This window comes from Pleurodeles waltl, chromosome 1_1 (assembly GCF_031143425.1).
Source record: "Pleurodeles waltl isolate 20211129_DDA chromosome 1_1, aPleWal1.hap1.20221129, whole genome shotgun sequence".
In the NCBI taxonomy this organism is placed as follows: domain Eukaryota; kingdom Metazoa; phylum Chordata; class Amphibia; order Caudata; family Salamandridae; genus Pleurodeles; species Pleurodeles waltl.
In genome coordinates, this window is record NC_090436.1 from 479,754,913 (window position 1) to 479,899,091 (window position 144,179).

The 144,179-nt window shown below is 44.9% G+C and overlaps 1 long non-coding RNA gene across 1 annotated transcript; it reads right to left on the reverse strand.

The window, feature by feature from the left end:
- Positions 1–22,659: 22,659 nt before the first annotated feature.
- On the reverse strand, positions 22,660–101,362 carry LOC138282370 (uncharacterized). Its single transcript, XR_011200943.1, has 4 exons — positions 101,302–101,362; positions 72,369–72,453; positions 24,569–24,859; positions 22,660–23,026 (listed from the first exon to the last, which is right to left on the reverse strand). It is a non-coding gene; the product is annotated as an uncharacterized lncRNA (long non-coding RNA).
- Between the last annotated feature and the right edge of the window lie 42,817 nt (positions 101,363–144,179).

The window sequence follows — 144,179 nt, forward strand, 5'->3', positions numbered from 1 at the left end:
AGAGTGCTAATCCGGCACAACAACATGGGTATTATGGTCCGCAGTAGTGTGGTCTGCCACATGCGCACAAACACTGGAACACACACAGCAGGCCCTAACAGCCTATCTCTGTATAGTTACAGCTTTCATGTACGTAAAAAATTCGAAAAATGACAAAAAACACAGTTAAAGACAGATATTTTGATGCAAACATGTCAAAAAAGACACATATGCGTCAAATTTTGCTGCATATGCGTTGAAAAATGACACTCACAGCCATTATACATCCATTGGTCCCCAGCGGTAATTCCAACACTGCACCCCATGAAATTGGTTATCCATGAAAAATATATTGGTCTTTCAATGCGGGGAAATTTGTAAGCATTTGCGTCAAACATTTTTGACGCAAAGCCCGTAAGAGTCAAAATGTTCACGCATCATATTATAAATGCACCACATTTGAGACAGGAAATGATGTAATAGGATATCCTGTTTACAGAAATGGTACAGTGGGTGTACTTTCGCTTTCACTTTGCAGTCTGTGATTCTTCTAGACTGTGTGGCTGTGTTGAGAGTTGTATCTGCCCAAATTGTGCTTTTGTCTCCTGTGTGCCATTCCAATTGCCATCTGTTATTTTTGTAATTGTTTCAGTAAATCAGTGTGTCTTTTTGTCATTTTTTGTGTCTAATTTTGTCTTTGTACTGTTGGGAGTAGCAAATTTGTTGACATGCTGCATGCAATGTTTGTGGACATGTGGAATGCAAGTGAAATATGCGTTGGCACTGATTTATACAATATTTGCTACACATTACCGTCATTTGTTGACACAAAAGCTGCACAAACTTACAAAACACAACTTGATCTTGTAAATTAGTGCTGCTTTGACGTCAGTAGATGATAGTAATGCAGCTCAAACATATGTTTTATTCATGGTATGTGAGTGTACCAGGAATGAGATGTATTTCAAATGCTAAACCAAGGAATGAATGTTGTCCCCAATTATTTGGAATACATGTCTTAAATGTATTCATGGCCATATGTACAAAGTTCTTCCTAACCTCTGGTAATATCTCAGGCTGATACTTTGACTTGGTTTGTGCAGCATTTAAATTAAAATTGGATGCCAAAGTAATGCACAGGGGATAATATCTAAGGGGGTTATTCTAACTTTGGAGGAGTGTTAATCCGTCCCAAAAGTGACGGTAAAGTGACGGATATACCACCAGCCGTATTACGAGTTCCATAGGATATAATGGACTCGTAATACGGCTGGTGGTAAATCCGTCACTTTTCCGTCACTTTTGGGACGGATTAACACCTCCTCCAAAGTTAGAATAACCCCCTAAATGTCTTGTGCTACTTTCCATAGCTGTAGTGTAAAAACATTAAGCAAATGCTACACATTTAAAAAAAAATAATATCTGGCCCTAGGTTCATTGTTCCTGTGTGTTTTATTTTTTTCTTGGGCACAATTGCTGGTACAGAGCTGATGCATTTGCCATCTGTGTCACTTTATAGCCAAGCAATTTTCATAAGTTTAAGGGTCATCATGGGATCCCTGAACTTGGTGAATGCATGGTCACGAGTTATTTATTTGCATGATGTTGTGCAAGGGACCCCTGACTGCTTCCATCATACATTTAAAGTGACAAAATAGTTTGCTAGTTTACGTTTGGTACACCCCTGCTGATCTAGTGCAGCATATGTACAACAGTTAACTTCTCAGTATGAAGGCTATCACAGACATGGGTGTATGCGAAGATCAGCAGACCAGCATTCCTGTGACTGCTGCCATTCCCAAGGTGCATACAAATTGAGACCTACCTCATCAAGATTGCCACAGTAGGACATTTGCTAAACCATGTTTCAATTAGGGGACAGTGTCAGTTTGTTGTATAACCACAGATCACCCAACTTGGCAAAAGTAAGATGATGAATGTGGCTACCTGTGATTTACAATACCTGATATAGGTACACAGGGCCATGAGTAACACATTTCAGGTGCAATGACTACACCTGTGCCCATGCACTCTGTCACAGATGATCAAATTAGACACTTTCGGCATATATTTCTTTGTTGTATTGATTTAGATAAATGGCCATTCCATGTTTATCGTAACATTGTCCTCAAGTAACACACAGGATCCCTGCCATCATTGTGTCACAGGGGGCATATACGGCTCTGGGTACACTGGCAATGTGTCATATGTAACCTACAGACAACACAGGCCCACATATAGTGGACCATAAAAAGCATAATATTTCATGAGCTAAACTCAACCCACATGAGCATCACACAGTAGCTGATTGTCACTTGATGCACAAGCCACAATACCTAAGTGACTGGTATTGCAGTGCACCATGAATGTTGCTTTGCATGTCTCTCATAACAACAAAGGAAGAAATGGAGTACCCTCTATAAATAATTCTGCACCCAATTGAGTAATCATGTTTGTCACCACATGATTGTTAGGGTCAGTGCATGTGTGCATATGTGTGTCTATCACTTACTGGAGTGACAGGGTCAATACATGTTTGCAGTGGTATGTCTGTTGGGGTGTCTACATGCCTGAGGTGCTGGTCTAACATTAAAATGAGTTTTTGTTCAAAGGTTTGTACAGTGAGCAGACATTGTGCACATTTCACCCTTCCATGTTTTACAGGTGGACCAGCCCCCTGCACAATTGGAGAAGTGGCTTGATTTGCAGACCCAGACATATCCAGTAAGTGTTAATATGTTAGTTCTGTGTTGTATTTGCAGCTGTTGTGTGATTGACTCCTGTGTGTCGGACACATAGCAAGGTATGATGTGCTGGCACATGATCGGATAGGTGACTTGACTGGAGTTTGACATTTTGTTCCATTTTTGAGTTGGACAATCAGTGGCGGAGAGTCATATTTTGGGCATCTAGTGCTGCACTGTTGGTATGGGCAGGTGAACAGAGTGATATTTGTTGTTACATTTATGGCAATGAAAATTTGGGAGGTAGGCATTTTCATGATTTAGTCAGCAAGTCATACCCTGATTCACACAGACCAGTGATGCCGAATTATTACCCACAGACTTGAGCCTCCCTGTTAGCTAATGAACATGTAGGACTGTATGTTTGATTCCGAGCAGCATCTAGCTTCACATGTTGTGCTACGTTTATGTGGCACTTGAGTAGAATGTCATAGGTGTGCATGCAGCTTAAGCCCCAATGGGTGCTTGCATCTATGTGCTTGTTTTTGGAAAGCTATTAGTGAGATCAAATGATGTTGACAATTGTCTGCAATTAGGAACATAAATGTGGATGTGATTGCCCATTGTTTGTGTCTATCCTAGTTGGCAGCCCTCCTTACCTGTGGTGGACTGACTAAACCCATGGACAGCTGTCCACAGCTTCCTGCCTGTTCTTGATGTTTGAAAGTATGTGTTGCATGTCCATCAGCCCCCGAGGCACAGGGTTAGGTTTATGAAATATGCGTACCTAGGTGTGGGGATCCCAGTGTAGAAGACAGACATGTAATTCCAGCATTCATTTGTTCCAACCTAGGATACCCCCTCATGATTAGCAACTGCATACCGTCCTGACAATTCTATTTACAAATCACAGATCTTGTGGCCCTTGATTGTCATCTAGAAGAAATTCATTAGTTGGCCTGTCACATGTGGAGTACTTGCAGCATTAGTTATGTGACTAATGGCAGAACAATGATGCATAGATCATTTAAGTAGGTACACACCTTTTTGAGAATTGCTGTGCTGTTAGATAGGAGATGTGTAGGCTGCGTTGGCATGTAATTCCTCAGGGACAATCTATGATCTGTACTGTGATTTGGACTGTTTAAGCTAATTATGAGGAACTGTTTAGAATATCATCAGTAGATGTATCACACAATGATGTAACTAATGTCTGGCTTTCTCTATTGTTACAGCTGCCAACATGGATGCCAATCAGATCAGATAATTCCAGAGGAGGGTGAGGCGTTACCGCCACATTCTGGATGTGGAGTCTGGGTTCCGCAACATTGCACGGCGTTATCGCCATGAGAGAGCCAAAGGGGTCTGGAGGGTATTTGGCCAAGGGGGGCCATCCTTGCCCACAACAGCCACCGCCACCAGCAACACCACTCCGACCACAGTTGCACCAAAGATTATTGCAACTGTTGCAGGTCCCTCTACTTCAACAGCTCCAGGCCCACAGACAGCAGCTCCTGCACCTCCCCCTCCAAGCACGGCACCAGCACAAGCACAACCATCCACTAGTGCAGGGTTCTGCAAAGTATTTCTGGAGAGCCGGGTCCATGCCAGAGTTTTAGCATATCCACATTTAGAAAAATTGTGATTTCTGAAACTCCTTGCACTAGTGGCACACAGACAACCCCTGCTGCAGTCATAGACAATGCTGAATTTAATAACATGCGACGTGACATGCAACAGATGTTGCGCAGGATGGACAGACTGCAGCAGGAGGTGTCCCGCAATAGCAGGAGACTGTGTGGGAAAAAGAAGATACTGCGGAGGGCAAACTTGTGACTTTGTGACCCTCAGCCATGATTCCCTCCCTCCTCTTTCCTGGTTCTTATATTTAGTGGGGTTAGGGGGCTTAGTGTTAGGTTAGAATAGGCTGTTAGTTTAGTTAGTATAAATGGGTTGGGGGGTGGAGGGGATTATATTTTTACATGTGTTTTTTTTCTGGGTGGGTGGGTTTGGGATGATGTTGGGGTTTATGTGTATATTAAAAAAAAAAATATGTATATATTGTTTTTTAAATACAAAAAAAATATATTTGTTTAGGATGAGGTAATATGTGTTTAGGTTAGTATATGTTGTCCTACATGTGTCCCGTCGTATAAGGGAGGTGGGGTGATGATGTTTAGTGTGTTTAGTTAAATGTGATAAGTAAGTTTAGATTAGGGTAGTTAGGGGCAGTTGTGGGTAATGTGTAGTTAGGATAAGTTAGGTTAGTTAAGTTGTTTCCCCTAGTTTTAGTATCCTTTTTTACTTGTAAATAAATATTTAGGTACTCCTTTACAGTATGTGTCATATGCTTGGGGATCAGGGCCTTGGCATGGGTAAACAGTGTCAATTTAGTATTTGCATTTGTGTTCCATCCTGCATCCAAATCCCATTATTGACATGGTTATGGTTATGGCAGCTCCACCAAAGCTACTTCTCTATGCATCTGCCATCCATTGCACCTACCACTCAAGGTTACTATGGTTCCCATTGTGTTGTTAAGTTTGGTTGTGTGTTTTCAATCTGTCATCGTTTAAGACCAGATTTGAAATCTTGGGCACTGTGGAACATCTGCCTGCAGCCTGATGTTCATGTGAACCCTGATAAGGTGAGTGATGGTATAATCTTATGTAGTATTGTATACATAACTCACACATATAATTTCTTACATTGTACTCCCAGGTTACATATTTGTCCATACACTCGGACACATCTATTCCTGCTGTCTGGTGTGTGTGTGATGAAAGTTTATAGTCAGATGTCACATACATAAAGCTTGTCTAAAAGGGAATTTTGAACACATTGATTTTCTGCTTGAACATCCCTTGAAGTGGACTTTTTCAGTCCAACGCAGCATTATACTGTTATTTTTCTATTTACTTCAGGAAGTGCAGCTGATGATACAATCCAGACCCCAGTGCATAGTTATCAGCCCACAATCTTTCAAGGCAGTTGTATTGATATTCTATGGCCATTGACATGTGACATACATCACTAATCTTCTACACGGTTGATGTGTCACATTACACAGAGACAAAGTGGTTGTGTAAGTGCTATTTATTTTAAAGTGCTATATTTACATAGTCCAGGATTGTGAGTCCATTAGTGTGATGCCTTCTATTGTGATACTACACAGGTGCAATAGGACAGGTCATTGGACATGCTGGGGTGAAGTGTCATACAGTGCAGAGGAACATGAATTGCCAATGAGGTAGTGAAAGATAATCACAGAGCATAGTGTCAAGATAAACAGTGGGCTGGAGAACAGTGCATATGAGCAGCTGTTGCAAGACTGGCATGTTAACACGCACAGGACCTAGGATTTAAGTGCCCATTTGGCATGGACTTGTGCTACCGGGTACTCTTACGGGTGAAGGTGATCTGTTCCACGTCTTCATCTTCTGATGTATGTGTCGTCTCCTCTGCCCTTGGTGGTGGTGGGTTTGAAGTGGCAACACACAATTCAGTGTTTGAAGACTTGTATTCAGAAATCCCGGAAGCTGCCAACTTTGGGGCTATTAAGGGCAGTACTGCAGCAAGGAGGAGCTGCTGGTTCTTAAGTATAGCAGCTACATCACTGTGGTAGGCAGCCAGGTCGGCCCGGAGGGGGGTCATGATTACATTTGTGCACTCAGTGAAAGGTTTGATGTGTGAGGTGTTGTGGCAAATCCCTTACTGCAGTGCTGATTTCCTTGACACTTTGTTGAAGTCCTTGCAGGATAGATGTTCGCGCTTTCATGGCTACTGCCTGTTCTGCAGATGACATCATGCACGAACGCATCCCCTCAAGGCTGGCTGCCATAAATTGCGTCCCCACCCGCACCTCCTTGGCCAGCTCCCGCTGTACTCCAACTACAGTCCTCTCAAAGCTGGTGCCAGTGTACTCAGAGTCCTCAGCTGGGTTGGAGCTGGCAGGTCGTACAATTGGGGTGGTGGGTGGGTCCTCTGTGATGGCTGCTACTTCTGTGCTCCTCCTTGTGACTGAAGGTGGGGTCTGGAGGGTTCCAAGGACATCTTGGAGGGTCTACTGGCTAATGTTTGTCAGCTCGTCATCCATATCATCAGGGAAGCCCAGGACAGGCATATCCCCAGGAGAGCCATTGTCCTCTGCAATGAGATATTGTACAATTAATACAATTAGTGTGTCTGTGTTGTGGCCTTTGTAATGTTATGTGCCTGATTTCCTATTAGTGAGACATTGTGCTCTTGGTTCATGTTCATTGTTCCTGTCATTAATATAGGCATTCTCCCAGGCCTGTGCCCCACCTGCATGTCACATGTAGTGTGGGCAGTTTGGGGAAATGTCTATGTCACATCCTCTAGGTGTAGGTTCTGTCCAAATTGTATGTTGCCACCTTCTTGTCCTCCTCAACCCTGTGTCTACTTCCATTATCATGGTGTGTCCTTGCACTGGCTGTGGGTATTTTGATGGCACTTGCACCACACTTAACAATCTGAAACTGACCCAGTCTCTGTTATTTCACATCCACCTATAGGTTGCTGAGACCTAGCATATACTATGTTTAGCATTGGGATGGCACGATACAGGTGTCAGCATTGGTAGGGTGTACTGCTGATGTCTGTCAATGTGTGCTACATTGGATTGCACTGATGGTCCTGGCAGTGTTCCATTTCCTCTTATGACTGTGCAGGTGTGTTTCATTAGCTGGAAACATATGTCCTCCCCCTCAATGCTGTTGTTTTAGCACTCTGACACTTGAGATGTTGCATGGTGGCATTGCAGCTATTGTGACACTGGCACAGAGTAGACCCTGACATGTGCAGCATGGGTATGACATTACTGCTGTGTACCTCATAATGTTACATACAATACCTGATGTTTGTAGCGCGTATAGACATGAACATTTGAAAGGATTTGCACATTTTTATTAATTACAGGGGATTGATAACGTTGTCATCCTGAACCCTCTAATTTGGATGTGTTTGATCCATGGGCACGTAACTGCCATTAGCTACTTGACCTGCACTCACAGCATAGGTGGTAGTGGCAACTGTTGTCATTGGTAAATACCACTTGCAGATATGGCGTGACACTAGAAATTGAGGCCTAGTTCATGTAGCGATAATACCAGCTGTCGTTTGACAGCAGGCCAGTTTTACGTTGTACCCTAGCCTCCTGTACTGGCTTTGCTTTTCCAACATCCTTGGCATGGCAGAGTACCCCCATGCAAAGATTGTTGGTGTAGTGTTGTGCTGTGCCCCAGGTTTCCCCTGCACAGCCCATGACCCTGTGCCATGCCCCTTTGCCCTTTCCACTACCTGATTATCATGGCTGACATGCATTGTGTAGTAGGTATGCCCCCCTGCTTAAGTTAACAATTAGGCATTTTTGTTCCCTATGCCACTTACCCTGCATCTGTGTTGTATCCTGGTAGTCTGCTCTGCCCTGTCCTTGAATCCCTGTGACAATCTCTCTCAGGGATGATGGCTGCCACCATCTCCTCCATATGGTCCAGGGCCTCCTGCGGTGCTAGACTCCCACCTCCAGTCTGCAGTGCTGCCTTCCTGTTCCTTGATATTCTTTCCTTGCTCCTGCACTTGCAGTCATGCCAGCGTTTCTTGCACTCGGTGACTGTTCTCCGTACTTCTGCCACACTGTTGATCTTGTCGACAATTTGTTGCCAAACTGCCTCACTCCTCCCAATTGGCAATTTAGAGGTGATAAAAAGTTGATGCTGGTGTTCTGTCACCTCTTTCACCAGTATTTCATGCTCCCCTGCACTGAACCGACACTTCCTTTACTTCTTCTCCCTCTCCTGGGTCTTCTGTGGGTCCTCCTGGCTGGTTCCTTGTCGGTTGTCATCTTCCTGGGGTCTCTCATGGCTTCTGGGATCTATTTTGGGGCATATTTTGCTGTGTTTGCGCCGCTTTTTGACGCTATTGCGGCAAAAAATGGCGCGTATCTGGTTTGCGATGTCATAAACCGGATTAAAGTCATTTTCGCTGCGTTAAAGTCGTCTTGCTTTACAACGTGGCGCATTGGTTTGAGTAAAAAAAACAAATGACTCTAACCAGTGGTTTGCACCACCAAGTGGTAAAGTATAAATTTGATGTGCGGGTGGCGCAAGGAAATGACGTTAGCCAGCCTTACATTTTTTGATGCAAAAATGCGTCAGCGCAGTTTTGCATCAAAAAGTATAAATATGGCTCTGAGTGTCAGGAACCAAGTAGGTGCACCTAGGTTTCCCAACATGCATTTCAGCTTTCCGTGATGACGATATCAATACTCATATGTGCCACGTTGGCAGTCCATCAAATTAATCAAGTTGTACTCCAACTTTTCATCCTTTCCATAACTTTATCAATGAACAGAAAGGTTTTGAAGGTTTACTCCCATCCTCAGTATGTGGTTTGCAACATATGAAAGTCCAGACAAGTCACTCCCGAAGAGGACACTAAATATGTATGGAATACACTGGCAAAATCTAGGCTCTTCTGAATATAATCTTGTTAACTGGTATTCAGTTGCTGGTATCTGTATGGGGCAGTCAACATAGCATCCACCTCCTCGAGTGAGAAACAGTTGTGGAAAATAGTGAGCCTCTAAACTTTTCTACCAAATGCTCATTGGAGCACCCTTTGCTTGCTTCATTTAAAAAAGATCAATTGCTACACCAATAACTTCTTTAGAATGCAGAGGATGGGTGCTGTAGTGTTTAGTAAATTTCTTCTGATCTCAATTGATCCACCTTTTAAATTTGACCAATTGACGTTAATGTTTCATCCTCTATATGTGTTATTTCTTGAACACTATCACTGTTTTTGTAATAAATGTTATTGTGTACCAAGTGTAATGTTGCTTTTTTTTACTTTCTTAACATCCACTAACTCTTGCCATATTTTCTTGTCCCTTTTACGGACACCTTTACTAAAATAATAAATAAATGCATCATCAAAATCTTTCTGTAGCAATATAGTTTCCATAGTCTTTTGAAATTCAATGGTAAGCACACAACTCTCACCTTAAGGCATTTTAGTAGCTCTGTTGGAGGTAAATTATCTGTTTTCGGTTCCGTGCAAACCATAGCTTGTAAAGGATGTACACATTGTATCAGAATTGATTCGTATATTTAGGTCTTGAAGTTCTTCTTGTATTGAAACTAATTCTAACTTGTTATGTACTGCTCTAACTGGTATTTTATTATCCTCTATTTCATCATAGCAGAACTTACATATACCTTGCTTCAAACCGTTCCTCTACAAATAAGTAAGCTGCAAATTCTTGCCACTCTTTTCTGTTCTCTTCTTCAGTTTTTGAATACACAGCAATATTACAAGTTTGACTTTTGCAGTGAATGCATCGATAACATATGCAAACACAGTTTTGTTTCTCTGAAGAAACTGTGTTGAACCTAATGTCATCTGTACCTCTACACCTGCACCTACAAACTCCTGATTTTCCCTACACTCCTTTTCAGGACAAAAGAAGCATAACTGAACATTCCAACAAACTTGTTCTACCTCTGCTACTGTACCATGAACAATAGCTCTATTCATTTCTCCTAGAAATAGTGCAGGATGCTTTTGCATTTTCGAGTGGTATACAGCTAACATTCTAAAATGAGTTTTAGTTGCGTCTATTCATAAGTCTTTTCTTTTGGCTTCTTTTCCTCATAAACACTATTTTATGCATTGTCTAGAATCAAAATAAATAGCTCCCTCTTGAGAACAAAAGCCTTAGCGACTACATCCTCAACAAGTTCCATTTGCATGACTACTTTTCTTATCCTTTTATATTTCTTCATAGTTCTCATGAGATTCTGATTTACCCTACTACGGAACATTCTAACTCTGATTTCCTTAAACTGCCTCTGTCTTCTGGTTAAATTATCTGCTTTAGTGTATGATTTTTTACTCTTCAAGTACTGTACTTTTTTTCCTTTCTTAGTTGATTTAAAACTTTGTTTTTTATTTACTTGATCAATCAATCAATGAGGCACTTGTATAGCGCAGTTTTTCACCCATGGGATCTGAAAGAGCTGTTGCAGGTGTGTTGTTCACTCCAAGAGTTATGTCTTGCGGTCCTTCCTCAACTGCTTCATCGAGGCGGCCTGTGTGAGGTTGAGAAGGAGCATGTTCCATGTCCAGGCTGCGAGGTAGGAGAAGGATCTGCCTCCAGCTGTGCGCTTAATGATTCTGGAGATGGCGGTGAGAGCGAGTTGGGAGGATCGAAACTGCTTTGTGGGGTGTAGAAGGAGAGGCGTTGTCTAAGAAAGGCTTGTCCGATGTTGTGCAGTGCCTTGTAGGTTTGTGTCAGGAGCTTGTAAGTGACACGTTTGTCCATCAGGAGCCAGTGCTGCCGTGTTCTGGACTCTCTGTAGACTTGTTTGAAGCCTCTTGGTGATGCCCACATAGAGTGCATTGTCGTAGTACACATTGCTGCTGATTTTGCACACTTTGTAGAAATTTCTTACCAGCAGCTCTTTTCTCTTTCACCATATTGTCTTCATTTTGCCCCTTTTTTCTGAGGTGTGAGTAGATAATGTCCTTGCTTCTGTTTCTTCATTCTCTCTATTACAATAAAGGCATTGTAATTGTCTGTACGTAAGTAGAAGTTGATGCCTAAAAAAACAAATAAGTATATTCAGCTTTTCATTACAAACTATTAGATTACATATTTTAAGCATTTAACTGCCAACATAAACAGTTGTGTTATATTATAGCTACCCTTACTCTATTAATTGTTCATGTGTAGGTCTCTGTGCCTCTGTCTGTGTCAGTGTATGTAATAGTCTCACTCTGTGTATACTACTTTATCCATTTGTGTTTTCATAGGTATCTAACAATGTTTAAACGACTACTTGTCTGGATGGGTGACTAGGTTTTTTCAGTACTTGGCTATATATCTGAGTGAGTGTATGAGTCCCTCTGTAGGAGTGCCATCAGATGTTTAAATAAGTACATGACTGTCTCTTTTAGTAACTATGAGTCTCTAATTGTGTATTTAAGTGACTGAATGAATAAATGACTGTCTGTGCTGGTGAATACATGAGCTAATAAGTGTGTCTGCAGCTCACTTCCATACTGCTGGATACACAAATAGTTTCTAGCTATGTGAGTGAATCTATAAGTGCATTTGTCCCTGTCTAACTGGGTGAGAGAGAACTTCTATACCTTTAAAAACAAGTGTGTAAGTTGCATTATTGTTATTATACTATATATAGCATTTGGCATATAGGTTTGCAAGTGCATAAGTAACTTATGAAACACAAAAGGACATCATTTTACACACAAAGTAACATGCTGTGTGATAAACCTACAAGCTTCCTCAGATGTGAATTATATGTACTAAAAGGTGGGTTGAAGGCTTCTCAAAGGAATTTAAAACTGCACAAACAGACTCTGAACTACTAGGCCTAACCCATGTTTAAAGGACTATCTGTCTCAATAGGTGACAAGGTGAGTTAGTAGTTGGTTATATATCTGAGTACTGTATACACAACAACTATATATTCATGTCACTAAATACCTACATCAATCAATCACTCAATCAATCAATTTGTAAAGCATGGTTTATTACCCCAGGGATATCAAGGTGGTCTGGGACGATAGTAGTGCGTCAGTGTCTACTCCTCAACCAGCAATGTTTTGAGCTTTTTCCCACAGTTGAGGAGGGTGTATGATGTCGCATGTGGAGGTCGTTTCAGGACTTTGAGGTGAGGTAGGAGAAGGAGTGATTTTTGCTGCGGCAGAGGTGAATTCTTGGAACCTGGGAGAGGGCAAGAGTTGTAGAGCAACGCACCTTCGTTGGCTGGTAGAAGGAGAGTCTTTGGTTTATAAGCTTGGGCACAATGCTGTGGAGGGCTTTGTATGCACTGGTGAGGACCCTGAATTTACATTTCTTGTGCACTAGCAGCCAGTGTAGCACTCTTGTGTGGGGGTGATGTGAGCTTTTCTGGGAGGTCTAGCACAAGTCCTGCAGCTACTTTGTGAATGGTCTGGAGGTGGTGGAGGAGCTCTGTGGGATATCCGGCGTAGAGGTGTTTCCATAGTCCAATCTGCTGGTGAGGATGGCTCGTATGACTGTCTTTCTGGTTTCAAAGAAAATCCATCTGAAGATTGGACGTAGCATGCAGTGGTTCTGGAAGCTGTTGGAGGCCGCATTGTTTATCAGTTGTTTGAAGGTAAGCTTGAGGTCTATGATAATGCCTAGGTTACGTGCGTGGTCCAAAGGAGTTGGAGGTTGCCAGGAGCCGTCCCAGGGAGAGGGGTTGCTTCCAAAGGAGATCACCTCAATATTGTTGGTGTTCACATTCAAGCAGTTGGATCTCATCCATTTGGTGACGTGTGTCATGGCATTGCTGAAGTTGCTTCTTTGGGTGTTGTGGTACTAGTTGCATGTCATTGGTGTATGAGATGATGTTGAATCCATGGGAGCGGAAGAGCTTGGCTAATGGTCACAAAGTCATTGAAGAGGGTGGGGCTGGGGAAGGATTGCTGTGAGATGCAGCAAATGTTTCTCTTCGGTTCTAACATTAAGGGTGGCAGGCAGACCCTCTGGGTGCAGCCTGTGATGAAGTCATGGATCCACTTGGGGTCGTTGCTTCGGATTCCCGATGTGGTGGAGTCTGGAAGTAAGGGTGAAGTAAGAGATAGTGTGGAATGCAGTAGACAGGTCTAGGAGGATCAGAGCAGCTTTCTCTGTGGTCCAGGAGGGTCCTGATGTCATCTGTTGTGATGATGGGGGTAGCCTCAGTGCTGTACTTGGTGAAGAAACTGCATTGGGAGGGGTCAAGCATGTTGTGTCTATCTAGGTGTTAAGAGAGTTGCTTGTTGATGGCTTTTTCCAGGACCTTGGCTGGGCAGGGGAGCAGAGAGATGGGGTGGTAATTTTTTAGCTCACTGAGTTCAGTTGAGGGTTTATTCAAGAACAGTTTAACCTCTGCTTGTTTCCATGTTTCTGGGATGGTGGCAGTCTTGATCGAGGTGTTGCAGACGTTCGTGAGGAAACTGCTTATCTACTTCTGACCCAGGTTGAAGATGTAGTGTGGGCAGGGGTCATTGAGTGAGCCGGAGTGGGATGAGGTCATAAGAGTGGTTGTTTCCTGTGTGGAAAGTGGCATCTAGTCTGTGATGAGGTGGTTGGTGGAGTTCTCTGACTGAGTCAAAAGGTAATCTATATTGATAGGTTGCACTGGAAAATTGCTATAGATGGCTGTGATCTTGTTGTGGAAGAAGTTAGCAAGAGAGTTACAGAGGGACTGGGAAGGTTGGATCGTGTTTTCTATGGTTGTTGGGTGGGAGAACTCTTTGACTATCTTGAAGAGTTCCTTCAGGCGGTTGGTGCTTTCCTCTATGTGATTGAGAAGGGCATCCTTCTTTGCTTCTCTGAGGTTGTGATGGTACTTGTCTAGCACATCTTTGAAGGTCGTGCAGTCCGCAGGGTTCCCATCATCTTTGACGATGTGACGCCATTGTCTTTCCAGCCTTTTGCATTCTCTTATGTGTACATAGTTTGGGGGTGAACCAACTGGCGGGCATGCTGGATCTTCTGGAGGTGGAGCTCCTACATAGCTCCGTATCTCTGGCACAGGCTAGATGATAAGGAAGAGTTTTCTATGTATGTGTATAACTTATAGTAAGGTTGAAATACTGCATATTTGACTATGGGAAATCAAAATACACATGTGTCTCAAACCTACATGCTACCTAAAGCTTACCAAGTATATAACAGGTAGGTTTCACATATAAATGTGAAATGTACTATTCCATTCTAGTAATATTACTATGAATTCTGGGCCTTTTCATCTTCATTTATTATACAATAAAGCAGTCTAAAACTGCCAGTATTACAACAAAAACCTTGGTTCAGACCACTACATCACACATGGACCTGTGAAAGTGTCCAGGGCTGCTACTACATATTTTGATTGAAGTTTAATGTTTAGGTATCAAATGTTTATTATATGTACATCATGCAGTAAAACAATACAAATACAGCGTGAACATCCAGGTCAGCACATTGTGAAGCAATTTGTTACTCAAATATTCTCAACCTTAGAGACAAATACTCACACACTAAGAAAGAGAGTTACTCACCCATTAATAAACATATAAAAACACTGACATGGCCAGTCTCTGATCACATCATACAGTTACAATAGTTTTGTATATATCATAGTAATGGTTATCAACCTGAGATATACATATGCCACTTAAAATGCATTGTATTTAGAGTTCAAAGTAATTCAAATACCTAAAAATTGAGTTTGTTGATTAAATATTTTATTTTTCTGCTCTTGATAGATTCAACTCTCTAGGAAATTGTTAAAAACTCAGCGTAAGAATGGCATACCACTCTCATACAAAGCAACCATTAATGGCAACATTTTCAACTTTACACTCTCTGATACTGCTTAAGGCTGCAAAACAAAACATGGCTTTCATATTTCACTTTTGTTACTACACTTTATGGATGTTGTGCGTTAACCCTTGCTTCACTTTTCTCACAAACAAGCCCAATATGTACTTATTCACAAATTCTGTGCGGCCTTCAGCATGATCCCCCTGCGTGAATTTGAGACACATATTAACAGGGATTAAAAACAGTTAGCTAACTATTTTCTAAAGTTTACAACTACATTACACTTGAGTAAGAATTCCTCACTTGGAAAACACTTCTTTCTTATTCGATAATAATACTAAAGAACTCGAATTTAAGTAAAAGACAGTACTATCTCTTTATTACCCTTCCCCTACACTACTTTAGCACTTTTCATATTAACAACTAGAACCAGTAGGTCACAAGTTTATAATATATTTTCTAAACTCCACATTACTGTCCAACAGTAGCAGGTGCGGTTGACTCATTTAAAATGTGAGCGTATCCATGAGTACATTACTTTTTTAAACTTTTATCACAGCCAACTTACTGTTAAAAATCACATCCACATTTAAACAATCTTCATATTAATACCATTCAATAAAATGCATCCTTTTTTTAAACAACTACTGCCATCCATTTTAACCTCCTTTCACTTTTAACCCATTCATTGCCAGGCCTTTTCCCCCTCAGGTGGCAGGCATTTGTTTTGGCTATTTGGGGCAGTTTGCGTTTAGGCCCTCATAAGCTTTTGTCCACATAAGCTACCCACAACTAATTTGCGTCCTTTTTTTCCAACTTCCTAGGGATTCTAGAGGTACCCAGAGTTTGTGGGTTCCCCTGAAGTAGACCAAGAAATTAGCCAAGATACAGCAAAAATTTAGTTTTTTTCAAACAAAAAAAAAAAGGGAAAACAGGGCTGCAGAAGAAGGTTTGTGTTTTTTTCTGTGAAAATGGCATCAACAAATGGTTTGCGGTGCTAAAATCACCATCTTCCCAGCTTTCAGGAACAGGCAGACTTGAATCAGAAAACCCAATTTTTTCAACACAATTTTGGCACTATACTGGGACATACACCATTTTCACAATTTTTTGTGCTTTTAGCCTCCTTCCAGTTAGTGATAGAAAAGGGTCTGAAACCAATGCTGGATCCCGGAAGGCTAAACATTTCTTAAGAGTAGACAAAATTCTTAATTCAGCAAGGGATAATTTGTGTAGATCTTACAAGTGTTTCCTGCAGAAAATAACAGCTGAAATAAAAAAATATTGAAATTGAGGTGCAAAAACTGGCCATTTTTCTCCACGTTTTACTCTAACTTTTTCCTGTGATGTTAGATTTTTTAAAGCAATATACCGTTATGTCTGCTGGACTCTTCTGGTTGTGGGGATATATAGGGCTTGTATGTTCAAGATCCCTAGGTACTCAGAGCCAATAAATGAGGTGCACCTTGCAATTGGTTTTCATTCTATACCGGGTATACAGCAATTCATTTGCTGAAATATAAAGAGTGAAAAATAGGTATCAAGAAAACCTTTGTATTTCCAAAAGGGGCATAAGATAAGGTGTTGAGAAGCGGTGGTTATTTGCACATCTTTGAATTCCAGAGTGCCCATACTAGCATGTGAATTACAGGGCATTTCTCAAATAGACATCTTTTTTACACACTGTCTTACATTTGGAAGGAAAAAATGTAGAGAAAGCCAAGGGGCAATAACACTTGTTGTGCTGTTCTGTGTTCCCCCAAGTCTCCCGATAAAAATGGTACCTCACATTTTTTACATTGAAATCTGACGTGTTTTTTGCAAAGTGCCTAGCTGTAGATTTTGGTCTCTAGCTCAGCTGGCACCTAGGGAAACCTACTAAACCTGTGCATTTTTAAAAACTAGACACCTAGATGGGGTGACTTGTGGGGCTCTCACCAGGTTCTGTTACCCAGAATCCTTTGCAAACCTCAAAATTTGGCAAAAAAAAAATTTTTTCCTCACATTTCGGTGACAGAAAGTTTTGGAATCTGAGAGGAGCCACAAATTTCCTTCCCCCCAGCATTTCTCGAAGTCTCTCTATAAAAATGGTACCTCACTTGTGTGGTTAGGCCTAGCACCTGCAACAGGAAATGCCCCAAAACACAACGTGGACACCACATTTTCCCAAAGAAAACAGACCTGTTTTTTGCAAAGTGCCTAGCTGTGGATTGTGGCCTCTAGCTCAGCCGGCACCTAGGGAAACCTAACAAACTTGCGCATTTTTTAAAACTAGACACCTAGGGGAATTTAAGATGGGGTGACTTTTGAGGCTCTCACCAAGGTTCTGTTACCCAGAATCCTTTGCAAACCTCAAAATTTGGCTAAAAAAACACTTTCCCCAAATTATAGTGACAGAAAGTTCCGGAATCTGAAAGGAGCCACAAATTTCCTTCCACCCAACGTTCTTTTAAATCTCCCGATAAAAATGGTACCTCATTTGTGGGGGTAGGCCTAGTGCCCATGACAGGAAATGCCTCAAAACACAACGTGGACACATCACATTTTCCCAAAGAAATAGACCTGTTTTTTGCAAAGTGCCTAGATGTGGATTTTGACCTGTAGCTCAGCCGGCACCTAGTGATTCCTGCAGATTCCGGAAGGTTCCATCACAAAAATGTGGGAAAAATGTGTGATTTCCAGCAAAGTTGGAGGTTTGCAGGGCATTGTGGGTAAAAAAATGATGGGGTGCAAGTGAAGCACACCTACCTGGAATCAACCAGATGTTTAGTTTTTAGATGTTTTAAGTCGTGTGGATTTTTCTACCTGGCAGCATCCCAAAGTCAAAAAAGTGCAGCCCTCACCATTCCAAGTGGGATGATTATGAGAGTTCCCAAGCTCTCATGACCCAAATGTAAAACCAAAACCCAAAATAATCAAATGTCCTCTTGCTTGCCATGGGAAAATATGTTTTAGTGTGCGGGGAGAGCTGAAAGACTTTTACCCTCTTCTGTTGGGATGGGGGCATAACCAGGCCCATACTGGTTGGTAGCCACCATCCCACAATGATTTTTTTTTTTATTCCCTGGCATCTAATAGACTTTCTACCCCCACCCCCGGGGTGTGGATCAGGAGTAATTGCTCAATCTGCCCACTGGGGGGCAGAACAACTTTGGCCCCATTTACCTGGGGTGGGGGTATGGCCATACCCCCCACCCTCTTATTTTGAAAAAAAAAATTCCCTGGTCTCTGGTGGGCTTTCTGCCCCCAGATGGGCCTTCAATAATAGGCCGATCTGCCCCCAATCGGGGCAGATGTGGCCAAGAGTAATGTGCCCCCATGGGGAGCGACCCTTGCCCAAGGGGCTGCCCCCCAAATAAAACACACACATACAAACACCAATCCATGGTGTCTAGAGGTTTCTGCCCCCTTGGGGGCAGATTGGCCTAACAAAAATAGGCCGATCTGCCCCCAAAGGGGGCAGAAATCGCCTAAATACAATTCCCCCCCCTTAGGCAAGGGTCACTCCCCATGCATAAAAACATAAAGTAAATACAAAATATATATATATATCCCTGGTGTCTAGAGGTTTTATGCCGATCTGCTTTCGGGGGCCAGAAAAGGCCTAAAATTAGTTTGCCCTCCCTGGGGAGCGGCCATTTTCCAAGGGGTTGCTTCCCTTATGCGTAAATATGGTAAAAAAAAAAAAAAAAAATTCCCTGGTGTCTAGTGGTTTCTGCCTCCCTGGGGGCAGATCGGCCTAATTATATTAAGCCGATCTGCCCCAGGGGGCAGAAACGGCCGAAAAATAATTCCCCCCCCCCAGGAAGCAACCCTTGCCTAAGGGGTCGCTCCCCACATATAAAAAAAAATTAAAAAAAAAATTATCCCTGTTTTGAGGCAGATCGGCCTAATTATATTAGGCTGGGGGCAGAAATGGCCTAAAAATAGTTTGCCCCCCAGGGAGCGGTCCTTGCCCAAGGGGCAGCTGCCCTTATGCGTCAGTATAAAAACAATAAAAATTCCCTGGTGTCTAGTGGTTTCTGCCTCCCTGGGGGCAGATCGGCCTAATTATAATATTTTTATAGTATTTTTGCCTAAGGGGTTGCTCCCCCCCCACACAAAAAATAAAAATAAACAAAAAAATATCCCTGGTGTCTAGAGGGTTTCTGCTGCTCAATCAGGCCCATCAGTGCTATGCAATGCAGCACACATACACAAACATCAACATGAGAAACTACCAATGGTGACACTTGTATCATTTCATGGAAATGCATGGTATGGTGCTAGGTCTCAGCACCGCATAGATGTATGTGAAAAATGACTGGGACAGGACCATATTGTCATGTGTGGTGCTGTGGCACCAGCACACCAACAATCATTGCAAGGCCTCACCATGCTACTGGAAGCAGAGGGAGGGTTGATGAGGACAAGAAGGTGGCAGGTCACATTTTGGACAGAACCCACACCTAGAAGATGTGACGCAGATAATTGCCCAAACTGCCCACACTACATGTGACATGCAGGTGGGGCATGGGGCTGAGAGACTGCTAACATTAATGACAGGAACAATGCATGGGAACCAAGATAACAATGTACCACCAATAGGAAGTCAGTGACATCACATTACAACTGCCACAACACAAACACACTAATTGTACAATATCTCATTGCAGAGGACAATGGCTCTCCTGTGGATCTGTCTGTCCTGGACAACCCTGATGACCTGGATGACCAGCTGACAACCATCAGCCAGGAAACCCTCAAAGATGTCCTTCGAACCCTCCAGACACCACCTCCAGTCGCAAGGAGGAGCACACATGTCACAGCCATCCCAGAGGACCCATCCACCACCCCAATAGTACGACCTGCCAGCTCCAACACAGCTGAGAACTCTGATGACACTGGGACCACCTTTGAGAGAACAGTAGTGGGAGTACAGCAGGAGCTGGCCAAGGAGGTGCGGGTGGGGTTGCAAACTATGGCAGCCAGCCTTGAGGGGATGCGCATGTGCATGATGATGTCCGCAAAACAGTCAGCAGACACACAATCCCTACTGCAAGGAGTCCAACAGTGTGTGAGGGATCTCACAACTGCTGTGAGCGAGTTGCCACAACTGTCCTCCAAACTTTGCAGCACAAACGTACAAAATATCATTCTTTTTTGTAGGTTTGCACTGAATTTGCTTTAACAAATGAGGCAAATGCAGTGCAATGATAGTATATTTCTGGGCCAAGATATCTACAAGATGAAACTCAATGCTGGCCACATCCCCTACAAGAAAGTCATTGTTTATGTGACATTTGCTTTAAAACATACATGCCTCGCCCAGAATGTACAGTTGGAATGGCTGTGAAAGAGTGTTTGACCAATAATGTCAGCTGAGAGTACGATTAAAACACATAGGTGTGAACTTTGTATACTTGACCTCATCTGAAATTGACACTAATCAGTTTAGCAGTGTTCACATGAACATCAGGCTGCAGGCAGACGTCCCACAGTGCCCAACATTCAGACACAGGACCCAAACAATGACAACTTTAAAACCACACCTACTTGTCCAATACATGGGAACCATAGTTACGTTGAGTGGTGGGTACAATGGATGGCAGATGCATTGAGATTTTGATTTGTTGTAGCTGCCAATGTGACAGCTCAGTTGGAAGTGGGAATTAACATGTCAGGAGAGGGATCTGGATGCAGGACGGAATACACAGGCCAACATAAAATTGGCATTGTACACTCATGCAAAGACCCTGCACCCAAAGCATATGACATGCATTAAGGGAGTATCTAAATCTTTAATAGCTATGTATAAAACAGAACATAAAACTATGTAACACACCTATACTAACCTAATCTATCCTAACTATACATTGTCCACAACTGGCCCTAACTACCCTATGCTAAATCTTACTTACCGCATTTAACAACAAACTCTAAACATCAGCCCCCCACCCCCGTTATATGACGAGACACATGAAGGACGACATACACTAACCTAAACAGATGCTAACTAATACTAAACAAATGTAGATTTGTTTGTATTTTTTTACATTTTAATATATTTTTTTTTTAAATACACATAAGCCCCAACATTAACCCCCATCCACCCACCTACAAACTAACATGTAATAATATGAAACCCCACAAACCGACTTATCCTATCTAAACTACTACCCTACTCTAACCTATCACTAAACCCTCTAAACCCACAAACAAAAATGGATGAGCAATGAGGACAGAGGGGATGTGAATTAGGGGTGAGGGGAGGCCGGAGTTCAGAGGTTTACCCTCAGTTTTTTTGATAGATTTTAGCCTCTGGCTATTTTTGTCCACGTCCCTCTGGGGATTGTCAATCTTTTTCATCACTTTACGCATGTCCCTCTCGATCTGGGAAATGGTGGCCATGTCCAAAGCAGCAGATGTGGTGGTCTGTGTTCCAGACATAGTTGCTCCTGCAGATGTGGTGGTCGCTGGTGCTGAAGTGGAAGGTGCAGCAGGTGTGGTGGGTGTTGGTCCTGAGGCTGAGGATGCAGCAGGTGGGGATGATGTCATGGTGGCCACTGTGCTACTGGGTGCTGTTGTGGTGGTGGCTCCACCCGTTGTGGCCAATACTGTCCCCCCTTGGCTGAAAGCCTGCCATTCTCCTGTCGCTCTCTCTCTCCGATAGCGTCTTGCCATCCTCCGGAACCAGATTCGACATCCAAGATATGTCTGTACCTCACTGCCCGCTTCTGGGAATCCCTGATATCCACTGCATTCATGTTGGCAGCTGTAAAAATGAGACAGGCAACCATCAGTGTCCTCATTGTGTGATGCATGTAAAGATGATAATCTAACATTTCCTTCAAATTGCACATGCAGTCCAAATCACAGTACACATGATGTAATGTCCCTGAGGAATGAAATGGCAATGCTGCCTACCCATTAAGTATTTAACAGTACAGCAAAGCACAATAAGAGGTGTACTAAATAAAGTGATCTGTGAATTGATGTAGTCCAATGTGTCACAATGCAAATGCAGCAAGTACTTCACATGGGCCAGGCCGACTAATCTTTATCATCGAATTGAACTTCAAGGCACCAAAAACCAGTGATTTGTAGATGTAATTGGCAGGATGATATACAGTTGCTTATCATAAGGGGTCAGTGTTGTTTGGGACACATGCATGCTTGAATGAGATGACTGTCATCTACACTTTGACCATCACATCTACCTACATATATGTTCCTCCCCTACCACTGTGCCTCAAGGAGGAGGGGCATGCAATACATCATCACAACTGTCAAGGACAACCACTAAGCCATGTCCACATGTACATGGATTTACTGAGTGGAACACATATAAGGAGGGCTGCCACCTAGGAATGAGGTATACAGAGGTCAATCACATCTACATTCATGTTTCAGTTTGTGGACAACCATCAACACCTGATCTGCCAACACATTTTCAAAATCACCCACATTGATGACAGCACACATCTGACCTTGGCCTGCATGCACGCCTATTATATACCACATAAGTGTCACGTAAATGGAGTACAACTTATGGGGCTAGATGCTGGGGGACAGTTACCCATACAGTCCTACATGTACATTACAATACAGGGGTGCACAATTTTGTGAGGATATCTGGTGCATCACTGTCTTGTGAAAATGAGGGTACGACTCAGTGACAGTATTCTGACACTCGAGCACTTCCAAGTCAAATGTGGACCTACATGTGGCTACTAATCACCTTGTTCACATGCTGCTGCCTATTGCACAGCACAAGACTCGCAAGATATGACTCTCTGCCTGTGACTGTGTAACCCTTGCATGGAACACTGTCAACATCCAGTCAAGTAAGATATCAGATCACGCGCCAGCTCATCATATCTTGCAAAGAGTGCAACACACAAGAGTCACTCACACAACAGCTGCAATCATTACACAGGACAGACATTTTCACACTTACTGGATATGTCTGGGTCTTCAAATCGAGCCACTTCCCCAATGGTATAGGGGGCCGGTCCACCTATAAGACATCGAAAGGAAATATATGCTCAATGTCTGATCACTGTACAAACATGTGGACAACATATCACAGTGTGTAACATTTTATATGAGTGAGCTGCTGATCCTGCATGTAGACACTCCAACCGGCATACCACTGCAAACTTGCATTGACACTGACACTCCAGTGAGTGATAGACACACATATGCACACATGCACTGGGCCCAACAATCATGTGGTACTAAACCCGACTACAAAAATTCGTGGCTAATCCATTTCAGATGGTACTCCATGTCATGATTTTTAATTGGGTGACAATTTCAATGGCACTTCATTGGTGCACTGCAATACAAGTGACTCAGGTATTGTGGCTTGTGCATCAAAGGACAATGGGTAACAGTGTTATGGACAGGTGGGTCAATTTTCAGTCAGCAATTATCGTGCATTCAGTGGTCCATAACAGATGTGACACAGTTGTATGTAGGTAACAAATGCCCCATTGACAGTGTCCCCTAAGCCGTATATGCCCCCTTTGCCAAAAATGATGGCGCTAAACATGAATAGCCCACTTTTCTGTCCCAATACAGTGAAATGTAGCATGCTGGCAGTGTCTTAGCTCATCATCATTGACAGAATGCATGGGCACAGGTGTTGTCATTGCACCTGAAATGTGTTATTCACGACCACATGTACGAAGATCAGGTTTTGCAAGTCACAAATTGCGAGATTTAGCAACTAGCGATTTGAAAGTAGGATGATCTGAGGTACAACACTGTCAATTACACTGTTTGAAATTCATAAATGGGGTAGCAAATGACCTACCACATGAATTGTGATGAGGTAGGGCTCATTTTGCAAACCCCTTGGGAATGGCGGCACTCACAGGGATGCTGGCCTGCTGGGCTCAGCAGACCACCATGTCTGTAACTGCTTTCAAATAGGGATGTATATTTTTGTTTAAATGCAGCCTTATTTCTGCAGGGGTAAATAGAAAGCATTTCAAAAACCAATAGTATGACTGAAATAATTTATTGGAAGCTTTTAGTGGTCCGTGGGACAACTTCCTGCTCAGAAACCTTTTTTGGGCATGCATTCACAAAGGGGAAAGGATCCCATGGGGAGCCCTCCCCTTTTGAAAATGGGTTAGCACCAACTTGTGATGGATGGTAACTGCAATTGCGTAGTACCAGCATTTGTGGTCAAGAAAGAATCAATCAGCAGACTGCGACTTGATAATAGGAAAGGAACGCCCCTTCCTAAATGCCACTAGCAAACCCTGTTTTGTGATCGGGCAAAGTGATAGCAGAATGGCAAAATTGGGGGTGTGCATTTGAATGAATATTTTTCTTGGCGTAAACACAAACATTCTGAAAACTAGGCCATTTGTGAGAATTAAAATTACCTTGGTACATGTGGCCCTAAGTAATAGTCAAACACGACTCAATGAAGCTCAGTACTGTATTGTTAACATGTATAGACATGTGGAATACATCTCAGTATTGGGACACTAACAGTTTGTTCTACTTGCATTCAACATGCCCAGATTGTCAATGTGATACTCACCAACAGGGCCATCACCACACCCAGGTGGTCCAGCAGGTCCTGTTCTCAGGCCACCAGGTCAGCCCAGCGATGCTTCAGCTGGTGCTCATTCCTTGATGTATTGAAGACATGTTTGATGTGGTAAAGCACCTTGGCCCAACGCAGCCACCTTGCCTCTGTGTGATACTCCTGTATCACATGCCCACCCAACTCCAGCATCATCGGCAGAAAGTGGCACACCAGCCACACAAAGGCCCCAAGCTCCTCCTCACCCATGTGGGTCAGCCTCGCCCTTCCCGACATGTTAGTGCACTACAATTTAAACAGAAAAAGGGAAAAAGTACGGAAAATAAATCTGGAAAAAAAAGTACAACCCAAAATACAAACCGCAACTAACCCAACTAATCTAACCCCCACACAGAAAACCAACAGTACAAATACAATCCAAAAAACACTAAACTACACAAAAGCACTTAAGAAGGTACAATATACAAATAGAACACACAAAAGGACACAAGAGAGACTCCACAAGGTACAATAAACGCAATCTAGACACGAGCAAGACACAGCCACATAGTCAAGAAAAAGCACAAACTTTAAAGTGAAAGTGAAAGTACACCCACAGTACAATGTCTGTAAACAGGATTTCCTATTACATCATTTCCTGTCCCCTTTGCGGCCCGTTTTCCATCTTGCGTGTATTTTTTGGACATATACAATGTTTGCATGAATATATTCAACGCATAACCTACATGTGTGGCAAAATACCACACATTAGCGGGAAACTTCTATTTTAATGGATATCCGCATGCATGGGGTGCGCTGCTGGAATTAACGCTAAGGGCCCGTGTATGTTCAGTTTGCGTTGTTTTTGGATGCATTTGCGTCAAATTTTTTGACTCAAACTGTGTTTGCGTGATTTTTAATTATTTAACATGCATGCACCCTGTATCAAGATGGCGATAGGATTGTATGGCCTGCAGTGTGTGGTATAGTGGTTGGCCACATGTGGTAGAGCATACAACTGCAGTCCAGATTTATACTACTTAGCACCACATTTCCTTTGTTTTCTGATGCAAAAACAGCGCAAACTTACAAAATACATTTGTATTTTGTAAGTCTGTGCTACTTTTGCGTCAATAAATTACTGCAATGCGGCGCAACAAAAGTATAAATCCTGGCCTGTGTGTTTTGTGTGTGAATGAACTGTAACAATATGTGGGCTTCTGATGGCAATACATTTGACATAATGCTCCTTTATGAATGTGTTACAAATGAGTATCTACATCGGATGGCAATCAGTGATGTACAACAGTCATGATATGTGTTTGTAATATGTGATGACTCATTTGATGTGTGTAGTTGTAGACTTAGGGACATTACATTCCCAAGACAAACAATACACAGTGATGATTGAGGATGGCTGATTCCACTCATAAAATTGTTATGTACATGTCAGTTTGACTCATGAACATTATCTATGTTACTAATGTTGCTGTGGTGGACCTGCTGCCCTGGCTGCATGTGTTCACATATTTTCAGATGTGCATTCCACAGAAGTGTCCTGTTCAAATGTGTGGGCATGTGTACCCTGTATCAGTATTGGGATACATGGTGTTACTGTTTCGAGTGGGTCTAGTCAGGAGTCTGTTGGCAACCCTTGAGTTCACAGAGTATCTTGCAAGGGAGAAGTGTACCAAAGCAGAAGAGCAGCTAAAGGCATACAAGGGGATAGGGCAGCTATGGTAAGGCAGATAATACAGAAGAGTGAATACAGAGCAACCATAGTGTGGACAAATATGGAACGGGTCAGTAATGGACAAACACTCAGGGCTTATCACTCAGATTGTACACAGGGTAGGGCTCAGAACTTCCCACAGCAACAGGGAAAGTCAGTGCCTCTGTGCAGATTAATCTCACAGCTAGTCACCACACAAGCCCCATAGAAAGGTGGTAGCAGAAGTGAATCTGTGTCTGGACCCTTAGGGCACAAACAAGGATTGTACTTACATACACAAGACTAACCCTTGTTGGTTGGGCTGGAAACACAGTAACAATTCCTGGAATACAGCCATAGCACACTGTCACTGTTAGGCACTAATGACTACATGCAACACCAGACAAAGGATGGGGACTGGATTAGCCTCTTGGAAACCAGGTGCCAGAACAAATACAAAGTTAAACACTTCTAGACAGGTGAGGACTGATAGTACACATACCAGCCACGATACCCCAAGAGGAAACAGAAAGCAAGGGAACCAACTAGGAGGCAAAGCCAGGCACAGGGACCAGGCTCTGGTTGACGCAAAGGCTGGAACAGGTCTGGGTAACAGAAAGCAGGCTCTGGCAGAAACAACCATGAACAAGGCTGAGAAAAAGGGAGCAGAGTCTGACTGGAAGAAGGAGGAACAGCACTGGGTAAATAGAGTGCAGGTTCAGGTGTAATCAGGAATGTAACACATGCAGGGAATGGCAGCTTCTAAGCAGTTCCAGGCAGGAGCAAGGCCAGGGCAAAGACACATTGCTGGGCTGCAGAAGAGAGGTCACAGGTGTGTGCAACTTCAGTCTCTCACAAGTCCTGGAGGAGAGAATCCAGTATAAAGGGACAACTGGACGTTTCCCATGGGACGCAAAGGAAAAAAGATTACAGGTCTTATCGACTACCATGCAGTGCATTGTGGGACCTGAAATCAATGTAGGCTAATGTAGTTCTTCTATAGCATGCCATATGGAAAAGAGAAGCAAACAGGAGTCAGAATGGGAGTCTGGGTGATTGTTAATGATGATTTCCAAGGCACAGATAGTCCATTTAAAAGGCCCCCTAGAGATGGGAGCGCAGAGACTTCACACATGTCAGCGGCAGGAATTATTTTCAGGGATGGACTGCGCAGGGCATGTGTTGTGAACATTGCTTGTCATACCTGGGACACTCATGCTATCAATTTACAGAAATTAAGTACCTCTTATCACACAAGCTACTTGCAGAGATAGCAAATGCCACACTTACTAATGTCAGGGGTCTGTTCATACATTCCTGTTACCACTGATACTTCACATCCACTGCCTCATGTATGAGGCACTTATTCACCTTATGATTGGAGATGTCATAGTTGTGTGTCATGTGCTACAGTAGACCAGGTTGGCAACATGGATGTGTGTCATATGCTGTGGTCCTATGATTTTGTCCTTCATATGTGAAATTCAAAATAAGTTTTTTTTTAAATATATGTGTGATGTTTGCTGTACAATCATACGCATCACATGTGATTTTGCATCAGATTTGTCTTTGTGACATGCTCACTGAGGTAATACTCACATTCCTAAAGAACATGTGATGGAGAAATAAGGAACCAGAGCAGGATTGTGTGATGAAGTGAGGTGTTTAATTACATATCGTAACAAGGTGTTTAGAATGACTATTGGTGAAATTTTTTTTGAACAATCTGCTGTCTGCAGCGCATTCCTACAGCTGTGTTTGGATGTACCCCCTCATTTTCCCTGGCACCATCCTCCTCCTCAGGCAGTTCTTGCTCGGGGTCATATAGGGGGATGTTCCTCCTCACACAAATGTTGTGCGGGATGGCACAAGTCAATATGATCTTGCAGACCATTTCTGTGGCATATAGGAGGCTACCTCCTGTGATGTCCAGGCACCTGAATCTGGACTTCAGGATGCCAAAGGTCCTTTTTACAATGGTGTGTGTCCTCTGATGTGCCTCATTATAGGCACGCTCTGCTGCTGTGCTTGGATTGGGGAATGGGGTCATGGTCAATGGCTGGATCCCATAACTCTGATCAGCTGAAAAATAAAATAGGAGTAAGTATTTTGTTAGTACTTGCACCAGGAATGTCATGTAGCATGGCAGTTGATATCTTGTGTCATCTGTGACTCATTTGTGTTTGTGGTATTGTGCAAGATCCTGTGAGGTTTTTTCTGCAGTGGGTTGTTTGACTTGACAACTTGAGTTTGGCTCATTGACCTGGTATCTATGATTTTGTTTCCAAACTGCTGGTCAGTATGTATGTACCATGCGTTGTGTAGTGAGCAACATGTTTTAGTGTGCTTTCACTGGAGGGGACATGATACTTCCACACACACACACAATAGATTCCGATGTGGTGGTAACATGGTCGCACTACATGGCCTGGACATCCCATCCAATTAGACGTATTTCATCGCAGATGAAATGCAATAGTGAGGCCCTTTGATTAGGCTTGGTGACAATGCACAACACATCTCCCTAAGTTGACAGCACTGAGGTGTTCAGTATTGACAATGCACAAGTGTCCCATTTGTGACTTGGTTCTATGCAAACCTTTGTAGTTCCCTCTGCCAGTGGCTCATGTGCAACCATGCACCTCCACTATCAAACTTGCTCCAGGTAACCTGGCTAACTGCCTTGTGGAGGTGGATGTATCTGTGCAGGACGGGCAATCTACCTGTACATATGTTATTTTGATGGACAATTGGCTCTTTCAGTGTGTGTGTAGCAGTGTGCAGTTTGCATTAGTGGCACATCAATATATGCTCATAGCACAGTCCACTTCCTTATTGCTACCTGGCAACGGCACCCCAGGAGTGATGTATGTTGTTGGGACTGCCTCAGTATTTCTGTCTCACCTACATGTGTGTCTGCATCATCATGCTATGTGTCTCATGGTGTTTAACTTGCAGCAACACACATTGCACACCCCTTCCACAGTACATATTGCTTGAGAGGGTGTGGATTGACTATGGCGGTCATTCCAACCGCGGCGGTAGCCGCCCACCATGCGGTTACCGCCGAATGACCGCACCGCGGTGAAAAGACCGCGGCGGCCATTCTGGCTTTCCCGCTGGGCCGGCGGGCGACCGCCAAAAGGCCGCCCGCTGGCCCAGCGGGAAAGGCCCAGCAACGATGAAGCCAGCTCCGAATGGAGCCGGCGGAGTTGCTGGTGTGCGACGGGTGCAGTGGCACCCGTCGCGATTTTCAGTGTCTGCTTTGCAGACACTGAAAATCATTATGGGGCCCTGTGAGGGGGCCCCTGCACTGCCCATGGCAGTGGCATGGGCATTGCAGGGGCCCCCAGGGGCCCCACGACACCCGTTCCCACCATCCTGTTCCTGGCGGTATTTACCGCCAGGACCAGGATGGCGAGAAGGGGGTCGGAATCCCCATGGCGGTGCTGCAAGCAGCGCCGCCATGGCGGATTCCTTGGGCCAGGGGTAAATTTCCCGCCGGTTGCCCTTTTCTGACCACGGCTTTACCGCCGCGGTCAGAATGGCCCAGGAAGCACCGCCAGCCTGTTGGCGGTGCTTCCGCGGTCCCCGGCCCTGGCAGTCCATGACCGCCAGGGTCGGAATGACCCCCTATGTGTCCTAATGTATAGGTAAATGGTTCATCTTCCAAGCTGTACTTCCAGTGCAGGCCATGTCATTGTCAGTGTGTGCTTTGACATTGGTCCCTTGTAGCTTTAGAGTGGCAGCTAATGTTATTGGCTGCCGTCATTTGTCCATAGGTGTGTATCCCATTGTGTCAGAGTGCACAACATAACTACCTGTGTCACACCTCAGTGTCTTCCTGCCCATGTGTTTATGTAGTGGTGTATGTACTGTGTGTCCTAAAGGGTTACTGTACCGTCTGTATATTGCTAGGTTCATGGACTTACCGACAAGAAGGCCATTGTCATTGTCCGTCCTGGACGTGCTGATTGATGGTGCTGTTGCGAAAGATGAAGGAATCATGTACACTCCCAGGATACTTGTCCAAGATATTGGTAAACAATCCCTGGTGGTCAACTATGGCCTGCACATTTATGGAGTGGGTGTGCTTTCTATTCCGGTATAGATGCTCTGTTGCTGCACGTGGTACAATCCGGACATGGGTGCAGTCAATTGCACCAAGCACATGCGGGAAGGCATGTTTTTGATAAAAGCGCTATTTGATCTCCTGCTGCTTCTGCTGGGTGTTGGGGAAGCTAATGTGGTGGGGTCTGAGGGAGATGACCCTGGGAAGGAAAGCAGAGAACGAGGGCTGTGATACCCTAGCTCCCAGAGCACCCGTTGTTTGGAAGGAGCCACTTGCCAACATATGCAGGACAGTTAGCTGCTTGGTCACCTTTGGTATATTGTGTGGTGTCTGCAAGCTGGCTGTTATTTGTGGCTCAATTTGGCATAGCAGCTGCTGGATGGCTTGCCAGTTGAGTCTATACCTCCGGATGATGTCCTGCTCCCTGAGGCCCTGGAGGTTTGTCCTGCTTCTGAAGACCCTCTAATGCCTTCTGCGTGGCCTTTGGGGGCCCTGTTGGGGTGGTGGTGGCTGCTGCTGTAGGTTCTGTGCTCTTCGTGGCCTAGCATGCTTTATCAGTAGCACCTCCATGTTGTCTTTGTTGAGCAATGATGTTGCTTGCGTGTGTTTCTCTTAAGTAGTGGTGTGCTTGCCTCATTTTAATGCTTGCCCTGACCCAGGCATTAAAATTTGACACAAATCGGGCTTAGCATCATTTTTCAGGTCCGCCTCCCACCAGTGCGTAATTTTTGGCCTGTTGGATAAATATGGTGCTAAGGGGTTTGAGTCATTTTTTGGACGTGAACGCCTACCTTGCATTTCATTGAGGCAAAGTGGTTTCACGCATCCTTAAAATGACAACCCCCATATTTTTTACGCTAGACGTGTCTAAATATAAATATAGAGTTAAGTTTGCGCAGGATTTGCGTAAAAAAAAATGACGCACATCCGGCATAAACAGAGTATAAATATGGGCCTTAGTTCCCAAAATCTTGTTCATTTTCTCCTAAAATGTCTTTTTTAAACTTCTTTGTGGAAACATTGTGAATATGCAAAACAAATGGACTGACTCAATAGACACCAGCACATTCAAAATTCACAACTATATAACTAATTTTGTGTCACACTGGGTGCGTCACTGTCTGAATGAGTCCTGAGTGGGCCGGTGAGTGCCTGCATGAGTACCTCAGTGGGTATGTGAGTGGTTGCATGAGCCTCAGAGTCTTTGAGTGCATGGATGGGTCCATAACCATGTTTGGGAGTGTCTGCATGAGTACCTCAGTAGGCATGAGAGTGGATGCATGAGTCTGAGTTAGTCTGTTAAGTGCATGACTATCTGAGCATGTCTGTGAGTGGGTGCATTAGTCTGAGTGGGTCTGTGTGGGACCTGGCCCTTTTGGTACGGTTATCCACAAAAAATTTCTCTTCTTCCTCCTATTTCTTCTGACATGTGCTTGTTGACATTAGGACTCTGGGCACTTTAGCACTGCTAACCAGTGTTGAAGTGCATATGTTCCCTGTCTAAATTGCATTGGTGAATGGTTTATCCATGATCAGTTTATCTCATTTACTAGTAAGTCCCTAATAAAGTGCACTAGAGGTTCCCAGGGCCTGTAAATAAAATGCTACCAGTTGGCCTGCTGCACTGATTGTGCCACCCACATGAGTAGCTTTGCAAACATGCCTCATGCCTGCCACCACAGTGCCTGTGTGTGGAGTTTTAAACTGCCATTTCGACCTGGCAAGTGCACTTGCCAGGCTCAAACCTTTCCTTTTACTACATGTAAATCACCTCTAATGTAGGCCTAAGGCAGTCCCATGGACAGGGTACAGTGTATTTAAAAGGTAGGACATATACTGGTGTGTTTTACATATCCTGATAGTAAAATGCTGCTAAATTTAGCTCTCACTATTGCTGGGCTATCTCTCCCATAGGGTAGCATGGGTATTTCCTTGAAATATTTTTAAGTGTAATTTTCAATTGGGAGCAGATAGAGATGTGGAGTTTTGGGTCTCTGAACTCACAATTTAACAATACAATTTTTGGTGAAGTTAGTTTTGAATTGTACGTTTCAAAATACCACTTTCAGAAAGTGGGCATTTTCTTGCTTAACCATTCTGTGCCTCTTCCTCTTCCAGAATCATGTCTGGGTCAGGATTGCAAATGGGCTGTTTGTGTATTCACTCTAGAGAGTCACACAGAGGAAGCCGAGGTGTGCCCTGCATATCCGCATGGCCAATCAGCCGGCTGATGGGTCTTCCTGAGCTAGAGTAGCGGAAGGAGCGGACGCTTGCACCTGATAGGGTTGTGCCTGTCCTTTCACAAAGCAGTCTCCAGCCCCCTAGAGTTTGTCTGGGGCCAGGGCAGGAAAGGCAGTGTCTTGTGCACTACAAAGGCTTGTCTTTGAAGTTGGCCTACTTCAAAGATAGAAATGGGTATAGGTACTGGACCTCTGACCCCACATAGTTAGAATCCTTCTGGACTGAGAAAAGTCTGCCAGGAAGAAAATCTGTGTTTGTAGGAGTGACTGCCACTCTGCCTGTTGATTTGTTGTGCTGACCTGCTGCTTTCTGCTTCAGTCCTAGAAGTGAAAGGACTGGACTTTGCTTTCTACATCCTGCTTCCAAAGGTTCTCCAAGGGCTTGGACTGTGCTTACCTCCTGTTACGAAGTCTGAGACATCAAATACTTTACCTTCCAAGGCCTGTGCTCTCTTTCTGAGAGTGCTGACTTGCCAACGGATGCCAAATTTAGGTCCTGGGCCCTTGGGAGTGAATTTTGGTGTAACAAGGAAGAAACAAGTACATCAACGTCCAGAACGACCTCAAAACCGGTGGCTCTCTCTAACTCTACACTGCTGCCTGCACCAGAGCCTTGTTTCCCGGTGAGTGCAATGACCGGGACCTACTGTATATATACACGCCTGATGTCACAGCAGCACCACCACAGCATGAGTCTAGAGCACAGTGTCACTGACATCCATTTAATCAGACTCGGACTCCTCTGTGGCCCTGAGGTGTGATCATGACACCACAAAGTTGATGCCTCACATCTTGACCTGTTTGATCCATCAACCCCACCTTGTTGTAAGGGCCGCCACATCACTGCCAGTGCTGCATCACCTCTCCTGCAACCATATAGAACCAACAGCTCATCTCTCCTGCCTAGCAGTAAGGAACTGACGCCTCACCTCCCAGTGGCAGTAAGGAACCAACGCCACACCGACTCCAGTGACTCCTCACCTCCCTGACTCTGTGTAACGTCTTTGTTTCCTCATCGTTTTCCAAAGTACTGTAAGGTACTGTAACCGGGGTCCATGTGAATACATGACTGGCAACTTGGGCTGGACTATCGTAGACGTCATTGTGATAGCCCTAGCTGAAGCTATTGTGTTTTTAAGTGCTATACTAAGATGTAATCTTGGAAAATATGTAACTTCGTTTGTGTATGTTAGATTTTTGTTGTTTAGTCTTGTTATTCAGACAAATATTGTCTACCTTACTAAACTGGTGTGGAGTATGTTTGTGGTGTTTTCACTCTTTTACTATGCGTGTGTGTGTGTGTGTGTGTGTGTGTGTGTGTGTGTGTGTGTATGTATATATACAAATACTTTACACATTGCCTCTAAAATAAGCCTAACTGCTTGAGCCAAGCCACCAAGGTGGTGAGCAAGGGTTATTGTAGCTGTGTGACTCCCTTGCCCTGACAAGCATGAGGGTCCCTACTTAGACAGAGTGCAAGTCACTGCTAACAGAGACCCCATTTCTAACAGTCTATGAGTGTGTGCATGAGTACCTCAGTGGAAATGTGAGTGGGTGCATGAGTCTATAAGTGAGTTTGTGGTTGGGTGCATGAGTCTCTAAGTGGGTATGTGAGTGTATGCATGAGTCTCTAAGTGAGTCTGTAAGCATGGGCATGAGTCTCTGAATCTAGGAGTGTATGCATGAGTATGTGAGTGGGTCTATGGGTGTCTTTATGAGTACCTCAGTGGCTATGTGAGTGCTTGCATGAGTTGTTGACTACATGCTTGAGTCTCTAACCAAGTCTGTGAGTGTCTGTATGAGTACCTCAGTTAGTCTCTGAGGGGTGCATGAGTCCGAGTGTATGGGTGCGTGGAGGAGTCTCTAAGTGGATCAATCAGTATGTGCATGAGTACCTCAGTGTGTCTGTTAGTGAATGCATGAGTCTGAGTGGGTCTGTGAGTCTGTGCACGAGTCTTTGAGTGTGTGAGTGCATGCATGAGTCTGTGAGTGCCTTAGTTCATCTGTGAGTGGGTGCATGAGTCGCAGAGTGGATCTGTGTGTAGGTGCATGAGTCTGAGTCTATAAGTGCATTCAAGAGTCTGAGTGGGTTTGTGAGTGTGTGCATGAGAACCTCAGTGGTTGTGAGTGGATGTATGAGTTTCTAAGTGAGTTTGTGAGTATGTGCATGAGTCTCTGAATAGGTCTGTGAGTGTGTGCATAAGTATCTGAACCTATAAGTGCAGGCATGAGTGTCTGAGTGAGTGTGTGAGTATGTGTTTGAGTATCTCAGTAGGTCTCTGAGTGGGTTTATGAGTGAGTCCTAGAAATGCAATGCCCACAACACTATGTTCTGCCCAAAAGTCAAACTCCCTGGTATTAGGTGGGCTTTGTACCCTATGGGGGACAATTTGGGGGCAGCCTCCTCAATCAGGACAAACTAACTACCTAAAAGTCACTACTGTCTCTTCAATGGTGGGGGTATGGCTGGATGCCACAGTAGTCCGCCCCCTCTTTGTTTATTTTGGTGCTGGTTTGAATCCCTGGTGTTCAGAGGACTTTCCATTCCCCTAATCACTCTCGAGGGGTGGGGGGCAGAAAGTTTATTGGGCACCAAGATGGGGGAGACCATGGGCCCATGACTAGGGGAGTTGTGTCCATTGCAAACAAATACTGCATAAATGAATCCCTGGTGTCTAGTGGGCTTCCTGTCCCTGGGGGAGGGGCATCAGGACTAATTGCTCCAATCCACCTTAAAGGGGGGGCCAGAAATAATGTTGAGACATTTTTAGGGAGGGAATAGGCCATGTCCGTTGTGGGCAGACCTCACTCCATACAATTTTTAAAGAAAAAAGGCTCAGGTGCCTAGTGGTCTTTCTGCCCCACGTGGAGGCAGAATGCCATTCATCTGCCCCCCGGGGGACAGAAAAACTGTCAGCATATTTTAAATAATCCATGATGTATACTGGGCATTCTGCCCCACTGGGTGGGGGGTAAATTGAGGTAATTGCCCCATCCACTCTGGGGGGGGGGGGGGACTGTAAAACTGTCTGCCTCGTTATTGAGGGTGGGGAAATGACCACGGTGGGGAGCCCCATCTTCTAGATTTTGTAAAAAACAATGCTCCTGGTGTCTAGTGGGCTTTCTGACTTTTGGGGGAAGACTGGGGGCAATCAAACCCATCCACGCCCCAGAGGGTACAGAAAGACTGTCAGCATATGTGTTTATGGGGTGGGGGAATGGCAATACCTGTGATGGGAATCCCCCACCCCAATATTTGTTTATAATCCATGGGATCTAGGGGGTTTCTGCCTCACTCGAGGACAGATTAGGGGTGATCACGCCCATTTACCCCATAGGGCAGAAGGGCTGTCTGCCTAGTTACTAGGATGGGGGCATGGCCATGCCCATGGTGTACAGTCCCCCACCCTATAAATTGTTTATAAAAAACATTGCTGGTATGTAACAGGCTTTCTGCCCTGACCCCATGGTGGCAATTTAGGGGTAATTTCGTTCACAACCTAGAGGGTGCAGAAAGATTGTTAGCAATTTTTTGTGTGGTGTGGCATGGCCAAGACCATGATGGGAGCCCCCACACCAATATATATATTTGTTTAATAAGCCCTGATATCTAGTGGGCTTTCTCCGTTCCAAGGGAAGATTGGGGGTAATTACCCCATTTGCATCTGAAGGAGGCACACAGACTGATCGTGTAAGGGGATGCAGAGATCACAAGCCATTTCCAAAGAGGCTGCTTCCCCAAAATCTCTTGGGTCTAGGTCGTAGATCCCTGCTTGAGGATCACTCTCCTATGGGGATCTCCAAGCAGGAATCCACTGGACAGAGATCTCATCTACCTCTCTCATCCAATTCAGTGCTCAGGGTGTGAGAAAGGACCTCTCTTTAGATGGTAGCATCCACTTTTTTGTCTGGAAAATTATGTGGTTTTAAACAATAAGTGCTCTGGACCCCTGCAAAACAGGATTCCAGTGTCATAGCTCTTTCCCCAAAACTGTACTGTGTATTGGAACTTCAGCATCCCTGTAAGTCCCTAGTAAATGGCATCCCTAGTACATAGAACATGGGTGCTGAAGAGGGCCACCCAGAACTGCAACACCAATTGTGCCACTATGAGAGGCCCCATACCAGCCTCACGCAGACTGCCATTTCAAGTGCATGAGAGTGTATTTAAAAATTTAAAACTCGACATGGCAATCACCAAGAGTGCTCTGTCCACTAACACTGCATGCATTATGGGTACGTCACCCCTCTATCAGGCCTTACCGCTCTAAGGTAGGGTGCACTATAATGCATGTGAGGGCATATGTTTGATTTAGCAAATATGCCCCTACTCTGTCTTTACAAAACCTTAAGACATAGTATGTGTACAGGGAAGCCATAGCAAATATATGTGCAGATGGGATCATACATCATTAGTCACTGAGGGAGGGGTATATCTAGCCTGTGCTGCTAGCCTGTGCTACCTAGTCCACTAATTTGTAAATATATAGGAATCACCCTTTGATTATTGGGACTAAGGTAGAAGCTTTGAGGGACAGAGGGGCTGTCGTCACCATGGTGACCCAGCACCTGGTCCACTCAAATCAGTACTTGATAGTGAAAACATGTCCTGTCTGACAATGCTGACAATGACTGGAGGGGGAGTAGTTGAACAGAAGGAAGCGGCTGAGTATCTATCCATTCATGTAGACTGTCTTCTTGGAAATAATTTGGAGCAATCTCCTTGGGCTGAAGTAGACCTGAGAACGTATGCAGCAATGCTTGGGCTTCCAGAATGGGGTTGTGTCAAGACAAGGACACAGAGAAAACTCTAGAGTGAATAAGAGGTGTTGGATCCTGGAAGAATGGACCAACCCTCTAAGAGAAAAGGTAAGACGACTGGGGGCCCAGCTTCTAAACAGACTACAAATCAGAACACCTCTTCCCAGGAGGAGGACCTGTTGGCCACAGAGGGAACAGAGCCTGCAGAGCTTGGGCCTTATCACCCAGAGGGACCCTCTATGGAGGATCTGCGCCAGGGACAAACAACCTATCCTACTCTTGAAAGCCTGAGGCAGCAAGTTGCACAGGAAGAAAAGGGTAGAGTAGATGGTACCCACAGGGTATATTGGGAGGATGGACCCCTGCTTACTGAGGCCAGAGACCTCAAGCCTGTTGCAACCAGGAGGGTGATAGTGCCTCAGACTTGCGGAGAGTTCCCTCTCCCTCTAGCCCATGACATTCTGCTAGCTCGGAATCAAAACAAAACCTGAAGCAGGCTAGGTATTCATTTTTACTGGCCTGGGATGTTCCAGAAGGTGAAGGACTTTCATCAGTCCTGTGTCACCTGCCAAACCAGTGACAAGGCAGGAGGCCACCAAGAGGCCCCCATAGTCCCAATGTCTGTATTTGGGATTCCCTTTGAAAGGGTAGGGGTTGACATGGTTGGCCCTCTTGTCCCTTAAACATCTTCAGGAAACAGGTACATTTTAATGGTAATAAATCATGCCATTAGGTACCCTGTGTAGGAAAGTACCTTCTTGCCTGGCATGTTACCCCCAATTTTACCTGTATGTCAGTTGCTTTTGCCTGTATCACTGGGATCCTGCTAGCCAGGACCCCAGTGCTCATAGTTTGTGGCCTGAATGTGTGTCCCTGTGTAGTGACTGTCACTGAGGCTCTGCTAACCAGAACCTAAGTGCTTATGCTCTCTCTGCCTTTAAAATTGTCACTATAGGCTAGTGACCATTTTCACCGATTCTAATTGGCACACTGCAACACCCTTATAATTCCCTAGTATATGGTACCTAGGTACCCAGGGTATTGGGTTTCTAGGAGATCCCTATGGGCTGCAGCATTTCTTTTGCCACCCATAGGGAGCTCAGACAATTCTTACACAGGACTGCCACTGCAGCCTGAGTGAAATAACGCCCACGTTATTTCACAGCCATTTTACACTGCACTTAAGTAACTTATAAGTCACTTATAAGTCTAACCCTCACTTGGTGAAGGTTAGGTGCAAAGCTACTAAGTGTGAGGGCACCCTGGCACTAGCCAAGGTGCCCCCACTTAGTTCAAGGCAATTTCCCCAGACTTTGTGAATGCGGGGACACCATTACACGTGTGCACTAAATATAGGTCAATGCCTATATGTAGCTTCATAATGGTAACTCAGAATGTGGCCATGTAACATGTCTAAGATCATGGAATTGTCCCCCCATGCCAAATCTGGTATTGGGGTGCCAATCCCATGCATCCCAGGGGCTCCAGCATGGACCCCGGGTACTGCCAACCCAGCTCTCTGGGGTTTTCACTACAGCTACTGCTGCCAACCATCAGACAGGGTTCTGCCCTCGTGGGGTCAGGGAAGCCCAGTCCCAGGAAGGCAGAACAAAGAATTTCCTCTGAGAGAGGGCGTTACACCCTCTCCCTTTGGAAATAGGTGTTAAGGGCTGGGGAGGAGTAGCCTCCCCCAGCCTCTGGAAATGCTTTGAAGGGCACAGATGGTGCCCTCCTTGCATAAGCCAGTCTACACCGGTTCAGGGATCCCCCAGACCCTGCTCTGGCGTGAAACTGGACAAAGGAAAGGGGAGTGACCACTGCCCTGTCCATCACCACCCTTGGGGTGGTGCCCAGAGCTCCTCCAGTATGTCCCAGACCTCTGCCATCTTGAACCCAGAGGTGTGAGGGCACAGTGGAGGCCTCAGAGTGGCCAGTGCCAGCAGGTGACATCAGAAACCCCTCCTGATAGGTGCTTACCTCACTAGGTGGCCAATCCTCCTCTGAGGGTTATTTAGAGTCTCTCCTGTGGGCTTTTCCTCAGATAATAACTTGCAAGAATTCACCAGAGTTCCTCTGCATCTCCCTTTTCAACTTCTGCCAAGGATCGACCGCTGACTGCTCCAGGACGCCTACGAAACTGCAACAAAGTAGCAAGAAGACTACAGGTGACATTGTAGTGCCTAATACTGCCGGCTTTCTCGACTGTTTCCTGGTGGTGCATATTCTGGGGGCTGTCTACCTTCATCCTGCACTGGAAGCCAAGAAGAAATCTCCTGTGGGTTGACGGAGTCTTCCCCCTGCTAATGCAAGCACCAAACTTCAGCTTCACCGGTCCTCTGGGTCCCCTCTCATCGTGACGAGCGTGGTCCCTGGAACACAGCTGGTAGATCAAAGTGACCCCGACAGTCCAGTGGTCCATCTGTCCAAATTTGGTGGAAGTAAGTCCTTGACTCCCCTCGCCAGACAGCAATCCGGTTTACTGCATGAACTGCAGCTGCTAGGGCTTCTGTGCACTTTTGCAAGGAATCCTTCGTGCAAAGCACAGCCCAGGTCCCCAGCACTCTGTCCTGCATTGCTCAACTCACTGAGTTGACCACCAGCTTTTTGGGACACTTTTGTAGTATTGAGACGACTACTGTGCTCAGTTTTCTTGAACCCGTGTTCAAGTACTTATGCGGGTGCTGCCTTCTTGTGCATGGAATCTCTGTATTGCTGAGGGTTCCCTCTGTCTTCTCTTCCAAGTGGCAACCTCCTGGTTCCCTCTGTCTCCTTCCTGGGCCCAGGCAGCACCCTTTTTCTTTAACCTTTGCAGCTAGCAAGGCTGGTTTGCGTTCTTTCTCCAAAGAAACAACTCTGCTTCCTCTAGCACTCGGTGGGACATCTTCTGTGCAAACGAGAAGTTCCTGGCATCTTCTGTTGCAGAATCTTCAGCTTCTTCCACCCAGAGGCAGCCATTTTGCACCTTCATCCGGGGTTTAGTGGGCTCCTGCCCCCCCCCCTGGACATTATTGTGACTCTTGGACTTGGTCCCCTCTTTTACAGGTCCTCAGGTCCAGGCATCCGTCTTCAGTGCTTTGCAGTCAGTTGTGGTCTTTGCAGAATCTCCTGTGTTTTCTTACACTCCCAGTGACCCTCTACACACTACACTAGGCCAGGGGTCCCTAAGTGGTTCGCATTCCACTTTCTTAGTATATGCTTTGTGTTGCCCCTAGGCCTATTGCATTTATTTACTTACCTGATTTTGGCTTGTGTGTATATTTTGTGTGTTTTACTTACCTCCTAAGGGAGTGTGTCTTTTTAGATATTTTTGGCACATTGTCACTAAAATAAAGTACCTTTATTTTTAGTAACTCTGAGTATTGTGATTCTTGTGATATAGTGCTATATGATATAAGTGGTATTGTAGGAGCTTTGCATGTCTCCTAGTTCAGCCTAAGCTGCTCTGCTATCGCTACCTCTATCAGCCCAAGGTGCAAGAACACTGCTAATCTACTAATAAGGGATAACTGGACCTTGCACAAGGTGTAAGTACCATCAGTTACCCACTATAAGCCAGGCCAGCCTCCTACACCCTGAAGCCACTCTGCAGTGGCAGTGATTATCCTGAGCAGTGGCCAATGCCCTCCTGGCATTTTCACCAGGGTTCCCTTTCCTAAGGAGGTTGTAACAGACAGGGACTCAAACTTCATGTCTGCATTAAAACACAGCTGGCAGGAATGTGGAGTGACTTTTAAGTTCACTACCTCATACCATCAACAGACAAATGGACTGATTGAAAGATTCAAACAGACATTGAATGGTGTGATTGGAGGACTCCCTGAAAAACACAGAAGGAGATGGGATGTCTTACTTCAGTTTCTGCTTTGACCTACAGGGAAGTGCCACAAAATGGAGTAGGGATTTCACCCTTTGAACTTTTGTTTGGGCATCCTGTTAGGGGTTCCTTAATTCTTGTGAGGGTAGGCTAGGAGAGGTCTCTTAAAGAGCCTAAGCAGTACATTGTGGACTATGTACTTGCCCTTCATTCCAGAATGGTTGAATACATGGAGAAAATATTTAAAAATCTGAAAGCCAGCCAGGAGCGTCAGAAGCACTGGTATGGCCAAAATACTGCCCTGGTGGAATTCAAACCAGGGCAGAAAGTATGGGCATTGGAGCCTGTAGCACCTAGGGTTCTCCAAGACAAGTGGTCTGGGCCCTTCCCCATACTTTAAAGAAAATGCAAGATCACCTACCTGGTTGATCTTGGCGGTTGCATGAATCCAAAAAGGACTATACATGTCAACCTCCTGAAGCACTATTTTGACAGAGCTGATGTAACCATGCTCATGGTTACAAATGAGGGACAAGAATAAGAAACTAAACCTCTCTCTGTTCTCGTCTCCAGCAACACACAAGATTGTTCTATAGATGGAGTAGTCTTGTTAGATACCCTCACAGACCAGCAGCAGGCTGATTGCAGGGAAGTCCTCTGCCCGTATGCTGACTTATTTTCTCTGAGCCTTAAATGGACTAACTGGTGTAACCATGATATGGACACTGGTGCCAGCTTGCCTGTCAGAAACAAAATCTATAAGCAGTCAGACCATGTTAGAGGGACAGTCTGCCCCACTCCAATAAAAGCTATCTGCACAACTGCCATCCAAAACAATATGCACCACTCCAATCCAAAACAATCTACCCTACCCCATTTCCCCCCCACTGTAATCCAAAGCAATCTTCCCCACTTCAATACAAAATGAAATAAAAAAAAAGACAAAAAGATGTTGGATTTGGATGTCATTGAACCCTCTGAGATTCTCTGGGGTAGCCCAGTAGTTTTAGTCCCCAAACCTCACTCCATGGAAGACAATGAGGAAATGAGGTTTTGTGTAGGCTACAGGTGCCTCATCTCAGTTGCAAAAACAGATGCACACCCAATTCCAAAAGCTGATGAGCTCATAGATTAGGGACAGCTAAATACCCGAGTACCTTTGATCTTACATCTGGGTACTGGCAAATTGGACTGACCCCTGGAGAAAAAGAGAGATCAGCAGTCTCCACCCCAAGTGGGCACCATCAGTTTACTGTCATGCCCTTTGGGTTAAAGAATGTCCCTGCCACCTTCCAGAGGTTGGTGAACCAAGTCCTGCCAGGCTTGGAATCCTAGATGATATTGCTGTCCACAGCTCCACCTGACAAGATCACCTGATCCACCTTGGTAAGGTTCTTGAGGCCCTGCAAAAGGCAGGCCTCACTATCAAGGCCAGTAAGTGCCAGATAGTACAGGGAAAGGTTGTGTACCTGGGTACCCTGTTGGGTGGAGGCCAAGTTCAGTCACTGCAACCCAAGGTCTAGACAATTCTTAATTGGGAAGCTCCAACCACCCAGACTCAAGTCAGGGCATTCAGTATAGGAGATTTGTGAAGGTTTATGGCACCATAGTAACCCCCCTCACATAATTCACCTCCAAGAAATTCCAAAAAGATCAACTAGACAGAAAGATGTCAAGACACTTTGGACACTCTGAAGAATGTAATGTGTTCTGTCCCAGTCCTGAAAGCTCCAGATTTTTCTAGGCCATTTATTGTCCAATCAGACACCTGGAACTTGAGATGGGAGCAGTCCTAACCCAGACCATTGATAAGGGACATGACCAGCCTGTTGCTTTTATAAGCAGAAGACTACTCACTAGTGAATAAAAATGGAGTGCCAAAGAAAGGGAAACCTTTGCTTTGGTCTGGGCGTTGAGGAATCTGAGGATATACTGTTTCGGCTCTCGTTTCATAGTTCAGACATATCACAGGCCTCTCAGGTGGCTTCAACAGATGAAAGGTGAAAACCCCAAACTGCTTAGGTGGCCCAAATCCCTACAGGGAAAGGACTTTAAAGAGGAACACAGACCTGGGACAGCCTATGCCAATGCAGATGGCCTTTCTAGGTTCTTTCACTTAGAGAATGAAGCCTCCCCAGGGGAAGGGTAGTTTTATCGCCTTTCATTTTGGGAAGGTAGTCTGGGAAAGGGCCTTTTTTGACATGGTAGCCCCCCCTTTTGCCTGGAGATTGATGTGCTTTTAAACAGTAAGTGCCCTGGGCCCCTGCTAAACAGGTACCCAGGGTCAGAGCTCTTTCCCCAAAACTGTACAATGTATTGGAACTTCCACACCCTTCAAAGTCCCTAGTAAATGGTACCTCTGGTTCCTAGAGCATGGGTACTGAAGAGGGCCCTCCCAGAGCTGTAGCACCAATTGTGCCACTCTGAGAGGCCCCACACCAGCCTCATTGCAAGTGCATGACAAGGTGTATTTAAAAATTGCAGACTGAACATGACACTCACTAAGAGTGCCCTGTCCACTAACACCGTGTGCATTATGGGTAAGTCACCCCTCTGGCAACCTCTGTTTACCGCTAGTTAGGAAATAAAATTAAAAAACACCTTAGAAATTCACTGAAAAAAACAAAGGTTAAAGGGATGTTATAGTTAGGCTCATATTTCACTTGTACAAAACCATAGAAATTCAGCAGTTATGGTTACCTGAGCTAACTATAACTTACACCCCCGCAATGCACTGCTTATGACCTCACATATTACATCACTCATGACATAATCAGTGGCATCACTGATGACATCACTGATCAGTGAATTTCTAAGGGGTTTTACTTTTACTTCCTCACTATAACCTTCGAGTAATCCTTGCTTCTTCAGTGAATTTCTAAGGTCTTTTTAAAATTCTATTTCCTACCTATAACGTCCCTGTAACATTTGTTTTTTTACTTGAGTTTCCAAGGTTTTTGAAATTCTATTTTGCAACGTAACACCACTGTAACATTTGATTTTGTGAGTAAATTTAAACTGCAGTTTGTAACTGTAATCTGTAAGGTCCCACAAAGCCACTTATATTCCAGCCAGGGGGTCACGATTCCTCAACCTTGACCACTTCTGGTACTTTTGATTTAAATTTTCAGCCCCAGGGATCGTGCCCCGTTACCTAAAATGTCAGCTGCAACTTTCTGTTTGTGTTGCGGCTAGCCAATCACAGCACTCCTGTTGATGTGAGCATTCACAAATTTGCCATGATAATTGCGAAAACTTCGGGAAAGAACCGCTCCCCTAGATATACAAATGTATTTTTCCTTTAATATCACAAAAACTACTGAACAGGTTTACACGATACATAACATTTATATATAATAACCAATAGCAGTTTGCAGAACAAAATCTAGCTTTCTGCCACATTTTGTACAATTCCGTCCAGCGGTTTGGGCTGTAGTCATGTTTAAAACCATAGAAATTAACATGGGAAACACAGTTTTTTTACCCCCCCTTTTTCTTGGTCCCTGCTTGACTGATCACCCCAAAGCTTTACATGCACAACATGAGTTACTGGCACACTTTTTCTGTAAAATTTTGTGAAGATCTGTCTAACGGAGCCAAAGATATAGAAAAGTCAGAAAACGATTTTCCTATGGAAACATGGTCCTCACTCTATTGTAATGTTATCTAAAGGCATTCACCATTAGGTGATTATAGTTAGGACCAAGTTTCTATAGAGTGTTTTTTGTTTTGCAAATAACTTTGGAGCCCCTGGATGAATCTTCATGAAATGTTCCAAGAATATAAAATGCTCACTTGAGCTGCTATCTGGAAAGTTTGGGGTGACCCATCCGGGGGACTGAGAAAAAGGGGGGGTCACAAAACACTTTTTTCCCATTCATTCCATAGGGATTTTGCACAGCTATAGCACCAAAACTACTGGATGAAATTACACCAAATTTGGCAGAAATGGAGGGCCTGCACAAGAAGCAATCTATTTTTCTTTTTGCAGGCTCCCATGCTTGTTTCTAACTAAGCCCCCAGGTGGAGCGTGTCTCGGGGGGGCACTTTTTTCTTTTAAATAGGAGGGACCTCCTGCCCCCTCCCCCACAGGCCCAGGGACCACCACCTCTCCGGCCCAATTATTAAATAGGAGTGGGGGCTGCTTGCCCCCACGTGCCCTGGGGATCACCACCCCAGGGCAAAAATGCTTTTAATAAGTGGGGAAGGCCCAACGGCCTCTCCCAGAGCCCCGAGAACCACCACTTTTCCGGGCTAAGATGAAATATGAGTGGGGGACTGCTGGACCCCTGTGCCCTGGGGACCACCACCCCCTGGGGTAAAAATTATTGTAATAATTGTGGGAGGTCCGATGGCCTTCCCCACAACCCCGGGACCACCACCTCACAGGGGTCCATACTAAATACTGTATAATGTATCATGTATCATGTAAAGGGGGGTTGTTTTGGACCCCCCATTAGCACTTGGGACTACCACCTCCCAGGGGCTATGCCTACATTGGAGGGGGGCTGCGCGCCCCCCCCCTTCATGGACCCAGTGATTGCCCTGGGGACCACCACCCCAGGGCCGGCTCCTGCTATGTCCCAGGGTGGCAATCGTCAGGGCATAGCTGTTTGCTGTGGCTTGGCAGCAGCTTTTAAGCTGCAGCCATATTACAGCAAACACTCTGGCTTTTGACAGCGGGACTCTGTCCACTGCATGCAGGTATGGGTGCAGGAAACGGATATAAAAGGATCTGCTGCTTAAAGCATCTCCTTGGTTGCTGAAGCAATGGGACTGCGGGGGAAGCCTTAAGGTGGTCTCAGACAGCCAGTAAGCGCTTTTTGTAAAAAAAAAAAAAAAAAAATACAATAATGCAGGCTCCCCAGTGGCACCAGATAGCCCATAATGGGCTAAAAAAAATTGTAAAAAAATCTCTCAAGTGTGAAGTCTGTGACCTTCACTCTGAGGGTTCAGGGTTCCAGTCCAGCCAGATTATTTCCCCTATTGTTTTTTTTTAAGTAAAAATGTTTAAGGCTCATACTGAAAGGTGATCTTACGCTTTTTAGATAACAAATAAATTTTTATTTTCAAATTGTGCAGAAATAGCTCATTCTAAGTCTGTCATACATCAAAGCCTAAAAAACTCGCTATCTCTTTCCCTCTCACTTTCTCTCTCCCTTTCAATCTCTTTCTCCCACTCACACACCCACTCAGCCACTTACACACCCACTCACAGACCCACTCAGACATCATGCACCCGGTCACAGCCCCATTCAGACCCTCACACACCCACTCACAGACCCGTACAGAATTGTGGCACCCACTAAAACACTGACGTATGTACTCTCACACCCAGACAGATACTCACAGCCACTCTCACTGTCAGATGCGCCCTCTCACATCTATTCTGACACCCAGAGAGACAACCGCCAACTTCTGCCATCACTCAGCCAAGGGTCTGTGCACAGCATGGGGTTGGCTGGTTAGGGGGGGTTAGCCACAGGGTCTAGCTGCAGGCCAGGTATTGCGGACAACCTCTGATGTGCACGACAAAGGTGGTGCATGATGTAAGGTTTGGTGTAGGCCTCCTTATAGGGGGTAGGCCTAGGGGCCTGGATGCAGGCCATGTGGGCGGTGGTTGACTTAATGTATAGTGAGGAAAATTGCTATGCATTAAAAAACATAGAAATTCAATGAAAAAACAAAGGTTACAGGGACATTATAGTTAGACTCACATTTTATAGGTGCAAAACCATAGAAATTCAGTTAGAGTTATCTCAAGTAACTATAACTCGCGCCCTCACCATGCACTGGTAATTACCCCACAAATTACGGCACTCATGACATCCTTGATAACATCCTTGATAATATCAATGTAATATTTGCAGTAAGTTTGTGGAGGAAAAACTGTGCATGGCGGGGGTGAGAGTTATAGTTACTTGAGATAACTCACTATAACTGGTGAATTTCTATTGTTTGGTATGTTTAAAATGCGAGCCTAACTATAATGTCCCTGTAACCTTTGTTATAAGTGAGCATATATATATATATACATATATATATCCATTTCCGAAACAAACACAGAGCACTCACGAGATTCCATTCATCATTTTATTACGACTGAATGCATTTCAGCCATTGCCTTCCTCAGCACTGGTTCAATAATTTGTTATTGTTTGCTTGTTTTTTTTATATACTCCACAGATATATGTAATAGTAATGAATTAATGATAGAACTCAAAAGAGAATTGCCAGCATCCTCACTGATGTTTAAAGTCGATAGCAGCCATTACTAAAATTGTCCTTATCATTCAGATACCCAATGCTTACTTTTGTGTTGTGCCCTCCATTCACAATACAGTTCATAGTTGACATAATAAACTATGTTTCTTGCATCAATATACGGCATCGCGAATGCTTTACACAATCCTCTGCACTCCATGATTAGTCATCACAAGCAATCCAAAAATCGATACATTCCCATTTTACCCTTGCCACTGCCAATAAATCCAATTCGGTTAGTCAGACTAATGTCCTTTCCGCTAGTAATTTGAATACTTGCCAATTTTATTGATGAGGCTGCACTCAAAATGGTACACAGTGGAACAGGCTCTGTACTAATACTTCGGTTTCCAAACTTTCACCAGTAACTGGCCTGCGTTCAGGACGTCTGCTTCCGCTTCGTGGTGGTGAACCCACAATATAAGAGTTTCCAAAAACAAACACAGAGCACTCATGGGATTCCAGTCATCAGTTAATTAACAGTGAAAGCTACTCAGTCATTGCTTTCCTCAGCACTGGTCCAATCATTTGGTATTGTTTGCTTGTTTTTTTTTATATACTCCACAGATGTATATAATAATAATAAATGGTTGAACTCAAAAGAGCACTGACAGCATCCTCGTTGACGTTTAACATCCATGACAGCCAATACAGGTCATAGTTGACATAATAACTCATCTTTCTTATATCAATATGTGGCACTGCAAATGATTCACGCACTCTTCTTAACTCCATAATTACTCCTCACAAGCAATCCAAAAATCCATGATGCCGTTAGTTTCCATTTTACCTTGCCACAGCCACTAATTCCGATTTGGCTAGTGATGTGCATGTTGGAGTCGGACTAATGTCCATTCTGCCAGCAATCTGAATAATTGCTGATCATATTGACAAGGCTATACTTTCAAAATAGTACACAGTGGAACAGGTTCTGTACTAATATTTCAGTTTCCAAACTTTCACCAGTAACTGGCCTGCACTCAAGACCAAAATAGGCCCTCTGAATAAGAGCACCTTAAATCCTAGTTGCAGAGCATTGTGAGTTTGCACACGGAGGATGCGTTGAACAGCTGAGGCAATCCCTTGGTTCTGAGGAGCTGTGAAGCTACGATGTGAGAACCTGCATAGTCGTTGAGGATCCAGTCAAAGAGGGCATGTGATGCAAAGTCCTTTGTTGAGGACGTGTTGCACATTTGAGGCAATGTGCCAGTTCCTAAGAGCTGCAAGGCAATGATGCAAGAACCTGCATCATCATCGAGGCAGCCATCAACAAGAGATTTGTGATGCAAGGATGTGCGTCAGGAAGGCATTGCAAAGCTGTGGTTCCCATGCAAGATGCAGGGTTGATGATGAGTCCTTGCACAGGGAGAATCCTAGCAGCAGAGGCAATATGTCAGTTTTGCTCAAGGCTACACTGGACAGTGGAGGAGATGCATCAGTTCTGCTGCATCCACAAGTGGGCTAGCAAAGCACCATGAGGCCCACTTCCATGGGTCAAGGACTGGGGTGGGAAAACTTGGCAAGGTAAGACTCAAATGCCAGTGTCAAGGTGCCAAGGTTGTTGGAGCCTACTGTCCGTGAGGCTCTAGTCAGAGGGCCAGCCAACTAGCCCTTGGAGTCACTCTGGGGCCCAGGGGTAAATAGATGCAGGAGACAGTCTTTCTCCCCCAAGAAAGAGGGCAGCAGGCAACAGATCCACACAGCAGGACAACAGTCCTTCAGAGTAGCAGCCCTTCAGAGCAGCAGTCCAGCAAAGTGGCAGTCGTTTCTGCAGGTTAGGTGTTCAAATGCCCTACTTTGAAATGGAGTAAGGTTCTAAATCTTTCCATCCCCCTGAGCTGTCAGGCAGGCATCCCCATCCTCCTTGTCCTGGACCCAGCATTTCTGGGATCATGATAGACTAATGACAATCCATTTGTGTGAGCGCTCAGGCAGAGACTTTGTGATGTGTAAGTGTGGTAGGCGATAGCTCTTACCCCTTGTTAAGTCAGAGTGGTTCATCCTGCCAAAAGCTATCTTCCCTTTGTCTCCCTGTCTAGGAGCAATACAGAAAGACCAACTGTTAGTTACACTAGTCATGTGACCCAGGATCAGGCTGCATGCACCAAATGGTTAGGACAAGAAAATACCAACTTTTCTAAAATATGCATTTTTAGCAGTGTGATAAAAAAAATCCAATGTTACCATTAAAGAGGGACTGTAATTACAATTCCCTCCAAATTCAACCTGTCTACCTTGTTCCAATTGGAAGTTACAGCTTATTAAATGTTATAAGGTGACTCCAATGGTATCCTATGGGAGTGGTAGTCTTGCGGTAGTGAGAAATACATTTAAATTGTTTTTCACTGCCATGAGGTAACACTTAGAAGCACATGTCCAACTTTTGAAATACATTGCACTCTGCTGTCTGGGCTGTCGAAGCCTACCCTTATGGTGGCTTAAACGTATTAAAAGGAAAGTTTGGGCCTAGAACAAGGTTCATTTTGCCAGTTTGAATTGACAGCTTAAATCTGCACACAGAGGCTGCAATGGCAGACTTTTTTAATGTGTTTTCTTGAGTTTTCTAGCATGATAAAACATATACATCCAATATGGAGGCAAGGGTAGAAAGGCAGTACAGCATGGAGAGTACTAAAGAACATTGTAGCCTGACGCTGCTGCCGTTGCAACTCTACTAGTTGGGAAATATTTAGAGCAAACACACATTTATTCATAAGAAGAAAAATCCTTGGAGTCTGCTGAGGGTAAGGAGGTAGCACATCGTGCATTGTGGGATCGCCGGGGGAACCGATTTCTGATGTGGTTTCACCAGCGGGGAAGTTGAGGAAGCAGGAGAAATGCTCAGGTGGTATGAGGGTGGAGTGCCTCATTCATGAGCCAGTGGCAGTGTAACCAAGGGCGAATGGCAGGCCATACAAGACCCTGAGATGCAGAGCCTGTTAAAGTGGTGCCTCCAGGTACTGTGTCACTGCACAGCCCCCAGGACAGTGAGCCCTGCAAAAATCATGTGGTTGTGAGTGTATGTGCATGTCATAGTGATGTGACTCAGGATGTACGTGAGTCATTCTTTGCCTTGAGGTAGAATATAAAGTTGTCCCAGCATTCCCCACCAGTAAGTGAACCTCCCATCATGTGAAGCAGCTTAAGGATGTTGACCTCTGCACTTGTCCACTTTAACAGGGAAGCTAGCCATCGCTGAAGAGTGAGAGGAGTGGGCACCTTCTATGCCATCACAATTAGAACAAAGGCAAGTTCAATGAATATGAAGATGTCTGTCAACTTTCCCTTGGGGAGGTAAACCCAGCAGGCAAGATTCAGGTGTGGGTATGAGGGTATGACCTGGGAGTTCAGCCACCTTGCAGCAATCACCTGCCAGACCAGGCTCAGAAATGGACAATCCCATACCAGGTGATAGAACACAGTGCCCATAAATTTACAGCTAGGACATTCAGTGGTCAGGGTCGGGAACATGTGCTTGATTTGCTGGGGGAAGGTAAGCTGATGCATATATTTAAATTGTGTGTAAAAAAAATCTGCGTTGATGGGCCACATCTGTCAACATTTGAAGCGCCTGCAACTAGGCCTTGTCTGATAGATAGAGTGATACCCTGAAACCGGTCCCAGGATGCTTGTTTCCTGTCCAGGGAGGACCTGGCCTAGCAGTTCGGGCTGGACTGTTCCCATGAGGAACAGGGTCAAGACTGATTTGCATATGGCTGGGTCCAAACTGGGGTGACGCAGTGAGCAAAATAACTATGGATTAAACCCAGATCTGTGACTGGGGGTGAGTGTTTGAAAAGTTTCAACACTCCGTCCATCATTTTATTTTGTTTTGTGATGTTGCTTGTCTGATAGGAGCGCACAGCAGATAGGATGGTGTATTGCAGCAGCCTCTATCACAGAATCCTCTAGAGGAGAGTTAAGGAATGCACATGTGGTGGTAATTACGTGATGCGTGCTATCATAAGTCAGGAGCATGTGCAACGTGGAAGGAGTGGGAAGCTCTCCTTCCCTGAAATTCCATTTGGCATGCAGTTCATGCTGTGTAGTATGAAAAGTTAAAAACTGACTGGCCCCTATTCCATAAGTGTCCATAACATCTAGAGTAGGGGAGGTGAGGGCCTTTGGCATGCACAAAACAATGCCAGCAGACTTGAGCCACAGACATCGGGCATGTCTCCTGTTAAGGGCAGATGGTAGGATCAGACACTCACGTATAAATGCTTAGGTCACCTAGAACCGAATGGACAAGCACCAACTTGATGTAGGTTGCTCTGTGCAACCAGGCCATCAGCCACTGGAACTACACCTCTGTATAGTACAGCTCAAAGTTAGGTGCTTGAAGACCACCATCAGACAAAGGACACTGCAGTATGGCAAGCACAATGTGACAATGGCCTTCACTCTGTATATCAGTTTGAGCAATATTCTGTGAAATTTGCAAACAAAACTCCTGGGCAGCACAATCAGGAGAGCCCTGAAAAATAGAGTAGGAGGGGCAACACCAGCCTCTGGATATCGCCACACAGCCTAACGGTGATAAGGGCAATGAATACCAAAAAGTCAACATCTGACGGATGGAGCTCACTCCCTTGCCTATATTTCCCTCGTTCATGACCTTCTCCGAGTAGTAGATCTGAAATCCCAGGTGCTGAAAAGTGTTGTAGCACCACTTAAGACGAGTCCCCAGGAGATTAGTCCTTGGCAGAGCTGGACGTTACACCAGATGAAATAGACATGATGTGCACCCTTCTCTGGCATATCCCATTCTTGTGCTTGCTGGTGAAAATAGCAAGCAAGCATTTCAATGGCCAGAGTAAAAATAAGCAGATAGCAGGCACCCATATCTGGTGCCTCTCTGAATAACAAAGCTGTCAGAGATCAGCTGACCGGTCTTTACCCATGCTGATGGGCCATTTTACTGGGTACACATCTGTCCCAGAAATCCCGGTTTGAACCCCTTGGAGTTTAGAGTGAAGAGGAGAAAGTCCCAGCTCAGGGTGTCAAATGACTTCTCAGCGTTTAGTGTCACAGCCACTTGACCAAAGGTGTCAGTGGGAGTACCATGTAAGATGCGTACTAGTCAGCAGATGTTGGCGAAAGTGCTACATCCTGGCTGACATGCACAATCATATGAATTATGGGGAGGAGACGGTAGGCTAGCATCCTACCAACAATATTGTAGTTGAGATTCAATAATGAAAAAGCATGACAAGAACGATCATCCAGTTGATCCCCACCAAGTTTTGGCTTTGTTAAACATGTCCAGTAGATGTTGAGTGACATGAGTAGAAAAAGTGGCATAGTACTCAATTAGCAACCTGTTGGTGCCTGGGGCCTTATTCTGGCTAATTCAGGAGATAGATGTTTGACCAGCTGTAGGGGCTCATTGAGCTCTGCATGATGCACCAGATTTAGCTGGACCAGTGGTAAATCTCAGGAAAAGTACTGTGTGATCAGGAGCTAGGGGGTCAGACACTGTATATAAACCTGTTTAGTACTATTGAAAGGTGACGTTGATGGCCAGCTTTGGGGTGACTACCATGCCATCATCTAAGCAGCATGCCCCTACTGGGCATCACCCTGGTCTTCCTTCACAAGTCAACAACTTCCCGGAGTGAATCCCCTCAACATGTAATAATTTTGCGTGTTGCTTGTAATCATGTTTGCTTAGGAATGCTATCAGTGCTGCAGCTGCTTGACTGATGCTGTGCATTTAGCCACTCTCCCTTCTACAGGTCTTAACTCCCACTCAATGGCTACCAAGTCCTCCAGCAGGCAATGACATATTCCCCAAATGCGAGAGAGGATTCCACCAGTATGCTGGTACCTCAAACAGATAGAGTGAGCAGGGAGGAGGAGAGGCCTCAGACACAGCCCACAAAGAGGGCCCCATCATGAAGACAGTAGCCCACCCACCCAAGCCAAACGAGCAGGCTGCAATGAATTGTGTTGTAGGCAGTCAAAATCGAGCCCCCTGGGTGGCTGCAAAGCACATGAGTCACAGGTGCTGGCCGGCAACCACAGGGAGCAGTAAGTAGGTAATATGCAGGCAGACGCTGCACCCAGGACATGTGCCCCTGACCACTAATGGCCCACAGCCCAGTAGAGGCCACTTCATTGCAGGCAGTACTTTGCCAAGCGGCACAGGCACAAAGTACAGTCTAGCAGGGTCAGTCAGTGGGCAGGAGGCTACTAGGGTGACACCTCCTCATGAGAGAATGTAGCACAAAACCGGTAAAGGGTGCTACGCCCTAGCAGCAGTCTCATCCAGGGGTTGCACTTCCTGTGGGGCCACTGAGATCAGGGGTCTGTTGGTGTGGAGGTGAAGGACAGGAGCATGAGGCTGTTGCTAATGAAAAAACTAGGCAGTACGGTACCCAGTACTGAGCTTCCCACTGCGCCGGTCCTCATGGGGGCCTGGTCGCAGGGCCACTGCTAAGACCATTTGTCTGCGAAGGCCGGGACATCCAATTTCAGGGAGATCACTGGTACACAGGCCGCAGATGGGCATGACAAGGAGGCATTTCCTCCCAGTCAGGTGGCTCCCTTAGTTTAGCTTGAAAGGAAAGCAGCAGGCTTCTGATGGGCAGATGGCGGTGGGCCCCACACTGGGTAAATGGGCCCCAGCAACACTTGTGTAAGGCTCTGCTGCCAGCAATGGGGATGAGCTAAAGCTGCATCCTGGCACTGGTAGGAAGGCACTGGTCCATTTATCAGGGAGGACACCCACACCAGATGGATTGCCTCCAGGAGGCTGCCTGTCAGTAGGGTGTCCAGGAAAGCTCATGACTTACCTGGCATATGGTGGAGGGGGCTCTCCACTCCACACACTCCCCCGAGCATCACCCACGGTGCGAGCAATGGGTAGCTGATTATAGCAGCCACAGCTAGCACCTCTGCAGCACAGGCCAGGACAGACAGCCAAGGAAGCTGGGGATGCAGTACAGTCCTGTTCATCAGGGGTCTGGTAACATCTCACTGACAACGCTCTCTCAGACCATAAGCACCACCAAGACCATGATGCTGTGTCACCTCCAGCCCTCCCCTCTGGTGCATTCAGCTTTGCCCAAGGTAGCCTACACTCACAGCATGTTCCAATCGTGGTCTCTTGGGCTAGTGGGCCACCATGCGAACCTCAGGGGGACAGGGATGTATCACGTACCTAATAAAGTAGCTGGGCATTCCTAACCAGAGATCACCTGTCGTTGCAGCAGCTGTCCTCACCAGTACACCACTCAGAATACTAGGCAGATCGGGCTCGTCATTCCGCTCCAGCACCAACGTGGTCATGGGGAGCCTCTGATCTCTCGGGTCCACACCATACCACAGAGCCTCAGCCACATCAACAGCACCCCAGCCTCCCAGTGTGGAGCAGAAAGGGCAGCACATACAATAAGAGAATGCTGGCTGTTTAGATGGATATTACAGGATTAATTTTGGGCCCAGAACAGAGACCTTTCAAGGAGTGCTCAATGAGGCCGCCATCGTGCAACTTTACTAAGGACTTACAAGTAAATTAAATAGGACTATTCAATATAAGCCAATTCTACCATGTTTCAATGAGAGAGCACAAGCACTTCAACACTGGTTAGCAGTAGTAAAGTATGCAGAGGCATAAAGCCAACAGAAACTAACATTTTTTCATGAGTCAAATATATTTTGCTCAGATAGGAGACATATACAACTTTCTGGAGCAGTTTAACTTGACTTGTCATTCATAGACAATAAAGCGTTTTAATAACAAAATTTGTATTAAAATTTATTTATTTTGATTTGTAAACCACATTTCAATGTTATCTATTTGTAATACATTTTTCACAACAATAGTTTTCATCAAACAATATATTTTCTGTGCTCTCTCAATGGAATGCCATATTGATTTTCAAAGATAAGAAAAAACAAAACAAATACAGTAAATCTCAATAGATGTTTTACATAAACATTAATTATTTATTACCATCTATCCTGTAAGCCCCTTTTATAAATGCTTGCTTAAAGATTCTTGGAATCTTCTTCTCCTTTGATGCATATTCTTTTTAATCTTAGTGTTAGACCTGGCATCCTTGGCGTAGTCTCTCCTGTCTTTTTTGCCTCTGCTTCCCATGTTGACTGTGCTGGACTTTGTTTTGCTGGTTTTGGTACTCTGGCACTTTAGCACTGCTGATCAGTGCTATAGTGCAAGTGCTCCCTGTGCAAATTGCATGTGTAATTGGCTTTTCCATGATTGGCATATCTGATTTACTAGCACGCCCCTAGCAAAGTGCACTAGAGGTGCCCAGGGCTGTAAATGAAATGCTAATAGTGGGCCTGCAGCACTGATAGCACCGCCCACATGGATAGCCCTGTAACAGGCAATTCAACCTCTAAGTGTACTCACTTTCCAGGCCCAAACCTTCTCTTTTTATACATGTAATGCACTCCTAAGGTAGGCCCTCGGTAGCCCCTTGGACAGGTTGCAGTATATGTAACAGGTTGGAAATATATTGATGTGTTTCACATGCCCTGACAGTGAAATACTGCAAATTTGTTTTTCACTACTGCAAGGCCTACCTCCCTCACAGGTTCACATGGTGGCTGCCTTTAAATATCTTTTAAGTGCAGTCTCCCTTTGAGAGCAAATGGAGATTTGGAGTTTGAGGTCTCTGCACTCACGTTTTAAAAATACATCTTTTGGTAAAGTTGTTTTTTAAATTGTCAGTGTGAAAATGCCACTTTTAGAAAGTGGGTATTTTCTTGCTTAAACTATTCTGTGACCCTGCCTGCTTGTGTATTACCTGTGTGGGTCAGACTGACATTTGGGCTGTTTGTGAATCTCCACTAGACAGTGACACAAAGGGAGCTGGGGTGTAGCCTGCATATCATGATGGGCCATCTGTGCCGTGTTAGAGTAGAGGGAGGAGTGGTCACTTACACCTGAAAGGGCTGTGCCTACCCACACACAATGCAGTCTCCAACCCCATGGATGGGGTCTGGGGCCAGGCCTGGGCAAGGCAGGACCTTGTGAACCACAGAGACTTTCCTTTGAGGTTTACCTACTTGAAAGGCAAAAAGGGATATAAGTAGTGGACCCAAACCCCCATATTTTCAGATTACTTCTGAACTCAAAAGGAACCTCTGCCAAGGAGAAAAGCTGAAGAGCTAGAGGAAGAGTACTATCCCTTGCCTGTGACTGTGCTTTGCTGGGTTGACCTGTAGTTGCTGCTTCTGCCTGAAAGAGGACAAAGACTAGACTTTGTGGTATATTCCTGCTTGTGAAGTGTCTCCAAGGGTTTGTATTGAGCTTGCCTCCTGTTTTGAAGTCTCAGGGCCTGCCAGCATCGGGACTCTCTGCTGAGACTCCTGCCTGCCAAGTGGTGCCCTATTGAGTCCCTAGGCCCTTGAAAAGTGAAGCTGGTAGAACAAGGACTTAAATCCACACACAGGAAGCCATGCAGGGAAAGTTTCTACGCACCACCTGCAAAGCGGCTGTAAAAACGACACGCCACCCACCTCACAGCTGAAATTAACACAACACCCCTCATCATGGATGGGAAATTGATGTATCACCTGCATTGCAGCTGGAGAAACGACGTAACAATTGCTTGCAGCTGCTGAAAACAATGCAAACCCCACGCAGTGTGGTTTTCTCATCACGGTGCGGCCAGATTTCGCAGGCGCCACCGCTGGGTGTCAAAATCAACATGAACTTGCATGGACCCGAGGTGCTCTGTCTGGAAATTGATGCATCGCTCCCTTGCGGGAGAGAAAAATTTTGCAACACTGACTTTTGACACATGCTTGCTCGTGCAGCTTTAGGTTTTATGCAATTCAGGTGCTTTGTGTAACAGCATTTCCATTGTTTTCTATGGAGTAAGAATCTATTATTTTACAAATTCATAACTTTACTTGTGCACGTTGGATTTTTATCATTTTGGTCTTGTTTGTTTTAGATAAATATTGCCTATTGTTCTAAACTGGTGTGGTGCCCATTTTGTAGTGTTTTCAGTGTATTACTGTGTGTGTTGGTACAAACACTTTACACATTGCCTTTGAGATAAGCCTGACTGCTTGTGCCAAGCTACCAAGGGGATGAGCAGGGGTTATCTTAAGTGAGTCTCTTCCTTGCACTGACTAGATTGAGGGTCCCTGCTTGGAAAGAGCGCAAACTGACTCCCAATCAATCAGAGACCCCATTTCTAACACTTAGTATCTCCTCTTTGTCTTTCTCAAGTCCCAAACCCAGCGGCAAGCACCACGATCGCTGGTCCTCTCCCCAAAGGTACATCCTTGCCAAGCTCTACACCCTGAACCCCTGATGCCGCAACAAACACTGCCACCCTGCCAACCCACACTCCACATTAGGACTTTTCACCTGCACTCACTGCCACTTTATCTGCCACAGCACACACACCATTCCTCCAACCAGCCCCACCCTGAACACACAACAGACACCACCTGAACAAAATAACCAACTTGCATGTGCCCTTCCCAACACATGCTCACTATGCAAGCATTCCACTGAATTTTGAGACCTCATCTTCACCTTTTCACCCGACATAGTCTTCCTCACCAAGACCTGGCTACAACTCACATCCGCCCCATACATTGCCACAGTGATCCCTAATATATATTTAATCATTCACCAGGATCAGACTAACACGCCAAGAGGAGGAGAAACAGCCATATTCTTTGGTGACCTACATTTCCACATTAATGACCCCAACAACACTGCACACCTCCTTGACATCATAAGCAGCCTCAGATTGACCCAGATCGTACATGATCCTACACTCACCGCAGGACACCTGATGGACCCCATTTTCACTTCCAGCAACTGCGTCAAATTCAACCATGTCACAGAATTCACAAGGACCGATCTCTCCATCATCTACTTCAGCATCTCTAGCCCCTGCAACTCCACCCTCAAGTTGACCAGTGCCCACCACCAGAGGTGGAACAAATTCTCAGAGAGCAGATGGGTAGACACCCTTAGCACCTCTAGTCCTGCTAATGCCACCAACCTCGAACACAGAGTGAAATACGTTAGAGCCTGGATAACCAATCGCACTGACAGCATCCACCCCATCAAGAACAACACTCAGAGAAAAATCTTCAAAAAGGCCAGCTGGTACACTCAACAACTCAGAGCAGTGAAACGATACAGCAATCACTTAGAGAGGAGATGGCACGCCAGCAAGGTTGCCTCTGACACAGCAGCCTTCAAGACCTCCCTCAACCTCTATCACCTTCTTCTAAGGGGAACAAAGAAGACAGTCCTTGTTGCATGCATCAAATCCATCGCCAACAACACTATGGAACATTTCAACATTGTTAAGGAATTCTCCAGCCCGGCTGCCAGCAAAAAACAACATCTCACCCTCACAGGAGCTGTGCGACAAACTTGAAGAATTTTTCCACGACAAAATAGCAACTATATACAGAAACTTTGAACCTACACCTACGGACTTCCTCTATAGATACACCATCACTGTAGCTGACACGCATCATACACTCTACCTAAAACATCCTCTCAAGCCAGGAAATCACCTCCACCATGAAATCCATCCACTCAGGAGCTTCCATAGACCCATGCCCGCACCACATCTTCAACCTTGTAATCCAAAGGATCGGTCAGCACCGCACCACACTGCTCAACACCTATCACCACAGCAACATTTCCTGAAATCTGGAAACATGCCAAAATCAGGCCACTACTCAAAAAACCCTTTGCTGACCCCAGCACACCCAAAAACTACCTGCCAATCTCCCTGCTCCCATCCCCAGTGAAGGTATTTGAAAATATCATCAATAAGCAACTAATGACATACCTGGAACAGAACCAGTTACTCAATGTAGGAGGCTGGCCTAGTTTGTAATGGGTACCTAAGGTACCTACACCTTGTACCAGGTCCAGTTATCCCTTATTAGTGAAATGTAGTCAGTGTCCAGAAGCCAGGCTGTCTAGGCGCAGCTGTAGTGGTGTCTGAGCGGCCAAGGCTTATCTAGGAGACATGCAAATCTCATGCAATACCAATGTAGTCACACAGTACTTACACATGAAAGAAAATACTCAGTGTTACAAAAATGAAGGTACTCTATTTTTAGTGACACATTTCCAAAAATACCTTAGAGACTATACTCTAAGTATATGCAGTATATACACTAGAATGTAGTAATAGCTGAAAAACAGTTAGAAAACAAAGCAATTTGGGAAAATCACAATAGGTTGCACTGGGCCTAGCGGGAACGCAAATCATATACTAAAATAGTGGAATGCGAAAGTCGGTTTCCCACCTAGGCAAGTGTAGAGGGGCACTGGGAGTGTAAGAAAACACCACAGGTAAGTACTAGAACCCACACCAGAGCACAGGAAAACAGGAGTAAATCACAGTAAGTAGTGATAGAAGATAATGCACGAACCAGAAGAGGCTGCAAGACACCAAAGATGGATTCCTGGACCAGAAGGCCTGTGGAAGAAGGGGACCAAGTCCAAGAAGCACAGAAGAGTCCAGGGAGAACAGGAGCCCCTGCTAACCTGGATGAAGGTGCAAAAGAAGAACCACCGGTGAAGAAGAACAGTCAGTACTGCTCCCAAGAAGATGGATGTGAGTTCCTGGTTGGTGCAGATGATGTCCCACGCTGAATGAATGTTTTCTGTCTGGTTTGCATCACTAGATTCTGCCAACAAGCCTTGGCATACGCAAAGCCCACGGTAAGTGGAAAATGGTGCTGCCTGGGACCAGGCGGGACCTAGTGGCCTCTACCTAGAAGGGGGAGACAGAGTGGGCTCTCAGCAACTCAGAGCCCTCAGAAGACCAGCAGCACGCAAAGGAATCCCACAACATGGGGACAAAGAAGGTGCAAATGGAGGCCCACGCAGCACGACATAAATGGATCTCACACCACCGGACAACCACTCAGGAAGCTGTGCATTGCAGAAGGAGTGCTGCGGGGCTGGAGCTGTGCATGAAGAACTTTGTGGAAGGTCGCACACAAGCCTTGGCAACTGCAAAGCACAAAGTGCATAGGGGTACTGTTTTGCGTGGGGAGGCAAGGTCTTACCTCCACCAAAGTTGGACAGCTGGACCTTAGGACCATTGGGACCACTTCAGTCCACTACCCATGTTGCTGGATCCATGCACTTCGTCAGGAGAGGGTACCCACGCCACCAGTCGTCATTGCAAAAGGGTGCCTGCTGAAGCAGGAAAGTGACTCCTTCACTTCAAGGGAGATTCCTTCATTCCTCTGGTGCAGGCTGAAGACAGGCATTCCTTGGAGGATGCACAATCTGGAAACAGTAGCAGTTGGTGGCAGGGGCTGAAGATACAATGTTGCAGAAGTCGTCTTTGCTTCTTTGTTGCAGTTTGTAGAGTTCCTGGAGGGTCCAGATGCAGTCTGTAGAAGGTGAAGTAAAGGATGCAGAGGATTCTTGCTGGAGTCTTGCAATCTGAATCTGAGTAAACACCGTGAGGAGAGACCCTAAATATCCCCGAAAGGGGGATTGGTCAGCTAACAAGTAAGCACCTATCAGGGGAGGGCTCTGATGTCACCTGCTGGCACTTGGCATTCAGATGCTCCGAGTCCTCCACCATCTTGGAATCCAAGATGGCGAACCCCAGGGACACTCTAGGGGAGCTCTGGGCACCACCCCTGGGATGGTGATGAACCGGAGAGTGGTCACTCCCCTTTCCTTTGTCCAGTTTCGGGCCAGAGCAGGAACTGGGGTCCCTGAACCAGTGTAAACTAGATTATGCAAGGAGGGCTCCATCTGTGACCTTCAAAGCATTTATAGAGGCTCTGGGAGGCTACCTCTCCCATGCTTATAGCACCTATTTCCAAAGGGAGAGGGTGTAACACCCCTCTCCCAAAGGAAATTCTTTGATCTGCCTTCCTGGGCTTGAGCTGCTCAAGCAACAGGAGGGCAGAAACCTGTCTGTGAGGTGGCAGTAGCTGGGGCTGCCTCAAAAACCTCAGAAGGCTACTATGGCAGTACTGGGGGTCCACTGTGGAGCCCCCAGAGTGCATGGAATTGTAAACCGAATACTAGAATCAATATTGGTAAAATGTCCCCGCACTCACGAGGTCTGGGAAAATGGTCCTGGATGATGTGGGGGCAGATCTGCTGGTGCTGGGTTGGAATGCCTGGCATATCAGTAATTTATAAGTGACCTGGTGCAGTGTAAATGGCTGTGAAATGGTGCCTATGACAGTAATGTCTAAGGGGAACTGGATTATTGCTGCATCAGAAATTGGTTCCAGAGGGTCAACTGGTATTCCATCCAGACATTCTGCCTGCTTAAAGCAGGTGAAGTGTCTGGGTGAAATATGTCTGATTTTCAGTATTCCTGTGGGATTTGTATTCCTTTTTATTAGGTAAAGATTTGTATTGGGTAAGCAACATTAGATATAATGGAACATTGCAACTTACAGAAGTATGAACTTTGAAAGCCAAACACATCTAAAGTCAACTGGTTATGTAATGCGTAAAGAAATAAGAGTTTAAGCAAAGAATACCATTGTGAGGTCAAATAGTAATTGTTTGAAGAAAGAAGAAAAAGAGAAAAGAAAGCATGGAGAAGTGAGAGAGAAAGAAGAGAAAAGAGGAGAAGACTAAGGCCCTCATTACAACTTTGGCGGTAACTGCCGCCTACCGCCATGGCGATGCCCGCCAATATACCGTCGCCGTGGCTACCAGCCACCCACCCGCATCAGGACCGTCGAAGGCTGGCAGAATACCATCAACGGTCATGGAGGCGGATGGCGGTAAGGTGGCGCTGCTGTCAGCAGCAGCGCCACGCCAGCAAAACACCACCCACTGTATCATGAGCAATGATACGGTCTGGCAGTGTTTTGCTTGCGGACGCTGCTGCTGACAGCAGCGCCGTATCCCGTCTCCTGCCAGAGGACCCCCTGCAAGCAGGTAAGTCAGGTTCTCTGACAGGAGAGGGGGTGGGGGTGGTGTGTGTGATGGTGCTGTGTGTGTGTGTGGAGGTGTGTGTGTCTGTTTTTGTATGAGTGCATGTCGGTGTGTGTCACGTTGAATGCGTGTGTGAATGACTGAATGTGAGTGTACATGTATGTTGTGTGTTGTGAATGCGTGTGTGCAACAATGTATGTTAGTGTGTGTTGCGGTGTATGGGTATGTATGTGTGCATGCGTGGGTGGATGTGGGTATGCATGTGTATGAGTGTGTATGTGTGTGCTTGTGGGTGTGTAAATGAGATGGGGACAGGAGAGGGAGGAGGGGAGAGGGGGAAGACTCTTGGGAGGGGGGTGGGAGAGACCCCATCAGTGTCAGGGAAGGAATTCCCTTGCACTGATAGTGCCATCCGCCATAGTTTTCGTGGTGGTGAGATTGCCACAAAAACCATGGCCGTAGGCGGGGTCATAATCCCAAGGGTGGGATTGTGACGGCCGCCTGGCTGGAGACCGAAGTCTCCAGCCCAGCGGCCGTTAACACCCTGCCCGACAGAGTGGTACATTGGCCTTTTGGCTTGAACCAAACAGCCAATGTCATGATTTTGGAAAAGTTACTGCCAGCCTGTTGGCAGTACCTTTCCCCAAATTACAGCCGACTGCCAGGGTCGTAATGAGGGCCTATATATATAAAATCAGATTGCAACCTTTATAAGTCTAAAAAATGAAGAGCCAGTGAATAGAGAAGAATAAAAAACAACAGATATAACATCATTAACCTCTTAGCTGCTGGGCCTTCCCGCTCCCCCACCCAGAGTGCCGAGCCCTTTTTTGGCTATTTGGGGTAGTTCGCACTTAGGCCTTCATAACGTTTTGTCAACATAAGCTATCCACGCCAAATTTGCGTCCTTTTTTTTCAACATCCTAGGAATTCTACAGGTACCCAGAGTTTGTGGGTTTCCCTGGAGGAGACCAAGAAATTAGCCAAAATACAGCTAAAATTTCGTTTTTTTAAAAAAAAAATGGGAAGGAAGGGCTGCCAAAGAAGGCTTGTGGTTTTTTCCCTGGAAATGGCACCAACAAGGGGTTTGCAGTGCTAAAATCACCAGACAGACTTGCTTCATTTTTACTATTTTTGGCGCTTTCAGCCTCCTTCCAGTTAGTGACAGGAATTGGTGTGAAACCAATACTGGATCCCAGAAAGCTAAGCATTTCTGAAAAGTAGACAAAATTCTCAACTCAGCAAGGGGTCATTTGTGTAGATCCTACAAGGTTTTCCTACAGAAAATAACAGCTGAAATAAAGAAATATTGAAATTGAGGCAAAAAAAAGCAATTTTTCTCCACATTTTACTCTGTAACGTTTTTCTGCAATGTCAGATTTTTTAAAGAAATATACAGTTACGTGTGCTGAACTCTTCTGGTTGCAGGGATATATAGGGCTTGTAGGTTTATCAAGATCCCTAGGTACCCAGAGCCAATAAATGAGCTGCACCTTGCAATGGGGTTTCCATCTATACCCGGTATACAGCAATTCATTTGCTGAAATATAAAGAGTGAGAAATAGGTATCAAGAAAACCTTTGTATTCCCAAAATGGGTATAAGATAATGTATTGAGAAGCAGTGGTGAATTGCACATCTCTTAATTCCGGGGTACTCAGACTAGCATGTGAAATACAGGCCATTTCTCAAATAGATGTCTTTTTTACACACTGTCTTACATTTGAAAGGAGAAAATGTAGAGAAAGACAAGGGGCAATAACACTTGTTGTGCTATTCTGTGTTCCCCCAAGTCTCCCGATAAAAATGGTACCTCACTTGCGTGGGTAGGACTAATGCTCGCGACAGTAAAGGCAACATGGATACATCACATTTTTACATTGAAATCGGACGTGTTTTTTGCAAAGTGCCTAGCTGTAGATTATGGCCTCTAGCTCAGCCGGCACCTAGGGAAACCTTCCAAACCTGTGCAATTTTTAAAACTTGAAACCTAGGGGAATCCAGGATGGGCTGACTTGTGGGGCTCTGACCAGGTTCTGTTACCCGGAATCCTTTGCAAACCTCAAAATGTGACCAAAAAACACTTTTTCCTCACATTTCGGTGACAGAAAGTTCTGGAATCTGATAGGAGCCACAAATTTCCTTCCACCAAGCGTTCCCCCAAGTCTTCCGATAAAAATGGTACCTCAGTTGTGGGGGTAAGCCTAGCGCCCGCGACAGGAAATGCCCCAAGAGACAACGTGGACACATCACATTTTCACAAAGAAAACAGAGCTGTTTTTTGCAAAGTGCCTAGCTGTGGATTTTGGCTTGTAGCTCAGCCGGCACCCAGGGAAACCTAGCAAACTTGCACAGGTTTGAAAACTAGACACCTAGGGGAATCCAAGATGGGGTGACTTGTGGGGCTCTGGTCAGGTTCTGTTACCCAGAATCCTTTGCAAACCTCAAAATGTGGCCAAAAAAAACACTTTTTCCTCACATTTCGGTGACAGAAAGTTCTGGAATCTGAGAGGAGCCACGAATTTCCTTCCACCCAGCTTTCCCCCCAAGTCTCCCGATAAAAATGGTACCTCAGTTGTTGGGGTAGGCCTAGCGCCCGCGACAGGAAATGCCCCAAAACACAACGTGGACACATCACATTTTCACAAAGAAAAGAGCTGTTTTTTGCAAAGTGCCTAGTTGTGGATTTTGGCCTCTAGTTCAGCCGGCACCTAGGGAAACCTAACAAACCTGCACAGTTTTGAAAACTAGACACCTACGGGAATCCAGGATGAGGTGACTTGTGGGGCTCTGATCAGGTTCTGTTAGCCAGAAACCTTTGCTAACCACAATATTTGGCAAAACGACACTTTTTTCTCCCATTTCAGTGATAGAAAGTTCTGGAATCTGAGAGGAGCCACAAATTTCCTTCCACCGAGCACTCCCCCAAGTCTCCCGATAAAAATGGTTCCTCACTTGTGTGGGTAGGCCTGGTGCCCGCGACAAGAATGGATCACACGTCAATGTTGGTCCTTACATGAGGCAACTGTTGACCCTGGGGTGATCCATTCCTGACGCAGGCACTAGGTATAGGCACTCAAGTGAGGCAGTGTTTTTATCAGGACAGGTGAGGAATCACTGGGTGGTAGGAATTTTGTGGATCGCAGCATTTTCCTGTAGTTTGTGTGACAGAAATGCAAGAAAAATAGAGTTTTTATTCAACATTTCAGCTTTGCAGGGTATTCTGGGTAAGAAGACTTTGGGGAATCCACACAAGTCACACCTCTGTAGACTCTCCCGGACATCTAGTTTCCAGAAATGTTTGGGTTTAGTATGTTTCCCTACATGGCCGCCAAACCCAGAACCAAAAACACATGTGCCTTCCTTACAAAACCAGTTTGCTTTGCAATAGATAATTTCGATGTCTCCACAATACAATTTGGGCAGTGGAATTTGGGGCTGAACTAAATTGGGGAGCTCCCAAGAGAGCACCCTCTCTGTGCTTGCCGCCGCATTCACCTGCTCTCTGGGTTGGGCTAGCCCACTATTGCCCCATTGCACAGGCTGTGCTTGCGAAGGGACAACAGGACTGCCCTCATCACCTCCCTCATAATTTACTGAAAGAGGAGTTATCCAATGGGACTCCTCCAACTGAAAAACTGAAAACTCCCAGAGTCTGCACCTTTGTCCTATCCATCAGATGCTGTCTCAGTATCTGCTGTCTCAGTGTCTGATCCTATGTCAGAGCTGTCCTCTATAACCCGAGTGACGGTGTCAGCAGCAGTCATCCATCAAGATGCCATCTCTGCTATTGGCTAAACTGTTGCTCTAAAACACTAGCCTGCATAGACAGTCACAAAATTGCTGGTGTGTGTGTGTGATACGTGCAACAGTAGATGCCACCTTACCTGCCTTCTTCCCTCAATCCACACATTCTTTCAAGACTCTCAAAAAACACCTTGTCACATACCATTCGTCACAGTTTTCAGCACCTCCTGCGCCCAGTCCAACAATCATTATTGGTGCTCCCACTCCCATGTCCTCCGTCTCGGATTCCTTCATTACCACCCAGCAAAAGTGCTCTTCATCTCTCAATAGCCATCCCACACCCGCACATACATTTCATTTGTATTATAGTGCATATAATCCAGATTTGCTCTTTGCAGTAGGCATATAAACCTTCTGTGCTTCTTTATGGCACTAAAACTGCCACTAGACAAAAGTCTGATCCTTTTGTAGCAGAAACATAATCACAAGACTTACTTGACTTTTTTATTGCTGCCTAAAAGCTACAGTTGAAATGCGTCAGTTGAAGTATATGTATTGCTTTTTTTTTTAAATTAGCCCCTGGGGGTGGCGCACCTCCCCCAGGGGGCACCAACCTTCAAATAAAAAAATATAGCCAAGGGGGGGAGCATTTTCTGAGGGGGCTGACCCCCCCCCCCCCCCCCCAAGTGAAATCCCTGGTGTCTAGTGGTGTTTCCTGGCCCTCGATCGCAGCTGTGCTTCAGGGAGGTAGGCCGACGCCCGCACCAAAGGGGTTAAGTAGTAGGTGTATACAATTTGTGAAAATAAATGATAAAGTAAATTGTACAGGTAGGGTGGTGGATGGGAAACTATCCTCCTAGCTAGCAGTATGTGACAGATAGTAAATGACAGTCACAATTGATTACGATAGATATCTGTAGTGAATCAAAATTATAGCTACCAAGTCTATGATGATGGCCTACTAGATTCTACCAACATTGAAGAGTAATATCTGTAGATATCCAGTTGGAAATAATAACAAATGGCAAAGGAGATCACAAATCAACAAATTTCACAAGCATCCCAAGCAAACATCGTGTAAGCTACCCAGAAGCAATAAATCATTTGAAAGGTGTATGTGAATGTGGGTGATGCAGTTTCAAACCAAAAGCTAGAACTGGACAGGAAAAGAAAATGTCAAAATCTGTACCTGGGTGAGCATGACAAAACCAGCAAGTGCATTTGCGTGCAAGTTTGAGCCTAAAAACACAGACAGCGGTGTAAAAAAAAAGTGTTGTAAAAATGGTATAATGTTTGATGAAGTTAGCAGTGCGAGCAGTGGAATTTATTTAATATTCGATCCCATAAAGAGGTCAACTAAACAAAACCTAGATGAGACCCCCGCAATGTTTCTATAAGTGTTTTGGTCCCATCTGGATCTGATGTTCTCAGACGTTTGTATGGAAAGACCATTCAAAGGTGAATGGATGATGCAGTCAGGGGAGGAGGTGAGATGGGGTAGGAGGTATCAGGAGAGATATGATGTGTGAGTGCATTATGTACTAGATTAGAGAGTTCATGAAAAGTGGGAGATTGTGTGTCGAGGATCACTCAGAAAAGAAAAAATAAGGGGAACCTGAATGGTAAAGATCTGCCTTCCATCACCAAGTCCATCCTGGTCTCTTAATTATGTTTATATGTCAGATAGGACTATTGAAGTATTGATTTATGGAGGTCAGGGTTGAAAGATAAAAAAATGTAATAATGTGCATGGGTGGGAAACAGTAATAGGTAACCAAACTTTGGGAAGGTTGGGCACGAAAAGAATGTGTTTTCTGAGAGAAAGGTGATAGGAGGGCTTGTTCCAGAGAGAATTGTAGCTTCTGTGGTGCATCAAGTGTTGTACCAATGTAAATTTGCATTTGCTTGATGCCAAAAGCTCCATGGTAATTGTGAAAATCGGTGTATTTAACCCCTCCTGGAGACTTAGGAAGTTTTAATTCAGATAAAGAGATTCAAGGAGGTTTCTCATGTTAAAGACATTTGGAAAGGCTCTTATCCTTCGAACCAAAGAACCTCTTGAAAATTATTATAAGAAGCATCATGAGAAAGAAGTTGATAATTGAGAGGAGCATCATTATAATGGTGTCTAGATGACCCCATCCTGAAAGGTACAATGGAGACCATTTCTGAGTAAAAGCTAGGAGTTTGTCTAATAGGACATCTGATTTAATTTTCAGTGTGTCCTTGAGAGTTGTACAGTACTAAATGCCTAAGCATTTGATTTTTATTTCCATGAGAGGCCCGTGTTAACATATACAGTTTTAGTGCAATATTTGTTAAGTGACAATACTTCAATTTTGTCTACATTTAGTTTATATTCCAAACCTGCACAATAAAGGTGAAGTTCATGGAAGAAAGCAAGGAGCAAACGGTCTTGTTGTGACATAATATTCTTTTATTTATCTGTATATACTGTAAACCTTATATCTATGTTCTTAATTCTGATTGCAGACAAGTCATCTAAAGTTCTGAGTCAGTGAAGGAAAGGTGGCAAAGCTAAAACAAATAAAGGAGAAAGGGGTCATCTCAGTTGAGTTCCTCTGTTGAGAAGAAAATATGTAGAATACAGTGCGTTAGCTACAACAGATGGTTATGGTGAGGAGTATAACAAGGAAATAATTTGTAAGAAGCTTAGACCAAATCCTTGCCATTGCAAAAAAGCTCCATTGACCCTGTCAAAGGCTTTCTCTGCTTCTAAAGAGAGAACCATCAAAGAGTCTTTTATTTTATGAGATTTGTTAATGTGTAAAAATGTACAAGAATGATCGACCACATTCCTATGTGGGGTAAAACCCAATTTGGTAGACATCAGTTAGAATGGACATTAGAAGAAGTAAATAAAGAGCCAATGCATTAGCGTATATCTTTCAGTCTGCATTGATTAAGGAAATAGCTCTATAATTCTTTCATTGAGTGAGATCTCGAAAGTGTTTTGGGATTATACAGATCATGACTTTGACAAATGATCCTGTAGAGAATTTTAGAGAACTGAAGTGATTGAATAATTTAAGGAGCTTGCGGGGAAGGAGTTTGGCAAAATTAAAATTAAATTCAACAGTAAAACGGTCTGCGCTTCCAGGATGGCCTCTTCCAACAGCATGTAGCATCCCCAATTGGGAGAGGGGATAGAGGACAACTCTAATACCATCAAGTCCCGAGGTAGCAAACTAGATGTTCAGGATGGCCTGTCATTAGACTAAGCTTCCACCATTTCCAAATACCTTTGCCAATACGGAGGAAGGACGGTATTTAGCACCCTATTCTACCAATACGCAGTGCCTCCTGCTCAGCCAGTATGCCAGATTACAGGTCTGAGAGACAGTTGTTTGAGTGGGGTAAGAGTGGATTTCCAGCTCATGACTATCATGTGTTCAGCAAGGGCCAATGGTAAACCAATTAGTTTACTTGCAGGCTTACGTGCTGCAGAACGGAAGGCAATACCTAGCAAACAATGCAATCCCTCCCTCTGGAGCAGGGAGCCCAAGGCCTCTGAGAGAATCCCTAGTATCTCATCCCAATAAGAATTAAGATGAGGACATGTCCCCATCATGTGTAAAAATTCTGCCATGGTGGCTTGGGAGCATGGGCAGGTATCTGGTACCCGTGGGTACATATGCAGCAACCTCTCAGGAGTAAGGTAGGTGTGGTGAAGGTAATTAAATTGTTTACATTTGAGTCTGGCATTTGTGGAAAATGAGTTTCGGTATCCCCACACACTGTCCATTGTTTGTCCCTAAGTGTGTTGTTGAGTGCTGCATCCCAATAAGGGCAAAAGGAGTAGAGTGACGTCCCCCTGTCTGTGTGCAAGGAAACATAAAGGTATGTGACAGCTCGAGGACCAATCACATGTGTTGCTATTCCACAGAGGAGTGATGAGGTCTCCAGTTCATCATGTATTCTGTGCCAAACCATATGTAGGTGTCTTGTGAGTGCAGCATAAATAAGGAAGGAGCCTGGTGGTATACTGTAATCGTCCACCAAACTCTCAAACGTACTAAGAATCTTGTCATTAATTAGATTTCCCCAGAAAATGAGGCCAGATTCTGACCATGAGGCCACGTCTGGTCTTGAGCCTAACCCTGCGCAGTCCGGCATCGCCCAGAGGCATAGCTCAGGTCCATATGGACGAAAGGGGTGTCGCTTAATAATGTATGTGATCCAGCATGCCCTAGCCACAGGCATACAAATATTCTCTCCACGCCCTGGGAACCTATGTGTCAGAATCAAGCAACCATCCCAACACCAGATATGGCATTGTTCTGTTGCACCATTCTCCCAGTTCAGACATATTTTCTCAAACCAAACAGCGAGTGGGCCATTGCAATTGAGCAATGGCATAATAATATTTGTAGTTTGGAGCACATGTGCCACTCTCCTCCAATGGAGCATAAAGCTTGGTGAGTGTCACCCGCCTCCTGCCCTAGATCAATGCTGTCAAGAGTGAGCACAGTTTCCGCAATAATCTTTTAAGTACCAGGACGAGGATGGCAGAAAAAAGTACAGCAACTTAGGGAGAAACAGCATTTTAGAAATGGCAATTCGTCCCATAGGGGAAAGTGTTAAGGATGTTCAGAATTTGAGGGAGGGCCTCACTCGAGCTAGGGCTCTACCTAAGTTGCTGGAGTGGTAGATGTGGATCCCCAAGTTTTTAAACAAGTCATGATTAGTAAGGGGGAACAGATGAGATTGGTCTCAATTCACCCTCAATTCAGAAGTTTCTCTAAATTGACACAGTAACTATATAAATTGGGGGATCACTGTACTATCATCCTGAAGGTATACCAGGGCATCACCATCGTACAATTAAATTATATGCCAGCAGTCTTCAGCCTGAATTCTCCATCCGAAAGCCTGTGCCCAGACTGCGCATGCAAGGGGCTCTATAGCCAGCACAAAAATAATTGCAGTCATGATACAGCCTTGACAGGTGCCATGTTTGATGCAGAATGAGTCAGAGATAGTGTTACCAGTTTTCCCTGAGTCAGTGGTTCATTGTACAATAACCACCAGCCTCTTAATGACTTCCATCAGGTAATCTCACCTAAGGGTGTCAATCACCTTTTCTATGTCAAGCGATGCAACCTAGGGGTGTGTACCCATCGATCGTGCCCAGTCCATCAACATGAAAAGGCGATGCAAGTTCAAGAACGTGGTCCTGCCTGGTAAAAGCCCATTTTGATCTGGGTGTATTAACAAATACTCTGAGTTAACCCAATGTTGTAATAAGCTTCAGCTAAGTTATATATTATCTCAGCAAGATTGAGAATGATGGGTGGGAGACTAAAAAGAGTATTCTGACAGTTGGGGAGTGGAATATTCTTAGATTCAGAAAGTCACAGTTGGGAAACCAAACTTTTAAAAGCTTTGTGGGAAGCATTAGGAACAAAACGCAAGGTGGATTTCATATCCATAAAGGGATCTGGAAATTGATTACAATCATCTCTTACCAACAAATTATCAGTAGTGTCTTCAGGGAGTACAAGAAAGCAAATGCCTTTCATTGTCGCTCGGTGATTTGGACCTTAAAAGTTCCATAAAGTGAGGGTGGTATCATCAATGTGAAGTGTGACTAGTAACCAGCGTCCCTTCGAGTCATGATATTGGAATAGTGTAGTGATGTTAACAGACTTATGACACAGAATTATGACATTATTCTTTGTGGTAGCGGAGGGAGGAGAGAAGATATCATCAACATATTGTTTTTTTAACTTTAACAATTTCTGGTTCCTTAAGATGCATTTCCGGTAGTGAGGCAATTTGACATTTCAGGCATGCTAGAAGTCCTAGCACAAGCTGTCATTTGATGAGCTTCTTTAGCCCCTTGACCTTACATGTAATTGTCCTAAGTAGCATAATATTGAGGGGAAAAAAATATGCGTTGATTCTTAAGCAATACAAGGTATAACAATATTGAGAAAGAAGAAAAAAGAAAAAAAGAAAAAAAAAGAGAAAAAGAAAACAGTAAAGTGGAAAAAAACAGTCTCAGAAACCATAACAGGCAGGAATTTGGCATTACAAAGACCATGGTCCAAGAATGTTGAAAAAGGAGAAATAGACAAGCGAAGGAGGGTGAAGTGACAGTGGGGCACCTGAGAGAGATAGGCAGTTTGCAGCTTTGGCAAAGAGACAGTAAAAACTGAGAAGTAATATGTCCAGGAGCATAATCCAAAACATTAACTAGGTAGGACAAACTTGAGAAAAAACAGCTACAGTTATAATTTATAGACAGGAGACCATAACAATTACAACAATAAGACTGAACTTACCATGGAGAACATACAGATGGACTATTGAAAAAATGGAGACAAAACACGAGTGGGTACAATACCGCGATCCACAAAAGGGTCCATTCTGGAGAGAAGTAAGAGGGGAGAAAAAAAAGCGAGAAAAAATAAAAATCCATCAGTGAACAGAACAAACTTTGTAAGATCATTTAAAGTAGAAGAAAATCACTAAGAACATTGTTGGAATATGAATGTTCTTGTGTTAGCAGATGCCCCTAGTTTCATGGCTTTAGTTCTGTGTAAGATGTGTCCTTAAAGTGATTTTGAAAAGGCAGGGGTGAAGTAAGACATATCCGATGTTCATGGATCTCAGTTGAGAGCATTGAACCAGGAATTGCTTCAAACACATGGGAGAGATCCTGTGTGAAAAACACTTGTGACCTGACAATTGAAGAGAGCCCACCATTTTTGCCACTGAAAGTATTTGCATTAAATCAGTAAATTATAGGAAAAGTATGATGATTCCTTTGGCACGTGAGTTATGGCATGTGAAAGACCAGGGACCGAGACTATGGACTCATTGTAGAGTCAGAAGATTTAGATAGCAAGTTCAGTAATGAAGGAATCTTTGATTGCAAGAAGGATATCATGTTGGACCCATCTGGAATAGCAAAAAATTGGAGCGTAGTCATTCTGTTCCTGTTTTCCAAGTTTTATATTGGTCATTTAAGTTCAACAATGTCTTTAGCATTTAAGATATGTCCAGATTGAAGTCCTAAAGTTTACTTACTCACTCTCTGTTCCAGTGTGGAAACACATTGATAATGAGAAGACGGTTTATTCTCAGTTTGTTGCAATGAAGTGTTAACATCAGCCATAAATGGCTTAAGGGCTCCAAGTTCCTCCAAAAGACCTCCAGAGTCAAATGAGGAAATGATTCAGTGGGGAAATCAAGATAATTTTTTGGTTTTGGTCTTGAAGTGGAGTTAGTGCACTTTTTTGATGTGGCTCCAGTAGCGAAAAAGGAGGGAGTGAACTCCGTTCCAAAGTCTAAAACACTTTCCATGCTGACAGGGGAGGTAATAATAGTGCTTGTTGACTGATTTTGCATGATGGGGAGAGAATTTAGAGGTTTGACGGAGCTTTGCATGTCTCCTAGTTCAGCCTAAGCTGCTCTGCTATAGCTACCTCTATGAGCCTAAGCTGCTAGAACACTACTAATCTACTAATAAGGGATAACTGGACCTGGCACAAGGTGTAAGTACCATCAGGTACCCACCATAAGCCAGGCCAGCCTCCTACAATTAGCTCTTGACTTAGCCTCACTGCTCTGTGCCATGCTTCCATGGGATGAGCACAAGTTACTTTAGGGTGTGTTTGTGACTTACCCTAAGTAGAATTGTGATTTCTGCGTGAACAGAGTGCATACCTTTGCTAAGCAGAAACCTAATTTCTAACACTTCTCCTGAACTTTTTCCAAACTTTCTTTGAAGTCTAAAGATAAGCCTAAACTGGGCCCAGTCCACCCCTTGTATCAAACACACGCTTCATTGCCGTTCGCCTAAACCTTTGACTTTGATCAGATCTTGTGCAACCAGATACTTGTAGTTCGAGCTTTGATCTTAGGTGCCTTTTTTCCACTACAAACTTTACAAATTCATGACTCAGTTTATACTGGTTGGATTTAATTGGTTTTGGTGTCATTTTATTTATTAAAAAGTACTCTATTTTTATATATAGATGTGGGATTTGTCTTGTGTTATCTTTTTATCTTATTGTTTGTGTGCTGCATAAATAATGTATATATTGCCTTTAAGTTAAGCCTGACTGCTTTTGAGCCAAGCTACCAGAGGGTTAAGCACAGGTTAGGTTAACAACTTTCTGTGGGTCATCCTGACAAGGACGGGCTGTGTTTATTATTTGAGTGGGGCTGCCACTCCCTCAACTAATAACCCAATATCTATGCTATATTTGCTATGTTCTCTTTCATTTGATATTTGTTCAATTGCCCGAATTTTTACTAATAACACCCTACCCTTGAACCTGACACTGCAAACAACCTTCTACACCTAAACATGAGTGCATAAGGCCACCTTTGAGCCTGTGGACTATCTGAGTTTATTCCTGAGTTTACATGTTACTCATGCATCACTAGCCACCCACCCGTTTTTGCATGGTACTTACCCATTTATGGCTATGCGACTCCTGCCCAGTCCTGATCCTCTATGACACCTGGCAGTCATGAGGATGTGTACTTAGTGGCTATCCCTGAGCACGTACATGAATCATTCAGACGATACTTACAAACATTAAAGAGTGTTGTGGTGGTTTTGCATGTTCAGGCTAAGTATTGCCACCATGTTAGAACTTGGGTCATTAATTTATAAGGCATTGACCTTACCAATTTAGTACTTGAGCTACTTAATCCTTCCAAATGTTTTTTTTTTTTTTTTTTTAAACTATTCTGAGAATTTTCTATAGCTCATTAGAGTGATAGCCACAAGTGCTCGCATTTTAAATGAGACCCATTGCTGCACAGCTGGGGTAAAAGGTCCTGCGCTGGTTGCATACGAATATGGGGTATAGAAGTGTGCACACATATGCAGGCTCTGAATCAAAGACTACATACTGTCTGACTCTGCCTGGTATCTGCACAGAGTTAGCCTGGATAAATTGGTTTTGGCTGGTGTAGGTCTTATAATTTAATTGGCCATCCAAAAGAAAATATATCTTTTACTTTTGAAAGACATGTAAGTCTGTAGTATTTCACTGTATTTATATTTTTGTATTGGCTCAACATAGAGGTATGATTATTATAACTTGCCATTTGTTTATAAAAGTGAAAAACACAAATAAACTATGTGGTTTGCTATAGATGCGCTCTTTTATGCTTTTGGGTTTTTGCAATATTTCCTTGAGCCAGCCCTAATGATTTGGATTTTTAAATATCTTTATGGTCCAAGTTAATCACTATGCAGGTCAGCTGGAAGTGCAAAGCCACTCCAGGTTTCCTTTTTTAAAATAGGGGTTTGAATAAAAACAGAATAAAATAGCAACACTGTGCTTTTCAGTTAAATTGGTCATTTTAAAAAAGCACAGCACAGCCATTGATTTTGAAACGAGATCTCTTTAATTTGCTTCCAGCTCCTGCACATGTAAGGAAATGTGTATTGCTTTTGATTTTGAAAAAAATGTTCAGATATACAGGTATTAGAAGTAGTCAAGTTTCCCTTTGATGCTTTGAGGCATACCAGACCTTTGTGATCCTATCTGCAGGGGATAGATGAGATTGTTTTAGCCTCTTCTAAGCTGTGTTAGACATTTAACTTAGCTATCTGTATCCAGTGCGTTTCAAGGGTGAACTCTGACACTGTTGATTGGACCTTCCCAAGCTATTTTCTGAAATCCGACTGCCACTGCCAATTGTTGATGACAAATGCGTTAATTCCATTTGCAAGCTGGGTCTCAGGCGACAGCTTCAACTGCCCTTTCCCCGAATCTTGTCCTTTCATTAATTACTCCCACACGACCTCTACACTTAATTTAACATGCTCTTGCTCCAGACAATACTAGAATTAATCTCAGCCCAATATTATGTCTACGTAACATTTAGTACTTTCCAGGATAAAATACATATCTCCAACCCTGGTGTTTTTATTCCATGGTAACTCCTCGTGTCTTAGCAGTGCCCCAAGCTTTAGTGTCCTGTTTCTCCTTTGTTGACTCCATGAAGTGTATTTTTGTGGTTTGCTACTGCCACCAGAAAGGAGGATTCTGTCGCTTCCGGATTGAGGCTCTTGTCTATTGTATTTCCTACTGGCTTAGCATTGTCTTCAGGGGCTAGGATACTATCACTCCTGGATTGATTCCATACTGTACTTCCTTGTGTCATAGCACAACCATCCGGGCATAGAGTAGTGTTGCTTTTAGGAAGACGGCATGTACTTTACATTGGTTACACTTGCATGACTCCTAGTATGACGCTGCAGAACCACATGCACAAAAAAACAGAATTTTTGGGGCGTGGCCAGCCAAGATGGCTGAGTTGGTGTGACTAACACAGCTCTGCTAGCAGTTTAGCGCAAATAAGGCACACAGAGATGGAGAGACTTAGGCCCTCATTACAAGATCAGCAGTAAAAACTGTCTACTGCAGCGGCGATGGCCGCCAAAAGACCGTCGCCGCAGCTACCAGCCGTCAGCCATAATATGACCACAGACAGATTTCTACCACAAGAAGGGCAGAAATCCAGCTGTGGCCATCCAAGGTGGCGCTGCTACGACCAGCAGCGCCATGCCAGTAGACCGCCCCCAGCCGTATTATGAGAAATAATTCGGCCTGGTGGTGTTCTGCTGGCGGGTGCTGCTGGCGGTAGCAGCGCCCCGTCTCGTCTCCTGCCGGAAGACCCCCTGGACCCAGGTAAGTCGGGTCTCCGACAGGGGTGGAGGGTGGAGGGTCCTGTGTGTGTGGGGGGGATGTGTTTGTGTATGTGTGTGCATGAATGCAGGTGTGTGTTGAGTGCTGATTGCGGGTGTGCATGTATGGAAGTGCGTCTGTGTGTATGTTTTGTAGTGTGTGTGGATGTGTGTGAATGGATTTCTACATGCATGCATGTATGTGTGAATGAGTGTGTATATACGTGTGTATGTGTGTGTAGGGGGAGTTGGAGGAGGTTTGGAGATGTAGGGTGGGTCTTTGGAGAGGTAGGGTGGTGGGGGACCCCTATCAGTGTCAGGGAAGGAATTCCCTGTCACTGATAGGGCCTACCGCCATGGTTTTTGTGGCATTACGAACGCCACGAAAACCATGGTGGTTGATGAGGTCATAATCCCGCAGAGGGCACAAATGCAGCTTCCGGGCCGGAGATGGTTATCTCCAGCCCGGCGGCTGCTACCGCCATGGCGGTCGGAGTGGTACATTGGCGGGTTGTCATAATGTGGCAGTAAGTACCTCCACCCTGTTGGTGGTACTACCACCACATTATCGCCAACCACCGGGGACATAATGACCCCCTTAGTCTTTGTCCAGACACATACTGGAGGACAGCAACAAGCTTGAGACGATGGTGTGAGACCCTGATGGCTTGTAAAGCTGCGGATATTGCATGGAGTGTGGAGTAACGGCTGAAGCCAAAATGATGGCTCGACAGGCAGACCACAAACTCGCAGCACTCATCGCCCATAGAAGCCCTGACCAGGCAACACAGGACTATGCAGATTACTGCGTAGTGTCCCCTTAATACCCTGGACCCTGAGGGGAATCCCAGAACTAGACCCTGTCCGGACCACTCGCTTCTAGTCACCCACTGCCATGTATTGAGGCTGCCACGCATTATGAGTACTGTTCTCAAGCACACTCCAACTCACCAGTGAGTCAGGAAGAGTGAGGGTGATAGGGACCACCCCAAGAAGAAGACGGGGATGGTGGGCGCACAGCTGGAGAGACAGGTGATTGGTCCTTGCCTGACCCTGACATGGTGTCATGAGATTGGCTTATTGGTTTTGTGAGGCGCAATCAACTCATTCACAATGGGCAGACACCCAGACAGGTACCACTTGCAATTTGCAAGTCTACTGATCCTGGATATCTAATGACCCGCTTTACTTCCAAGGGTGGCCCAAGTTTTTCTGCTTGACTCTAAGATGGTGGTTTGAGGATCTCTAAACCTACCCAAAGCTCAGGGGCCAACCCTTCTCATCTGGGCATCCTGCTGCTCACAAGCACTCTTGTTAGGCTACCAGAATTTGCTCCAGCCTTCTCTCCAGATATGCTGCCACTTGGAGTCAGGTCAGCTGTGGAGCCTTTGATCCGCCCTCTGTCCACAGCTAATGACTCTGAGGCACCTGGAAACAGTGTAATGGTTTGCTCCTGGCTGCCTTGAGACAGACACTTCCAGAACAAAACTGCATCCTGTGAAGGGTGGTCGGAGGAAAGCAGAGAGGGGAGTAAGCATCATGAACAGCAGCATCAGTACATATGCAAAGGCGGCAATCTTTACCATATGACTCACAACTAGTGGCTATGCAGATGGTTTGCACTTCCTATGTGTATTTGGAGTATAAAAGTCTAAAATTCATTAGTTTTTAGGTAGTCCTTTCAAGGGTGCCAAACTGGTATTACACCCAACCACTCCGGGTGTGGTCTTGTCAACTGAAGACCAGTCAACAAATAATAGTACAATGTTCAAAATACCATGACACACCCCATTTGTTCCTGTAGTCCATTCAGAAATGCTAAGTCAAATAGTTTTCGTGCTGGAATTTTTTTTTTCACAACGCGGAAAGAAAACTCTCGGACTCGGCTTATCATGGTCACATATATTTCTTGATTTGTGACACACATCTCTTTTGGACAATCCTATAATGCGCCCACTGGTTATATATTGTGTATTGGACTCTGCAGCACATTGGATATTTTGGGAGACATACATACCTTGCCTTGAGAAAGTCAATTTAACGAAACAGGTGATGGCTGTTAATTCATGGGATTAGCTGTTCTTTGTACATTCTCCTGAATCTTGGAGGAGTTAAAACATTCTATTTTATACTTCAAGTATTTTGAACATTGGCAATCTTTACCATGTTCCTATGATTCCTCGTGATGGTGCTCCATGATGCCTGGTGCCAATGCCTAAATAAACACACTTACAAACAGGAAGCGAACATACAGCACCTTCCCCACCTTCAATAGCAAAGGGGAGGGACACCGCCGCACAGGGCCCCACAGCTGCATTGGCAGACAATCCCTCCTTCCTTCTCTGACATGTTGCATGAATGCTTCAAAAAAGCAACAACTAAACAGGGTATCTAGTTACTTCACCCTGGCCGAGGTGCAAGACCACGTAGCGGACTCTGAAACCATGGACAACATGTCCCTCACAAAGGAGAATATCCTCACCTCCCTAAGCAACTTTGAGAAAGAGCTTTGTGAGGAACTCAAAGCAGACGTGGCCTCCTCCTTGTTATAAGACGGACAGATGGGTAGGGTCATCATGGTGAGAGGTGACTTAAAAGTCGTAAACTAACTTTTGTTTCCATTTATGCCCCTAGTACTAACCAGGCCCTATTCATATATTCTTTTTTAACTCTGCTGAGAGGCTTCACCGAAGGGGATATTGTTGTTAGAAATGGGATCTCTAGTTGGCAGTCAGTTCACAACCTGTTCAAGTAGGGACCCTCACTCTAGTCAGGGTGAAGGAGATACACTGCTCAGATAACCCTGCTCATCCCTTGGTAGCTTGGCACAAGCAGTTAGGCTTATCTCATAGGGAATGTGTAGAGTATTTGCACAAACACATACTAACACAGTGAAAACACCACAATTTCCAGACATGCAGCTTCGTGTCCCTGTGGTGATGTTAAAGCTTTGCCTCCCAGGGACCATGGGTGGAAAATCCAGATGCACAGCAACAATGAATCTGCGCTGAGCTTGTGATGCATTGATTTCACTGGCGCTGCGTCAATTTTGCAGCTGCAAAGCAGGACCTGTGTCCATTTTTTCACTGCTTTGCACAACTGCGTGGATTTTCTCCCAGGTTTTACCAGCTTCTCCTCCCAGGGCCTGGATGTGGCACCACTTGGCAAGTCAGGGGTCTCAGCAAGAGCACCCAGGTGCTGGCAGATGAAGTTTTTGATGTCCCTGAGACCTCTTAACATGAGGTAAGCTCAGTCTAAGCCCTTGGAGAAACATCACAAGCAGTATACACAGCAAAGAACAGTTGTTGTCCTCTTTAAGTCAGAAGCAGCAACTGCAGGCCAAATCAGAAAAGCATGCACAGCAAAGGGGCAGTACTACTCCCAACAGCTTTTTAGATCTTCTCCTTGGTAGAGGTCTCTCTTGATCCAGAAGTGTTCTAAAATTGTCAGGTCTGCAGTCCAAAAATTAAACTCTTTTTTTGCCTTTAAAGTAGGCACAATTCAAAGGAAGGTCTTTCACAAACAGCCCAACTGTCAGTCTGACCCAGACGTGGATTCAGCAGCCAAGCAGAGGCACAGAATGGTTATGCATGAAAACGCCCACTTTGGCATTTTCAAACAGACAATCTAAAAGCCAACTATACCAAAGATATAGTTTTAAATTGTGAGTTCAGAGACCCCAAACTCCTCATCTCTATCTGCCCCCAATGAGAAACTGCGCTACAAATATATTTAAAGGCAATCCCCATGTTAACCTAAGACCGAGGTAGGCCTTGCTATAATGAACACCAAATATGGCAGTATTTCACTATCAGGACAGGTAAAACACACCAGTACATGCCCTACCTTTTAAATACCATGCATCCTGCCCATGGGGCTACCTAGGGCCTACCTTAGAGTTGCCTAACATGGGCTAAAAGGGAAGATCTGGGCCTGCCTAGTGGGTGCAGTTGCCAGGTCGACATGGCTGTTTAGGACTGCACATATAGACACTGCAATGGCAGGTCTGAGATGTGCTGCATGCCCATTAATAGCATTTCATTTGCATGCCCTGTGCACCTCTAGTGCACTTTACAAGGACCTACTAGTAAATCAAATGTGCCATCATGGACCAATTACCAATACAACTTAGACAGCGATCACTTGCACTTTGGCACTGGTTATCAGTAATAAAGTACCCAGAGTCCTAATGCTTACAAAAACAGGTCAGAAAAAATAGGAGGAAAAGGCAAAAAGTTTGGGAATGAACCCGCAAAAATGCCTGGTCCAACACAACCCCCTCCCAGCCTAAAGCCAGGGAAGGCCTATCAATACCTTGCTGGACTTCCCTGCTTAGAACGATAGAACCTGGACAGTGGTCCACTACTCCAGGGGCTCTTGCCAGTTCTACGTCTCTCTGAACCCAGGTGGATCCATCTTTCTACATTCTGAGGGGCCACTGAACTAACTCCGGGGGAACATTTCTCCTCATCTGTGGATTCCAACTGTGCAGTACTTTACTTTGCTCACAGATGCATCCCTGTAGGTAGACATTACCACCATAGGCAACAGTGTGATGTGGCACATTCGACCCCCTGGACCTGACTTTGGTTCCCCACCCAGGGAAAACTCTGACCACAAGGACAACAACCAACAGAGGACAATGATAGTTGTCAGTGTAAAGGGCTAGGCACCAGGCCACATTGGGGTCTCTAGCCTCTGTTTTAAAAAAATGTGGGGGGCTGTAGCCCCAGGTGCCTGGCACCCTTTTTCCTTTACACCTCCCACCAGTTCAGCAATGGTTTCCTGAGACTGGTCACTCACCTTAGGGTCCATACCCTCAGGCTCAGCTGGGCACAGGAGAGGGCTCTCCCTCCTCTTGTCCCTCTCACTGGGGTTCTGTATCTTCCACTTTAGAGGGGTACCCCTAGACAACTGTACTGTGAGGGTGCCTCTGGCAGCCATCCCTTCCAGTTCCCTTGGCACCTAGAGCAATTCATTCCCCAGAAGGCAGTCTATGGGCATCTGGGGACTAACTATGACCCTCCTCTGGGTCACTTCCCTACCCCAATCTTGGGATACCAGGGACATAGGGGAGAAGAAGTCCTAATCTCACACACCTGGCTGGCGTACTACTCTGGGGACACAAGCCTTTCCACCATCATGGTCATGGTATGGCGAGCCCCACTGTCCCACAGAGCAGTGACTGGGACCCCATTCAGTGTCACCTGGTGGAAATGAGGACTCACACCCTGAGGGATCACCAACTCACCCTCTATGTCTACCTCCCAACTAAGGGATATCATGGCCTGGTCTATGACCTGCCCCTGGGGACTACCTTCCTCAAAGGCCACATTGGCTGCCCCTGTAGAGGGGCCACCAGTTGGGGATTTCCTAGGGCAGTCAGAGTCCCCTTTCTTGTGTCCTAACTGGGAACACTCAAAGCACCAGGGTTAAAAATGGGGTGTCCTTGGTCACCACCCACCAGAACCTCCCTCCTTTTTGTCAGAAGGAACATGGGAGCGTTTTTCACCCCCTTATTCTGGGACCTGTCTGTGTCTCCCTTCACCTCCCCCTCCTTCTGCTGAGGCCACTGCTGACCCTTGGCTGAGTTTCCCACATACAACTTTTTGTTGACTTTTTGCTGACCCGCTCCTCAGCAAGCTTCCTGGGGTCAGTAAGCCTGCTGTCAATCAGGTGCTGGTGCAGTTCTCGAAAACAAAGACTATGCAAGTGATTCAATACACTCAAATTGTACAGCCCCTCATAAGTCGTTAGCTTGCTGCCTTTCACCCACCCATCCAGTGCTCTGCAAAAAGAATCAACACATTCCAACCAAGTTTGAGAATCTCCCTTCTTGAAAGACCTAAATATTTCCTTGTACTGCTCTGGAGTGAGACCATCCCTAGTGAGTAAGGTGTTCTTAATGGTAGAGTAGGTGAGCCCCTGTGGATTACCTAAGGCTGTCAAAATGTTCCTACCCTCTAACTCAACCCCCAGTGTACCTCAGGGACCATTTTCATGTGGAGAGCTGACTTATATCCCTTGAACCCCAAGTACATGTCATCCTTTCTCTTATAATCCTTTACTAAATCTTTGGGATTCTGCACCCTCTTTTCAGATTGCACTTTGGTATTGTTGCCACCCTCTGTGCAGGACCTGCTCTTCAGAGCTAGCTCCTTCAAACTCAGTTATTGAGCAAAGGTTAGTTTCTTCTCCTTCATGTCAAGTTTGTCTTATTCTTCCTCCCTTCTTATTCTATACGGCTACCTCTCCCTATAATGCTGGAGTCTGAGCTCTCCATTTCTAGTACATGCCTGAGTTTTCCCGCTTGTCCTACAGTTCCTCCTGGTTCATGCCTTTGGAAGAAACACTGCTGCCTACCCTGGAGGCCCTCCTTCCAGGTGGGTCCTGGTTATCCATAAAAATCTCATGTATGCTCTGCACCTGTTCATTCACAGCAATACTCTCATCTGCCATTTGCTCCTCAGCCTCTTTTGCTGCCAACCACACCGTCTTCACCTTTTGGAGCTCCTCTTTCTGGTGGAGCTTTTGATTGGATACTTGAATTTCTTACAAAATGTTTGAGCTGAGGCACTTTATATGAATCCAACTTTTCCAGATCAAACACCACATTTGTTGCAACTACTGATGGCTCTCTAGATTGAGACATGCTTGTGAATAAGGCTCAACAAAGGTGCAAAGTTTCAGAAGGCAAGGGAAATCCAAAAAGGAAAAAGAAAAGCAAAACTCAAAAATCAAGAGAAAAACAGTATGTGGTTGTGTAATGGTCTGCAATAATACGGTAGTGTACACCAATCACTGTATGTCAATTACAAATATCCTCCCACTTTTTACCAATGTTAGAAATGGGGTCTTTAGTTGGTAGCCAGTTAACACCATGTCCAAGTAGGGATACTCACTCTCGTCAGGGTAAGGGATATACACAGCTTCGATAACCCCTGTTCAACCCCTTGGTAGCTTAGCACAAGCAGTCGGGCTTATCTCAGAGGCAACGTGTAAAGTATTTGCACAAACACATACAGTAAAACTGTGAAAATACCACCAAAGCACTCCACACCAGTTTAGAAATATAGCAATATTTATCTAGATCAAACAAGACCAAAACAACAAAAATCCAACATACACAAGTAAAGATTTAACATTTTAAAGTAAAAAGAGTCTTAATCCATAAGAATCAATGGATACATTGCTTTAGCACAAAGTACCTGGTACTCATCAAAAATAAAGCTACAGGGGCAAGGGTGCATCTGAAAAGAAAGCAATGCGTTGAATCCTTACTCACAAGTGAGGCCGTGTGTCAATTTTTTCTCCGCTGGGTAAGCAATGCATTGATTCTTTCCTCGCAGGAAAGGGATGTGTCAGTTTCCAGACAGGCAGCTCCGGGCCTGGGCAGTGATGTTGAAGAATGGATGCCCAGGGACGATGGGTGGAAAATCCAGACACACAGGAATGATGAATCTGCAATGACCTGGCGATGCATTGATTTCATCATTGCTGTGCCAATTTTGCAGCTGCGGTGCAGTCGCTGCTTCGATTTTTTTACGGCCCAGCACAATTGTGTATATTTTCTCCCAGGTTTTACCAGCTTCTACTTCCAAGGGCCCACAGCCTGGATATGGCACCACTTAGCAAGTCAGGGGTCCCCGCAAGAGAGCACAGGTGCTGGCAGATGAAGTCTTTGATGTCACTGAGATTTCTTTACAGGAGGCAAGTTTAGTCCAAGCCCTTGGAGAAACTTCATAAGCAGGATACACAGCAAAGTCCAGTCTTTGTCCTTTCTAAGGCAGAAGATGCAACTGCAGGCCAACCCTGCAAAGCATGCACAGCAAAGGGGCAGTACTCCTCTCAGCTCTTCAGCTCGTCTTTGGCAGAGGTTCCTCTTGATCATGAAATGTTCTAATATTGTGGGGCCAGCAGTCCAATATTTATATTCATTTCTGCCTTTGATAGGCAAACTTCAAAGGAAAGTCTTTGTATGGCACAAGACCCGGCCTCTTCATTGTCCTGCCCCAGCCACACTCTAAGCAGGTTAGAGACTATATTGTGTGAGGTCAGGCACAGCCCTGTCAGTGACTCTCTCCCACACTAGTCCAGGAAGACCCATCAGGATATGCAGGACAAATTTCAGCTCCATTAGTGTCACTGTTTAGAGTGAATTGGAAAACAGCCCAATTGTCAAACTGACCCAGAGGTGTATTCGGCAGCCAAGCAGAGGCACAGAATGGTTAAGCAAGAAAATGCCCACTTTATAAAGATGGCATTTTTCAAACAGGCAATCTAAAAAACAACTTTACCAAAAGGGTGCATTTTAAAATTGTGAGTTCAGATACCCCAAACGCATTATCTCTATCTGCTCCCAATGGGAAACTGCGCTAAAAAGATATTTAAAGTCAATCCGCATGTTAACCTAAGGGAGAGGTAGGCCTTTCTATAATGAACACCGAATATGGAAGTATTTCACTATCAGGACATGTAAAACACACCAGTACATGCCCTACCTTTTAAATACCCTGCATCCTGCCCATGGTTCTACCTAGGGCCTAACTTAGGGGTGCCTTATACATTCTAAAAGGGAATGTTTGGGCCTGGAAAGTGGGTGCACTTGCCAGGTTGACAGGGCTGTTTAGGACTGCACACACAGGCACTGCACTGGCAGGAATGAAACATGTTTACAAGGCTACTCATGTGGGTGGCACAATTATTGCTGCATGTCCACTAACAGCATTTGATTTACAGGCCCTGGGTACCTCTTGTGCACTTTACTAGGGACTTTAATAGTAAATCAGATGTGCAAATCATGGAAAAGCCAATTGCCAATACAATTTAGACAGAGAACACTTGCACTTTAGCACTTGCAAGAAGTGGTAAAGTGCCCAGAGTCCTAGAGCCAACAAAAACAGGTCAGAAAAATAGGAGGAAGAAGGCAAAATATTTGGGGATGACCCTGCAAAAACGACAAAGTCCAACAGTTGTAATGGCGTTGTAATGGGAGATTTTAACTTGACCTAGCATTCCAAGATCAGCACCCATCCTCATTGATCAACCACTGGAAACGTTCCCAAATCGCTCAGAAAGACCTTTTGTACAATGGGTCTCTTAGATGCCTAGAGATCACTCAACCCCAACACGCTCGACTAGCCGTTCTTCTCCCATACACATCGTAGCTACTCAAGGTTAGACTGTGTCTTCATCAACCAAGCTATGCAGCATGATCTACAGGGGGTTTGATCCTTCCTATTACCTTTTCAGATCATGCTCCGGTCTCTATGATGCTAGAGTGGGGACTCCCCACCATCCTGATATCACTGTTGGTATTTTCCAAGCTCTCTGATATGCAAACAACTTTTTAGAGTCAACCTCCAGAAAGTGATCAGAGAATATTTCCAAGTTAACCAGCCCCACAATTCCACCCTTTTGAATATCTGGGACGCCTTCAAAGCAAATATCAGGAGCTCTTGCCTAGCATTAAACACAGCACTTAATAAACAAAAGGCTGCAGAATGTGAACCACTCAAAGAAGAACTTAATCACTTAGAACAGGCTCATGAAAGGACTCCAATCCTAGTGCTCCAAAAGAAGGTCACTTGAGAGGGAAACTTATTGCAATATAAAATAACAGCGCTGAATTTATGCTGCTGAATCTAAGAAGTACCTCATACACACAGGGCAACAAAGTGGGAACTGGAAAACTGGAATACAAAGGGGACGTTCTCTGGGACACGGGGACCGTGACAACCTCTGACCCAGAAATGGCTCACACTTTCAAATCCATCTATAGCAATCTCCACAAAGTGGAGCAGGCTACCTTGCACTCCCAAACAGAATATCTGGTAGGTCGGATCTCCCCTAGGTGACAAAGGCACAAAATGAAATATTAGGTGAACCATTTGACGAGGAAGAAGTTTGTCAGGCTATTAAATCCTTAAAGCTTCATAAAGCACCGGATCCTGATGGCTTCACTGTCCAATCTGATTAAACCTTCAGCTCTGATTCTGGTTCCACATCTGACCACGCTATTTAATTACATTGACAACTCTGGGGCAGTCACATACACCATGAGCAAAGCCTTGGTAACAGATCTGTCGAAGCCTAGGAAAGACCCATAAATATTTCGCTGCTATAGGCCAATTGCCCTGTTAAACTTGGATGCCAAACTGTGCTAAAATTCTCCCACGTAGCTGGACGAAATGATGCTAGATTTGATCCATCTGGATCAATCAGGCTTCATTAAGGGGGGACAGACCCATGATAACTTGAGATGAGTCATCCATCTCATTGAGAGATGACTTAAAAGCAGATGTATGCGACTCTGCTAAGTCTTGACATTGAAAAGGCCTTCAACAGGGTAAATTGACCCTTTCTATTCTTGACATTGAAACACTTTGGCTTTTGCAAGTCCTTTATCATCATGGTCCAAGAGAATTATGTAGCCCCGTGCACTAAAATTATGGTCAATAGGGTCAGCTCTGAGCCCTTCCATCTTGAAAGAGGGATGAGACAAGGCTTTCCCCTCTCCCGTCTACTATTTACCCTCAGAGTCGACACCTTGGCAGCCCAAATCTGAGCTAATCCGGAGATTCAGTGCATACATTTTGGGACTATGGAACACAAAATATCTCTTTATGCCACTGATATCCTCTTAATCTTCACCTCGCCCTTATCTTTACTGGGAACCCCCAGAACGAATTAAGGAAATTTGGGAATATCGCAGGCTTCCGAGTCAATATTACCAAATCTATTCCTCTTAATTTGACATTAACTAATGCAGACATGGAAACTCTAGTGGCTTCCACCCCTTACAAATGGGCGACAAGAGAGATCACCTATCTGGGCATCAAACTCACAGCCACTTTATATAACCTCTACTGGGCCAACTACGTCTCACTTTTGTGCCAGCTAAAATCAGATCTCAGATGTTGGGCACCCATGCACTTCTCTTGGTTAGGCTGTATTAATGCTATCAATAGGATATGCTTACCTAAAGTCCTCTATTTGTTCAGGCTCTCCCCATTACACTGGAAGGAGATTTTCTCTCGACACTACACTCACTTATTACAAGCTTTATTTTGCAAAGAAGTAGAGCACGTCTTCTATTCAAACTTTTAAGACCTTCTACTGTAGCTGGAGGATTGGTGCTTCCTGACTTTCACATATATTACAAGGCCACCCAATTAAGGGTTATAGCTGAGTGGTTCCTTAGCGTATCAGACAAAAACTGATTGCATATGGACAGGGCCATTACTGGTCTAGTCATATGGGACATTTTTTGGAAGCCCAAAGCTGAGAGACCACTGAATGCCTACCTGAGTACACCCACAAGAACGACATTGAGCACTTGAGATGAAGTTAATAGAGCAGTGGGGTGAACTACTTTCTCCTCCCCTCACACTCCCATACATCCCCTGCCTTTCCACCAGCAGCAAAGCCTGGCCCTTTGATGCTTGATTTGAGGGAGGTTGTCTGACACTTTCAGGCTTATTCTACAACTGCAATATTTTGAGATTTTAAAACTGTAATCGCAACTTCCATTTAACTGATGCAGAACACTACAATTACATCCAACTAAGACTTTGGGCAACACCCGAGGGACTTGAGGTGGACACTAAGGACCTTATACCCATTGAACACTTTGTCAAGAAGGTCGGAGGTTCTAGGGAACCATATCCTTTTAGTATACTTTGCTATTACATACGCTCCATACGCCACAGCCACATCATGTTCTGTTCTGGGAACATGTGCTGGAGGAAACTATAGCAGAAACACATTGGACAACATTATGGAAGGATATAGGGAAATACAATCACTCAATAAACATGAGAGAGGCACACTACAAAGTTATGTATGAGTGGTATTTATATCCTACTAAATTGAAGATGGTGTCCCCAGAGATATCCGATCTCTGCTGGAGAGGGTGTGGCCTACTGGGTGACTTCCGCCCAGTGGTATGCTGGTCTCTGGCAGGCACTTATAGTGAAGCACATGGCAGATATTTACTGGGACGATTTCAAAAATGTTTAATTCCTCTTGGGCCCTTTAGTCACATACCTGCCCTTGATGGCTTTCCATACTCCAACATGAGCCCTTCATTTATTTCAGTTTTGAGGCACTTACCTACATGCAATGCTCCAAGGTTAGTTAGCATGGTGTTCCTTCCCTTCCGAAGCCTCCCTTCCATGAGGCAACAAATGTACCACATGACTCTCTCCATTTTACAATTCTTTTTACTTTTGTCTTTACTTGTTCCTATCCTCGTTATAATGCCCATGACATGCTTTTCCCCCTGAAATATTAACCCTGGGCTCATGAGAATTAGAGAGTGCCGAGGCCACTGGCGTACGAGAATGGCTGTGGTTTGGTTTCTGGGGGTCAACACCACTATGCACCATAATGCTGATGTAACACTTGAACTGTTGTAAGAACAAGATGTCTTGCACCAGATTGGGCTTCAAGTTGACACTGTACTTGGCTTTGGAGGGTCACCGACATGCTACTTTGAATAATGGTGCTCCGCAAGCTTTATACTATGTTGTGTCAGTAAAAACCTTACTAAAAATAGTTTTGATAAAACATTTATTTTTTTCTACACGACATTGCATATGGTATGACAGATTGCATGAAAGTTTGTGACAACTTCATATAGCAGATTGCTTGGCAAACTACATGTCAAATTACTTACAAACTATGTGACAGTTTCATGATAAGCATCATTAACAAACTGAAACTCAGTTTGCACAAAAAATGTCTCTAATGTTGTAAGTATTCCAAGGAGTAGCACACAACCCTTATGCAAAGTCCTTCAATACCCGAGCATTTCATCAGAGGTAGATCGGTATGAACACCCATATAATTTAATACTATAGACAACAGTACAATGTTAAATATCCTAATTGTGTGAAACATCCCATACAGCTCAAAACACACAACTTTAATTTCCACATTTAAGGAATTACACAATAAATTTGCATGAAATCCATATGGTAAAACATGTGACAGAAAATCAAAACAGCATGCCTGTTATATGTTTCCTATTAGGTTAGTAGGGCTAAGAATATCGAGACTTCGGAGCATATTTTTAAGAGTATTGTGTTAACGTTGCGTCAAACGTTCTGCCATATTGGCGGCTCAAACACTACTTCAAATTAATTAGATGACCAATTTGCTCAAATGGGTTGTGCTTTTAGATTTGCATCAGATAAAAGCTGCACCTAAACCAGCTGTGCCGCACAGAATTTAAAAATGCAAGATAGCCGTTCCCCCGCAAAATATCATGAAGAACTAACACAGCGATATTTATTGCTTTGGCAAAGTGTGACGCATCATATGGATGAGGTATGTAAAGCCTGAAATGAGCCAAAATTTCTGCACATTGGTAATCCAGGCATAGGAAATGACACAGTGGATATGCTATTTTAACCTGAACATTCAAATACACTTTGGCAAGCTCAACTACACCATGGATGTAGTGATCCTGCAGCTAGGTGTCGCAAGGAAACCACCACTACATAGGCAGAGAAAGAGGAGGGAGAATGTCTTCTGCCAGCGCATCTCCCTCATCAACCTCAGAGAGGATGAGATGCTAGCCTTCTATAGGTTCACGAGGGAGTTCATTATAGAATTTCTTCAGAAGATTAGGTCAAGTCTGCTGCCACCAACTGCAGGCCCACCAACATCCCTCCCTAGGTGAAACTGATGGCTGTGCTCCACATGCTGGATTGTAGGTAATTCCATGGCCTTCTATAGGTTCAGGAGGGAGTTCCTTATAGAATTTCTTCAGAAGATTGGGTCAAGTCTGCTGCCACCAACTGCAGGCCCACCAACATCCCTCCCTAGGGGAAACTGATGGCTGTGCTCCACATGCTGGCTTGTAGGTAATTCCATGGCACAACAGCAAAAGTGGCAGGAATATCCCAGGCATTTTTTTCTGCCTTCTTGCCCATTGTCCTTGATGCCATCATTCAACTGACACCACAGTACTTGTTCTTCTCCAAGAAACTACAATAACATATGGAGACCAAGCAAGTCTTCTATGCCATTTCAGGGGTTCCACATGTCTTGGGTGCTATGGACTGCACACATGTGCAAATGGTTCCCCTGACAGAAACAGCACACATGTTCCAGAATGGAAACGATATGTACTCCATCAACATACATGCCATCATGGATCATCTGGGGAGGTTGACCAATGTGCTTACAAAACAACCCGGAAGTGCAAATGATGCGTACAACTTCAGGCACAGAATCATAAACAAGTGCTTTCAGAACAGATTATAGGGGAATGGCTTACTTGTTGGTACATAAATCTGAAGTATGTAATACATGAACTAAAATGTAGACATGAATGACAGAATAGACATGTCTATGTCTGTTGATGGAGCTAGGGGCAGCTGGATGAGGGGTGTGCCTCAATCCTGCACCATGCATCATGGTACTTGTGTAATGTAAGCCCCTAAGTCTTGTATGTTAAGACATACAAAGCAATTTTGAGTGGCTTTGAACCTCAAAATATTTTGGAATAATGCAACCCTGTGCAAAATGTTGTGTTGCATTATTATGTACATGGAAGATGTTCCATGTGTGTTGTGCGAGTGTTTCCATTAAACTTTCATGGTTGATGACGTATATCATGTATACCAAATAAGGAAAACCTGTAAATGCATTCACAAATAGTATCTACCCATTGATGTATAAGAAGAATAAATAAATGTAGTCCCTGAAGTCACTTGCTTCCTATGTGGGCTGCATTCTGTGGCACACATAAATAGTTGACTATACCTCTAAGGGTTATTTATGTGCGGGAATGTGTCCCTTCTGGTACAAAGACAATCCTGCATGCAAAACGGGCAGGCTTGCACCATAGTGCAAGGGTGCCTATGTTTGTGCCAGGCAGCCCATTGTGTGTCAGTGCAGGGTATAAGGACAGGAGGACATTGTTTGCCAAAATCCTGTGTGCTAATGTCCTTTCCCAGTAACGTAGTGCACTGTGCCACTTTCCTAAATATCTGGCCCTAATGTCATGTGCACTTAGTGGGAACAACGTACAGCAACACATGGCTAATGATTTTACATACTGACATTCCCTTACTAACCTGTCAATGTCAGTAGCTAAAGAACATCTGTGAGCAGTAATGTTTCACTCCGCTCTATGTGAAAGAACTGAACCACATCATCTTCACTGGTCAACAAATCCCATCCAAAACCATGGGAATGCTAGACAAGTCCATATGACTACAAAAGCTATACAAAATATAAGTGTGAGATGAATCTTTCCTGAATGGTGTACCTACTCTTGATATCGTTCAAAGGTTCACAAATTCAATGGTGTGATAACTAATACTGTGGAAATAAATATGTTTACACACACAGCAGTATATTTGTATGTTGTCTAACGTTTTCAGGAGCAACACTGGAAGAAATATTTGCAGAGTCCATGTGTCGCATACACTGTAAGTGTAGGCTCCAGAAATATTTTAATGTCAATAATGGGTAACTTTGTGACACCAATAGAACAAAACCCACATATGTATCAACCATCCTGACAGACTAGGTACACACATATACATATGTGTTAAGCCATACTGACATATGAAAGCAACTTGAAAGTTCAGCAATTTTGTGGTGTGTTACCCAAATGAAATGCATATTAATCCAGCAATGTTAAACTCTAACACAATGCTGTCCAACATTTAATACATCAGTTATGAACCCAGATTAAAATGCAGCCTGTAGCAAGCATCAGAGTTTACTCAGGATACCAATGTCAACATTCAGTGGTCAAAACAATGATGACAGAAATTAAAGCATAGAAGCAGACTCCCCTACAAGTCACACACATACATGTTAACATCCAAAGTATTGTGTCTAAGTTTATAGTAGACAACTACTTGTTACAACATCAATGTGTCCCGCCTAAAGATGGCCCACATTGCAAGACCTACGTGTCAATCAAATTGCACCATGGCAACTTCTCTGTCCAAATCAATAGCTGAAGACTGACAATAAATTGTACAACAATCCATGTTACATGTATGCCCAAAATTCACATGATAATGTAAGTGAACTATAAAAGGCTGTGCCAATGTCATGTAGGCCACCAATATCAATGATTTTATGAGGACATATGTATCTGTGAGCGTCAAACATGTTGACAGTGTCACTACCTACCTAGGGAGAACCAACTGGCCGGAAATCTGATCAATAATCTATTGCTTTACACACGTGGTGAGTGGATATAACAGAGTGATCATGAATATCTCAAAATACCGATCGCAGTAAGCTAATGGATAAACATGAAAACCAGGATGTAGAAGTGTCCAAAGTATCAGGCCATGCTCATCATTTGCTGTTACACATATAACTGGAAAAGACAGGTGTAAACCAATGGCCAACTGTAAATGTAACACATATTGTTAAATACTGTAAGGAATGTGTATGAATTATTCAGTACACATAACACACATGGACAGGAATTTTGCTGTAACAATGAGCAAATTCATTCACAGTTGTAATTTCACTTTAACTTTCAGCTAACCAAGGATATGGTCTCCAGCCATGGGTCATGCCCCCATTTGACATACCCAGACTGATCTCGAATGACACTACAACCAGGCACTGGTCAAGACCCAGAATATCGTGGAACATACTTTTGGTGTGCTGATGTCCTGTTTCCAATGCCTGGACATTTCAGGGGGCAGATTGCTATACTCTCTCCCTGTGGTCTGTAAGATGATCCTAGTATGTGGCATCCTCCACAACATCTGTGTATGTACAAATGTACTTTGGGACATGGACCATGATGAGCAAGAACCAAGTAAGGAGAAGCAGGATGGCGAAGAGATCCAACACACAGTGGCTGGTAGTCGGTGATACAACCACATTATGGAATTATTTTTTAAATTAAATTACTTGTACTTTGATGGACACATTTTCTGAAAATAATAGAAATGTCAAACATGAAAATACATGTTTGAAATCATTCTTTATTGTTGGCTTTTATGTTACAGCCATAGTAAACATCATGTCACCCATATCTCCTCCAATAGACGTAGGCCTCAAATATAACAATTATGTCATCAGATCAGTGAGCAACATGGATCCATGCCTCATTAATCAATTCCCCCATACAGAAATGCAGTGTGATGTAGTGTACATCCTTAAAGGGACAGACCAGGCTTGCAACATTTCTAAATCCCAAGTAATCATTGCACTCCTCACACACTTGAGTGGTGCAGACCTGCACAACTAGCACCCTTGCTGTGCTCTGCAGCAGCAAAGTATGTTACATAAGGCACTCAGTGAAGTTTAGAACACAAACCACCAGCTACCATTCCTGAGACAAACCTCAAATTGTAGTATGTCTCACCAATGTGGTGGCAAGCAGAATGGCACAGTTTTCAGGAACTACTAATATGGTTCAGATACCATCAGAGATAATGAGTGTCAGTTGTCATGAACATGTGAAGGCTGTCACTTGTAAAGAATGCATAAATGCATGTGTGGCCATCCTCAAAACACAGCACATATGACCCAATTCCTGACTACATTGTCACATAAACCACTTCATGCTACAGTAGATAAATGACACTTTTACCATGCAGTGCAGAGCAATGCAACAAGAAAAAAGGCTTGTAAACAATATGAGTAGATGGCATTTTACAGTGAGTAAATAGCCAGAGAAGTATGACAATAGATATGTTGTATGCAGACATCTGAACACCTAAATAATATAGAGATATCAAAAGTGTGATTTTTCTATGTCAAAAGTCAGACAAAACTTTTTTTTACTTCCAATCTGAGTGTACAAGTGCATGCTTGAGGGGAACTCAAATCTTTAATCATCCCAAAGGGGAAATGTAAGTTGAGTGTGTGCCATTACATATGCCTGTGAAAAGGAATGTAATATCCTTAGACCAGGAGACCCACATGAAGGCCTACACTCAGGAGTTGACAGGAGTAAGACAGAGATTTTACATGTTTGGCAGCATTATGTTAATTCTACATCACTAGTCAAATTGTCTATTTGACCGTGTTTCACTGCAGTGATACCTAATGACTCACTCACCTAGTCCAAAGGTCTGTTTTGTGTCACATACACCCCTGACCAACATCAGCTTCTCAGAAATCTGTGTGCATGATAACATCATGTGCAAACAAAAATTGCCTGTGTAAGACATACACAACAGAAAGGTTGCAATGTCGAACAGTTTGCACATGCTGAAAGTCTGTGAGCTGCTACAGTGTGTTCACTTTCAGACTCACTAATACAGTCCAAAGGGAGCATAATTCCAAACATTGTGTAATGACTGAGTGTGTGTGCTGCACATCATGATGTTTGGTTCCATCTTACATATGATGATCACAGTATACATCCCATCATGTCCTGTCACTTTAAACAGAGGGACATATTATGATCATGCCCACACAGTGCAGCACAGATAGTGTTCCTACTCCGCAGCATTGTGTGAAAGCAAATTGCAAGAAATGTTCTGTATCTAACAAAACCTTCTAAAATCTTACCTTTTCCTCCTGTTCCAGTGCTGTTTTAGATGCCTAGGCCCAACACAGGCACACTTGCACCATGAGGCAAGGATGCAACTATTGAATGCAGGATTGTATGTGAGCATGAAGGTGTGTCTTACTGCTAACCAATGTATCCTGAGAGCACATTCCTCCATCTATGTTTGCTGCTTTACAGAGGGCACATAGAAAAATGAAGTTACGAAGAGATGTTAAGGTCTAACTCAATTCAATGACACCCCTGGGAAGACACTACTTACTGGTGCATTTGTAGGTTTCTCTTGTATTGTATGTTTGTAAATGCATATATTACCATCAGATGTGAATGGCTACCCACATGCAATGGTCAAGGAACCTCTCTCTGGTGCAGAGTAAGGTAACAAGTGATTCACAATAGATTATGGCACTTTTGATCGATGACACTTGTCTTGGCTACTGAAGCTGGCCTTGTTCTGCCAAACAGATTTGCTAAACACATTTACCATGGTGTATTGTGCAAGTGCCACACATATTGTTTCTGACATATAACCCTGACTGCAGTTGTGTTCTGTACCACCACATTATACAGTGGACGTTGCCTACTTGAGTGTGCAGATAAATGGCTGCCTGACAATCACCTATGCCCTATTGGTATTAAACCACATCTATCAGATTCATCAACAAAATCTGTAAGCTGGCTGGCACAGACACTGTAGACTGTAGACCTATCCTGTCTCTGTGCTCCCCTAAGTGTGTGTTGCATCTGTAACACATCTAATGGCAGAAATTCTGAGAGATGGACTGAATATAGATATTGTGCAGAATAGAAAATACAATAGTGCTTCACATAAGCATAGTAATGCTGTGTATTGGACATACTTCTGGCCACACCAGAGCTTCCTACGTTTACCCATGCACACTATGAACCTCAAAAGGAAGAAACACTTGTAAATGTCTCAATATATTACATTATTTACTTGGTTTCCATTTAAATATTCTATCACTCAATAGGTCACCACTAGGAAGGTAAAATGTCACACATGGGCATAATATGACCACTAAAATATCACTTATCAACAAATATTACAACTGTCTGGTAAGAAAGGAGGGCCAATGAAAGTGTGTCAAATGTGGCATTTCCTGCATTGCACAACACCCTTCAGTGGATACAGACAACAGGCCAGTTGCGTGGGTCTGAACCTACATATTGACCTATTTGCACAGCACATTGCACCCGTTGCATTGGTCATATGCCACGCATTGGCACTAATGCAAGAAAATGCTGTGCGTTCATCATGCTATGTCAAGTTCTATACTGACGTAGAAAGTGACACAATGGGTATAGCAGGATGCTAACTAGGAAGTTTGAAGTTACGTTCACTTTCCCTGCTCTTAGTTTGTGCTGGACGTGTTTGGAGAGTGCCTGCGTGAATTTCCAGTGTTTTGGTCTTGTCAGTGTGTGCTCTGTTACTGTATTGTGTTTTCGTCATAACTAATCTCTCCTTGTTAGGCCTGGCATGCTTCGTGTGGTTTCTCCTGTCTTTCTGCCTCTGCTTCCTGTGTTTTTAACTGTGTGCTGGACTTTGTTTTTGCTGTTTTGGTACTCTGGGCACTCTACCACTGCTAAAGTGAAAGTGCTCTCTGGTGAAATTGCAAATCGAATTGGCTTTTCCATGAGTGGCATATATGATTTAATAGTCAGTTCCTAGTAGAGTACACTAGAGGTGCCCAGGGCCTGTGAATCAAATGCTACTAGTGGGCCTGCATCACTGATTGTGCCACCCAAATGTATAGCCCTGTAAACATGGCTCCAACCTGCCACTGCAGCATCTCTGTGTGTAGTTTTGAACTACAAGTTCGACCTGGCAAGTGTACCAACTAGCCAGGCCCAAACCTTCCTTTTTACTACATGTAGGGCACCTCTAATGTAGGGCCTAGTTAGCCCAATGGGTAGGTTGCAGTGTATTTAAAAGGTAGGACATTCACTGGTGTGTTTTACATGTCCTGATAGTAAAATACTGTCAAATGTGTTTTTCACAATTTCAAGGCCTATCTCTCCCATAGGTTAACATGAGGATTGTCTTGAATTATTTTTAAGTGTAGTTTTCCAGTGGGAGCAGATAGAGATCAGACGTTTAGGCTCTCTGAAATCACAATTTAAAAATGCATCTTTTGGTAAAGTTGGTTTTTAGTTTATCAATTTGAAAATGCCACTTTTAGAAAGTGGGCATTTTCTTGCTTCACAAATCTGTGCCTCTGTCTCCCTGTGGAATCTAAGTCTGTTTCAGACTGACAGTTGGGCTGCTTGTGAATTTTCTCTAGACAGTGACACAAAGGGAGCTGAGGAGTGTTCTGCATATCCTGATGAGTCTCCTGGGCTAGAGACTTTCCTTTGAGGTTTGCCTACTTCAAAGGCAGAAATGAATATAAGTAGTAGATCAAAAACCCCAGACATTCAGATTACTTCTGGATCAAGAGGAAGTTTGCCTACTTCAAAGGCAAAAATTAGTATAAGTAGTGGACCATAAACCCCTGACATTGAGATCAAGAGGAACCTCTGCCAAGGAGAAGAGCTGAAGAAGTAGTACTGCCCCTTTGCCTGTGAGTGTGCTTTGCTGGGGTAGCCTGCAGTTGCAGCTTCAACGTTAGTGAGGACAAAACACTGCACTTTACTGTGTTTTTCTGCTTGTGAAGTGTCTCCAAGGGCTTGGACTGAGCTTCTTCCCTGTTTCGAAGACTCAGAGCCATTAAAGACTTCTTCTGGACTTCCAGCACCTGTACACTCTTGCTGAGACTCCTACCCTGTCAAGTGGTGCCCTATCCAGTCCCTGTGCCCTTGAAAGGAGAAGCTGGTGGAACCAAGGCTGAAATTCACGCACCGGAGCCGAGCCGGAGAAGAATTGATAAAGCACCTGCCTCACAGCTGAAAAATCAACACACCACCAGCTTGCGGCTGGTGAAATCGATGCAGATGCTGCATCGCAGCTGGAAAATCGACTCCACTCTTACCTGCTGCTGCTGAAATCGACGCATCACCCATGCAGCACAGCTCTTGCCATCGTGCATCCGGATTTCGCATGCATCATCACTGGGCGTCAAAACCACAGTGAACCCGCACAGACTTGATGCTGCCCATCCAGAAATCGATGCAGCACTCTTCTGTGGGGGAGAGAAATGTAGCATTGCCTACCCAACTAGAGAAGAATCAACGCACTGCCTCACTTGTGAATCAGAAATTGACGCATCTCTTACTTTTCTGATGCACGCTCACCCATGCGGCTTTATTTTTTATGCATACCAGGTACTGTGAGTAGAAACAAAGCATCCATTGATTTCTATAGATTAAGGGGGTCATTATGACCCCGGCAGTCGGTGCAATAGTGGAGGTATTACCGCCAACCCGCTGGCGGTACATATCTCCACTGTTATGACATTGGCGGTTTGGCCAAAGCCAAACCGCCAAGTTAACACTCCGACCGCCACAGCACTAATGACCGCCGGGCTGGAGGCTACAGTCTCCAGCCCGGCCGCCATCACTAGGCCGCCCATGGCATTTTGACTCCGCCCACTGCCATGGTTTCCGTGGTTTCTGTACCACCACAGAAACCAAGGTGTTAGGCACTATCAGTGCCAAGGAATTCTTTCCCTGGCACTGATAGGGGTCTCCCCTGGCCCACTCCCGAGAGTCCGTCCCCACCCTCCCTTTCCTGCCCCCCATATATACATGCATACAAGCACATACATACACACCCATACACAAACGCATACACACATTCACCCGCGCATGCATACATTCATACACATTCATAGCAACACTCATGAACATATATCCAGGCACTCACGCACTCACATGACAACATGCACGTACACACACACATGCACACACGCATTACACATGCATGCACATGTTCAAACAGTCACACACACCCCCAGACACGCACACAACACCCCCCTGCCCCTCTCCTGTCGGAGAACCCGACTTACCTGCTCCGGCAGCAGACGGGACGTGGCGATGCTGACAGCAGGAGCGTCTGCCAGCAAAACACTGCCAGGCCGCATCATGGAACATGATACGGTAGGTGGTTTTTTGCTGGCGTGGCATTGCTGCTGGCAGCAGCACCACCTTACCACCATCCACCGCCATGACCGAGCCGGAATTCCGCCAGCCTTCTGGCGGAATTCCGGCTACGGTCATAATTCGATGGTAGCCACAGCGACGGTATGTTGATGGCCGTCACCGTGGCGGTAGGCGGCATTTGCCGCCAATGTCATAATGAGGCCCTAAGACTCATTTTATCTTTGAAAATCCATAACTTTGCTTGGGTATGTTAGATTTTTGTCCTTTGGTCCAGTTTGATTCAGATAAATATTGGTTATTTATTTTAACTCGTGTTTTGTCCCTTTTGTAGTGTTTTCACTGTATTACTTTGTGTGTTGGTACAAATACTTTACACATTGCCTCTAAGATGAGCCTGACTGCTTGTGCCAGGCTACCAAGGGGATGAGCAAGGGTTGTCTGAGGAGTGTAACTCCCTTACCCTGACTAGAGTGAGGGTCCCTGCTTGGACAGCATGCAAACTGACTGCCAACCAGAGACCCCATTTGTAAAAGTCCTGTTTCATTGTTCTGTATAAATATTTATCATTGTCTTGTAGGGAGTTAGGGACTGATTTAGATCTTGACAGGGGTTCTGTTGTCACGACGTGACAGGATTTAAAGTATTTCATCAAGCTGACGTAGTTCTGACTGCTGTATTTAGATGTAATATTTTACCAAATGAGGCAAACCCAGGTAACCCTTAGACCTGGGTAATTAAATCAAATATCAAAAATCTTCGGTCCTCAGGGAGAAGTATAGGCCTACACTTCCACAGCACATTTTAACTATCTGCTAAGGAGTTATTAGCAACCAAACAAATCATCTTTAGATCAATATATATTAATTTTTTTATTTTGATCATTCTTAACAAAATATATTCCATTAATGGATCACAAACCTAGGGTGCTCCCAAATTGTAACGACGCAGTGCAGTGATAATAGTGATAATCAAAGAGAAAAAGTGTTTAATACAAGATTTGCAATAATGTAGTTAAAAACCAAACCAAAACAGTGAACTTCAAAAGGACCCCTTCATTCCAGGTGTCTTGAAGTCACGTTATATGCTAAACCACATTTAATAGTCAACGTTTCAACCCTATCAAGAAATAATTAGAGGGTCATCTTCAGGACTCAAACGTTTTTTGGCGGTCGCACCTAGGTAGAAACAAACCTAAAATTATTTTTAATATTCTCTCAATTGGTATAGTATAGTCAAAAGACATTAGACCTATATTTATAAGGTTTATTTCTGTTTACTTCCAAAGATTTCTTCCAGGCAATAAAATATTTCCAAAAATATAACGGTATAATAAAATTGACATCTTAATGTCAACGATTATGCAATTTTAGTATGTTTTTGAAAAGAAAAATAACTTATTTATTGATATTTTTTGTCATCTATTGACTAATCATTTGGTATACTAAATTGTCTATATGTATCTCTTACTCACATGATTTACACTGTGTTGAATAAAAAGTCTTGTCATGTAATTGTCTACTTGTCATGTTGCGGAATCATGGAAGCTCTAGTTTCCTTTTTGAGAGTACTCTGCAACAAAACCAAATGTAACTCCATATTTGATTTACAACTTATTATTTCAAGAGCAAATTAATCCTTTTACCATGAGCATAGTGCCTCATTCTAATAAAAAAGAGAAGGTTTTATCTATAATGCCAGAGCTACTGCCCTGACACACTATAACAGTTACATGCTCGATAATTTATACGAAAGCTACAAGGTATCCAATATCGTACTTATTTATTTGTAGTATGTATCAAAACATTCCTGCTTCAATGTTATAAATGTACGCTGGAATAAGAGACTCCTAGGTAATGTATCGAGCTATTTGGTTTAAAATTAAATCCATCAATATCGGAACGCCAGAGTGTACACGCTGACGCGCTGTGACGAATACAAACTCACTATTATTTCCAAGAAACTGCAAAGCACCCAATACCTTACTTACTTTCTTATTTCTTTGTCGTGCGTGTCTTAATCCAGTCACATTTCGTTTAGGCAATTGAGCGCGTCACCTTGTTCAGTTTAAATAAAATAAACACTGACCCACGTGATGCGCGTCATTCTCTTTGCCCCAGCTTTGGTTTAAAGGGAAAGGGACCTTGTTGTTTGTTTAGTTTTCAAAAGGGCACCCGCCCTAACGTCCTAAAAATATAAACCAGTCAGCATTTTGCTGTTATGTAAAATCCCATTCAAACAGAAAGCACAATTTTGAAAACAAAATTGTTTACATAATATAAACTGATCAGCATTTTGCTGTTGTGTAAAATCCCATTTAAACAGAGGGCACAATATTAAAAAACTATCGTTTACATGAAACCATTAATTATGTTTCAAATTATTCACAAATTCATAAAGCATCAATTTAGTATTACCTATGGGGCATGACAGATATTTGGCCAATAGACTCCAATAAACAAGTTACATTATCAGTTATTTTCAAAACATAAATTTCACATTCATCTTGTTTGAATAAACTTTGATGTAGTGAAAAATCATTAATTCATTCAAAACGATGAAGCTTCTTTCCAGTCCTCCAGATTGTTTAGTCCATTTTTTAGCATATCACATTTTTCCATCCAAAATAATTCACGTTGTGACAAAAGTTTACTTTTGTCTTCTCCTCTAGGACTCAAGTGTACTTGTTCTATCGCTTGCCATCTGATTCCCTCAACATTATGTTGAAATTTCTCAAAACATTCAACCATCGTGCTCCAACTGTTTTGCATTTAATTCGGCTTTTGTGCTGCAAAATCCTACATTTTATTTTCTGTATTGTTTGTCCCACATAAAGCAAATTGCAAGGACACCAAATTGCATAAATTACGTCCTGTGTATTACAATTCGAAAAAGAGGTCAAACTATAAACAATATCACCAGAACAAAACTCCATTGTATTCAGGCTGTGTTTACATGCTGTACAGCATCCACACTTGTAATGCCCTTGGACCGTGGGGAGACCCCAAAGCATAATACATCCCCCTTTAGGTTTTCGAGGTGAAACATCCCTCACTAGTGTATCTTGTCGATTTCTTCCTCACTTGAATGAAAAGAGAGGAAGATCTTGTACAGAGAGGTGATCTTTTATTACCCCCACAATGACGTTTAACGATTTTCTTGATGTCCGTACTGACTGTATTAAAAGTGGTTACACAAGCTAATCTTTTGTTATTGTCCTTCACTGATTTAGGGTCCATTACATTTTCTCTATGATTATACCAGGCTCTCTTCCTCGCTCTCTTCACCAACCTCTTAGGATGGCCTCTTTCAATTAATTTTGTTATCAAATTGTCTGACTCTTTGAAATAATCTACCCTCTTTGTACAATTTCTCCAAATTCGAAGAAACTGGCCAAAGGGAAGATTGTCCCTCAAATGTCTCGGGTGGTTACTCTTATAATGCAATAATGTGTTTCTTTCTGTTGGCTTTCTATAGAGAGAAACAAATAGCTTGTCATCTTCAGCCTGTATCAACAAATCCAAAAATGGAATGCTGTCTCTATTGTATTCCAAAGTAAACTGGATGTCGGCTGAACTGTATATCGGCTGATCTTGTGTTGAACCAAGTCCAAAAGGCATGCAATTCTGCACTAGATCCACGCCAAATGCAAAACACATTGTCAATGTATCCACACCATTTTTTTATATGTTTTAAATACGCATTCACCAAATTACAAACATTTTGTGTCTCATAAGCAGCCATAAGCAGCCATAAAGAGATTCGCTAAGTTTGGAGCAAAGCTTGCTCCCATAGCTACACCCTTCACTTGGTAATAAAAGGTCTCATCACATTGGAAATAGTTAATGCCCATAGCTGTTTCCATCAAGGAAATCAAAAAATCAGTTGGTACTAAAGCCGGTTGGGGACGTGAATTTAGTATATCTGCCATAACCTTAAGTGCTTCTTGTTGAGGGATATTAGTATACAGGGACTGTATGTCCATTGTAACCAAGATATTAACATTCTTCAAAAATTCTTCATCTTCAACCATAGTGATTAAATGCATAGTATCCCTCACATAAGATCTAGTCTGAGGGACAAAGAGTTTTAGAAAAAAATCAAAGTACTGGCACAAATGTTCTAAAATAGAACAACAACCAGATACAATAGGCCTCCCTGGAGGATTATCCAGTCTCTTATGTATCTTTGGTAAAGTATATATAACAGGTATTCTGGGATGTTTCTTATTCAGAAATTGGTATTTATTTTTACTTAAATAACCCTGTTCTAAACCTATGGTTGTCAACCGTAAGATCCTTAACTTCAGCTGCTCTGTAGGGTCTCCCCTGATCTTCTGATAGCAGTTGATATCACTTAGTTGATTTAACATTTCTCTTCTATAGTCAGCTATATCCTGAAGGACTATTCCCCCCTCCCTTGTCCGCTGCTTTTACTACTATATCCTGTTTTTCTTTCAACCCTTTCAGTGCCAAACACTCATTGTATGAGAGATTATATTTCACATATTTACGCACCTTACTTAAAGGATCTATGTCCTTTAGGACTAATTTCTCAAGGTGGCTTAAAGGAAGAGGGAAGTCGTAGACCAGTCACATCCAAAAGATTCCTTATAGAAATTATCAAGTCGTAGTCTTCTAAAAAATCTATGTAACTCTAACTTAATCTCAAAAAAGTTTGTACGTGTAGTAGGTACAAAAGAAAGGCCTTTGCTAAGTACCGACATTTCATCTGTTGTTAATCTATATTTAGAGAGATTAAATATAGGTGCAATATTTGACATAGTCTCTGGGGAAGGGATTTGAAGATCACCAATAGTCTATTGTTTATTAGAGGGTGAAGGGTTGATCACCCGGAGGGCACTTCCCTTAACATTAGTCACATGGGTTTCAACTGACAAGATCGATATATCCTCTCTCACCAAGAGTATTGTTGCCATCTCATTTGTCTTTCCCCATGGGGGTCCTGAAAGTATACTCGGCCCCCATACCTTCCTCTGCCCTGACCTCTCCTCCCTCTCATTCAGTCCCCCTCTCCTCGGACTCTCCCTAAAAAAGGTTCAGGGCCATCTATATTAGAGGTTGTACTTGTCCTTGGAAGTTCATTATCTGAACTATCTGAAGCTGATATTTCTGAAAAAGTGGTATATCTTCTGTAACCACCATTTTTGATATTTGATATTTGATATTGGTATTTAGATGTATGGCAGCTGAACCTCTGCCCGCAACGACAGAGTGAAGACTGCTGAATAAGAGGTCTCCTGTGCTGACGCAGCAGACTGCAATGCTCTCTAACAGTCTCCTTCGCCGTCAGAGCCGCAGAATTGTGCCAAGCATATTTAGGTTTCACAGTTGTACTGACATTATTCTGGCAGCGGACTCCTGGTGGTGGGAGTCCAACGTGGGACCCTATCAACATTGTACAATGGATGTGGCTATTGGGTGAATGCTAGCAACAGCTGATGTATATTGTACAATTGTGAACACCTTCAAACCACACTATAAAACACACTCCATTTCAGACCCTGATCATTTGCTATACCACTGCAGAACATCATTTTGCTAGTGATATGCCACTCAGGAGTCTTTTTTCTTACTCCCTCCATAAATGTTTTGTTTGTTTCATTTTTAACTTTTTCATCAACTCGTCTGTCACTGTTTCTTTTGTCTTTTAGTTACTCACTACGGCAGGGAGGAGGAATGCACATTTTACAGTGGGAGAATTGTCATTTATGGTGGATGAAATTATCAGGGTCAAGAAACAAATGTTTGGAGCCGAAGTACAAAATGCAACTATACCTCAGAAAAGGGGAATACAGGCCAGAATGGTTGACAGAGTGAATGTTGTAAAAAACAAACGTACACAGGAGGAAATTAGGAAGAGGTGGAATGATCTGAGGGGGGGAGTGCATTACCTAGTCTTCAAGCGTCACCTGGATTCCCAGAGGACTGGTGGTGGTTTTCCCAGCCCCCGATCCTTGTAGAGTGGAGATTGGTAATTTTGACTTATCAATGTTAACTGATCCGAAATGTAGTTTGTACCGTTCAGCTAGCTGTTGATGTTTTTAGGCCCTTATTTAAACATATAAATCAGATTTAAAAGCATCAAAATATATTGTTATCATCAAATTAGTAGTGTTATGGTTGTATCTCTCTTTTTAACATTGATCAATATGTGTTGTAATAATGAGTCATGTTCTCCATAGATCGACTCTTCCATTTGCCTAGTTTGTTCACTTGAGTCAACGTATGGCATCTATTTCCACATGAGGGAATAGTGCTTCTAATGGTCTTTTTCACCTAGGTGCATCACTCACCTAAGTGTGCGCACACTGTAAATGTGTGTTAATTTTCAATGCATATATTTTGCCAGGTATGTTTAACTCACAATTTTACAAGTGCTGTTAATGGTAAATAGAAATGACTACAAGCATGGTTCCCTGTTTTTATCTCTGAAAAATAATATTGGAATGTGGTGTTGGCCATTCTCTTTTTTCTTCCATATATGCACATATGTCATAGTGTTATGAATTTGCTAACACCATTTTATGCTATCTATGAAAATGAAAATGTCCTTTTCCACATATATCTAGTATATTGTCTCCTTCTTGTCATTTAATTGAATTGATGTAATTGGTTTCACAAATCATAGTATGATGACTAAAATATTTTCAATCATGCCCTGTTGTATGCTGAATATACGTAGTATTGATAAACAATTTACTTTGCAATGTTCATATGATGACTAATGTCATTAATTATTCTAATTTATATACTAACTTAATTTTTACCCTGCTATGCCTTGCAGTAGTTTAGTACTCAATTCTCTCTACCATGTTGGGTTGGATATTTGGAACCTTTAATGTATACTTTCCAAATACAATTTTTCTTTTTATGATATCACTTCACCAGTATTTCTGGTTTGTCTATGTGTAAGTTAACCTGGCTGTGTGATTCACAAAAAGTCTAATCAATCTAGTAATCATTTTTTTACGGTTGGGTTGCTTCATCTGTAGCTGAAGGCACATTTGATGTACAATCCAGACTTTTAATTTCTGATTGTTTGTCATCCATATTAGGTCCCACACCCAGAGCCAGTGGGCCACTGTCTGCAGCTGAAGACACCTCCATTCCAGACCAGGATCAAGCCTACAGTGAGTACACCAGTCTTGCAAGGCCGGATGATGATGAGATGGCTGGTCCATGTGGTCTGTCTGGACAGACAGATCCAGTGAGTTTCACACACCCCACACCTACAACTCCAACCCCTGCTGCAAAAATACCTCAGCCTCAGGAAACCTACAATTCCTGCATTCAAAGGAACACCCATCTTGTACACCCCCAGTCCTGACTGCTGTTGAGCCAGCCCCACCACCACTTCTAACTCTGCCAGGATCCGGTGTGATGGGGCACACTGCCTCAAGGGCATAGGGTAGTAGGATAAATATCGTAGGAGGGAATCTGTGGGCCAGCAAAGTGAGGCCACCGGATACACTGTCACCCAGACCAACATCGACCAAGTCTTGGGAGCCCTACATCAGTCCCAAAACATGATGGGCCAGGTCGTGACAGAGCTCCGGGGCACTTAGCAGGTGCAGAGGGAGCACAGTGTAGAGATGCACAATCTCAACTCAAATTTGTGCTCCCTGACTGGGGTGATATTTGTCATTTTATCACCATATGTGCAGGGCATTTCTTGTACCATCTTCCCCTGTATGTGGTCCTTCAACTTCTGGCAAAATGCATCAGTCTCTGCCACAGATAGGATGGCCCCACTACAACAGAAAACAGCTCCACCCATCCCAGTCCCTGCAACTGTGGATCACCCTCCCACTAAGGAGGGGAAGTTCATCCAGACCTCCAGGAGAGGATGGCAAGATCTCTACCACCACCAGCAAGAAGCACAGAAACAAATTGACTCCAGTGTGTGACCACCATTCATCTGTGGAATATTTTATGGACACATTTAACTTTTTTGAAGTCAGTTGTATTCTATACATTGGACTTCAAACAATTCAGCCTCTACAAAATTTGTTTCATCCACCATGATTGATTGTTTTGTTTGGGTTCATTTTGTGTTTGTTTTCATTATGTTTAAGTTTATTTATGTAGGTTAAATAAATTCAAAACCCACAAAGTCTAAGACTGGTCTTGTTTTGTAACCTTTCTTTATGTCTTCCTTTTATCATTATTTAACCCCTTCTGTGCAGCAGACGTAATGGTTATGTCCCGCAGCACAGTGCTCCTGTGCTGAGGACGTAACTATTACGTCCGGGCACTGGAACATGGGGGCAGCGAGCCTCCCTCCTACACCCCCCAAGGGCAGGGATGGAAGGGGAGGCTGAGAGGAATGTTGGGTGGTAGGGAGATTTTGCTGATGTGCTGATCCCACACAGAAATGTGTCAAACATGTGATTGTTCTAGCTAAATTTGAGGTTTATTGAGAATTCTGGGTAAGAAAACACTGGGAGATCCATGCAAGTCACACCTCCCTTGACTCCCTCAGGTGTCTAATTTTCAGAAATGTCTGGGTTTGTTAGGTTTACCTAGATGGCTGCTTAGACCAGGACCAAAAACACAGTTACCCCACCCCCCATAAAAAACAGGTATTTTGTATTTGATAATTTTGATGTGTCACATAGGGGGTCATTATGACCCTGGCGGAAGGCAGAGAAGCGGCGGTCAGACTGCCAACAGGCTGGTGGTCTTTTTTTTTAATTATGACCATGGCGGTTACCGGCACTATACCGCCGGCGGTATTTTGACCCGGCTTACCGCCGTGGATTTCCTGCGGTTGGAACAGCCATGAAATCCATGGCGGTAAGCACTATCAGTGCCAGGGAATTCCTTCCCTGGCACTGATAGAGGTCTCCCGCACCCCTCACCCCCACCCCAACTCCCTCCCCTACCCTTTACCCCCCACCACCCGTGCCACCCCTCAAAGGTGGCAGGGCCCCCCTCCCCACCCCGACCCCCAACATCACATAACTCACACACAGACGACACGCACGCAGGCACCACCAACACACACACCGACATACATGCCTACATCCACACACACAGTCAGACACGCACACCCACATACAAACATACACGCACACATCCCTACAGACATACCGACAGGCATACACGCACTCATTCCCAAAACACGCAACACCCCCGCAAGCATACACGCACTCACACACCCCCTCTACATACACAGACGCACACCCCTATGCACCCACACAACACCCTCCCACACCCCTCCCCTAATGGACGATCGACTTACCTGTTCCGTCGATCCTCCGGGAGGGGACGGGAGCCATGGGGGCTGCTCCGCCGACACCACACCGCCAACAGAACACCGCCACGCGAATCACAGGACGTGATTCGGTGGGCGGTGTTCTGTTGGCGTGGCGTTGAAGGTGGAGCAACCTCCACTTCCCCGCCGCCCGCCAGTATGGCTGTTGGCGGCTCTCCGTCGGAAAAAGGACGGAGAGCAGCCAACAGTCATAATATGACGAGCGGCAAACTGCCACTACTGGCGGTCTTCCGCACAGGGGTCCCTCAGCGGTCTTGTAAAAAGACCGCCGAGGTTGTAATGACCACCATAGTGTTTTGGGGAACTTCTTGTTGTGGGCACTAGGCCTACCCACACAAGTGTGGTACCATTTTTATTGAGAGACCTGGGCAAATGTTGGGTAGAAGGAAGTTTGTGGCTCCCCTCAGATTCCAGAACTTTGAAGCACCGAAATATGAGGAAAAGGTGTTTTGTTGCCAAATTTTGAGGTTTGCTAAGGATTTTGGGTCACAGAAACTGGTGAGAGTGCCACAAGTTACACCATCCTGGATTTCCCTATGTGTCTACTTTTCAGAAATATCCAGGTTTGCTAGGTTTTCCTAGGTGCTGGATGAGCTAGGGACCAAAATCCACAGCTAGTGTCGAGACGGGCCACTCACCTGAAAAGCAGGATGTCTGCAGAGGATGGTATGCCCCCGACCTCCTGGAACTCCTTTCAGCTCTTCCTGGTGGACACAGAAACCCCAGCAGGTGTCCCAAAAGGAAAGGGAGAGTGGAAAAGAAAGAGACAAAACACTGGCACGTCTTGCTGGTCCAGCCAGGCACCCTGTATCTTTGGGGGGCAGATCGGTGTTGACAGAGTGACAGAGTTAGTGCACTCAACTTACTTGAAACTGAATCTCTCTTTCTGATATGGGCACAGGAGCGGTAGAAGAACACCGGGATGCTCCAGCACTTTTCTTGGATAATAACAACTGTTGGCACAATTACTAACACTGCATTACCAAAAACCCAAACCATAACAATAAGTACTGCAACACTCGAGCTGGCTTCACAGAGATTAACTGTTGCACACTACAATTATAACTGTGGTTGCACTTATCATGCACAAGAAAGACATAACTTTCCTGCATGCATAGGGTTAAACTGCAAGGAACAAAAACAACCCAAGAAATACAAATGGCCACTCTGGGTTTAAACAGTTAGGGTGGCACAGTTTGGTTTGGTTTCACTGTGTGTGTGAAAAGCTCTTCAAAAGCAAATTCCTCAAACCTGAAACACAGGCATGAATGACACAATTTAAATCCAAGTGTTATGCTATTAGAGAAGGAAAAGTCACGTAAATGCTCTTTTAAGATTGCACTGTCACTCAGATTTCCTGAAGCACATTTAGGCAAGTAACTACAATAATAATGTAGAATGTTCAGAAATGCATTTGTCTCTTGAATATAAGCACTCTGCCAAAATACGAGGTCTTAAATACACCAGCTGTTCTAGGAAAGCACGGGGCTCAAAGAACAAACTCCCTAGAGAATACTAATCACTTAGCTGCAGTCTTTTCCGGAATGCTGGAGGAATGCCTGGTGTCAGCTGGTACAAGAACGAAGAAAAGAATTGCCTTAAAAGTCCTGTATATGAGGATGACAGCAGGGGCTGGACTGCCAAATAAGATGCTGAGATCAGGAAGCAAAACAAAGCCAAGCAGGGAGGCATGCTTCACTCTGCTATTTATAGCCAATCAGGAAAGCAGTTGATTTACCACATGTGGATGAGTCACCACACCCAATTAGAAGCACATGGCTACACCACACCCAATTAGAAGCACATGTCTACACCTGCTCAGATTAGCATACAAGCATTGGTGAAACAAGCATTGATAAAACCAATTGTGTAACCCTAACCCCTGGGGATGCTGACAGATAACGCAGGATGCACCTTGGGTATTCCTGACAGCTAGGCACTTTGCAAAAGACAGGTCTTTTACTTGGGGAAAATGTGATGTGTCCATGTTGTGTTTTGGGCCTTTTCCTGTTGCTGGCACTAGGCCTACCCACAAAAGTGAGGTACCATTTTTATCGGGAGACTTGGGGAAATGCTGGGTGGAAGGAAATTTGTGGCTCCTCTTAGATCCCAGAACTTTCTATCACTGAAATGGGAGGAAAAAGTAATTTTTTTGCCAAATTTGAGGTTTGCAAAGGATTCTGGGTAACAGAACCTGGCAAGAACCCAAGTCACCCCATCCTAGATTTCCAAGGTGTCTAGTTTTGAAAAATGCACAGGATTGGTAGGTTTCCCTAGGTGCCGGGAGAGCTAGAGGCCAAAATCCTCAGCTAGGCACTTTCCAAAAAGATTTCAATGTAAAAATGTCCATCTTGTGTTTCCTGTTGCGGGTATTAGGCCTACCCACGCAAGTGAGGCACCATTTCTATAGGGAGACTTGGGGGAACACAGAATAGCAGAACAAGTGTTATTGCCCCTTGTCTTTCTCTACATTTTTCCCTTCCAAATATGAGACATTGTGTAAAAAAGATGTCTATTTGAGAAATGTCCTTTAATTCACATGCTAGTATGGGGACCCTGGAATTCAGAGATGTGCAAATAACCACTGCTTCTCAACACCTTATCTTGTACCCATTTTGCAAATACAAAGGTTCCCTTGATACCTATTTTTCACTCTCTATATTTCACCAAATGAATTGCTGTATACCCGGTATACAATGAAACCCCATTGTGAGGTGCAGCTCCTCTATTGGCTCTGGTTACCTAGGGTTCTTGATAAACCTACAAGCCCTATATATCCACCACAACCAGAAGAGTCAAGCAGATGTAACAGTATATTGCTTTTAAAAATCTGCCATAGCTAGAAAAAGTTATAGAAGAAAACGTGGAGAGACATGTCTCTTTTTTCACCTCAATTTTTTATTTTTTTATTTTAGCTCTTACTTTCTGTAGGAAAACCTTTAAGGATCTACACAAATGACCCCTTGCTGAATTCAGAATTTTGTCTACTTTTTTGACATTTTTGGTTGTCCGGAATCCAGCATTGGTTTCATATCCATTTCTGTCACTAACTGGAAGGAGGCTGAAAGCACAAAAAAATGTAAAAATGGGGTATGTCCCAGTAAAATGTCAAAATTGTGCTGAAAAATGTAGTTTTCTGATTCAAGTCTGCCTGTTCCTGAAAGCTGGGAAGATGTGATTTAAGCACCACAAACCCTTTATTGATTCAATTTTTGGCAAAACAACTCAAGCTTTCTTCTGCAGCCCTTTTTTCCCATTTAAAAAATAACAACATTTTAGCTCTATTTCTGCTAATTCCTTGGTCTCCTCCAGAGGAACACATAAACTCTGGGTACCTCTAGAATCCTTAGGATGTTGGGGACAAAAGGATGCAAATTTGGAGTGGGTAGTTTATGTGGACAAAAAGGTATTAAGGCCTAAGCTTGAACTTCCCCAAATAACCAAAAAAAAAGGCTTGGCACAGGAGGAGTGTTAGAAATGGAGTCTTTGGTTGGCAGTCCAAGCAAGGATACTCTCTCTAGTCAGGGTAAGTCACACACAATCCAAATTATCCTGTGCCTACCCCCTGGTAACTTTGCACTGAGCAGTCAGGCTTAACTTAGAAGGTAATGTGTAAAGTATTTATGCAAAAATCATGCAATAACACAGTAGAACACCTCAAAAATACACCACACCGTGTTTAGAAAATTATGTAATGTTTATCTGGATAAATGCAGGTCAAAACGATTGAAATGCAATAAGTATAGGTTGAGATATCACTGTAAAAATGATATAAAGTATCTTTAGTCTCTTAAAAGAAACAAATGTCTCTTGCAAGCACAAAGTACCTAGTTAGCGTTCAAAATCTCCACAGAGAACTGCAGAGGAGGAGATGCGGGGAAAAGAGGGTGTTGTGCATCGATTTCTGGGGCCTCACACGGCGATGCATTGTTTATTTTACATGCAGGAAAGGCTTTGCGTCGATTTCCAGTGCTCGGTCTTGGATCCTCTTCTGGTTGCGGGGTTTTCAGACGCCCTGGGGACCATGTGTTGAAATCCGGCACTGACATGACGAAGTCACAGGGTCTGCGTTGATCCGGTGGGTGTTGCATGGAAATTTCTACTGCATGGCAGGCGCTGAGTCAATTCCTCTCAGGAAGTCAAGCTGCGTCATTCTGGCTCGCCTGTGCGTCGATCCAGTGGGCTGTGCATAGAATATCCTGTTGCTATGCTGGCGCTGCATCGATCTTCTCGTTGTGAAGTCGGGCTGCGTCATTCCAGTTCAGGTTGCGGTGAACTTTTCACCACGATCCAGGCTGTGCGTTGTTTCTGGCAGGCTGTGCGTCGATTTTTTGCTGCACAGGAGGTTCTTCTTGTAGAGATGAAGTCTTTTTGGTCCTGAGACTTCAGGGAACAGGAGGCAAGCTCTATCAAAGCCCATGGAGAGCACTTCTCAGCACAGCCAGAGAGCAGCAAGGCAGCATGCCAACAGCAAGGCAGCTGTCTTTCACAGAAAGCAGTCAGGTGAGTCCTTTGGCAGCCAGGTAGTTCTTCTTGGCAGGTTGCAGGCTCTGGTTCAGGTTTCTTCTCCAGGAGATGTCTGAGTTGGTAGGGGCAGAGGCCCTGTTTAAATACCCAAATGTGCCTTTGAAGTGGGGGAGACTTCAAAGAGTGGCTTAGACGTGCACAAGGTCCCCTTTCAGTTCAATCCTGTCTGCCAGGGTCCCAGTAGGGGGTGTGGCAGTCCTTGTGTGAGGGCAGGCTACTGTCCTTTGACATGCAACTGTCAGTCCCTCCACCCTCCCAGCCCAGGAAGACCCATTCAAAATGCAGATGTATGCAAGTGAGGCTGAGCATTCTGTGTTTGGGGTTTGTCTGAGTGAATGCACAAGGGAGCTGTCAACGGAACCTAGCCGGACGTGGATTGCAAGGCACAGAAGGATTTAAGTGCAAAGAAATGCTCACTTTCTAAAAGTGGTATTTTTAAAATAGTAATATTAAATCCAACTTCACCAGCCAGCAGGATTTTGTATTAGCATTCTGGTCATACTAAATATGACCTTCCTACTCCTTTCATATCAGCAGATACCACTCAAACAGTATATGAGGGTAGCCCTAATGTTAGCCTTTGAAAGGAGCAGGCCTCACAGGAGTGCAAAAACAAATTTAGGACTTTTACACTACCAGGACATGTAAACTACGCAGGTACGTGTCCTGCCTTTTGTCTTCACAGCACCCTTCCCTATGGGTAACCTAGGGCTTACCTTAGGGGTGACTTAGATGTAGAAAAAGGGGAGTTGTAGGCTTGGCAAGTACTTTTCAATGCCAAGTCGAATTGGCAGTGAAACTGCACACACAGGCTTTGGAAGGCGTGAGACATGGTTAATGGGCTACTTAAGTGGGTGGCACAATCAGTGCTGTAGGCTCACTAGTAGTATTTAATCTACAGGCCCTGGGCACATATAATGCCCTTTACTAGGGAAATGATCCAATGTCATCATGTTTAAAGGAAGAGAGCGCATGCACTGGTTACCAGTGGTAAAGTGCACAGAGTCCAAACACCAGCAAAACAGTGTCCAAAAAGTGGTGGGAGGCAGGTGAAAAATTAGGGGTGACCACCCTAAGGCTGTCAGGTCTAACAAGGAGGAAAAGGCCTGGCAGTAAAGGGGTTAAACAAAGGTAATAATAAATAAAGTTAATTCCAAAATAAAATGTTACACCTATGCAGTGTTTCTCCCATTTCCAAAAAGGACAAAAATAACAAAACACAAATCTCAATGTATTGATTACATACGTTTGTAAGAAATAATTGTTTGTAAAAAATGTACAACCAATGCATAACCCAAATAGTCTGTGTCAGTTGTATCTTTACTGTTCAAAACCCTGACATCATGGAAGAATTGGATATAATCCTAATGAATAGATTCAGTAGGCAAACTAGTATTCGTTTATTTCATTAGCTATATCCATTGATCCTACCTCACAATAGGAAACCCACATCAATAACATCAATAGTCAAAAGCATGGGACTACTACATGTTGTGGGCACAGGATTATGTCTTTGCACTCCTACAGTATCTGGTGTAATGTCACAACCAACTTCCTGTGGTGTACTATAAAAAGTCTTCCTAATATGATGAGATACATCAACAACTCACACAAGCAACACAAAATGAGGATTTATCCAATCTGAAGGTAAAGGAGTATGCTATGGCTTGACTTATACATATGGTTAGAGAAGGTTGAACGGCACATATTGCCTTGGTGGCAACATTCAACAGAAAAAAGGGTCTAATGCAATCTCGAGAACTTCTGTTTGATTACTGTGCAACTTGTCTTTGTACAAGATATGCACATCCAAAGTGTGTGTCTTTCACATGATCAATCCATGCTTCCTTTGCCCTTTGTAACAGCTGCAATGTCACAACTTTGGAATGTCCAAATGAAGATGGCATGGTGAAGGATCCTAAAAAAGAAAAACAAAAAATATATCTATTTTACATGACAAATAGATTCAAATGATAGGTTATGAGGACACTCGCTTAGAACAATCAGAGGTAATCAATGTAAATGAACAAAGTAATCAATATGTCAAAATGCTATTCTACAAACATTGTTACCCTGGAATTTCCTGAACTAACCATTCCTAAAAAATCACCAGCACAGACTGATAAGCTCATTGTTACGAGTTGTTTTGACAGTTAATTTAACAAATTATAAGGTAAACTTACACTAATGTGAAAAAGTTGTCAATAACATTTTGATGTCTGTCAATTCCTTCCTCTTCACCACTATTATCTTCATTTGGCATTTCAACACCTCACCCAGTAGCTCATCATGGTCTCCATCCTATGCGATGCAAGGGATGTTCCATCACAGGGCTATGTTGATCAACATGCAGCAGGCCATGGTGATTTGGCACACCTTATCGAGTGAATAGAAGAGGCCCACACCGGTCTTATCCAGACAGTGAAATCTATCCTTCAGGAGCCCAAAAGCCTACTCCACTGGCCTTTGTCCTTTTTCATGGGCCTCATTAAAACTGACTTCCCCTGGTGTTGTTGGATTCCTCAGTGGTGTCAACAACCAATGTCATTTAGGATAAGCTGAATCTCCTATATGAAAGTAAAGAAATATATTGAGCAAAAATATCTCATCATATTGTGCATTCTTAAACTATAAAGTAACCAACTAATCCTAATGTCATATTGAATTTCCCAAAAAGCCAGGCCTTCTCAGATCCAAGTTGTGACATTTGCAGGGGCATGCTGCTGTTCAGTAATATAAAGAAATCATGTTTGACACTGAGAAACGGGCATACATGCTTGCGATGTACAGATCAGGTAGGCAGACAACTTGCACATTGATTGAATGGAAGTTCTTCCAATTACAGTAGACCTGCTCCCTGGCATGTGGTGGCACTAAGGAGGTATGTGTGTCATTAATTGTTCCAAACACATGTGGTATACTACCCAAAGCATAAAGATCTCCCTTCACATACACAAAATCTGCATTTTGTGGAAACTGCATAAAGCTGTTGATGGGTTTATTCAATGAAAAAAGGACTTCTTGTAGCACACCACTGAAAGTTGGCTGTGACAACCCTCCAGATACTGCCACAGTGTATTGGAAGGATCCTGTGGCCACAAAAAGGAGTAGTGTCATAATTTTCACTATTGATGCTATTGTTGTGGGATTCCTACTGTGAGGCAGAAGAGCTGGCTCCATCTGATGAAATAGCTCAAGAATAGTTTGCTGATTCAAACTGAATTTTTTGATAATATTCCTTTCTTCCATGGTGACAATGTCTGGAAATGTTCTGAATACTTGAATCTGCCATCTTCAAACTCCCCCTGGGTTCATATGCCAGCATTTAACTAACAAATTACTTAAAATGTGCAAATAATATTTTGATAGTCAACACACAACTCATGGTTTCATAAAATTCCATATGATATATGTACACATAATTTTTTTGTGATGTTGAAACTTAGAATTTTTACGTCAGATGTTTTTTACACGTCTGATATTTTTTTTAAATTAAGTGCAGATTATGCATTTTGAAATGTAATATTTACAGATGTTTATTTTAAAATGTTGTCAATGTTGGTATAAAATAAATGGTGACACTATCGCATTTAAACACAGGGGCGCATTACATTATACTTTATATATTTTTTTAATTCTCTTTATTGCATACAACTTGTGCTCAGCATACAGTAAATGCAAAGTTGTGAGAATCGCAGAGCACATATGTAATAAGGCACAGGGTAAAACTCAGACATAGACATCACACTCACTAAATAGAGAACATGGACATAGTACAGGAGGTCCATCAAAGAACTTAAAAAATGCTTTATACATTTTAACAAAAAAAGTAATGTACAATTTTTGTATATAAATAAACTGGCCACCATTTTGAGTGGTGATGATACACTTAACATTTAAAAACACACTGCTTTACATTATAAAATGCAGCTGCCTGACCTTTTTGTCAGGACACTTGGAATCCAACACCCATCAGTGGAACTTGACTGTGTAGTAGGTGTAAAACTCCATGACAGACAAAGACATAAGCTAACATGTGTGAAAGCAACATATGAATGCCAATGACTGTGTCATGTACATTACAGAAAAGCTCACTTCTCCTAATACTGCAGTCAACAATACCTCCTCCATTTTTGCTGCTGTTATCCACCTTTGGGGACCATGGTGCTAGGCAAAGCTGAGGAGTTAGAACTGCTGACAAAGAAGGTCCTGTCCCTGTACAGCCAGCTGTATGGGAACCCAGAAGAACAGGTACATGTTTGAATGGAAAATGTTTTTCGAACTAACTTTTTTTAATGAGAGGCTAGATTATCTCTTGTGACTGGAGTGAAGTCAGCTCAATAATGTGGCTGGGAACAACATGATGTCCAACAATGTTTTTAAGTATATATGAATTGATATGAAAAGTTGTCTGAATTAATAAGGAGACTCTTCCTTTCGATTAAATCACTTCAAAATTATCTGTTCACAAACTGCATGCCCCATACTCCCAGAGGCCAGTAGAAAATGTGTCATAAGTGCAAATTAAATTACAGCCATGTGTCAAAAACAAGAGAAATGTTAAGTGCAGGAAAAACACCTTCAAGTTCTGAACTTGTCTGATTTTTTTGTACTTTAATGTTATCCCATTGTCTGAGTAATGAGTATCAGTATGTATTATACATGTAATGGTGCCACATAAGTGGAAAGGTATGTCCTGTGCTGCAAGTATGTATGATACAGGCTCTCAGTGACTTATACAAATGTGTCCCATATATACACACATTTGTTCATACATCACCATAAACCATGTTCTCACTGATATACATAGTAGCCCTTCTATGATGCCCTTTGTCATAGCATGTGGTTCTAACCATAGTATCTGGCTTTAAAAGCATTGGGCATTAAGCCAATGAAGCTAGGCATGGGGGTGTGCTAACAATGTACATATTGTTTAGCCTTCAGTACCTTACAATGATTTGTACTAATCAGAAGTAGCTCTCACTCAGGAAATGTTTCAAACCCCTAGCCTAAATGATTTTTGTGGCTTAGATGTTTAAATTAGGATATTATCAGTGATCAGGGTACTCAACAGGTCACTACAAATTTGTATTTTGTAGGAAATAAGTATTTTTAGAAATTAATCGGTACTAACATTTTATAAATACTTGTGATAGATTATTAAAAATTGTGTTACAACAATACAGACAAACAAAACCGCACACATTTTTTTACCTCATTTTTTACATATCCGTACAGGTCAACGCCCATCAGAAAAAAAGTGATATGGAAGGCCATCGCCAAGAAAGTGTGGGCCCTGCAGATCTGACAGTGGGGCATCATCCATTGCCATAAAATATAAGAGGACCTATGATGCTGGACCTGCAAGTCATCAGAAGTCCAGCTTGGCCAGTCCTCCTAATGTTGGAAGCATGTGCGCCACACACTGAACCCCCTAATGCCCACCTGCATATAATGGCCTTTTCAAACCTTGATGGCCAGGTGAGAGCCTAGCAGCAGCATCAAGGAGGTAAGTTATGTTTTAAGTTCTTATTGTTAGTTAACAGCTTTTTTGCTACAGTAATAATCTCTGGCATCAACATAAAGGGTGACACGCATCCAGTGCACAAGACGTTCTGGAAGGTAAAAGTTTTGCACAAGGTGTATGATGACATGTCTTGTGTACTGATTTGTGTTAAAGGTTGACTCTAGACTTATTATCACTATCAAAGGACTGTTTTGAGCAGACATATGCCTGTCTAAGAAAAGAAGGTGTACCTGGAAATCGTGTATGTTATGAGGGACGTTATGTTGGCCCCATTACAGGTGACAGCCCCATTACAGGTGACACAGTATACAGTACACTTATGATATAGTCGATGTTTTTGACTATACATTGGTGAGTTGGTTTAATCACCAAACCATATTGATTATCTGATTCAAAATGACTAGGAACATGAGTACAATGGCTACATTTCTTAGCAAAATCATTTAAGAAATCTCTGCAAAAATCAAGTTGGTTCATGTTAACAATTGCAGATTGGCATGAAGCCTTACTATTTTACAAATGTGTATGTAAGCCAATCTGTTTCAACAAACATGAATTTCATATGCTTAGTTGCCATAAGTAGGAAGGGTATGCCCAGACATGGGTCCCTTGCTCACTGTACCACTGGATTCAGGCTAGCCTGGCTGATGAAGGGTGATACCCTGAAACCGGTCCCAGGATGCCTGTTTACAGTCCAGGGAGGACCTGGATTGGCAGTTTGGGCTGGACTGTTCCCACAGGGAGCAAGGTCAATCCTGATTTGCATATGGCTGAGTCCAAACTGGGGTGGCATGGTAAGCAAAAGAATGATGTATTAAACCCAGATCTGTGACTGGGACTAAGTATTTGAAAAGTTTCAGCACTCTGTCCATCATCCTTTTGCATGTGTCTTTTCAACATCATCAAAATGAAGGTGAAGGAGACAGGAAGATGGGGAAGCAACTGGCCACTATTTGTTGAGTGGAGAAACATCAAACACCAATGGACACAGTGGCTTGGAGGGTAAGGGGACTGACTTGGAGGCCAGCTACTTTACATCTTCTTCAGAGGCCTCCACAGCTGACCAGTCCCGAGAGGAGGTGTACCTGACAGGACCTCTTCCATTTGTACCCTTGTCTGCCACCCAGATTCCCATCTCCAGCCTCCCTCTTTCTCCTCAACATAGTTGGCCAAACCCAACCCCCTAAAAGGAATGAGGTCTCCTTTCCTGCAGGTGCATCCTCACCTACCCCTGCCACCCTGGCTGTGCTCAGTAAAGAAGCTATTGACATCTTATGCGGCATCTAAGAAAGTCAGAAAGCAATTGTCAATGACATCCAGGTGATTAGTTGCCATGTGCAACAGATGGTTGCATTCCTGGTTTCCATGCATAGTTCAATGTCTGGCATGCAGAGATCACTTGTGAAGATAGCCCCAACACTGACCACAAATCCCCCTATGGCCCAATCATGTGCCCCCACTCCAGCCTCTTCCTCAGCCCAAATCTCAACTCCCACCCTAATCCCAAGCACACTCACTTCCTTGCATGTACCCACTCCAACAGACAAAAGCACCAGACCCACACATAAACACAAACTCACCAAGAAACACAAACATATACCCACCCAACAGACACACCCTACTGACACTACACCCAGAGACACCACAACAATGCACCGCCACATCCCCACAACTACCACAACCACCACACCCTCTACCACACCCATGTGCACTGCCACCACTACCATAATCACCACCACACCACCAGCAAACCCACATCCACAAACAACTCAACCATAACATCCACCACTACATCACTCTCATTCAAACATACACAGGCACACACACACGCCCCCTACACACAAAACAACACCCACCAAACACACATGCTCACAATCACATGAATAAAGGACACCTAAAATAAACACACACATGCAAGCATACTCCAGACACACATGCATCTATATCATGTACTTACACATGCACCAAAGCCTCACTAACCACCCTAACAGCATACCCATCTAAGCAAAAACACTCATGGAAAAGTGCATACACAACAACCCCCACCAAATGCACACACTCACCCAAACACCACACACAAAGAAACACACACCCAAACATATACCACATGCACAAGACTCACATGTACCTGCAACACAGACACACACATAACACCCACTCCAGCTTCCTTTACCTCCGAAACCCCATCCTCTCCCATCTCTTCTACTCCTTCTTCTCAACCTGATTTTACTGCCTACCTGTCCCCGACCCCAAAGAAACTCAAAACCACCCCTCCCAGGAAAGACCATTGAGGTGACTGCTCTGCCCACTAGATACCCATTACTGAGGAGGTTGTCATTGGCAGTGTAATTAGGAGGCAAGTTCTGGGCCAGAAGCCCAATTTGTAGACCCGCATATATATCACTAACTATTCTAATAATTGTTTGTTACTTATTTCATTCTGAGAGAATTATCTCATTTGTTTAATAAAATATCAATTATATTCAAAAAGTTTGTTCTGAGATCATGTTTAAATCAATAGTCATTGATTGATGACAATGTACTGCATATGTGAGTAACATGAATTGAATTTCATTTCTGACAGTGACAAACACATGTTTTATCTTTGACATGGTGCATACTAATATATGGTGCAAACATTAGTGATGAACATTTGTAATAAAAATATTAAGTTTGGAACAAGCTTTTGTAATGTTGATGGACACTCACAACAAAATTAATTAGATTTATGTAGTTATAATAATGTGTAATTTATTTGTATCTGATTTAGTATTTTAGGGAAAGTGATTAAACACACCTGTCTGAACACATTATAAATTTGTGGTTAATATGACTTTTTGTGTTGGTGTTCATTAGCATGAAGGCAGTTTGGACCAATCTGGTAAAACTTAATGAAATAGGGGGGGGGGTTTCTTTGAATTTCTTAAACAACCACATGAACACGTATACATTGAAAAATATTGTACTATTGCTTGCAAGTATTTTTAAAAAATGCACAAGTCTAGAGCTCATGTACACAGACAATGCCGATGATAACAGGTGAAAAAAACACTTACCTTCATTTCTAGTGATGACGAGGTTAATTTTCATCATGGTCCAGTAGCAGCAGCAAAGGTAGGACTTGTACAATCGGGTTCATGGTGACAAAGTGAAAATTCAAAAAATGGTAAGTTATGAGCTTATATGTCTTTTATTCTATCAACTCAGATGAGGAGGTTTAGATGCCATAGTTATGTCGTCAGGAAGGAACATCTTGATTGGCCTATGGTAAAATTGGCTTTTCCTAAAGACTGTTGATGCAGGTGTAAAATTCTGGTGGTGACTGCGGTTCACCAGTGGAATTTCGTCTATGGACCCGTCAACATCTAAATAGAGCTGGTGGACCACCTAGTTGGCAGATGGATGATCCAAAGGAAAACCAACACAAAGACCAATTGCACCAAAATTTAAACCAGGCCCTTAGTATTTTTGAGGTTTGTTGGGGTAGTAATAGTTTTTAAGGGAGTTTTATTTGCATTAAGTGTGTTTGGGAAGAATAGGGAAATGTCTGGGGGGGAGAACTTTTCAGAGCCACAGTTAGGAGAGCAGTAATATGTGTGTATATTGATGTCATGTGTGATTACACTCACACTCAACACATGTGAGTCCTCTCAGGGGGAGTGGAATACCTTCACCTTACACATCCAAGTGAACCTTTAAACACCATTTATTATTTGAAAATGGACCTCAAATAATATATAGTTAAATTTCATGCATACTGACATCCTTGGTGTTGGATTGACCTTGCACATCCTCGTGCAGCATATGTATGATGCTAAGTCTCATGAAGTTTGGACATGGGCACCTGCATATTATCAGTGCAAGCATATTTTAAGATCTTTAGGGCCTCCTCAGTGTAAGCATTGAGGCTATCAAATGAGCTTGTTTATGTTGGTATGTTCACTGAGCTAGAAATATGTGAATGAGTGAAACATTGTCATTGGCTTATATGCCTCACAGGCCCCATTTTGAGCATGTAGGCATTTATATGATTAGTAACACCTTTTCACTGTGTGCCGGTCCAGAAACTGAAGCTTATTGTCACACGATGGCCCTCAATAGGACATTGGCGGTAAGCTTTGCTTACCACCATGCCGACTGCCACCAACATACCGCCACCACAGCGGTTTACAGCTACCCATATTATGACACACACATATGACTTTCAACGTGGTAAACTGCTGTGCTTAAAATACACACAACCTAACACAACAACACTACATTGGAAAATTCAAACTACATACACCTGACACACATACACACACTACACCCACAACACTATAAAGCACACACCCACACTACCCGCAACCCCTTAAGACTCATAAATATTGCCAACTGAGAGAGACAGACCAACAGCACCCACACTACCAGAGCCATAAAACACCATATCCCAAACACCATCCACATACCTCACAGCACACACCCCAATACATCGCCCCACACACCCTCACACACACCACTCACACTAAACCCATGGCACCACAACGACACCCCAGATTCTCAGAGGAGGAGCTAAGGGTCCTGGTGGAGGAAATCATCCAGGTAAAGCCACAGCTATTCGGATCACAGGTGCAGCGGACATCCATTTCCAGGAAGATGGAGCTAGATGGAGCTATGGCGGAAGATCGTGGACAGGGTCAACGCTGTGGGACAGCACCCAAGAACAAGGGATGACATCAGGAAGAGGTGGAACGACCTACGGGGGAAGGTGCGTTCTGAGGTAGCAAGACACCAGATAGCAGTACAGAGGACTGGCGGTGGACCCCCACCTCTGCCCCTACAACTAACAACATGGGAGGAGCAAGTCTTGGCAATCATGCATCCTGAGGGCCTGGCAGGAGTAGTAGGAGGACTGGACTCTGGTAAGTTAAATCTTTACCTCTTTCACCCCCTACCTGAATGCCATCACATACCCCCACTCTCACCCTACCCTCACTCCCATCACTCCACCACCTCCCACACACCCTACCATCACAACCCACCCCACCCACAACCAGGCCCTACATGCAACACCAGTGTATGCACACCACTCACAACCCTGCATGGACACCCATCACCAAAGCATGCACACTTGAGACAATCATATAGCCCACCAAATCACCACTCACACAAGCCTAAGCTGCCAGGGCAAAAACAACCATAGAGGGCAACACACCAATGCACAAGATGGCACACTCAGAAACAATAACACTGCATTTACATCCCTACAGGTCCCTCACACAATGTCACCAGAGAGGAGGTGCCAGCAACATGCAGTCCCCCCACCGAAGAGGCCCGAAGTGATGACAGCAGCCCTGCACGCCTGGATCAGGATGACCAACCTGGCCCATCAGGGACCTCCAGAAAGTCGGATACCCAGCCACAGTCCCATACCACCACAGAGCCTTCCCCCTCAGGAAACACCAGCACAACACCCACCCAGCGGGCCCACACCACTGTCCCGAGGACACGTCAATCATCAGTGTGTCCAACACTACAGGGACCCCAGGCCACCCAACAAACACAGGACGATCAGGGACCTGGGGTCAGTGGCAGTGGGCACACAGTTCAGGGGACAGGGGGACAGGGGGACAGGACAACAGATAAGCTGGTAGGACTGCTGTGCGACAGGGGAAGGGCAGGCCCAGGGAACCGACTCTCCACAAGGCACTCACCAACATCCTGGGAGCATACCACCATTCCCAGGAGACGATGGGCCAGATACTGGCCAAGTTGCAGGAGACCCAGCGGCTGCAGGAGGGACAGTACCTGGGGATCAGGGAGGACCTGAGGGACATCCACACCACCCTGGTCACCATTGTGGGAGTGCTGGAAGAAACAGCCAACCCCATGAGGGAGGCGGTGGCACACCAACGGGCCCCTGACACTAGCCAAACCGATGAACAGCCTTCCACCTAAGCTGACGCTAGTGGACAGGAGGCCCCGCCACAGGAACAACAGGCCATCAGAACCCCTCCCCCTGCAGAAGGAGAACCACCATGCAAACGGTCCCTGCGATCCAGGCAGAAGCCAGAAAATATTGCCAAGACCCCGCCAGAAAATAAGACTCTCCTGAATGTCACCCTTGTGTCCCACTATCTCACCCTGTCCACCTTGAACTGCCATTTCTCTACTTCCTATGCCCCCTTGGACAGTGCACCTGTGATACAAATAGACTGGAACTTTACTCTGGACTCTCCTCTACCACCACCCCAGCCCATTGCAATACCCCATCTACTTATTAGCACATAAATAAACAACCTTGTACAAGTCTGGAGTCTGTCAATAGATTGAACTATGTATTTGTTTAACAAGCTGTAAACATTGCAATTCAACTGTACAGTAATGTATACATAGGTATGACCTGTAGTTGACTGCAGTCAACAAACCAGGAGCCAGAGTGTGGCACAGATATCTGAAAATAGACATGCAAAAGGGTACAGTAAGTGGCCATAGTAGTGGGAATATCAGCCTGCCAGTTACAATATCCAATACAAAACTGTCAATGGAAGGTGAAGTTACAGTGTCTTACCTGTGTGTCACTGGAAGTACTGTTGTATGATTGCTGTTCTATCGTCCACATCCTCATCCTATGCCTCCTCTTCGTCACTGTCCACAGGGTCCACTGCTGCCACACACCCATCTCCAGCCTCATCCTCCTGCAGAAAAGGCACCTGGTGACGTAAGGCAAGCTTGTGCAACATACAACATGCCACAATGATCTGGCAGACCCTCATGGGTGAGTAGCACAGGGAACCACCTGTTAGATGGAAGCACCGAAACCTGGCTTTCAGGAGGCCGAATGTCCTCTCTATGATTCTTTTGATTGTGCCTCAATCTAACATTCCTCTGCCCTTGTCCTGGGATTCCTCACTGGGGTCAGTAGCGATGAGAGGTTGGGGTAACCAGAGGCACCTGCAAATATCGAGGGATACAGCCAAACACTAACCCTTAGGGCCAGCCTCATACCCATACACCAACATATACTGGGTGGGAACCATGGACTCGCCTATTAGCCACACCCGGTGCCTCTGGAGTTGAGATATCACATATGGGATGCTGCTATTCCTCAGGATAAAGGCATCACGCACAGAGCCAGGATACTTTGCATTGACGTGGGAGATGTACTGGTCCGTCATGTACACTATCTGAGCATTCATCGAATGAAAGCTTTTTCGATTTCTGAACACTTGTTCATTTCTCTGGGGGTGGACAAAGGCAACATGTGTACCATCAATTTCCCCAATAATGCTGGGATATGTCCCATTGCATAGAAGTCAGCTTTCGCTGTGGCCAAATCCTCCACCTGGGGTAAAACAATGTAGCTGCGCATGTGTTTCATCAGGGCCGACAACACTCTTGTTAGCACTATTGAGAACATTGGCTTTGACATTCCCGCTGCCAAGCCCACTGTTACTTGGAAAGAATCAGTTGTCAAGAAATGGAGCACAGATAGCACCTGCACACGGAGGGGGATCCCAGTGGGGTGACGGATAGCAGATATCAGGTCTGGCTCCAATTGGGCACACAGCTCTTGGATTGTGGCCCTGTCAAGCCTGTAGGTGAGGATAATGTGCCTGTCCTCCATTTTTGCCAAGTCCACCAGGAGTCTGTACACGGGGGGATGTCTCCATCTCCTATTCATCTGCAGCAGTTGTAATCTAAGGGGCAAAACGATGAGCATCTGGTCAGTATTCCACATTTCCAAATACACTGCACTGCATGTTGTGACTGAAACAGTATGTTGTTGGATGGGCCCAAATGGTGCCTATGTGTACTGTGACATGGCCTGCCCCCCCCAAAATGGAAATGAGGTAATGCAGCTGACGTTGTACGCCGTTGCGGGAGGCGGTCGAGTACCGCCATGCAACTCCTCATTGGTTGTCTATGGGCCCTATGGGTTACAGTGGCCAATGGTGATGTACGCCGGTGGTGACGGTACGCACCGCCACGGACTTGACCGTCATTTTCTATCTGTTCTCGCACTTGCTACGTGACCTTTAACAGAAGAGGATCTACACTGCAAGTGCTACTGCGACCTGTATCTGGAACCGACCATGGCTCGAGTCACTGGGGAAAGGGCCTCTACCTTTACCGCTGCAGAGTTGGAGAGACTGGTGGATGGGGTCCTACCCCAGGACCAAATGCTGTATGGGCCTCCAGACCAACAGGTGAGTACACTGGGAGCACAATGCACGCAGCATGAATGCATGGAGTGCTCTGTGTGAGGGCCTTGTGTAAGATGGGGTGGAAGGGTCCTGGGCAGCGTGCTGCATGTATGGTCGGCAATGTCTGTGCGTAAGGGGATGTGAGGGATATGGTGGACCATGAGTGTAAGAGGCCAGACGGCATGGCTGATACCTTTTTCTGTGTTTATTTCTCTGCAGGTCAGCACCCATCATAAAAAGGGCATATGGGTACCATCGCCAAGGACGTGTGGACCCTGGGGGTCTACAGCAGGCGGAGCACCTACAGCCGCAAAAAGTGGGAGGACCTGAGACGCTGAGTATGGAAGACGGCAGAGGTCCAGCTGGGGATGGCCTCCCAACGAGGAAGGGGTGCCCGTCGAACCCTGACCTCCCCTGATGTTCTGCATACTGGTGGTGGCCTTTACGGAGCTGGATGGGCTCTTGAGGGCATCACAGCAGCCACGAAGGGGTGAGCACAATTTCCCAATATACAACTTGCGCGTGGTGGGGTGGTCTCTGGGTGGGGGATGTGGGCCTGTGGATGCTCCTAGGCCAGGCAGGACATTGCATGGTAGGTCCCGTGTTGGGCAGGGTTCAGATGTGAAATTCCTCAAACCAAGCTAGTAGGCCCCCACTACTGGCCAGGGGTCTGATAAAAGCACGTATCCTAGTTGATCCTGCCTGTAGCATATGCTTGTTTCAAAGATTAAGCCATGCACGTATAAGTACACACGGCCGGTACAATGAAACTGCAAATGCCTCATTAAATCAGTTATGGTTCCTTTGATCGCGCCATCTGCTACTTGGATAACTGTGGTAATTCTAGAGCGAATACATACCGACGAGCGCTGAGCTTCCGGGATGCGTGCATTTGTCAGACCAAGACCAATCCAGGCTCGCCTGGCCGCTTTGCACAGGTACTGATATCCTGAGATCACCACCAGGGGGTTATTTTTAATCCTGCCCAGGGGAACTATAATAACATTTAGAGAGTAACCATGCTGAGACAGTTTTATTTGTTTTTGTTGTTCAGTTTGGTCTCCGTTTTTGATGTTGTCTGGTAAATGCGTGTCTATTTATGTCCCCCCCCACCCTTTCTGCTCCACTCCGACTTGGGATTGTGTAGGAGTGTGATAGCAGTAGCCCGATGATGAAACATGCCACAATCTGTGGGTGAGGGCAGTTTTTCCATACTAATGATTACCCTTGTTGGGAGTAGCTATGCACTGGTAATTTCCTGTCCTATAGTGTTAGTGATCGATATATTGGGAAGTCGGACAGGGAAGTTGTTCCTCTCACCCCTCTATAGGTGTTTTTTAGGGGTCTGTGGGTCTCAGATATGCTGCTATTCGCCTTTGGTATGCCTGTCCTAGGGCTGGTAACTAGCATTGTGACTTATAGTGCATTGCATAGTGTGTAGGCCTGTTCCCTGTGTGAGTGTGCTGTGTGGAGGGCATTCACTCTGGTATGGCGGCCCAACTGAGTTCAATCCAGGCTCTGGCCTCCTCCCTTATGGCAGCCATTGTCCCTGTCTCTAGCCTCCCCCTCCAACTTCCTCTACCCAGTCCCATTCCCCTGAACCCCAACCTATCCCAAGCAAACATTCAGACCAGCATTCACCCAAGACAACACACAGGCGTGGCTCAGGCAAACACAAGCACCACACATCATCCCACAGGCACTCACACAAACACCATCCAGGATCAGACACATCAACATCCACTGCCTCCACTATATCCCCCTCCTCCTCATCGTCCACCACCCTCCCAGTAGCGTCTCCACTCACACCTGCATGCACTACATCCTCATCCACTACCCTCATCACCATCACACCTATCACAACACACCCCTCACTGGCAGTCACCACCCCCACATCCATTCACACGTCCCCTGTGTCCTCTCCTGTGTCTGTGCCCCCTCCTCCCAAAGTACACAAATGTAAGCACTCAGACACCCATCAGCCATCCACCTCACAACAGCATCCACCCCATGCACCTGCACCCAAACGCAGCAGACTGACACCTCCTACAACCACTCCCTCTTCCTCCACTCCCAGACCTTCACCCTCTTCCCGCCCCAGTGTCCCTAAGAAGCTTTTCCACTCCGCAGTTGACCTCTTCCCTACCCCTACCCCCACGTCGAGCCAGGGTGGTTAGAACCCAGGCTAGCACCTCAGCCACCCAGTCCACGGTCACAGTGGTGTCAGCAACTACTGCAGGTGGGAGAGGCTCCAGGGAAGTAGCCATAACCAGTGAAAGTGTGCCTGCACCAACTGCCAGAGGGAACGACAAGGGGATATCACCAGCTGTGAATGGCAAGGGCAAAGAGGCACCACCAGCTGTAAAGGGCAAGGAGGTACAACCAGCTGTGAAGGGCAAGGAGGCACCACCAGCTGTGAAGGGCAAGGAGGCACCACCAGCTGTGAAGGACAAGGGCAAGAAGGCACCACCGTCTACCAAGGTGAAGGACAAAGAGGCACCACAAGCTGGAAAGGGCAAGGGGCCTGCCACTGCAGGCAGGAAGATCAGGAGGCCTGGTGCAGGGACAGAATCTGAGCCCCCACCACCAACCATGGTGGTTCAGCCGTCCGAGGCTGCAAGGGAAGGGCTGGAGCCTCCCTCCACCACGGGCATTCCCGACACCAGCACCGCCACCAGCACCGCCACCAGCATCACTGCCTGCAGCAGTGCCAGCAGCAGCAGCCCCAGTGGGCAGCCGTCCGAGGCTGCAGGCGATGGGCAGGAGCCTCCCCCACCACAGGCATCCCGACACTAGTTCCACCACTGCCACCACTAAGCAGCCATCACCGCCTATGGGCAGTGTGTAGTCTGGCCTCAATGGACTGTAGTGCATCCTGGCCCCTGCAAATCCTGCGGGTGTGACACCCAGGTGAGAGACTGTGACCTTGCACTCCCCAGGTACTGCATCACAGGGCATAAACCCCCCTCCAGAACCAGTGGAAGAAGCCATCCACTCACCCCCTCCTTGCCAGGATGAAGCACACTGGACACAAAGCTCCCTCCAGAACCAGTGGAAGAAGGCATCCACTCACCCCTTCCTCCACAGGATGAAGCACACTGGGCACAAAGCCCCCTCCAGAACCAGTGAAGAAGCCATTCAATCACCCCCTCCTTGTCACGATGAAGCACACCGGGCACAAAGCCCCCTCCAGAACCAGTGGAAGAAGGCATCCACTCATCCAATTCTCCACAGGATGAAGCACACTGGGCATAAAACCCCCTCCAGAACCAGTGGAAGTAGCTATCCACTCACACCCTCCTTGCCAGGATGAAGCACACTGGGCACAAAGCTCCCTCCAGAACCAGTGGAAGAAGCAATGCACTCACCACCTCTTTTCCAGGATGAAGCACACCGGGCACAAAGCTCCCTCCAGAACCAGTGGAAGAAGCCATCCACTCACCCCATCCTCCACAGGATGAAGCATACTGGGCACAAAGCCCCCTCCAGAACCAGTGGGCAACCCACCCACTAAAGAGACTGTGGCCTTGCACTCCCCAGGACCAAGCAGTGGTCAGACCACCCACTTGAGAGACTGTGGCTTTGCACTCCCCAGGACTAAGCATTGGGCAGACCACCCACTTGAGAGACTGTAGCTTTGCACTCCCAGGACAGTGTGATGGGCATGTAGCCCCCTCCAGGACCAGTGGTGTTGTTCCATCTTCCGGCTGAGGTGCCGCCATTTCCCGACCCCCTGAGATGCCTGTGTATTTTCGACCTGATGCCCCATCAGTGTTCTCTCCATGTTTCTGCAGGAGTCAAGTGGGGCCTTGGCCTATGTGATGTGGCCCTGTGGCCCACAGAAATTGTGGACTGGGCAGTGTCCCTCCATTTGTATATATGTATATACTGTTTTGATTTTGAAGGACGTATTTCTAGTATTTTATCTTATTACACTCACTTTAATCAATTCCTTTTATCCTTGCATTATTCCTGAGGAGTACGGGGTGGATATGTAATGTTATTGCATCTGTTTTTGTGTATGGTGTTGGGGGCAGGGGTGTTGCATGTTGCATGTGTGTGTCACTCTCTTTTCCCTCCCCCCTCCCTTGTGTGCTAGGCAGCAGTACTCACCGTGGTCATCTTTGCCGGCGTTAGTATTCATGGTGAAGAAGGAGATAGACAAGCGTGGGGAACACCTGCAACTCGGGCTCCATGGTAGGGTGGTTCTTACTTGTGTCTCCAGAGGTGAGTTGTTTCACTTCTGTGTACTGTTTCCGCCTTGCTTTTGATGTCTTTGGTACAGCTCTGGAAAAGGTGGCGGTTAGGCTAGTTGTAATAGTGTGGGCAGTACATTGTCTTCCACCTGGCTATTGGCGGTTACCGCTGTGGTGCTTGTTGCTACCGCCGTGGCGGTCAGTGTGTTAAAGTGGCTGTCTGTGTGAGCAGTTTCCTCTGTGGTCATAATTCCATTTGTTTCAGCACCGGCCAGTTGGCGGTGTTACTGCCGCTTTATCACTGACCGCCAGGGTTGTTATGAGGTCCAATGACTTTTAAATCATAGGCAAAATATTCTGCATAATGGTATGTGTGGGAAAGTACCATCTTGCCTGGCATGTTACCCCCAATTTTACTTGCATGTATGTTTGTTTTTGCCTGTGTCACTGGGATGCTGCTAGCCAGGACCACAGTGCTCATAAAGTGTGCCCTGTATGTGTTCCCTGTGTGGTGCCTAACTGTGTCACTGAGGCTCTGCTAACCAGAACCTCAGTGTTTATGCTCTCTCTGCTTTTAAAATGGTCACTGCAGGCTAGTGACTAATTTTACCAATTCTGATTGGCACACTGGAACACCCTTATAATTCCCTAGTATATGGTACCTAGATACCCTGGGTATTGGGGTTCCAGGGGATCCCTATTGGCTGCAGCATTTCTTTTGCCAACCATAGGGAGCTCAGACAATTCTTACACAGGACTGAAACTGCAGCTTGAGTGAAATAACATCCACATTATTTCACAGCCATTTTACACTGCACTTAAGTAACTTATAAGTCACCTATAAGTCTAACCCTCACTTAGTGAAGGTTAGGTGCAAAGTTACTTAGTGTGAGGGCACCCTGGCACTAGCCAAGGTGCCCCCACATTGTTCAGGGTAATTTCCCAGGACTTTGTGAGTGCGGGGACACCATTACACGCATGCACTACATATAGGTCAATACCCAAATGTAGCATCACCATAGTAACTCCGAACATGGCCATGTAACATTTCTAGGATCATGGAATTGTCCCCCCAATACCATTCTGGTACTGGGGGGACAATTCCATTCATCCCCGGGGCTCCAGCATAGAGCTTGGGTACTGTCAAACTAACGCTCTGGGATTTTCTCTGCAGCTAATGCTGCTGCCAACCCTCAGACAGGTTTCTGCCACCCTGGGGCCTGGGCAGCCCAGTCCCAGGAAGGCAGAACAAAGGATTTCCTCTGAGAGAAGGTGTTACACCCTCTCCCGTTGGAAATAGGAGTTAAGGGCCTGAGAGGAGTAGCCTCTTCTGGCCTCTGGAAATGCTTTGAAGGGCACAGATGGTGCCCTCCTTGCATGAGCCAGTCTACACCGATGCAGGGATCCCCCAGCCCTGCTCTGGCACAAAACTGGACAAAGGAAAGGGGAGTGACCACTCCCCTGACCAGCACCTCCCATGGGGAGGTGCCCAGAGCTCCTCCAGTGTGTCCCAGACCTCTGCCATCTTGGATGCAGTGGTGTGAGGGAACAATGGACACCTCTGAGTGGCCAGTGCCAGCAGGTGACGTCAGAGACCGCTCCTGATAGGTGCTTACCTTTCTCTGTAGCCAATCCTACTCTGAGGGCTATTTAGGGTCTCTTTTGTGGGTTTCTCATCAGATAACGAATGCAAGAGCTCACCAGAGTTCCTCTGCACTTCTCTCTTTGACTTCTGCCAAGGATCGACCGCTGACTGCTCCAGGACGCCTGCAAAACCACAACAAAGTAGCAAGAAGCCTACCAGCAACATTGTAGCAACTGTTTCCTGGTGATTCATGCTCTGATGGCTGTCTACCTTCACCCTGCACTGGAAGCCAAGAAGAAATCTCCTGTGTGTCGTCGGAATCTTTCCCCTGCCAACGCAGGCACCAAACTTCTGCATCAACGGTCCTCTGGGTCCCCTCTCATCTTAACGAGCATGGTCCCTGGAACACAGGAGCTGGATCCCAGTGTCCCCGACAGTCCAGTGGCCTTTTTGTCCAAATTTGGTGGAGGTAATTCCTTGCTTCCCCACGCCAGACAGTAATCCTGTGTACTGCATGAACTGCAGCTCCTAGAGCTTCTGTGCACTTTTGCAAGACTTCCTTTATGCACAGCATAGCCCAGGTCCCCAGCACTCTGTCCTGCATTGCACAACTCGCTGAGTTGGCCTCTTTTGTTGTGCTGAGATGACTGCCATGCTCAGATCTTCTGAACACCTGTTCAAGTGCTTCTGCGGTTGCTGCCTGCTTCTGCGTGGGCTCTCTGTGTTGCTGAGTGCCCCCTCTGTCTCATCCTCCAAGGGGCGACCTTCTGGTCCTTCCTGAGCCCTGGCAGCACCCAAAATCCTCAACTGTGACTCTTGCAGCTAGCAAGGCTTGTTTGTGGTCTTTCTGCGTGGAAACAACTCTGCATCCTCCAGCACGCCGTGGGACATCTTCTGACCAAAGGAGAAGTTCCAGGCACCTTTCGTTGTTGCAGAATCTTTGGCTTCTTCCACCCAGAGGCAGCCCTTTTACAACTTCCTCTGAGGTTTAGTGGGCTCCTGCACCCCCCGGCCACTTGCGTGACTCTTGGACTTGGTCCCCTTCCTTTGCAGGTCCTCAGGTCCAGGTATCCGTCTTCAGTGCTTTACAGTCAGTTGTTGCCTTTGCAGAATTCCCTATCTCGACTTTACTATCTTTCTGGGATAGTAGGGTAACTTTACTCCTACTTTTAAGGGTCTTGGGGTGGGGTATCTTTGACAGCCTTAGTGTTTTCTTACACCCCCAGTGACCCTCTACACACTACACTAGGGTTGGGTCCCATTCGTGGTTCGCATTCTACTTTTGGAGTATATGGTTTGTGTTGCCCTTAGACCTATTGTCTCTTATTGCATTCTATTGTGTTCTACAGTGTTTGCACTACTTTTCTAACTGTTACTTACCTGAATTTGGTTTGTGTGTATATTTTGTGTATATTACTTACCTCCTAAGGGAGTGTATCTTCTGAGATACTTTTGGCATATTGTCACTAAAATTAAAGTACCTTTATTTTTTGTAACTCTGAGTATTGTGTTTTCTTGTGAGATAGTGCTAAGTGATATAAGTGGTATAGTAGGAGCTTTGCATGTCTTCTAGTTCAGCCTAAGCTGCTCTGCTATAGCTAACTCTATCAGCCTAAGCTGCTAGGACACTTCTAATCTACTAATGAGGGATAACTGGACATGGCACAAGGTGTAAGTACCACTTGGTACCCACTATAATCCTGGCCACCCTCCTACAGTATGGCAGTGGATGTACATGATGTTTGAGCATATTCAACAAGAGCAGGTGATAAGGACTTTAGCTCAATCACTTTGAGATACTAAACAGTTGGTCATGCATGTAAGCCTAAACCATGGTATAGGTCGTTTTTTTCTGAAACAGACATACAACACTCAGGTTTGTAGGAGTAAATTTAGTTATGTATGTGAGTTGGTCACAATAATTATTTTGACTTTGTTTGGGCAACAACAGCAAAATTGATAGTCAGAAAAGAATGTGAATTGCCTTAAGGGAAGGTAGGCAAGTTCACAAGTTCACAGGTGGATAAGATTAACAGGTTCCCAAAACAAAGTGGTGGTCCTGGGGTGACAAAACAGGTGGCATGATGATAAACACAGGACCACTGGGGAACTCTCCAGGGGGCACAGACAAATGTTACCTAGCAGTTCCCTGACAGAAATTACAGAAGTCCACAGCTTCCTCCTCAGATAGGTGTTGTGCCTGTGCTGCAGTTGGTTGTGTTTGTGTTAGACACATCTGAGACAAACACACATCAGGGACAGAAGATGTGGATCCCCTGTTCCTGGCAGAATTTGTTTGTGCTAGCAGGGAAGGCAGCACAGAACTGTCAAGGATCAGATGGCTTCTCAGCAATGTGACAATGTCTCTAAGGAGGGCATACATTGTTGCGATGTAGGAGTCTAACTTGTGCTCCTTAGATGCCATGATGTGAATGATGGTCCCCAGCTTGGTGGCAACCTTACTGGTGTAAGATGTTGAGGCCTGTTGTTCTTACCTCTGCTTCTGACACCAGCAATGTCAGGTAGGGACTCACCCATACTATGGAGGCAAGTGGAGGTGCCTTTTATTGCCTCAGATGTATCAGATGTATCCTTACTGGGGCTGAGGCACTTACTGACTCCTTCTAAGGTACCCGCTATGGTCTCTATCCCCTCCTGCAACTCATTACCCATTTGCTCCTAGACTTCGACCACTTGCCATTGGAAGGCACATTTCGGGGCCTTCGGAGTCCACAGTTGAGCTTGGATTGGGAGATGGGGCATTTTCTTTTGGTGGCAGTTCATCTGGAAGAGCTACAACACTGTCATCCCCTGCCAGGCCCAGAGTAGGAGATTCTTTGGAATCCAGGATTTGTTGGAAGATGTCACCACCAACAGGTTGCTAAGCCAGGACAGGCTGCTGCTGTTTGTCCATCTACAATGTATATATATTTTTTATTATGATCTATGATAGATGTTGCCATTAGTATTTTTGATGACAAACAGACTTAATAAACATGCGCTCTGTGTTACAAATAGATGTGTTGAACGTATGTTACTAAGAGTGATTGAAGCAAAGTTTTGCTATTTTTGCTTTCCAAATGGAAATATCTGTGAATTGTTCACAAGTCACTGTGTGAGAAGGGGGTCATTTGTGTGTCATTGCACACCTTGCAAGGCAGTGACACAGCTTGCTGGCCTGTCCTTGCTGAAAGGGGGAGTACATGTAATGATGCAATTTAGCATGTTGCTGGACCTATTTGCATATAATGCCATAGTTCACTTATTGACACTACTACTGATAGCATTGCACCCTGTCAACAGAATGCCTGCATTCCTTGTAGCCATTACTTAGCCCACAGCTCCTGACAAAGTATTGTTAGTTTGGTCAACTATTATTTTTGGTATATAACTCTGCCTTTCACAAAGTACATCACACAAATCTGCCTCACACTGCTTTATTGCATGCACTTTGCGCACTTATGTGGCCAAGGGATCATACTTGACACACGCCCACACTACTCCACACAGCAAGCAGCCTTGCTACAATGCAGGACTGCGATAGGGCATGTAATTACTATAGGTTTATAGGTTTACTTATTTGTGTGTACTCCTATGATTTGCTAACCTACACACTCATCTCCTGACTCCAGACCAAATGGCATTGTGAACTATCTCTGAAGAAGATATGCACCATCACACTTGTAAAAATACAAACACTAAAGTTCTCCACATTTTGTAATAGTTCGCCCTCTGCAGAGTATCATTGTTCTGTTCATTCAGCCCTGACCATTTGTACATGGACATGACTCCTCTGTCATACATCATTTTAGCTCAGGGCCAGGACTTACTCTCACTCTCATGACACCAAGATCATGCATTGACTCTCTGGAGACACAGACACAATCAACATTAGTTACACTATGCAATTGCCCAACATGCCTACCTGTATGTCAGAAGTATGGCTGGTGCCAAATCTCACAAGAGAGTAATGATGATAATCTGTAACATTTACCTATCCTGGGTGCCAAAACCCGTAGGCCCAGCCTCATCACTTTCCAACTGTCCCAAAGCCTGCCCAGCATCCTGTACAATGGACTCATCCTGCCACTTCACAATTCCCTGTTTAACATCCTCCGGGTTTGACATATGTAGCATAGTAAAACGTTTCTGGTTACTCCTCCCTCCTGCCCCTACAACACCTTCTGCCAGTTCCACATCAGATGTCAAGTGTGCACTAATGCCCTTTTCTACACCATCCCTTAACAAGGGCAACATAATAAAAAAGCAGTGCATGACTGTCACTCAGTCTACCTTATTGCACAAACATCACCCCTCCTTGAGATCCAATGGCTCCCAAGTGACTCCCCATTCATGCTCATTGCCAGTTTAATGTGCACAGCCACAATTACATGGCACCACATAACCTGAAATGCACCAAACTCTATTACAATATATGCTTCTGACAAACACTCGTAGACCTCTCGTGTGCATCACTTGCATTCACTCCCAATCAATCAATCAATCAATCACTGCATTTGTAAAGCGCGCTACTTACCCGCGAGGGTCTCAAGGCGCTGGGGAGAGGGGTGCTACTGGTCAAAGAGCCAGGTCTTGGGGAGTCTTCTGAAGGCCAGCAGGTCCTGGGTCTGTCGTAGGATGGTGGGGAGAGTGTTCCAGGTCTTGGCGGCGAGGTAGGAGAAGGATCTGCCACCGGCGGTGGTTTTTCAGATGCAGGGGACTGTGGCGAGGGAGAGGTTGGCTGAGCGGAGGCTTCGGGTGGGGGTGTGGAAGCTGAGTCGGTTGTTGAGGTAGGTGGGTCCGGTGTTGTACAGTGCTTTGTGTGTGTGGATCAGGAGCTTGAAGGTGATCCTTTTGTTGACGGGGAGCCAGTGCAGGCCTCTCAGGTGAAGTGTGATGTGGCTGCGGCGGGAGACATCGAGGATGAGTCAGGCCGAGGCGTTCTGGATGCGTTGGAGTCGTCTCAGGAGCTTGTTTGTAGTTCCTGAGTAGAGGGCGTTCCCGTAGTCGAATCTGTTGGTGATGAGGGCCTGGGTAACGTTTTTTCTCGTGTCGAGGGGGATCCATTTGAAGATCCTGCAGAGCATACGGAGGGTGTTGAAGCAGGATGCGGAGACGGCATTGACTTGCCTGGTCATGGAGAGAGTGGAGTCGAGGATGACCCCCAGGTTGCGTGCATGGTCCGTGGGTTCCGGGGCTGTGCCTAGTGACGTGGGCCACCAAGAGTCATCCCAGGCTGATGGGATGGGTCCAAGAATGAGGACCTCCGTCTTGTCTGAGTTCAGCTTCATTCTGCTGTCCTTCATCCAGTCGGCTACTGCCTTCATTCCTCGGTGGAGGTTAGCTTTTGCAGTGTGGGGATCTTCGGTGAGGGATATGATCCGCTGGGTGTCGTCGGCGTAGGAGATGATGTTGAGGTTGTGTTGCCGTGCGACGTGGGCGAGGGGGGCCATGTAGATATTGAACAGTGTCACGCTGAGGGAGGATCCCTGTGGGACGCCGCAGATGATCTCAGTGGTTTTGGAGCGGAAGGGTGGGAGGCAGACGCTCTGGGTTCTGCCGGAGAGGAAGGATGTGGTCCAGGCCAGGGCCTTCTCTTGGATACCGGCGTCATGGAGGCGTGCTGATAGGGTGCGGTGGCAGACCGTGCCAAAGGCTGCTGATAGGTCCAGGAGGATGAGGGCAGCTGTTTTTCCTTTGTCCATCAGGGTCCGGATATCGTCAGTGGCGGCGATGAGGGTGGTCTCAGTGCTGTGGTTACTGCGAAAACTGGATTGGGAAGGGTACAGGATGTTGTTAATTTTGAGGTAGCCGGTCAGCTGTTTGTTGACAATCTTCTTGGTCACTTTTGCCGAGAAGGGGAGCAGGGAAATGGGCCGGAAGTTCTTGAGGTCCTTGGGGTCCGCCTTGGGCTTCTTCAGAAGGGCGTTGATCTCGGCGTGCTTCCAGCTTTCTGGGAAGGTTTCTGTCTCGAAGGAACAGTTGATTGTTTTCCGGAGGCAGGGCGCGATGGTTGCGCTGGCTTTGTTGAAGACGTGGTGAGGGCAGGGGTCCGATGGGGATCCGGAGTGGATGGAGTTCATGATTTTGATGGTGTCTTCATCGCTGACGCTGGACCAGACGGTCAGGCGACTGGTGCGAGTGGTAGTCGCATGGGTGGTGGACTTGGTGGTGGGTGCGGGGGGTCGGAATTGAAGCTGTTGTGGATGTCGGTGATTTTGCGGTGGAAGAAGGTGGCCAGGGAGTCGCACAGGTCTTGAGATGGCGGGATGTCGTTGGTGTTGGAGCTGGGGTTGGAGAGTTCTTTCACGATGCTGAAAAGCTCTTTGGTGTTGTGTGCGTTGTTGTCGAGGCGGTCCTTGAATGCGGTCTTCTTGGCGGTCCTGATGAGTTGGTGGTGACTGCGGGTGGCGCTCTTGAGGGCTTTGTGGTTGTCTGGTGTTCGGTCGTGGAGCCATTTCTTCTTCAGCTTCCGACAGGTGTGCTTGGAGATCCGGAGGTCCTCTGTGAACCAGGCGGCTTTCCTGTTGGTGTGGTTGGTTGTAGAGGTCTTGAGAGGGGCGAGGGTGTTGGCGCAGTCGTTGATCCACTGTGTGAGGTTGGTCGCAGCGGTGTCTGGGTCGGTGGGGTCGGTAGGTGGTCTCAGGGCGAGGGCAGTAGTCAGTTGGTCCTCGGTGACCTTGCCCCAGCAGCGGCGTGGTAGCTGTTGGGTGCGGTGTTGTGTGGCGGGTTTTCTGAAGGTGAAGTGGACGCATCTGTGGTCGGTCCAGTGTGGTTCGGTGGTGTGGTTGAAGGAGACGTGGGGGCTTGCAGAGAAGATGGGGTCGAGCGTGTGTCCAGCGGCGTGAGTAGGTGTCGTTACGAGCTGTTTGAGTCCGAGGTTGGCGAGGTTGTCGATCAGGGCGGTGGAGTTGGCATCGTTGTTGTTCTTGAGGTGGAAGTTCAGGTCCCCGAGGAGGATGTAGTCCGTGGAAGCGAGGGCGTGGGTGCAGATGAGGTAGGCGATGGTGTCACTGAACTGTGGGCGGGGTCCGGGAGGTCTGTAGATGAGAGTTCCTCTGAGGGTGGTGTTGGGGTCGGTCTGGATCTGGAAGTGCATGTGCTCGGCGGTGGTGAGGGTGTCATCGGTGTTCGTGGAGATTTTGATGGAGTCTTTGTGGATGATGGCGATTCCTCCTCCCACTCCGTTGGTGCGGTCTCTGCGGGAGATCTTGTAGCTCTGTGGGATGGCTATGGCGATGTCTGGTGCTGAGGTGGCGTTCAGCCAGGTCTCCGTCAGGAAGGCGACGTCGGGGCGGTGGAGTCTAGGAGGTCCCAGAGTTCGATGGCGTGCTTGCGAGCGGAGCGGGTGTTGAGGAGGATGCAGCAGAGGTGGTTGGGTTCTCTGGCTGGTGGTGTGGAGGGTTGGATGCTGGTGAATATGCAGTTCTGGCAGGTGAAAGGCCCCTGGGTGCGTTTCGGGGTGGCCCGGTAGCAGGGGTGGTCTCGTCTGGTGTTGAGTGCATGGTGGGTGCTTGCGTCGTAGTGCAGTCTGGCGTTGCGGGGGTGCGGGTTCCAGGGATTCTGGTGCTGGGTGCGGTCCAGGCACAGACGGGCACAGATGGGCTTGCCTTAGGTGCGCCTTTGGCGTGCCAGCAGCGCGCCCGCTGCGCGCAGCCGCTGTGCGCCTGCTTAGCGGCCTCCATATGAGGGCAGATGGAGGGAGGAGCAGCTGGGAGGTGGGAGCGAGGCGGCCAATGGGAGTGAAGGGGGCAGGGCAGCAGGGGCTCAGCCCCGAGGGAAAAACCCAGGGAAAACCCGGGGAAAAAACTGTGGGAAAAGACAGCGGGAGAGGGACAACAGAGCACAGGGGTACAGAAAGCAAAACACAGGGGCACAGAATGAAAAAAAAAGTGGCACAGAAGCCAAGAGCAGGGGTACAGAATAAAAAAGGGAGCGAGTAGTCAGGCGGCAAAAGCGGCAACGGAGGTTCAACCCACAGGGACTGCGTGGCAGATGGGGGGAGCGACCTGCCTGGTGACAGGGTCAAAGGTCGCCCACCCCCATTATACACTTGTACGAGACAAAAAGTGGTGTTGCCTGTAACATGGCAAATGACACCTGCTAGATCTGACCCAGTGCATCAGGAAAGCTGAATGGAATGTGTTTTCATGTTAGTGACTGTACACATGGATCTTCACAAGAAGCTACTAGGAGATAAACCACATACTGAAGCCCAGGATACTGTCTCAGGTGAAACGTTTATCTGCTGCCAATCCCTTTCCATTCCATTAGTTCACACTCCACTTTTGGCTGGGTAGCCCTCAGACAAACATATTTGCCTCATGGTGTAAGGGGGCCTGTATTAACACACATAAGGTTGGGCGGGTTTCTCATGTCCATGGTTGATGTACTGCTCCATTTCAAGTTGTTTGTATTGTATTGTAGGACTTGAGGTCCTGGACACTCATATTAAGCATTAGACCACAATTTGCAGTATTCAAAGGGAAACCTGATTGGGGCAGCACAACACACATGGATATGAGAAATTTGGCTGAGCTGGACAGGACAAACTGTCACTTGGCAAAATAACTGACATTTATATGCTGTAAGGGTTGACATGTTAGACATTCCTGTCCTTTTCATTGCACATAGCGTAGTGCAGTGCATCAAAGTGTATCGCTGCAGTGCAGAACATGACATGTTTAACCATATTGTTAATTGATAACACTTACCCTGTAGATCATCTTGGTCCTCAACTGCAGCACTGTCCTGTCTGGCAATCCTGACACCAACTCTGTTTGGATAAGTGGTCCACTTGCTCCACCAATGGGTCCAACTCCTCCTGTTCTCTGGTCCTCCTCCTGTCCACATGGCTGGCCAGTAGTTCCTTGGTCCTGTGCTTATAATTATGAAACTGTTTTTTCAGTTCAGACACCATCCTTTTTGCTTGGTCACCACTGTTAATCGTGTCCGCTTTGGAATGGCTAATGACTTCCTTCTTGCCTGATGGCAATTTAGAGGTGACAAAGAGATCTCACCTATTAATAATGTGTTCTCCTCCTCACTACAATTGCTATTCCTCTTGCCCTGGACTTCAGTCTGGACATATTGGCTGGTGGTAGGTTTGGTTCCCTTACTGCTTGTGCTTGCTGCTCCCACCATTTCTTGCTTTTGCTGAATTGCAAAACGTTTTTTTTTAAATGTGTCATTTTTTAGGCTTTCTAATGCACAAGCTGTCCTATGTTGCACAAATCTGATTTGTGGCCGGTAAAAAATGCTTTACGTGCCACAAATGTCACATTTGGAGCAGATGCGTTACGACACTGTGGCCCTCGTTGTGCCCCTGGCGGTCTACTGGCCGCCAGGGTTATGGTGGCGGTGAAGTCCGCCACATTATGAGTTTGGGGGGATGGCCTCTGCCAATCGCCACATCTCCTCTCATACTGCCAGGGCGGTCAGACCCACTGGGCGGGAGATGAGCATCTCTGACCCGGCGGTTCACAGAAGATCCCCAGCGATATTAGGAGCCACCTTTCCACCAGGGTTTCCACAGAGGTAGCACCGCCACGAAAACCCTGGCGGAAAGGCTACCAGTGACAGGGAATTTCTTCCCTGTCACCAGCAGACGACTTCCCCCCAGCAAGCTCAAGGCCCCCTCCAGCCCCTTCCTTCCTCCAGGTACAGTAACCCCATCCCATCCTCCCTCCAGGTACAGAGCCCCCATTCTCCCCAGGTACAGCACCCCCGCCTCCCTCCCTCCAGGTACAGTACCCCCCACCCTCCCTCCAGGTACAGCACACTCCTCCACCCAACACCTCCCCGCATATATGCACACACCCACAGACACCCACACGCCTCCCCTCATACACTCATTCACCAACACTGACATACATACATTCACTCACATGCATCCATACATGCATTAAGTATAAGACTCATACGCGCACTCATCCCAACATTCATACATGCATACACACACGCATAAACACTTACATTAATACACGCACTCATGGCAACATTCATACACATGCATACACACACATTCATACACGCACTCACTCCAACATTCAGAATTCACTATTATGTTTATTACATCACTTGTATGATATAATTACAATGCAGGCGTTCTTTTCTGTGACAAAGTCACTTTGAAAATTGTAGAATTTTCTCAATACTAAAGCTTGAGTCCATCCATTGGTTTTTCTGTCATATCACTCTGTGATGTGGGTGATAGGTTCTAAAAAATTACATTTAATTTGCCAAATGATGGATCTGATTTACCTCTAAATATACCAATATTATAATTGTATTTACAGCCCTGATGAAGTCATTTGCGACAATTTTCGCACGACGAAACACAAGTTGGCTGTTGACTCTTGGCTATCTTTGTGTGCTTCATCTTTAAATAAACAATAAGAAGATTTGATCCAAGCTGCTGGCTGTGGACTGTTGTGTATTGGGACATTCTTATGATAAGAAGAAGATTGGTACCTACTACTATTGACACGAACATTAACACATCGATTTACATGAGCGCCTTGGATATTTTGAACATTGTCATGTCTCTCTTCTAGAGAAGTGTGGAGAATTTGGGAGGATCCTCCTTCCGGGAGCACCGTGTCATTAGAATTCTTGTTCATTTTAGGTTGTATAATGGACATGACGTGAGCGCCAGCCCTATATAAATAATTCTCCCTTTATTCATTAATTTACATTTCCTTTATAGGTGGGCAGCTCCGGATACCGATATAATTGTATATTCTAATTTCTTACCGACATTATGGACCGTGATAAAGTAGCAGCAGATTTATTCAAGAGCTTGGAAACTAATGGCAATATCAATACTGTAAACATGGGTGGGACCCATAAACCAAAACAGGGTCTGAGAGAGAAATTTTTGAGATTGGAGAAACTCAAGAAACAAGAGGTTTCAAGGTGGTGGGATGGAACCACCTTAAAACAATATGTGAAATTAAATGGGATACCGAGGAGATTGAGATCCCAGATTTTTCCCACTTTCGATGATCTAGATGAAGATCTTCTAGTTTGCTGGGAGAAGGAGTTGACTTCCAGCTCTTTGAAATTGATTAACATTCTTATTGAAAATGCAGACAGGAAAGTCCTAAAGTTACAGTTGGAAATTGCTAATTTGGAGGCTGAGATTAAGGGACTTAATTTGGAAGAAGCAACCACTAAGAACTATGCAATCCTCAATGAGATCATTGAAAGACATCAAAAGGAGATTACTCAGAGGAAGGTACGCAAGCTTAAACGTGATGAGATGGATTACAAGAATGGCAGAATCTTTGCCTTTTCTCAGAAATATGATCACCTAATTAGGAAGGCTGACAGTTCACAAATACAGACTTCAGGTTCCCAATCCTTATTGAATATTCCATCAATTAGTAGTAGTGAATCAGACATCAGTGATAATGTTGCACAACATCAGGAGACAGGTAAACATGGGACTCCATCTTTTTTAAGGGAAGTCCAAAGAATCAGACAGGGCCAATGGGAGATGAATCGGAGGAAAGAAGACCTTGTAAAACAAGGAGGGTTAAGAGA